The following is a 117,500-nucleotide window of genomic DNA, read 5'->3' as shown; positions in this document are numbered from 1 at the left end:
CCAGTTATAAAAGGGTGTTCACACTTATGCAACCATATTATTTTATTTTTTTATTTTTATTTCCCTTTACCTAAAAGATTTCAGTTTGTTTTTCAATTGAGTTGTACAGTTTATAGGTCACATTAAAGGTGGAAAAAGTTCTGAAATTATTTATCTTTGTCTTATTTTTTTACATCACAGAAACCTGACATTTTAACAGGGGTGTGTAGACTTTTTATATCCACTGTACATATATACACATATAAATACATAAGTACACACATACAGTATATATACATATAAATACATATATACACATATAAATACACATATACACATATAAATACATAAGTACACACATACAGTATATATACATATAAATACATATATACACATATAAATACATAAGTAGACACATATACACATATATAAATACATATATACACATATAAATACATTAGTACACATATACAGTATATATACATATAAATACATAAGTACACACATACAGTATATATACATATAAATACATATATACACATATAAATACATATATACACATAAATACATAAGTACACACATACAGTATATATACATATAAATACATATATACACATATAAATACATAAGTAGACACATATACACATATATAAATACATATATACACATATAAATACATTAGTACACATATACAGTATAAATACATATAAATACATAAGTACACACATACAGTATATATACATATAAATACATATATACACATATAAATACATATATACACATATAAATACATAAGTACACACATACAGTATATATACATATAAATACATATATACACATATAAATACATATATACACATAAATACATAAGTACACACATACAGTATATATACATATAAATACATATATACACATACAGTGTTATTATGTGTGTAACTGTACTGTGTAATGTATGTTTATTAGATAGTGTTATTATATGTGTAACTGTACTGTGTAATGTATATTTATAAGATGGTGTTATTATGTGTGTAACTGTACTGTGTAATGTATATTTATTAGATGGTGTTATTATAAGTGTAACTGTACTGTGTAATGTATATTTATTAGACAGTGTTACTATCAGTGTAACTGTACTGTGTAATGTATATTTATTAGTGTTATTATGTGTGTAACTGTACTGTGTAATGTATATTTATTAGTGTTATGAGTGTAACTGTACTGTGTAATGTATATTTATTAGATGGTGTTATTATAAGTGTAACTGTACTGTGTAATGTATATTTATTAGACAGTGTTACTATCAGTGTAACTGTACTGTGTAATGTATATTTATTAGTGTTATTATGTGTGTAACTGTACTGTGTAATGTATATTTATTAGTGTTATGAGTGTAACTGTACTGTGTAATGTATATTTATTAGATAGTGTTATTATGTGTGTAACTGTACTGTGTAATGTATATTTATTAGATAGTGTTATTATGTGTGTAACTGTACTGTGTAATGTATATTTATTAGATAGTGTTATTATGTGTGTAACTGTACTGTGTAATGTATATTTATTAGATAGTGTTATTATGTGTGTAACTATACTGTGTAATGTATATTTATTAGACAGTGTTATTATGTATTTAACTGTACTGTATAATGTATGTTCATTAGATAGTGTTATTATATGTGTAACTGTACTGTATAATGTATGTTTATTAGATAGTGTTATTATATGTGTAACTGTACTGTATAATGTATGTTTATTAGATAGTGTTATTATATGTGTAACTGTACTGTATAATGTATGTTTATTAGATAGTGTTATTATATGTGTAACTGTACTGTGTACCTACGCAGATGTTCCCGTACTGCTGAACAGCACTGGAGAAAATCTCGGAGTTCAGCTGATTTTCTTCATTACAAATTCATCTTGAACTCCTACTATTCTGCCCTTAATCTCCATAAGCAACACTACTTATCTACTCTTATCTCTAATCTTTCTTCAAACCCAAAAGTCTGTTCTCCACTTTCAATACCCTTCTCCGCCCTCCCCCACCTCCTAATACAACTTCTCTGTCAGCTCAAGACTTTGCCAGTCACTTCACTAACAAAATAGACTCAATCAGAAATAAAATCAGCTCTCAACATAATTCCATTCTCTCTACCCCTCAAATGCTCTCACGCAACCACAACCCACATAACCTAAAACTTAGCTCATTCTCCCCTGTTACTGAGGAAGAAGTTTCGGCACTTATACTGCGCTCTCACCTCACTACTAGTGATGTCGCTAACATAAAATTTTGCGTTCGCGAACGGCGAATGCAAACTTCCGCAAATGTTCGCGAACGGGCAAACCGGGCGAACCGCCATAGACTTCAATAGGCAGGCGAATTTTAAAACCCACAGGGACTGTTTCTGGCCACAATAGTGATAGAAAAGTTGTTTCAAGGGGACTAACACCTGGACTGTGGCATGCCGGAGGGGGATCCATGGCAAAACTCCCATGGAAAATTACATGATGCAGAATCTGGTTTTAATCCATAAAGGGCATAAATCACCTAACATTCCTAAATTGTTTGGAATAACGTGCTTTAAAACATCAGGTATGATGTTGTATCGTTCATGTAGTGTAAGGGTTACGCCCCCTTCACAGTGACAGACCAAACTCCCCGTTTAACGCACCGCAAACAACCGCAAACAGTCAATTTGCACAACCGCAAACTCCCCATTTGCACAAGGTTGGATACCAAGCTAGCCATGTCCCGTTCCTTGTCCTCACTGATGTCATTGAAGGTCTCTTCCTCCACCCAGCCACGTACAACACAAAGGGTCCCCGAAAGGTGACAACAAGCCCCCTGGGACACCTGCTGTGTTTGGTCTTCCACCTCCTCAAAGCCACCTTCCTCCTCTGACTCCTCTTCTTCAGACTCCTCTCTCTGCGTTGCCTCTCTCTGCGTTATTATAAGGTGTGTTAAGTAGTACTATTCCTATCAGTTTAATCCCTGTTACGTCCCCTATCAGGGGACGTGTATATGGCATCGATTTTAGGAACCGGGAGATGGAAAAAGATGCTTCATCGGACCTCCTACTTCAAATTTGGGGCACTGCGCGTGCAATCTAATGTGCCGCCAGATAGGAGTGGTGTGTTAAGTAGTACTATTCCTATCAGTTTATTCCCTGTTATGTGCCTTTTTTTTGGTTTGGTTTTTGAAGCCACAGTGCAGCACCAGAGGCCAGAAAAATTAGGCATGTACAGGGAGTGCAGAATTATTAGGCAAAAGAGTATTTTGACCACATCATCCTCTTTATGCATGTTGTCTTACTCCAAGCTGTATAGGCTCGAAAGCCTACTACCAATTAAGAATATTAGGTGATGTGCATCTCTGTAATGAGAAGGGGTGTGGTCTAATGACATCAACACCCTATATCAGGTGTGCATAATTATTAGGCAACTTCCTTTCCTTTGGCAAAATGGGTCAAAAGAAGGACTTGACAGGCTCAGAAAAGTCAAAAATAGTGAGATATCTTGCAGAGGGATGCAGCACTCTTAAAATTGCAAAGCTTCTGAAGCGTGATCATCGAACAATCAAGCGTTTCATTCAAAATAGTCAACAGGGTCGCAAGAAGCGTGTGGAAAAACCAAGGCGCAAAATAACTGCCCATGAACTGAGAAAAGTCAAGCGTGCAGCTGCCAAGATGCCACTTGCCACCAGTTTGGCCATATTTCAGAGCTGCAACATCACTGGAGTGCCCAAAAGCACAAGGTGTGCAATACTCAGAGACATGGCCAAGGTAAGAAAGGCTGAAAGACGACCACCACTGAACAAGACACACAAGCTGAAACGTCAAGACTGGGCCAAGAAATATCTCAAGACTGATTTTTCTAAGCTTTTATGGACTGATGAAATGAGAGTGAGTCTTGATGGGCCAGATGGATGGGCCCGTGGCTGGATTGGTAAAGGGCAGAGAGCTCCAGTCCGACTCAGACGCCAGCAAGGTGGAGGTGGAGTACTGGTTTGGGCTGGTATCATCAAAGATGAGCTTGTGGGGCCTTTTTGGGTTGAGGATGGAGTCAAGCTCAACTCCCAGTCCTACTGCCAGTTTCTGGAAGACACCTTCTTCAAGCAGTGGTACAGGAAGAAGTCTGCATCCTTCAAGAAAAACATGATTTTCATGCAGGACAATGCTCCATCACACGCGTCCAAGTACTCCACAGCGTGGCTGGCAAGAAAGGGTATAAAAGAAGAAAATCTAATGACATGGCCTCCTTGTTCACCTGATCTGAACCCCATTGAGAACCTGTGGTCCATCATCAAATGTGAGATTTACAAGGAGGGAAAACAGTACACCTCTCTGAACAGTGTCTGGGAGGCTGTGGTTGCTGCTGCACGCAATGTTGATGGTGAACAGATCAAAACACTGACAGAATCCATGGATGGCAGGCTTTTGAGTGTCCTTGCAAAGAAAGGTGGCTATATTGGTCACTGATTTGTTTTTGTTTTGTTTTTGAATGTCAGAAATGTATATTTGTGAATGTTGAGATGTTATATTGGTTTCACTGGTAAAAATAAATAATTGAAATGGGTATATATTTGTTTTTTGTTAAGTTGCCTAATAATTATGCACAGTAATAGTCACCTGCACACACAGATATCCCCCTAAAATAGCTATAACTAAAAACAAACTAAAAACTACTTCCAAAACTATTCAGCTTTGATATTAATGAGTGTTTTGGGTTCATTGAGAACATGGCTGTTGTTCAATAATAAAATTAATCCTCAAAAATACAACTTGCCTAATAATTCTGCACTCCCTGTACACATGCCTGAAAAATTAGGTATTGTTGCAGCCGCTGCTGTAGCAGCGGCCAGAAAAATTGATGTTTGTTTCCCAGGCAGAAAGTGCCCTAAAACATTGCAGCTTGAACCCTAGTTGGGGGCGGATAAGTCACGCAAGTCATCCAGGATTCAGAGATAAAATACAGCAGCGTGTGGACCATTTTTAGCCCAAGGCAACTCATCTCATCAGGCCTTTTTTACTCGAATGTATCGCCCAATGTCAGTCTCTTCGGGATCCATCACTCATTCATCTTAATAAAGGTGAGGTAATCTAGACTTTTTTGACCTAGGCGACTTCTCTTCTCAGTGACAATACCTCCTGCTGCACTGAAGGTTCTTTCTGACAGGACACTTGAAGCGGGGCAGGCCAGAAGTTCTATCGCAAATTGGGATAGCTCAGGCCACAGGTCAAGCCTGCACACCCAGTAGTCAAGGGGTTCATCGCTCCTCAGAGTGTCGATATCTGCAGTTAAGGCGAGGTAGTCTGCTACCTGTCAGTCGAGTCGTTCTCTGAGGGTGGACCCCGAAGGGCTGTGGCAATGCATAGGAGTTAAAAAGGTCCGCATGTCCTCCATCAACAACACGTCTGTAAAGCATCCTGTCCTTGCCGGCGTGGTCGTGGGAGGAGGAGGATTACTTTCACCTCTTCCCCTGTTAGATTCCCATTGTGCTGTGACATCACCCTTATACGCTGTGTAAAGCATACTTTTTAATTTATTTTGGAACTGCTGCATCCTTTCCGACTTGCAGTAATTCGGTAATATTTCAGGTACTTTATGCTTATACCGGGGGTCTAGTAGCGTGGACACCCAGTACAGGTCATTCTCCTTCAGCCTTTTTATACGAGGGTCCCTCAACAGGCACGACAGCATGAAAGACCCCATTTGCACAAGGTTGGATGCCAAACTACTCATGTCCCGTTCCTCGTCCTCAGTGATCTCACTGAAGGTATGTTCTTCCCCCCAGCCATGTACAACACCACGGGTACCAGATAGGTGACAACGAGCACCCTGGGATGCCTGTTGTGGTTGGTCTTCCTCCTCCTCCTCAAAGCCACATTCCTCCTCTGACTCCTCTTCCTCACAATCCTCTTCCAGCGTTGCCACAGGTCCAGCAAGCGATGCTGATAAGGCTGTTTCTGGTGGTGATGGTGACCACAACTCTTCCTCTTCACGCTCATATATGGCCTGATCCAGCACTCTTCGCAGGGCACGCTCCAGGAAGAAAACAAATGGTATGATGTCGCTGATGGTGCCTTCGGTGCGACTGACTAGGTTTGTCACCTCCTCAAAAGGACGCATGAGCCTACAGGCATTGCTCATGAGCGTCCAGTAACGTGAAAAAAAAGTTCCCAGCTCCGCAGAGGCTGTCCTAGCACCCCGGTCATACAAATAGTCGTTAACGGCTTTTTCTTGTTGGAGCATTAGGAGTGTTGAATTCCAACGTGTCGGGCTGTCGCAAATCAAGCGCCTCACTGGCATGTTGTTTTGCCGCTGGATATCTGAAAAGTGCGCCATGGCCGTGTAGGAACGCCTGAAATGGCCACACACCTTCCTGGCCTGCTTCAGGACGTCCTGTAAGCCTGGGTACTTATGCACAAATCGTTGTACGATCAGATTACACACATGTGCCATGCACGGCACATGTGTCAACTTGCCCAAATTCAATGCCGCCACCAAATTTCTTCCGTTGTCACAAACCACTTTGCCGATCTCCAGTTGGTGCAGAGTCAGCCACTGATCCACCTGTGCGTTCAGGGTCGGACAGGAGTGCTGGTCCGGTGTGACTCTCTGCTTTCAGGCAAGTCAACCCCAAGACGGCGTGACACTGCCGTATCTGGGATGTGGAATAGTACCTGGGGAGCTGGGGGGTGCCGTTGATGTGGAGCAAGACGCACCAGCAGAAGAGGACTCAGCCGAGGAGGTTATGGAAGAGGATGGAGTAGGAGGAGTAGAGGAGGTGGCAGCAGGCCTGCCTGCAAGTCATGGCGGTGTCACCAACTCCTCCTCTGCAGAGCCATGCATTCCATGCTTGGCAGCCATCAGCAGGTTTAACCAATGCACAGTGTAGGTGATATACCTGCCCTGACCATGCTTTGCAGACCAGGTATCAGTGGTCAGATGGACCCTTGCCCCAACACTGTGTGCCAGACATGCCATTACTTCCTTTTGCACAATCAAGTACAGGTTGGGGATTGCCTTTTGTGCAAAGAAGTTTTGGCCGGGTACCTTCCACTGCGGTGTCCCAATAGCTACAAATTTTTTTTTTTGTCATACAAATAGTCGTTAATGGCTTTTTCTTGTTGGAGCATTAGGAGTGTTGAATTCCAACGTGTCGGGCTGTCGCAAATCAAGCGCCTCACTGGCATGTTGTTTCGCCGCTGGATATCTGAAAAGTGCGCCATGGCCGTGTAGGAACGCCTGAAATGGCCACACACCTTCCTGGCCTGCTTCAGGACGTCCTGTAAGCCTGGGTACTTATGCACAAAGCGTTGTACGATCAGATTACACACATGTGCCATGCACGGCACATGTGTCAACTTGCCCAAATTCAATGCCGCCACCAAATTTCTTCCGTTGTCACAAACCACTTTGCCAATCTCCAGTTGGTGCGGAGTCAGCCACTGATCAACCTGTGCGTTCAGGGCGGACAGGAGTGCTGGTCCGGTGTGACTCTCTGTTTTAAGGCAAGTCAACCCCAAGACGGCGTGACACTGCCGTATCCGGGATGTGGAATAGTACCTGGGGAGCTGGGGGGTGCCGTTGATGTGGAGCAAGATGCACCAGCAGAAGAGGACTCAGTCGAGGAGGTTATGGAAGAGGATGGAGTAGGAGGAGTAGAGGAGGTGGCAGCAGGCCTGCCTGCAAGTCGTGGCGGTGTCACCAACTCCTCTGCAGAGCCACGCATTCCATGCTTGGCAGCCGTCAGCAGGTTGACCCAATGCGCAGTGTAGGTGATATACCTGCCCTGACCATGCTTTGCAGACCAGGTATCAGTGGTCAGATGGACCCTTGCCCCAACACTGTGTGCCAGACATGCCATTACTTCCTTTTGCACAATCAAGTACAGGTTGGGGATTGCCTTTTGTGCAAAGAAGTTTTGGCCGGGTACCTTCCACTGCGGTGTCCCAATAGCTACAAATTTTTGGAACGCCTCAGACTCCACCAGTTTGTATGGTAAAAGCTGGCGGTCTAAGAGTTCAGACAAGCCAGCTTTCAGATGCCGGGCAAGGGGGTGGCTTTGTGACATTGGCTTCTTACGCTCAAACATGTCCTTGACAGACACCTGACTGTGGGCAGATGAGCAGGAACTGCTCAAGGCGAGAGACGGAGTGGCGAATGGTTGAGAGGGGGCAAGGAGGACAGCAGTGGTTGATGTGGCTGAAGATGCTGGACCAGGAGGAGGATGGCAGCTTTGAGTTTGTGTGCTGCTTGTACTCATGTGTTGATCCCATAGGCGTTTGTGATGTGCGATCATGTGCCTTCGCAAAGCAGTTGTACCTAGGTGGGTGTTGGACTTCCCATGACTCAGTTTCTTTTGGCACAGGTTGCAAATGGCATCGCTGTTGTCAGAGGCAGACACACAAAAACAATGCCACACTGCTGAGCTCTGCAATGACGGCATTCTGGTGGTGGCAACAGCATGCGTTGATTGGCATGCTGTCTGGCTGACCCCGGGTGCCAATGCATGCTGTCTGACTGTGCCACTAGCTCTTTGCGACGACCTCCCCCTGCTTCCAACTCGTCTCCTCCTCCTCTCTGTCTCCCCATCTGAACTTTCCCCCTGTTCTTCTTCTCTTCTAGCGGGCACCCACGTGACATCCATGGACGCATCGTCATCATCAACCGCTTCACTTGTATCTGAAAACTCAGCAAAGGAAGCAGCAGCGGGTACAACATCATCATCATCACACCGTACGTCCATGTGTGTAATGCTGCCTGACTGAGACATATCCCTGTATCTACATCCTCTGGCAATAATGGTTGCGCATCACTATCACTCATTTCTTCCAACTGATGTGTAAATAACTCCTCTGACAGATCAAGTGAAGCGGCTGTGGTGCTAGTGTTGGTGGTGGTGGCAGGTGGGCGAGTGGTAACTTGAGAGGTGCCCGAAGCTAAGCTGGAGGAGGATGGTCCGTCAAGGTTCCGAGCGGAAGCTTTAGAAGATTGGGTGTCCTGTGTTAGCCAGTCAGCTATGTCCTCAGAACTGTTCGAGTTCGGGGTACGTGGCCTCTGAACACTGGGCATTATTCTAGGGCCAAAGGCAATCACAGCACCACGACCACGATGGCCCCTGTGGGGTGGCCTGCCTCTGCCTGTCATTTTTTTTTCGATTAGTGGTACTATGCGTGCAAGCTACTGTGACAACAGATATGAGTGGCACTGTGCACTGGCAGAAGTTGGCAGAGTAGACGCTGTAGGCCTGACACACACGTTTGCAGACAACTAACTGCTATTCAATCTATTACAGTCAAAAATGTTTTTTTTTTTTAAATCTACACTACTGTTACACCAGATATGAGTTGCACTGGGGTGACACTGTGCCCTGGCAGGCACTGAAACGCACACGTGTGAAGAAAACTGACTGCTATTATTTCACAGTCAAAAAAGTGTTGTTTTTTTAAATGTACACTACTGTTACACCAGATATGAGTTGCACTGGGGTGACACTGTGCCCTGGCAGGCACTGAAACGCACACGTGTGAAGGAAACTGACTGCTATTATTTAACACAGTCAAAAAAGTGTTGTTTTTTTTAAATCTACACTACTGTTACACCAGATATGAGTTGCACTGGGGTGACACTGTGCCCTGGCAGGCACTGAAACGCACACGTGTGAAGGAAACTGACTGCTATTATTTCACTGTCAAAAAAAGTGTTGTTTTTTTAAAATGTACACTACTGTTACACCAAATATGAGTGGTGGCACTGGGCAAGTGGGCACAGTATACGCTGTGAGCCTGACACACACGCTGGCAGGCAGGCAACTGCAATTAGATTACACAGGAAAAAAAAAAAGCAGACTGATGTTTTAGCCCTAAAAAGGGCTTTTTGGGGTGCTGTCCTTACAGCAGAGATCAGATGAGTCCTTCAGGACTGTAGTGGACACTGAATACACTAGCCTAGCTATCGATTTCCCTATTAAATCAGCAGCAGCTACACTGTCCCTCCTCTCACTAAGAATGCAGCTTCCGAATGAATCTAAAATGGATGCTGTCCAGGAGGTGGGAGGGTCTGGGAGGGAGGGTCTGCTGCTGATTGGCTGAAATGTGTCTGCTGACTGTGGGGTACAGGGTCAAAGTTTTACTCAATGATGACGAATAGGGGGTGGACCGAACATCGCATATGTTCGCCGGCCGCTGCAAACGCGAACAAACTATGTTCACCGGGAACTATTCACCGGCGAACTATTCATGACATCACTACTCACTACCTGTCCCCTTGACCCTATCCCCTCACAGCTACTCCCCTCCCTCTCTGCTACCCTTACCCCTATACTAACACACATTTTCAAACTCACCCTCAGCACCGGTATATTTGCCTCATCGCTGAAACATGCACTGGTCACACCTATCCTCAAAAAACCTTCCCTTGGTCCAACTTCCCCATCCAACTACCGCCCTATTTCCCTCCTCCCTCTTGCCTCAAAGCTTATAGAAAAACTAGTATATGCACGCCTATCCCATTTCCTTACGTTAAACTCCCTTCTTGACTCACTACAATCTGGATTTCGTCCCAATCACTCCACAGAGACAGCTATTGTTAAAGTTACCAACGACCTACTTACAGCAAAATCAAAAGGCCACTTCTCTCTGCTTATCCTCCTTGATCTCTCCGCAGCCTTTGACACTGTTGACCACCCTCTTTTGCTCCAAACCCTCCAATCCTTCGGCATCTGTGACACAGCCCTTTCGTGGCTCTCTTCCTACCTGTCAAACCGTACCTTTAGTGTAGCCTTCTCTGGGGCCTCCTCTGCCCCGTCGCCACTTTCTGTTGGAGTACCGCAAGGCTCTGTCCTCGGTCCCCTTCTCTTCTCAATTTACACGTCATCACTAGGTTCCCTAATAAAGTCCCACGGTTTCCAATATCATTTGTATGCCAACGACACCCAAATCTACTTCTCTGCACCAGAACTATCTCCTTCCTTGCTAACCCGTGTCACTATCTGTCTTTCTCACATCTCTTCCTGGATGTCCTCTCACTACCTCAAGCTAAATCTCTCCAAAATTGAGCTCCTCATTTTCCCCCCTTCTTCAAAAATCTCCACCCCCAATCTCTCTATAACTGTCATCAACTCCATCATCCCCTACCCCGCATGCCCGATCTCTCGGGGTCAAATTTGACTCAGATCTTTCTTTCACTCCTCACATTCAGTCCTTGGCTAAAGCCTGCCGCTTCCACCTTATAAATATCTCTAAAATTAGACACTTCCTTACACAAGACACAACTGAGATTTCAATCCACTCTCTCATTCTTTCCCACCTCGATAACTGCAACTCTGTCCTCTCTGGTCTCCCCACCTGCCGCCTAGCTCCTTTACAATCCATAATGAATGCCTCTGCCAGACTCATCTTCCATTCACGTCGCTCTTCATCTGCTGCTCCTCTCTGCCAATCCCTTCACTAGCTTCCTCTTGCCTCTAAGATCAAACACAAAATTCTCACTCTGACATACAAAGCCCTCAACTGCACTGCTCCCCCCTACATCTCAGACCTTGTCTCCAGATACTCTCCCTCCCGTCCCCTTCGCTCTGCTCATGACCTCCTACTCTCCTCCTCTCTGGTTACCTCATCGCACTCCCATTTACAGGACTTCTCCAGACTGGCTCCCATCTTGTGGAACTCTCTCCTCGCCCCACAAGACTCTCTTCTAGTTTTAAAAGCTTCAAGTGCTCCCTAAAGACTCTACTGTTCAGGGACGCATACAACCTACACTAACCTTTCTTTATATCAGTTCCACTCCTCCATTGCTATCCCCTGAACGCCCTTAGCATGTAAGCCTAAGAGTCCAGCTGTTTGTAGATCACCTTCTTATGAGCTGACTACAAAAGTGCAACTCTTGGCAGGGCGCTCTACCCATTTGATCCCTAAAATTGTTTTTTTGTACTCCCCCTTTCTTTATAGTGCTGTGGAATCTGTTGGTGCTCTACAAATAACCAATAATAATAATAATAATAATAATAGATGGTGTTATTATGTGTGTAACTGTATTGTGTAAGGTATATTTATTAGACAGTGTTACTATGTGTGTAACTGTACTATGTAATGTATATTTATTATATAGTGTTATTATGAGTGTAACTGTACTGTGTAAGGTATATTTATTAGATCGTGTTATTATGTGTGTAACTGTAGTGTGTAATGTATATTTATTAGATAGTGTTATTATGTGTGTAACTGTATTGTGTAAGGTATATTTATTAGACAGTGTTACTATGTGTGTAACTGTACTATGTAATGTATATTTATTATATAGTGTTATTATGAGTGTAACTGTACTGTGTAAGGTATATTTATTAGATAGTGTTATTATGTGTGTAACTGTACTGTGTAATGTATATTTATTAGATAGTGTTATTATGTGTGTAACTGTACTGTGTAATGTATATTTATTAGATGTGTTATTATGTGTTTAACTGTACTTTGTAATGTATATTTATTAGATGGTGTTATTATGTGTGTAACTGTACTGTGTAATGTATATTTATTAGACTGTTATTATGTATGTAACTGTACTGTGTAATGTATATTTATTAGACAGTGTTATTATGAGTGTAACTGTACTTTATAATGTATTTTTATTAGATGGTATTATTATGAGTGTAACTGTACTGTGTAATGTATATTTATTAGACAGTGTTATTATGAGTGTAACTGTTCTGTGTAATGTATATTTATTAGACTGTTATTATGTATGTAACTGTACTGTGTAATGTATATTTATTAGACAGTGTTATTATGTGTGTAACTGTACTGTGTAATGTGTATATTTATAAGTTAGTGTTATTATGAGTGTAACTGTACTGTGTAATGTATATTTATTAGATAGTGTTATTATGTGTGTAACTGTACTGTTTAGTGTATTTTTATTAGATAGTGTTATTATGAGTGTAACTGTACTGTGCAATGTATATTTATTAGATGGTATTATTATGAGTGTAACTGTACTGTGTAATGTATATTTATTAGACAGTGTTATTATGAGTGTAACTGTACTGTGTAATGTATATTTATTAGACAGAGCTATTTGTGTGTAACTGTACTATTTAATTTACATTTATTAGACAGTGTTATTATGTGTATAACTGTAATGTGTAATGTATACATTTATAAGTTAGTGTTATTATGAGTGTAACTGTACTGTGTAATGTATATTTATTAGATAGTGTTATTATGAGAGTAACTGTACTGTGTAATGTATATTTATTATATAGTGTTATTATGAGTGTAACTGTACTGTGTAATGTATATTTATTAGATAGTGTTATTATGAGAGTAACTGTACTGTGTAATGTGTATTTATTAGACAGTGTTATTATATGTGTAATTGTAGTGTGTAATGTATATTTATTAGACAGTGTTATTATGAATTTAACTGTACTGTGTAATGTATATTTATTAGATACTGTTATTATGTGTGTAACTGTACTGTGTAATGTATATTTTTAAGATAGTGGTATTATAAGAGTAACTGTACAGTGTAATGTATATTTATTAGATAGTGTTATTATGAGTGTAACTGTACTGTGTAATGTATATTTATTAGATAGTGTTATGAGTGTATCTGTACTGTGTAATGTATATTTTTAAGATAGTGGTATTATAAGAGTAACTGTACAGTGTAATGTATATTTATTAGATAGTGTTATTATGAGTGTAACTGTACTGTGTAATGTATATTTATTAGATAGTGTTATGAGTGTAACTGTACTGTGTAATGTATATTTATTAGAAAGTGTTATTATGAGTTTAACTGTACTGTGTAATGTATATTTATTAGACAGTGTTATTATGTGTGTAACTGTACTGTGTAATGTATATTTATTAGACAGTGTTATTATGTGTGTAACTGTACTGTGTAATGTATATTTATTAGATGTGTTATTATGTGTGTAACTGTACTTTGTAATGTATATTTATTAGATGGTGTTATTATGTGTGTAACTGTACTGTGTAATGTATATTTATTAAACTGTTATTATGTATGTAACTGTACTGTGTAATGTATATTTATTAGACAGTGTTATTATGAGTGTAACTGTACTTTATAATGTATTTTTATTAGACAGTGTTATTATGTGTGTAACTGTACTGTTTAGTGTATTTTATATTAGATAGTGTTATTATGAGTGTAACTGTACTGTATAATGTATATTTATTAGATGGTGTTATTATGAGTGTAACTGTACTGTGTAATGTATATTTATTAGACAGTGTTATTATGAGTGTAACTGTACTGTATAATGTATATTTATTAGACAGAGCTATTTGTGTGTAACTGTACTGTGTAATGTACATTTATTAGACAGTGTTATTATGTGTATAACTGTACTGTGTAATGTATTTATTTATAAGTTAGTGTTATTATGAGTGTAACTGTATTGTGTAATGTATATTTATTAGATAGTGTTATTATGAGAGTAACTGTACTGTGTAATGTATATTTATTAGTTAGTGTTATTATGAGAGTAACTGTACTGTGTAATGTATATTTATTAGATAGTGTTATTATGAGTGTAATTGTACTGTGTAATGTGTATTTATTAGACAGTGTTATTATGAATGTAACTGTACTGTGTTATGCATAGTTATTAGATAGTGTTATTATGTGTGTAACTGTACTGTGTAATGTATATTTATTAGATAGTGTTATTATGAGTGTAACTGTACTGTGTAATGTATATTTATTAGATGGTGTTATTTTAAATGTAACTGTACTCTGTAATGTATATTTATTAAACAGTGTTGTTATGAGTGTAACTGTACTGTGTAATGTATATTTATTAGATAGTGTTATTATGTGTGTAACTGTACTGTGTAATGTATATTTATTAGATAGTGTTATTATGAGAGTAACTGTACAGTGTAATGTATATTTATTAGATAGTGTTATTATGAGTGTAACTGTACTGTGTAATGTATATTTATTAGACAGTGTTATTTGTGTGTAACTGTACTGTGTAATGTATATTTATTAGATGGTGTTATTATAAGTGTAACTGTACTTTGTAATGTATATTTATTAGACAGTGTTATTTGTGTGTAACTGTACTGTGTAATGTATATTTATTAGACAGTGTTATTATGTGTGTAACTGTACTGTGTAATGTGCATATTTATAAGTTATTGTTATTATGAGTGTAACTGTACTGTTTAATGTATATTTATTAGACAGTGTTATCATGAGTGTAACTGTACTGTGTAATAAATATTTATTAGATGGTGTTATTATGAGTGTAACTGTACTTTGTAATGTTTATTTATTAGACAGTGTTATTTGTGTGTAACTACTGTGTAATGTATATTTATTAGGCAGTGTTATTATGTGTGTAACTTTACTGTGTAATGTGAATATTTATAAGTTAGTGTTATTATGAGTGTAACTGTACTGTGTAATGTATATTTATTAGATGTTGCTGTTATGTGTGTAACTGTACTGGGTAATTTATATTTATTAGATGGAGTTATTATGAGTGTAACTGTACTGTGTAATGTATATTTATTAGGGTTATTATGATTGTAACTGTACTGTGTGATGTATATTTATTAGACACTGTTAATGTGAGTGTAACTGTACTTTATAATGTTTTTTTATTAGACAGTGTTATTATGTGTGTAACTGTACTGATTACTGTTTTTTTATTAAATAGTGTTATGTGTGTAACTGTACTGTGTAATGTATATATTTATTAGATAGTGGTATTATGAGTGTAACTGTACTGTGTAATGTATTTTTATTAGACAGTGTTATTATGTGTGTAACTGTACTGTGTAATGTATATTTATAAGACAGTGTAAATATATGTGTGTAACTGTACTGTGTAATGTATATTTATTAGACAGTGTTAAAATGAGTTTAACTGTACTGTGTAATGTATGTTTATAAGACAGTGTAAATATATGTGTATGTAACTGTACTGTGTAATGTATATTTATTAGATGGTGTTATTATGAGTGTCACTGTACTGTGCAATGTATATTTATTAGACAGTGTTATTATGAGTGAAACTGTACTGTGTAATGTATATTTATTAGACAGTGTTATTATGTGTGTAACTGTACTGTGTAATGTATATTTATTAAATAGTTTTATTATGAGTGTAACTGTACTTTGTAATGTATATTTATTAGACAGTTACTATGAGTGTAACTGTACTTTGTAATGTATATTTATTAGATAGTGTTATTATGTGTGTAACTGTACTGTGTAATGTTTATATTTATTAGATAGTGGTATTATGAGTGTAACTGTACTGTGTAATGTATATTATTAGACAGTGTTATGTGTGTAACTTTACTGAGTAATGTATATTTATTAGATAGTGTTATTATGAGTGTAACCATACTAGGTAATGTATTTTTATTAGATAGTGTTTTTATGGGTGTAACTGTACTGTGTAATGTATATTTATTAGACAGTGTTATTATGTGTGTAACTGTATTGTGTAATATATATTTATTAGACACTGTTATTATGTGTGTAACTGTACTATGTAATGTATATTTATTAGATAGTGTTATTATGAGTGTAACTGTACTGTGTAATGTATTTTTATTAGATAGTGTTTTTATGTGTGTAACTGTACTGAGTAATGTATATTTATTAGATGGTGTTATTATATGTGTAACTGTACTGTGTAATGTATTTGTGATATGTTTGTATAATAATATTATTAGATAGTGTTATTATGTGTGTAACTGTACTGTGTAATGTATATTTATTAGATAGTGTTATGAGTGTAACTGTACTATGTAATGTATATTTATTAGAAAGTGTTATTATGAGTGTAACTGTACTGTGAAATGTATATTTATTTGATAGTGTTAATATGAATGTAACTGTACTGTGTAATGTATATTTATTAGATAGTGTTATTATCAGTTTAACTGTACTGTGTAATGTATATTTATTAGACAGTGTTATTATGTGTGTAACTGTACTGTGTAATGTATATTTATTAGATGTGTTATTATGTGTGTAACTGTACTTTGTAATGTATATTTATTAGATGTTGTTATTATGTGTGTAACTGTACTGTGTAATGTATATTTATTAGACAGTGTTATTATGAGTGTAAATGTACTGTGTAATGTATACATATTAGACAGAGCTTTTTGTGTGTAACTGTACTGTGTAATGTATATTTATTAGATAGTATTATTATGAGTGTAACCGTACTGTGTAATGTATATTTATTAGACAGTGATATTATGAGTTTAACTGTACTGTGTAATGTATATTTATTAGACAGTGTTATTTGTGTGTAACTGTACTGTGTAATGTATATTTATTATACAGTGTTATTATGTGTGTAACTGTACCGTGTAATGTATATATTTATAAGTTAGTGTTATTATGAGTGTAACTGTATTGTGTAATGTATATTTATTAGATAGTGTTATTACGAGAGTAACTGTACTGTGTAATGTATATTTATTAGATAGTGTTATTATGAGTGTAACTGTACTGTGTAATGTATTTTTTATTAGATAGTGTTATTATGAGTGTAATTGTACTGTGTAATGTGTATTTATTAGACAGTGTTATTATGAATGTAACTGTACTTTGTAATGTATAGTTCTTAGATAGTGTTATTATGTGTGTAACTGTACTGTGTAATGTATATTTATTAGATAGTGTTATCATGAGTGTAACTGTACTGTGTAATGTATATTTATTGGATGGTGTTATTATGAGTGTAACTGTACTGTGTAATGTATTGCTATTAGACAGAGTTATTATGTATGTAACTGTACAGTTTAATGTATATATATTAGATAGTGTTAATATGTGTGTAAATGTACTGTGTAATGTATAATTATTAGATAGCGTTTATATGAGTGTAAATGTACTGTGTAATGTATATTTATTAGACAGTGTTATCATGAGTGTAACTGTACTGTGTAATGTATATTTATTAGATGGTATTATTATGAGTGTAACTGTACTGTGTAATGTATATTTATTAGACAGTGTTATTTATGTGTAACTGTACTGTGTAATGTATATTTATTAGACAGTGTTATTATGTGTGTAACTGTACTGTGTAATGTGTATATTTACAAGTTAGTGTTATTATGAGTGTAACTGTACTGTTTATTGTATATTTATTAGACAGTGTTATCATGAGTGTAACTGTACTGTGTTATGTATATTTATTAGATGGTGTTATTATGAGTGTAACCGTACTGTGTAATGTATATTTATTAGACAGTGTTATTATGTGTGTAACTGTACTGTGTAATGTATATTTATTAGACAGTGTTATTATGTGTGTAACTGTACTGTGTAATTTGTATATTTATAAGTTAGTGTTATTATGAGTGTAACTGTACTGTGTAATGTATATTTATTAGACAGTGTTATTATGAGTGTAACTGTACTTTATAATGTATTTTTATTAGACAGTGTTATTATGTGTGTAACTGTAATGTGTAATGTATATTTATTAGATAGTGTTATTATGAGAGTAACTGTACAGTGTAATGTATATTTATTAGATAGTGTTATTATGAATGTAACTGTACTGTGTAATGTATATTTATTAGATAGTGTTATTATGAGTGTAACTGTACTGTGTAATGTATATTTATTAGATAGTGTTATTATGAGTGTAACCGTACTGTGTAATGTATATTTATTAGACAGTGTTATTATGAGTGTAACTGTACTGTGTAATGTATATTTATTAGACAGTGTTATTTCTGTGTAACTGTACTGTGTAATGTATATTTATTATACAGTGTTATTAGGTGTGCAACTGTACTGTGTAATGTATATATTTATAAGTTAGTGTTATTATGAGTGTAACTGTATTGTGTAATGTATATTTATTAGATAGTGTTATGATGAGAGTATATGTACTGTGTAATGTATATTTATTAGATAGTGTTATTATGAGAGTGACTTTACTGTGTAATGTATATTTATTAGATAGTGTTATTATGAGTGTAACTGTACTGTGTAATGTATATTTATTAGATAGTGTTATTATGTGTGTAACTGTACTGTGTAATGTATATTTATTAGACAGTGTTATTATGTGTGTAACTGTACTGTATAATGTATTTTTATTAGGTACTGTTATTATGAGTGTAATTGTACTGTGTAATGTGTATTTATTAGACAGTGTTATTATGAATGTAACTGTACTGTGTAATGTATAGTTATTAGATAGTGTTATTATGTGTGTAACTGTACTGTGTAATGTATATTTATTAGATAGTGTTATTATGTGTGTAACTGTACTGTGTAAGGTATATTTATTAGATAGTGTTATTATGTGTGTAACTGTACTGTGTAATGTATAGTTATTAGACGGTGTTATTATGTGTGTAACTGTACTGTGTAATGTATATTTATTAGACAGTGTTATTATATGTGTAATTGAACTGTGTAATGTATATTTATTAGACAGTGTTATTATGTGTGTAACTGTAGTGTGTAATGTATATTTATTAGATAGTGTTATTATGAATGTAACTGTACTGTGTAATGTATATTTATTAGATGGTGTTATTTTGAGTGTAACTGTACTCTGTAATGTATATTTATTAAACAGTGTTATTATGAGTGTAACTGTACTTTATAAGGTATTTTTATTAGACAGTGTTATTATGTGTGTAACTGTACTGTATAATGTATATTTATTAGACAGTGTTATTATGAGTGTAACTGTACTGTGTAATGTATATTTATTATACAGTGTTATTATGTTTGTAATTGTACTGTGTAATGTATATTTATTAAATAGTGTTATTATGAGTGTAACTGTACTTTGTAATGTATATTTATTAGACAGTGTTATTATGTGTATAACTGTACTGTGTAATATATATTTATTAGATAGTGTTATTATGAGTGTAACTGTACTGTGTAATGTATATTTATTAGATAGTGTTATTATGTGTATAACTGTACTGTATAATGTTTATTAGATAGTGTTATTATGTGTGTAACTGTACTGTGTAATGTATATTTATTAGATAGTGTTATTATGTGTATAACTGTACTGTATAATGTATATTTATTAGATAGTGTTATTATGAGTTTAACTGTACTATGTAATGTATATTTATTAGACAGTGTTATTATGTGTGTAACTGTACTTTGTAATGTATATTTATTAGATAGTGTTATTATGTGTGTAACTGTACTGTGTAATGTACATTTATTAGATAGTGTTATTATGTGTGTAACTGTACTGTGTAATGTATATTTATTAGATAGTGTTATTATGTGTTTAACTGTACTGTGTAATGTATATTTATTAGATAGTGTTATATTGTGTGTAACTGTACTGTGTAATGTACATTTATTAGATAGTTTTATTATGAATGTAACTGTACTGTGTAATGTATATTTATTAGACAGTGTTATTATGAATGTAACTGTACTATGTAATGTATATTTATTAGATAGTGTTATTATGAGTGTAACTGTACTGTGTAATGTATATTTATTAGATAGTGTTATTATGAGTAACTGTACTGTGTAATGTATATTTATTAGATAGTGTTATTATGTGTGTAACTGTATTGTGTAATGTATATTTATTAGACAGTGTTATTATGAGTGTAACTGTACTATGTAATGTATATTTATTAGATAGTGTTATTATGAGTGTAACTGTACTGTGTAATGTATAGTTTTTTAGACAGTCGGCTAGATTACGAGTTTTGCGTTATGAGTAAAAAAGCAGCGTTAAGGCTCATAACGCTGCTTTTTCACTACCGCTGCTATTACGAGTCTTGTAGGTACAGCCTATTCTGCAAGATCCGTAACGCATTCTAAAGTCAGTAGTTATGAGTTTTACGCTACAAAGCTGTAGCATAAAACTCATAACTAAAGTGCTAAAAAGTACACTAACACCAATAAACTACCTATTAACCCCTAAACCGAGGCCCTCCCACATCGCAAACACTAAAATAAAATTATTAACCCCTAATCTGCTGCTCCGGACATCGCCCTCACTAGAATAAACATATTAACCCCTAAACTGCCGCACTCCCGCATCGTAAACAATAGTTAAATATTATTAACCCTAATCTGCCGTCCCTAACATCGCTGCCACCTACCTACATTTATTAACCCCTTATCTACCGCCCCCAACGTTGCCGCCACTATACTAAATTTATTAATCCCTATCCCTAACACCCCCTTAAATATAATTAAAATAAATCTATATAAAACCTACTATTATTATCGGTTATTTGTAGAGCGATAACCGATAATAATAATACTATCATTTCCTTAATAATTACCTATTTAAAACTAATTACTTACCTATAAAATAAACCCTAAGCTAGCTACAATATAACTTATAGTTACAGTCGCCTAGATTTAGAGTTTTGCATTAGAAGGGGTGCGTTACATACGCGTGTTTTTTTTCCCCCGCACCTTTTAAACAACGCTGGTATTTAGAGTTATCAGAAGGGCTGCATTAGGCTCCAAAAAGGGAGCGTACAGGCATATTTACTGCCACTGCAACTTTCAATACCAGCGTTGCTTACGGACGCGGCCAGCTTCAAAAACGTGCTCGTGCACGATTCCCCCATAGGAAACAATGGGGCAGTTTGAGCTGGAAAAAAAACTAACACCTGCAAAAAAGCAGCGTTCAGCTCCTAACGCAGCCCCATTGTTTCCTATGGGGAAACACTCCCTAAGTCTGCACCTAACACCCTAACATGTACCCCAAGTCTAAACACCCCTAACCTTATACTTATTAACCCCTAATCTGCCGCCCCCGCTATCGCTGACCCCTGCATATTATTTTTAACCCCTAATCTGCCGCACCGTACACCGCCGCAACCTACGTTATCCCTATGTACCCCTAATCTGCTGCCCCTAACACCGCTGACCCCTATATTATATTTATTAACCCCTAATCTGCCGCCGCCAACGTCGCCGCCACCTACCTACAATTGTTAACCCCTAATCTGCCGACCGAGCCTCGCCGCTACTCTAATAAATGTATTAACCCCTAAAGATAAGTCTAACCCTAACACTAACACCCCCCTAAGTTAAATATAATTTAAATCTAACGAAATAAAATAAATCTTATTAAATAAATTAATCCTATTTAAAGCTAAATACTTACCTGTAAAATAAACCCTAATATAGCTACAATATAAATTATAATTATATTGTAGCTATTTTAGAATTAATTTTTATTTTACAGGTAACTTTGTATTTATTTTAACTAGGTACAATAGCTATTAAAGGGCCACTAAACTTAAAATCTTTCTTTCATGATTCAGATAGAGAATAGAAATTTAAACAACATTACAATTTACTTCCATTATTTATTTTGCTTCATTTTTTAAATATCCTTAGTTGAAGAAAAAGCAATGCACATGGTGAGCCAATCACAAAATGCTTCTATACAGCAGCCAATCAGCAGCTAGTGAGCATATCTAGATATGCTTTTCATCAAAGAATATCAAGAGAATAAAACAAATTAGATAATATAAGTAAATTAGAAAGATGTTTAAAATTGCATTCTCTTTCTAAATCATAAAAGAAAAAATGTGGGTGGCATGTCCCTTTAAATAGTTAATAACTATTTAATAGCTACCTAGTTAAAATAATTACAAAATTACCTGTAAAATAAATCCTAACCTAAGTTACAATTAAACCTAACACTACACTATCAATAAATTAATTAACTAAACTATCTACAATTATCTACAATTAAATCAACTAAACTAAATTACAAAAAAAACCAAACACTAAATTACAAAAAAATAAAACACTAAATTACAAAAAATAAAAAAAGATTACAAGAATTTTAAAATAATTACACCTACTCTAAGCCCCCTAAAAAAATAACAAAGCCCCCAAAATAAAAAAAATGCCCTACCCTATTCTAAAATAAAAATTATACAGCTCTTTTACCTTACCAGCCCTTAAAAGGGCCTTTTGCAGGGCATGCCCCAAAGAAAACAGCTCTTTTGCCTGTAAAAAACATACAATACCCCCCCAACATTACAACCCACCACCCACATACCCCTAATCTAACCCAAACCCCCCTTAAAAAACCTAACACTTAGCCCCTGAAGATCTTCCTACCTTATCTTCACCATGCCAGGTATCACTGATCCGTCCAGAAGAGGGTCCGAAGACTTCATCCTATCCGGCAAGAAGAGGTCCAGAAGAGGGTCCGAAGTCTTCATCCTATCCGTCAAGAAGAGGGCATCCGGACCGGTAGACATCTTCATCCAGGCGGCATCTTCTATCTTCTTCCATCCGGCGCGGAGCGGGACCATCTTGAAGCAGCCGACGCGGATCCATCCTCTTCTTCCGGCGACTCCCGACGAATGAAGGTTCCTTTAAGTTAGTCATCCAAGATGGCGTCCCTCGAATTCCGATTGGCTGATAGGATTCTATCAGCCAATCGGAATTAAGGTAGGAAAAATCTGATTGGCTGATTGAAACAGCCAATCAGATTCAAGTTCAATCCGATTGAGCTTGCATTCTATTGGCTGATCGGACCCTCTTCTGGACCTCTTCTTGCCGGATAGGATGAAGACTTCGGACCCTCTTCTGGACGGATCGGTGATACCCAGCGTGGTGAAGATAAGGTAGGAAGATCTTCAGGGGCTTAGTGTTAGGTTTTTTAAGGGGGGTTTGGGTTAGATTAGGGGTATGTGGGTGGTGGGTTGTAATGTTGGGGGGGTGGTATTGTATGTTTATTTAAATGCAAAAGAGCTGTTTTCTTTGGGGCATGCCCCGCAAAAGGCCCTTTTAAGGGCTCGTAAGGTAAAAGAGCTGTTAAATTTTTATTTTAGAATAGGGTAGGGCATTTTTTTATTTTGGGGGGCTTTGTTATTTTTTTAGGGGGCTTAGAGTAGGTGTAATTAGTTTAAAATTCATGTAATCTTTTTTTATTTTTTGTAATTTAGTGTTTGTTTTTTTTGTAATTTAGTGTTTGTTTGTTTTGTAATTTAGTTTAGTTGATTTAATTGTAGATAATTCTAGGTAGTTTATTTAATTAATTTATTGATAGTGTAGTGTTAGGTTTAATTGTAACTTAGGTTAGGATTTATTTTACAGGTAATTTTTTAATTATTTTAACTAGGTAGCTATTAAATAGTTATTAACTATTTAATAGCTATTGTACCTAGTTAAAATAAATACAAAGTTGCCTGTAAAATAAATATAAATGCTAAAATAGCTACAAAATAATTATTCGTTATATTGTAGCTATATTAGGGTTTATTTTACAGGTAAGTATTTAGCTTTAAATAGGATTAATTTATTTAATAAGAGTTAATTTATTTTGTTAGATAAAAATTTAATAGAGTGGCGGCGATGTGGGGGGGCCTCGGTTTAGGGGTGCATAGGTAGTTTATGGGTGTTAGTGTACTTTAGAGCACAGTAGTTAAGAGCTTTATGAACCGGCGTTAGCCCAGAAAGCTCTTAACTCCTGGCTTTTTTCTGCAGCTGGAGTCTTGTCGTTAGATTTCTAACGCTCACTTCAGCCAAGACTCTAAATATCGGCGTTAGAAAGATCCCATTGAAAAGATAGGATACGCAATTGACGTAAGGGGATCTGCGGTATGGAAAAGTCGCGGCTGGAAAGTGAGCGTTAGACCCTTACCTACAAGACTCTAAATACCAGCGGTAGGCCAAAACCAGCGTTAGGACCCCCTAACGCTGGTTTTGACGGCTAACGCAGAACTCTAAATCTAGGCGAGTGTATCTAGCTTAGGGTTTATTTTTATTTCACAGGCAACTTTGTTTTCATTTTAACTAGGTAGAATATTTACTAAATAGTTATTAACTATTTACTAACTGCCTAGCTAAAATAAATACAAATTTACCTGTAAAATAAAACCTAACCTGAGTTACACTAACACCCAACATTACACAACCATTAAATAAATTACATAAATTAAATACAATTACCTAAATTACAAAAACAAACAAACACTAAATTAAACAAAATAAAAAACAAATTACAAGATATTTAAACTAATTACACCTAATCTAATAGCCCTATCGAAATAAAAAAGCCCCCCCCCAAAAAAAAAAAACCCTAGCCTAAATTAAACTACCAATAGCCCTTAAAAGGACCTTTAAAAAAATACAAACAACCCCCCAACAGTAAAACCCACCACCCACACAACCAACCCCCCAAATAAAACCCTAACTAAAAAAACCTAAGCTCCGCATTGCCCTGGAAAGGGCATTTGGATGGGCATTGCCCTTAAAAAGGCATTTAGCTCTATTGCTGCCCAAACCATAATCTAAATCTAAAACCCACCCAATAAACCCTTAAAAAAAACCTAACACTAACCCCCGAAGATCCACTTACAGTTTTGAAGACCGGACATCCATCGTCAACGAAGCCGGGAGAAGTCCTCAATGAAGTGGCAAGAAGTCCTCAACGAAGCCGGGAGAAGTTTTCATCCAAGCCGGGAGAAGTTGTCCTCCAGATGGGCAGATGTCTTCATCCAGACGGCATCTTCTATCTTCATCCATCCGGCGCGGAGTGGGTCCATCTTCAAGACATCCGGCGCGGAGCATCCTCTTCTTACGACGACTCCCGACGAATGAAGGTTCCTTTAAGTGAAGTCATCCAAGATGGCGTCCCTTAGATTCCTATTGGCTGATAGAATTCTATCAGCCAATCGGAATTAAGGTTGAAAAACTCCTATTGGCTGATGCAATCAGCCAATAGAGTTGAACTACAATCCTATTGGCTGATCCAATCAGCCAATAGGATTGAGCTCGCATTCTATTGGAACAGCCAATAGAATGCAAGCTCAATCCTATTGGCTGATTGGAGTCGTTGTAAGAAGAGGATGCTCCGCGCCGGATGTCTTGAAGATGGACCCGCTCCTCGCCGGATGGATGAAGATAGAAGATGCCATCTGGATGAAGACTTCTGCCCATCTGGAGGACCATTTCTCCCGGCTTGGATGAAGACTTCTCCCGGCTTCTTTGAGGACTTCTCCCGGCTTCGTTGACGATGGATGTCCGGTCTTCAAAACTGTAAGTGGATCTTCAGGGGTTAGTGTTAGGATTTTTTAAGGGTTTATTGGGTGAGTTTTTGTTTTAGATTAGGGTTTGGGCAGCAATAGAGCTAAATGCCCTTTTAAGGGCAATGCCCATCCAAATGCCCTTTTCAGGGCAATGGGGAGCTTAGGTTTTTTTAGTTAGAGTTTTATTTGGGAGGTTGGTTGTGTGGGTGGTGGGTTTTACTGTTGGGGGGTTGTTTGTATTTTTTTTAAAGGTAAAAGAGCTGATTTCTTTGGGGCAATGCCCCGCAAAAGGCCCTTTTGAGGGCTATTGGTAGTTTAGTTTAGGCTAGGGTTTTTTTTTTAATTTGGGGTGGCTTTTTTTTTTTGATTGGGCTAGTAGATTAGGTTAATTAGTTTAAATGTCTTGTCATTTGTTTTTTATTTTGTGTAATTTAGTGGGGGTTTTTGTAATTTAGGTAATTGTATTTAATTTATATAATTTATTTAATTGTGTAATGTTAGGTGTTTGTGTAACTCAGGTTAGGTGTTTGTGTAACTCAGGTGTAATGTTAGGTGTTTGTGTTTTATTTTACAGGTAAATTTGTATTTATTTTAGCTAGGTAGTTAGTAAATAGTTAATAACTATTTAATAACTATTGTACCTAGTTAAAATAAATACAAACTTGCCTGTGAAATAAAAATAAAACCTAAGCTAGATACAATGTAACTATTAGTTATATTGTAGCTATCTTAGGGTTTATTTTACAGGTAAGTATTTACTTTTAAATAGGAATTATTTAGTTATTAATAGTAGGTTTTCTTTAGATTTATTTTAATTATATTTAAGTTAGTGGGTGTTAGGGTTAGACTTAGGTTTAGGGGTTAATAAATTTAGTATAGTGGCGGCAACGTTGGGGGCGGCAGATTAGGGGTTAATAAATGTAGTTAGGTGGCAGCAATGTTAGGGTCGGCAGATTAGGGGTTAATAATATTTAACTAGTGTTTGTGATGCGGGAGTGCGGCGGTTTAGGGGTTAATATGTTTATTATAGTGGCGGCGGTGTCCGGAGTGGCAGATTAGGGGCTAATAAGTATAATATAGGTGTCGGTGATGTCGGGGGTGGCAGATTAGGGGTTAATAAGTGTAAGATTAGGGGTGTTTAGACTCGGGGTTCATGTTAGGGTGTTAGGTGTAAATATAAATTTTATTTCCCCATAGGAATCAATGGGGCTGTGTTACTGAGCTTTACGCTGCTTTATTGCAGGTGTTAGACTTTTTTTAAGCCGGCTCTCCCCATTGATGCCTATGGGGAAATCATGCACGAGCACGTAAAACCAGCTCACCGCTGACTTAAGTAGCGCTGGTATTGGAGTGTGGTATGGAGCACAAGTTTGCTCTACGCTCACTTCTTGTCTTTTAACGCTGGGTTTATAAAAACCTGTAATACCAGCGCTGTAGGTAAGTGAGCGGTTACAATAACGTGCAAGTTAGCAACGCACCCCTCATAACGCAAAACTTGTAATCTAGCCGAGTGTTATTAGGTGTGTAACTGTACTGTGTAATGTATATTTATTAGATGGTGTTATTATGTGTGTAACTGTACTGTGTAATGTATATTTATTAGATAGTGTTATTATGAGTGTAACTGTACTGTGTAATGTATATTTATTAGATAATGTTATTATGTGTGTAACTGTACTGTGCAATGTATATTTATTAGATAGTGTTAATATGAATGTAACTGTACTGTGTAATGTATATTTATGAGATAGTGTTATTATGTGTGTGACTGTACTGTGTAATGTATATTTATGAGATAGTGTTATTATGTGTGTAACTGTACTGTGTAATGTATATTTATTAGATAGTGTTATTATGTGTGTAACTGTACTGTGTAATGTATATTTATTAGATAATGTTATTATGTGTGTAACTGTACTGTGCGATGTATATTTATTAGATAGTGTTAATATGAATGTAACTGTACTCTGTAATGTATATTTATGAGATAGTGTTATTATGTGTGTAACTGTACTGTGTAATGTATATTTATTAGACAGTGTTATTATGTGTGTAACTGTACTGTGTAATGTATATTTATTAGATGGTGCTATTATGTGTGTAACTCTACTGTGTAATGTATATTTATTAGATGGTGTTATTATGTGTGTAACTGTACTGTGTAATGTATATTTATAAGAAAGTGTTATTATGTGTGTAACTGTACTGTGTAATGTATATTTATTAGACAGTGTTATTATGTGTGCAACTGTACTGTGTAATGTATATTTATTAGATAGTATTATTATGTGTGTAACTGTACTGTGTAATGTATATTTATTAGATAATGTTTTTATGTGTGTAACTGTACTGTGCGATGTATATTTATTAGATAGTGTTATTATGAGTGTAACTGTACTGTGTAATGTATATTTATTAGATAGTGTTATTATGAGTGTAACTGTACTGTGTAATGTATATTTATTAGATAATGTTATTATGTGTGTAACTGTACTGTGTAATGTATATTTATTAGATAGTGTTAATATGAATGTAACTGTACTGTATAATGTATATTTATTAGATAGTGTTATTATGTGTATAACTGTACTGTGTAATGTATATTTATTAAATAGTGTTATGTGTGTAACTGTACTGTGTAATGTGTATTTATTAGATAGTGTTATTATGTGTATAACTGTACTGTGTAATGTATATTTATTAAATAGTGTTATGTGTGTAACTGTACTGTGTAATGTATATTTATTAGTGTTATTATGTCTGTAACTGAACTGTGTAATGTATATTTATTAGATAGTGTTATTATGTGTGTAACTGTACTGTGTAATGTATATTTATTAGACAGTGTTATTATGTGTGTAACTGTACTGTGTAATGTATATTTATTTTATAGTGTTATTATGTGTGTAACTATACTGTGTAATGTATATTTATTTTATAGTGTTATTATGTGTGTAACTATACTGTGTAATGTATATTTATTAGACAGTGTTATTATGAGTGTAACTGTACTGTGTAATGTATATTTATTAGATAGTGTTATTATGTGTATAACTGTACTGTGTAATGTATATTTATTAAATAGTGTTATGTGTGTAACTGTACTGTGTAATGTATATTTATTAGATAGTGTTATTATGTGTGTAACTGTACTATGTAATGTATATTTATTTATTGGATAGTGTTATTATGTGTGTAACTGTACTGTGTAATGTATATTATTAGACAGTGTTATGTGTGTAACTTTACTGAGTAATGTATATTTATTAGATAGTGTTATTATGTGTGTAACTGTACTGTGTAATGTATATTTATTAGATAGTGTTATTATGAGTTTAACTGTACTGTGTAATATATATTTATTAGACAGTGTTATTATGTGTGTAACTGTACTGTGTAATGTATATTTATTAGATAGTGTTAATATGTGTGTAACTGTACTGTGTAATGTATATTTATTAGATAGTGTTATTATGAGTTTAACTGTACTGTGTAATGTATATTTATTAGACAGTGTTAATATTTGTATAACTGTACTGTGTAATGTATATTTATTAGACAGTGTTATTATGTGTGTAATTGTACTGTGTAATGTATATATATTAGACAGTGTTATTATGTGTGTAACTGTACTGTGTAATGTATATTTATTAGATAGTGTTATTATGTGTATAACTGTACTGTGTAATGTATATTTATTAAATAGTGTTATGTGTGTAACTGTACTGTGTAATGTATATTATTAGATAGTGTTATTATGTGTGTAACTGTACTGTGTAATGTATATTATTAGATAGTGTTATTATGTGTGTAACTGTACTGTGTAATGTATATTATTAGATAGTGTTATTATGTGTGTAACTGTACTGTGTAATGTATATTATTAGATAGTGTTATTATGTGTGTAACTGTACTATGCAATGTATATTTATTTATTGGATAGTGTTATTATGTGTGTAACTGTACTGTGTAATGTTTATTTATTAGATAGTGTTATTATGTGTGTAACTGTACAGTGTAATGTATATTTATTAGATAGTGTTATTATGAGTTTAACTGTACTGTGTAATGTATATTTATTAGACAGTGTTATTATGTGTGTAACTGTACTGTGTAATATATATTTATTAGATAGTGTTATTATGTGTATAACTGTACTGTGTAATGTATATTTATTAAATAGTGTTATGTGTAACTGTACTATGTAATGTATATTTATTTATTGGATAGTGTTATTATGTGTGTAACTGTACTGTGTAATGTATATTATTAGACAGTGTTATTATGTGTGTAACTTTACTGAGTAATGTATATTATTAGACAGTGTTACTATGAGTGTAACTGTACTGTGTAATGTATATTTATTAGATGGTGTTATTATGTTTGTAACTGTACTGTGTAATGTATATTTATTAGATGGTGTTATTATGTGTGTAACTGTACTGTGTAATGTATATTTATTAGACGGTGTTATTATGAGTGTAACTGTACTGTGTAATCTATATTTATTAGACAGTGTTATTATGTGTGTAACTGTACTGTGTAATGTATATTTATTAGACAGTGTTATTATGAGTGTAACTGTACTATGTAATGTATATTTATTAGTCAGTGTTATTATTAGTGTATTTGTACTGTGTAATGTATATTTATTAGACAGTTTTATTATGAGTGTAACTGTACTGTGTAATGTATTTTTGATGTGTTTAGTGACACTTTTTTGTTTTGCGAAACAGTTAACCACAGCTCTGATGACGCGCTATCCCGACGATTGTTAACTTGATTTGGGCTCAAGCAATCGTGTTTACTTTAAACTTGTAATACAAGTGCAATTTAACCTGCGCAAAAACAAACACGAAAACCCGATATCACTTGCGCTTTAAACAAATGTATGTCTATCAGCGCCACAATAATACCATACAAGCTATATCTAATAGAGGCGGAGTCTCCCAACCAGACTCCGATATGTGAATGAAAAATAGAATGCCGAGATACAGCGCTATTTTTTATGGTGATTTTATTGCACTATGTCCATTTTCTGTACACTTTTTTAGGTACAGGAGGATATCCCAATACATTGATAACCCTTTGAGAAGAGGAACATCAACCCAGCACCTTATACATTCACATTTGGATTCATTTGGAGCTATTCACCACCCTTATATTGTTTATTTGAACACAATTATTTGACTATTGCACTTTATAATTTTCATATTTTCATACATTTTTCTTCATAAGTTTTTACCAATTTGTAAGGACTTTCATAAGACTTTCATAAGCCTTTTTATATATATATATTTATTTTTCCTATATGGGTTGCTGATCACAACTCATATATTTTTATATTTTTATTTTTTATTTTTTATCTTTTTATCTTTTTTCATATATTTTTTCACAATTATTTGATTTTTTCAACTGGATTGGAGTTTTCAACACATCACATATATATATATATATATATATATATACATACATACATATATATATACATATATATATACATTTGGATTGCCACTTACACATAATTTTTAGACACTCAGCTTTGGACTTTTTACTTATTATATTTTTGGGGACACCTACTGTTTTTTGGACACATTTTTTTGGACATTTCTGTATGGGACGTTACTAATTGGATTTTGTATGGGCCTGTACTCCTTGAACATTGTATGGGACATTCCATCAGTTTGGATACCTATTTTAATTGTAATTTTATGTTAATAAAACGATTGTTAATTTTATAATATTTCTAAAATTGTATTTCACACCCATTACCTTTTTTAACGTTTTAACGTTTTAACGTTTTATATAATATATATATATTTTTATCAATATATTCATATTAATATATATTTCTATAGTCGTGGACACCATCTTTAGCAACACAACCCTCTTTTGGGGGTAGTGTAGCGCTGTATCTCGGCATCACTTGCGCTTTACTCGTAATCTGGCCCTTAATGTGAAACGTAATGCATGTTCATACCACATCCATGAGGACCGGATTGTGATTGGTTAGCAAAGGTTCTCTTATTCTGGAGATAGGGAAAAGATAAAAGCTTCCAATATACTCAGACAAATACTGCACTATTCATTATAAAATGCTTCTCAGATTGGAAATAGCAGCTTTATGCAGTTGCTTAATAGATAAAGCCCCTTCTTATGGTTCAGTCACTCACCGTATTACTGTCGGGTAGAGCTCAGTGGTGTACAGGAATATGCAGCTAAATGAAGCAGCCAGGCAGCCTTTTCCAAACACGGCCAGGCTGGTTCTCACTGTCTGCAGCTCTGTGAGACAGGAAACACAATCCCAGTTAGGCTTTAAAGAGAGAGTCTAGTGACGAGGGAGATATTTATTAATTAGACTGGCCTTTAATAAATGAGACAGCATTCTAGTAAATAAGACTTTTATCTAATTAATATCTTCTAATTAGTTGCACTACTTATAAATAAATTAGACAAATAAACGTGAATACGAGACTTTAATTGCGCAACCAACTGTCCTCTGAGACCCTACTTAAATGGGTGTCATTGTTTGTTACTAATATATGAAAACAATATCCAGGGACAGTTTGCAACAGGGCAATCACACAAGTAATTATAAGAATATTGGCCATGTCCACCAATGGTTTCCATAGCTTCATCAAAGTAAATTGTACACAATACATGAAATATATTTTTTAATCTAATACGCATCTACTTATCAAGCCGTTGACTTTCTTGCATTCGACGGCACCAATACACTCGCCTAAGATCGCCTAACATTGCGGCCGCGGATCTGAATACGTTCTCCAAAGTTACTAAAAAAGCTGTCAAAAAGATGCGCACCAAGTACGGTGCGATGAGCAGCGGACTGTTGTTAACTAACAGTCATCGATCTCGCTGCTCTTCGGTTATTTTTCAGCTTTCTTGGTATACTGTCACTAAGCACCCACACTATACTATACTATTTACCCCCTATACCGCCGCTCCCGGACCCCGCCGAACCTAAATAAAGTTATTAACCCCTAAACTGCCGCTCCCCGAGCCCACCGTAACTCTAATAAATGTATTAACCCCTAAACCGCCGCTCCCGAAGCCCACCGCCACCTACATTATACATATTAACCCCTAATCTTCCGCCCCCTATACCGCCGCCACCTACAAGTTATTAACCCCTATCCTGCCACTCCCGGACCCCGCCGCATCTAAATAAAGTGTTTAACCCCTAAACCACCGCTCCTGGGGGCCCACCGCCACCTACATTATATTTATTAACCCCTAATCTGCCCTATTACACTGCCGCCACCTACATTATATTTATTAACCCCTAATCTGCCCCCCCTACACTGCCGCCACTTTATTAAATGTATTAACCCCTAAACCTAAGTCTAACACTATCCCTAACACCCCTAACTTAAATATAATTTAAATAAATTGAAATAAATTATTCCTATTTAAAACTAAATACTTACCTATAAAATAAACCCTAAGCTAGCTACAATATAACTAATAGTTACATTGTAGCTATCTTAGGATTTATTTTTATTTTACAGGCAACTTTGTATTTATTTTAACTAGCTACAATAGTTATTAAATAGTTATTAACTATTTAATAACTACCTAGTTAAAATAAATACAAATATACCTGTAAAATAAAACTTAACCTAAGTTACAATTACACCTAACACTACACTATAATTAAATTAATTACCTGCATTAACTACAATTAACTACAATTAAATAAAATTAAATAAAATTATCTAAAGTACAAAAAAAACCACACTAAATTACAGAAAATAATAAAATAATTACTAGATTTTTAAACTAATTATACCTAATCTAATCCCCCTAACAAAATAAAAAAGTCCCCCAAAATAATAAAAAGCCCTACCCTACACTAAATACCCCACCAACATTAAAACCCACCACCCACACACCCAACCCTACTCTAAAACCCAACCAATCCCCCCTTTAAAAACCCTAACACTAACCCCTTGAAGATCACCCTACCTTGAGATGTCTTCACCCAACCGGGCCGAAGTCCTCAACAAAGCCGGGTGAAGTGGTCCTCCAGACGGGCAGAAGTCTTCATCCAAGCCGGGCAGAAGAGGTCCTCCAGACGGGCAGAAGTCTTCATCCAGACGGCATCTTCTATCTTCATCCATCCGGCGCGGAGTGGGTCCATCTTCAAGACTTCCGACGCGGAGCATCCTCTTCTAATGACATCTGACGGTTCCTTTAAATGACGTCATCCAAGATGGCATCCCTTGAATTCTGATTGGCTGATAGAATTCTATCAGCCAATCGGAATTAAGGTAGGAAAAATCCTATTGGCTGATGCAATCAGCCAATAGGATTGAGGTTCAATCCTATTGGCTGATTCAATCAGCCAATAGGATTGAGCTTGCATTCTATTGGCTGATTGGAACAGCCAATAGAATGCAAGCTCAATCCTATTGGCTGATTGCATCAGCCAATAGGATTTTTCCTACCTTAATTCCAATTGGCTGATAGAATTCTATCAGCCAATCGGAATTCAAGGGATGCCATCTTGGATGACGTCATTTAAAGGAACCGTCATTCAGTCGTTGGATGTCGTTAGAAGAGGATGCTCCACGTCAGATGTCTTGAAGATGGACCCGCTCCGCGCCGGATGGATGAAGATAGACGATGCTGCCTGGATGAAGACTTCTGCCCGTCTGGAGGAACTCTTCTGCCCGGCTTGGATGAAGACTTCTGCCCGTCTGGAGGACCACTTCGCCCGGCTTCGTTGAGGACTTCGGCCCGGTTGGGTGAAGACGTCTCAAGGTAGTGTGATCTTCAAGGGGTTAGTGTTAGGTTTTATTAAGGGGGGATTGGGTGGGTTTTAGAGTAGGGTTGGGTGTGTGGGTGGTGGGTTTTAATGTTGGGGGGGTATTGTACTTTTTTTTCAGGTAAAAGAGCTGATTACTTTGGGGCAATGCCCTGCAAAAAGCCCTTTTAAGGGCTATTTGTAATTTAGTGTAGGGTAGGGCTTTTTATTATTTTGGGGGACTTTTTTATTTTGTTAGGGGGATTAGATTAGGTGTAATTAGTTTAAAAATCTTGTAATTATTTTATTATTTTCTGTAATTTAGTGGGGGTTTTTGTACTTTAGATAATTTTATTTAATTTTATTTAATTGTAGTTAATTGTAGTTAATGTAGGTAATTAATTTAATTATAGTGTAGTGTTAGGTGTAATTGTAACTTAGGTTAGGTTTTATTTTACAGGTATATTTGTATTTATTTTAACTAGGTAGTTATTAAATAGTTAATAACTATTTAGTAACTATTCTACCTAGTTAAAATAAATACAAAGTTGCCTGTAAAATAAAAATAAACCCTAAGATAACTACAATGTAACTATTAGCTATATTGTAGCTAGATTAGGGTTTATTTTATAGGTAAGTATTTAGTTTTAAATAGGTAATTATTAAGGAAATGATAGTAGGTTTTATATAGATTTATTTTAATTATATTTAAGGGGGTGTTAGGGTTAGGGTTATAGGAATCATGTAGTTAATGATAGGAATATTTATTTATAAATATTTAAATTATATTTAAGTTAGGGGGTGTTAGGGTTAGGGTTATACTTAGGTTTAGAGGTTAATAAATTTAATATAGTGGCGGCGGTGTAGGGGGTGGAAGATTAGGGGTTAATAAGTATAATGTAGGTGGCGGTGGGCTCCGGGAGCAGCAGTTTAGGGGTTAATAAGTTTATTTAGTTGTGGCGGGGTCCGGGAGCGGCGGGATAGGGGTTAATACGTTTTATTTAGGTGGCGGCGGTGTCGGGCGGCAGATTAGGGGTGAATAAGCATAATGTAGGTGGCGGTGGTGTAGGGGGGGCAGATTAGGGGTGTTTAGACTCGGGGTACATGTTAGGGTGTTAGGAGTACACGTTCCCATAGGAATCAATGGGATATCGGGCATCAGTGAACATGAGCTTTGCTGCTTTCCGACTCCCATTGATTCCTATGGCATCCGCCGCCTCCAGGTAGGCGGATTGAAAGCCAGGTATGCTGGGCTGGAATAGTGCCAAACGTACCTGGTAGGAATTTGATAACTTCCAAAAGTAGTCAGATTGTGCCGAACTTGCGTTCGGAACATCTGTAGTGATGTAAGCATCAATCTGTGTCAGACTGAGTCTGGCGGATCGTATGTTACATCACTAAATTCTTCTTTTGTAGGGTTTGATAACTAAGGCGAATCAGGCTCGCCACAAATACGCTGCGGAATTCCAGCGTATTTGCGGTTGACGGCTTGATAAATACATGCCATTGTCTTCAAATGCTTTCTAGTGTAATTAATAATGTTTAAGACAAATATATCTTGCTTAGTATAAGTATCTTTTATTGAGTAAGAACAAATGTTATATATCTCTCACCATTTGGCACAAAGATGTTTGCTAGGATAGCCAGTCCACCGAGTATCAAGGAACATGCTTGAGTCACTCTCCGGCCAATGTAAATCATACTTGTCGTAGATACCAGCTTGGCTGGGAAGTCAACGGCTCCAAAGATGACCTGAATAAGATAGATGCTTACACCAAACTTCTGCAGATCCATGGCCAGCCCATAATAGGCAAAGCTGGTGGAGAACCTGAGCAGGAGACACAAACATAGGAGCTAAGTCTCTTTAACTTTGGTCAATGGAAGCTTCAAAGGTCATCTTCTTAAGTTATGAGAGAAGAAGATCAATAGAGAGTTTGATGATTTTTTGGGACTGCTTGTACTCTGTGGGGTGCCAATAACTTCCTTAAAGGTAAAGTGTAATGCACAAATGTCATGCTCTAAATCAGAACATCATAAACCTGAGCGTTAATGGCCCTGATTTGTAGGCCTTGGCATTGTCTCCCATTTACATACATACCATTCTAATGGCATCCATTTGTAGTAGGTATGCTGGGAAATGTAGTTCCTAATTTAAACATAGGAACTACAATTCCAGTATTCCATGAGGTTAATCAGTGTTAACGGCACTTAGGGAGAGCACATCACACAACTCTAACAGCAGTGCAGTCAGGGAGATCAACTCAGAGACTTCATTGTAAGTGGGGATGGTGTCTAGAACACAAGTGAGTGAGAACTACTTCTAGGGCAAATATTCGGTTTTATAAGAGTATAATGATGCGTAACCTTTGTCATGAAGAGTTAAGGTAACATAAGGAGACACTTAAAATACATATACCAGAATTGAAGTTCATCATTTTAATTGGTTAGATAGAAAGTTTAATGGGACATTAAACTGCAGTACACAACTAAAAAAGAATAGTTATTATGCACTATGTAGCTATTTTTATTAGTTTTCTTGTTAACTTATTAGTTCCCTTGTTTTAATAGCTTAAAGGTGCCAAATACTGAAGCTATTAAAACAGGAGAACTGCAGGGATAGGAGGAAATGCAATAACAAAACGTGAGCAGTTACTATTATTTTGTACTTGTGCACAGCAGTGTAATGTCCTTTTAAGGGTACTTTTTTACTAAGTGCATCTTTATAGAAAGGGCATTGGATACACAGAATACATTTCCAGTGGAGGTGGAATGGAGGAATAAAGTAACAATATAACAATATTTATTTAATTTAATTTGCTTCCTTCTCCTGGTATCCCTATCTCATGAGCAATAATGCACTACTGTGAGCTAGCTGAGCACATCTGGTGAGCCAATGACAAGAGGCATATCAGTGCAGCCACCGATATCTAGACAGCTACTGATTCTAATGGTTTCTAAAATATAGGTTTGTATAGGAGTTTACTAGTTATCTAGGGCTAGTGATGCAGAAAATAGATATGTGCGATTCATTTCAAATCGATTCGGAAATTCGGCCGAATTCGTAAAATTCGGGATTCAGATCGATTCGAATTAAAATAGTGCTGAATCTACCGAATAAATCCGAATTAGTTCAGATTTATTCGGATTTATTCGGTAGATTCGGATGGCCATGGATTACACTAGTATTGTACAGTATATTAGGTTATATCACTCTGCTATGGGTTACACCTAATATACAGTACATAATACTAGTCTAATACACAGCACATCCCAGCTAACACATACCGAAATTCCGAATTTCTGAACTGAACCGAATCGAACCGAATCCAGCCAAATTTATTCGAATCCGAATGAATCCGAAACGAAACCGAACTGAATTGATTCAAATTTTTCCGAATTCGAATCGATCCGAACAGAAATTCAAAAAAATCTGAATCGATACGAACCGAACCAAATTTTTTTGCCATGCACATGTCTAGTAGAAAAATAACACACTATAACTAGAACATGTTATCAGAATATCCCTTTAATATAGTATTTACAGTCTGACATACACAGATTAAAGGGACATGAACGTAAAAAAATAAACTCTGATGGATCAGATGGAGCATTCAGTCGACTAGTCAGTTTACTTTTATTATCAAATTGACTTCATTATCTTGGTATCTTTTGTTAAAGGAACATCAGTGCACTGCTGGGAGCTAGCTGGTGATAGGTGGCTACACACGTTTGCCTCTTGTCAGTGTTCAGTAGTGCATTTCTGCTCTGAAGCTAACTTTAACTATGTGTTTACACCATTGGCAGGTATTAAACATCTTTTTATAAGCTAACAATAGTGCAATAATAAAATAGTTTTAAACATTACAGCATTTTCTTGATGCTTGATGTATTGAAATTTTCAGTATAGGTGGGGATACCACAGGCAAATCAGCTATTTTAAATGTAAAAATAAAGGTAAATGAGCTATTATTAAATGACATAATATGTTACAGTACACTGTCCCTTTAAATGCTGTTGTTAGTAAAGGGAGGCGTCAGCTTACCACACTAAGCTCACTGCAAAAGATATTCTGCGCACAGTGCTGGTACGAACCAAGTCTAATAAAGTATATGTTTCAGTCCCACAAGCCACCTCCTTTATCATATCAGCTTTCAGCGTCTGGAAGAGAAGGGAGAAAATAAATCCCATGTTGTGGTTATACTTCTCAGTCATGTGTCTTATCATATATTACATTAAATCCTGTCACATCACAGAAATTGTGAGCTTTATTGTCACATCACAGAAATTGTGAGCTTTATTGTGGCATCACAGAAATTGTGAGCTTTATTGTCACATCACAGAAATTGTGAGCTTAATTGTGACATCACAGAAATTGTGAGCTTTATTGTGACATCACAGAAATTGTGAGCTTTATTGTCATATCACATAAATTGTGAGCTTTATTGTGACATCACAGAAATTGTGAGCTTTATTGTGGCATCACAGAAATTGTGAGCTTTATTGTGACATCACAGAAATTGTGAGCTTTATTGTGACATCACAGAAATTGTGAACTTTATTGTGACATCACAGAAATTGTGAGCTTTATTGTGACATCACAGAAATTGTGAGCTTTATTGTGACATCACAGAAATTGTAAGCTTTATTGTGACATCACAGAAATTGTAAGCTTTATTGTGGCATCACAAAAATTGTGAGCTTTATTGTGACATCACAGAAATTGTGAGCTTTATTGTGACATCACAGAAATTGTGAGCTTTATTGTAACATCACAGAAATTGTGAGCTTTATTGTGACATCACAGAAATTGTGAGCTTTATTGTGACATCACAGAAATTGTGAGCTTTATTGTGACATCACAGAAATTGTAAGCTTTATTGTCATATCACATAAATTGTGAGCTTTATTGTGACATCACAGAAATTGTGAGCTTTATTGTGGCATCACAGAAATTGTGAGCTTTATTGTGACATCACAGAAATTGTGAGCTTTATTGTGACATCACAGAAATTGTGAACTTTATTGTGACATCACAGAAATTGTGAGCTTTATTGTGACATCACAGAAATTGTGAGCTTTATTGTGACATCACAGAAATTGTAAGCTTTATTGTGACATCACAGAAATTGTAAGCTTTATTGTGGCATCACAAAAATTGTGAGCTTTATTGTGACATCACAGAAATTGTGAGCTTTATTGTGACATCACAGAAATTGTGAGCTTTATTGTAACATCACAGAAATTGTGAGCTTTATTGTGACATCACAGAAATTGTGAGCTTTATTGTGACATCACAGAAATTGTGAGCTTTATTGTGACATCACAGAAATTGTAAGCTTTATTGTGAGGCCTGTATTCAGAATAGCGCACAACATCTGTTACTTAAAATGAATGGTTAAAGAAATTAGTAGAGAATATTTAGAGCGCCCTGATATATATATAGAGCAGCTGCGCTAAACATTGTTACAAGAGTTATGTGTTGTGCTTGAGTGCAGCACACAACAGCGTCAAAAATATTAGCCTGACGAGACCTGAAGGAAAGTTTAAGAGCTAAAATATATATAATAAAACAAAAGTAAACCTATTAAAATAAAGTATTATTATCAACAAGTAGAAGCGCTCAATTAGGAACGAACAACAGCTCAATAGCTTGTTCTCTGTCGAATTACCACAAGGAAACAGTCTCTTTTAGCCGAATTGTGCTTTCACAGAGGATAATGTTATTGAAGTACATCAGTCTGATCCCACCTAAAAAGGTTCAACCCCAAAATACCAGGCAATTCTCCTCTGAACAAGGAACATGGCAAGCCCAGACAATAGAGTCAGCCATCCTTGGGACTCATCAGTGAGGTGCAGCTTACAATAAAGTATATACATACATAAATGTAAAACAAAAGTTTATTATTTAAATGTATAAAAAGTATTTGACAGGAAAGGGTCAAAGGTTTGTGCTTTTATATATATATATATATATATATATATATATATAAACATATATATTTGTATGTGTATATGTACATATATGTATTTATATGTATATATGTGTACATATGTATGTGCACACATACATAAATACATTTTGTGAGCATTATAAACAGCTCTCAATGTAAAATTTGCCATTCTAAATTTTTTAAGGGAGGCCCCTCCCTGGGCAAGTGTTTGTGCTGAGCGTAAAAAATTAAATAATAACATTACCTATCTCTTGTGGAAACACAAATCTGAAGAGGGGAAAAAAAGACCTTAAAATCAATTGTTTTTATAGGAAACATGATCAGTTTATTAATCCTACCTCAAGAGTAATCTTCTCGCCTTCTTCTGCCTTTCCATTAATTCTGGACACTTTCTTAATTTCTGTAACTGCCTTATCAGGTCTTCCAGATATAACGAGCCAACGAGCAGATTCTGGGAACCACCTGAAAAATAAGAAGAAACGTTTTAGGGGTATCAGACCTGAACTATACTCACATACCAACCTTGAAGATGATTGTCTTATATCGTACTCATTTTAAACACTCATGAAATGAAAATTAGAGAAAAGTTTCCCACCACTGCCTTTTTATATTTATTTTTTTATATATATTATTTATTTAGAACAAAAAATAACTTGTGGATTTTCAAGAATTTTTGGAATATTGTGAACAATTTACCATCTCTGATATAGAAGCTAAACCCAAATGTTAATCATAAGGTTTGATTGTAACTCCAATGAATAGTCAGATAGGGCAACTTACCATGAGTACAAAAAGTAGAAAACGAAAGGCAGTGACACAGTGAGCTGCAGCCATCTCCAGTCTCGGATGCCATATGCCAGCCCTGCCAAGAGTAGTTGCCCAACTGTGTAGCAAAATCCAGCCAGGGTGCCGGTGATAGTGCGCTCTCTTGTTGGAATCCACTCAACAACTGCAAGTAAAACAGCATATTACAGTAACCCACTTGTCCATCATGTAGGGTTGCCATATTGTCACTAGATTATAAATGGGGCACTATTTTGCGCTCCTGCTCATGCGTTAACTTCTCTAGACAGAGTTTTTTGCATACGTCAGTTATAAAAAAACTAGCAAGTACGCTCACCACTTTTCCGGCCCAGCGTACCTGGTTTTCAATCCGCCGCCCTGGAGGTGGCGGATCCCATAGGAATCAATGGGAGCCTGATCATAGCGAAAGTTCATGTTCGCTGCTGCCCGACATCCCATTGATTCCTATGGGAAGAGTGTACACCTAACACCCTAACATGTACCCTGAGTCTAATCACCAGTAATCTGCCCCCCTACACCGCCGCCACCTATATTAAACATGCTAACCCCTAAACCGCCGCTCCCGGACCCTGTCACAATTATAATAAATATATTAACCCCTAAACCGCCGCTCCCAAACCCCACCGCAATTATAATAAATATATTAACCCCTAAACCGCCGCTCCCAGACCCCGCAGCAACTATAATAAATATATTAACCCCTAAACTGCCGCTCCCGGACACCGTCACAACTAAATAAATTGTTTAACCCCTAAACCGCCGCTCCCGGATCCCGCCGCCACCTACATAATACCTATAAACCCCTATCCTGCCCCCTACACCACCGCCACCTATATTAAACTTATTAACCCCTAATCTGCCCCCCCTACACCGTCGCCACCTATAATAAATTTATCAACCCCTATCCTGCCCCCCCTACACCGCCGTAACCTATAATAAAATTATTAACCCCTAAACCTAAGTCTAACACTAAATCTAACACCCCCTAACTTAAATATTAATTAAATAAATCTAAATAAATATAACTCTTATTAAATTAATTATTCCTATTTAAAACTAAATACTTACCTATAACATAAACACTAATATAGCTACAATATTACTAATAATTATATTGTAGCTATTTTAGGATTTATTTTTATTTTACAGGCAAATTTAAATTTATTTTAACTAGGTACAATAGCTATTAAATAGTTATTAACTATTTAATAGCTTACCTAGCTAAAATAAAGAGAAATAAACCTGTAAAATAAAAACTAACCTAAGTTACAATTACACCTAACACTACACTATACTTTAATAAATTACTCCTATTTAAAGCTAAATACTTACCTGTAAAATAAACCCTAATATAGCTACAATATAAATAATAATTACATTGTAGCTATCTTAGGCCTAGATTTGGAGTTTGGCGGTAGATGGGTTGTTAACGCTCCGCAGGCTTTTTTCTGGCCGCACCATAAAATTAACTCTGGTATCGAGAGTTCAAACAAATGCTGCGTTAGGCTCCAAAAAAGGAGCGTAGAGCATTTTTACCGCAAATGCAACTCTCGATACCAGAGTTGCTTACGGACGCGGCCAGCCTCAAAAACGTGCTCGTGCACGATTCTCCCATAGGAAACAATGGGGCTGTTTGAGCTGAAAAAAAACCTAACACCTGCAAAAAAGCAGCGTTCAGCTCCTAACGCAGCCCCATTGTTTCCTATGGGGAAACACTTCCTACGTCTGCACCTAACACTCTAACATGTACCCCGAGTCTAAACACCCCTAACCTTACACTTATAAACCCCTAATCTGCCGCCCCCGCTATCGCTGACCCCTGCATTATATTATTAACCCCTAATCTTCCGCTCCGTAAACCGCCGCAACTTACATTATCCCTATGTACCCCTAATCTGCTGCCCCTAACACCGCCGACCCCTATATTATATTTATTAACCCCTAACCTGCCCCCCACAACGTCGCCGCCACCTGCCTACACTTATTAACCCCTAATCTGCCGAGCGGACCTGAGCGCTACTATAATAAAGTTATTAACCCCTAATCCGCCTCACTAACCCTATCATAAATAGTATTAACCCCTAATCTGCCCTCCCTAACATCGCCGACACCTAACTTCAATTATTAACCCCTAATCTGACGACCGGAGCTCATCGCTATTCTAATAAATGTATTAACCCCTAAAGCTAAGTCTAACCCTAACACTAACACCCCCCTAAGTTAAATATAATTTACATCTAACGAAATTAATTAACTCTTATTAAATAAATTATTCCTATTTAAAGCTAAATACTTACCTGTAAAATACATCCTAATATAGCTACAATATAAATTATAATTATATTGTAGCTATTTTAGGATTAATATTTATTTTACAGGCAACTTGGTAATTATTTTAACCAGGTACAATAGCTATTAAATAGTTAAGAACTATTTAATAGTTACCTAGTTAAAATAATAACAAAATTACCTGTAAAATAAATCCTAACCTAAGTTATAATTAAACCTAACACTACCCTATCAATAAATTAATTAAATAAACTACCTACAATTACCTACAATTAACCTAACACTACACTATCAATAAATAAATTAAATACAATTGCTACAAATAAATACAATTACATAAACTAACTAAAGTACAAAAAATAAAAAAGAACTAAGTTACAAAAAATAAAAAAATATTTACCAACATTAGAAAAATATTACAACAATTTTAAACTAATTACACCTACTCTAAGCCCCCTAATAAAGTAACAAAGACCCCCAAAATAAAAATTTTTGCGGGGCATGCCCCAAGAAAATCAGCTCTTTTGCCTGTAAAAAAAAACATACAATACCCCCCCCCCAACATTACAACCCACCACCCACATACCCCTAATCTAACCCAAACCCCCCTTAAATAAACCTAACACTAAGCCCCTGAAGATCTTCCTACCTTGTCTTCACCATCCAGGTATCACCGATCCGTCCTGGCATCCGGTGCTGAAGAGGTCCAGAAGAGGGTCCAAAGTCTTCCTCCTATCCGGCAAGAAGAGGACATCCGGACCGGCAAACATCTTCTCCAAGCGGCATCTTCGATCTTCTTCCATCCGGTGCGGAGCGGGTCCATCTTGAAGCAGCCGACGCGGATCCATCCTCTTCTTCCATTGTCTCCCGACGAATGACGGTTCCTTTAAGGGACGTCATCCAAGATGGTGTCCCTCGAATTCCGATTGGCTGATAGGATTCTATCAGCCAATCGGAATTAAGGTAGGAATATTCTGATTGGCTGATGGAATCAGCCAATCAGAATCAAGTTCAATCTGATTGGCTGATCCAATCAGCCAATCAGATTGAGCTCGCATTCTATTGGCTGATCGGAACAGCCAATAGAATGCGAGGTCAATCTGATTGGCTGATTGGATCAGCCAATAGGATTGAACTTGATTCTGATTGGCTGATTCCATCAGCCAATCAGAATATTCCTACCTTAATTCCGATTGGCTGATAGAATCCTATCAGCCAATCGGAATTCGAGTGACGCCATCTTGGATGACGTCCCTTAAAGGAACCGTCATTCGTCGGGAGACAACGGAAGAAGAGGATGGATCCGCGTCGGCTGCTTCAAGATGGACCCGCTCCGCACCGGATGGAAGAAGATCGAAGATGCCGCTTGGAGAAGATGTTTGCCGGTCCGGATGTCCTCTTCTTGCCGGATAGGAGGAAGACTTTGGACCCTCTTCTGGACCTCTTCAGCACCGGATGCCAGGACGGATCGGTGATACCTGGATGGTGAAGACAAGGTAGGAAGATCTTCAGGGGCTTAGTGTTAGGTTTATTTAAGGGGGGTTTGGGTTAGATTAGGGGTATGTGGGTGGTGGGTTGTAATGTTGGGGGGGGGTATTGTATGTTTTTTTTTACAGGCAAAAGAGCTGATTTTCTTGGGGCATGCCCCGCAAAGGGCCCTGTTCAGGGCTGGTAAGGTAAAAGAGCTTTTACATTTATTCATTTAGAATAGGGTAGGGAATTTTTTATTTTGGGGGTCTTTGTTATTTTATTAGGGGGCTTAGAGTAGGTGTAATTAGTTTAAAATTGTTGTAATATTTTTCTAATGTTGGTAAATATTTTTTTATTTTTTGTAACTTAGTTCTTTTTTATTTTTTGTACTTTAGTTAGTTTATGTAATTGTAGTTATTTGTAGCAATTGTATTTAATTTATTTATTGATAGTGTAGTGTTAGGTTAATTGTAGGTAATTGTAGGTAGTTTATTTAATTAATTTATTGATAGTATAGTGTTAGGTTTAATTATAACTTAGGTTAGGATTTATTTTACAGGTAATTTTGTTATTATTTTAACTAGGTAACTATTAAATAGTTCTTAACTATTTAATAGCTATTGTACCTGGTTAAAATAATTACCAAGTTGCCTGTAAAATAAATATTAATCCTAAAATAGCTACAATATAATTATAATTTATATTGTAGCTATATTAGGGTTTATTTTACAGGTAAGTATTTAGCTTTAAATAGGAATAATTTATTTAATAAGAGTTAATTAATTTCGTTAGATTTAAATTATATTTAAGTTAGGGGGGTGTTAGTGTTAGGGTTAGACTTAGCTTTAGGGGTTAATCCATTTATTATAGTAGCGGTGAGCTCTGGTCGTCAGATTAGGGGTTAATAATTGAAGTTAGGTGTCGGCGATGTTAGGGAGGGCAGATTAGGGGTTAATACTATTTATGATAGGGTTAGTGAGGCGGATTAGGGGTTAATAACTTTATTATAGTAGCGCTCAGGTCCGCTCGGCAGATTAGGGGTTAATAAGTGTAGGCAGGTGTCGGCGACGTTGAGGGGGGCAGATTAGGGGTTAATAAATATAATATAGGGGTCGGCAGTGTTAGGGGCAGCAGATTAGGGGTACATAAGGATAACGTAGGTGGCGGCGCTTTGCGGTCGGCAGATTAGGGGTTAATTATTGTAAGTAGCTGGCGGCGACGTTGTGGGGGGCAGGTTAGGGGTTAATAAATGTAATACAGGGGTCGGCGGGGTTAGGGGCAGCAGATTAGGGGTACATAAGTATAACGTAGGTGGCGGTCGGCAGATTAGGGGTTAAAAAATTTTAATCGAGTGGCGGCGATGTGGGGGGACCTCGGTTTAGGGGTACATAGGTAGGTTATGGGTGTTAGTGTACTTTAGGGTACAGTAGTTAAGAGCTTTATGAACCGGCGTTAGCCCAGAAAGCTCTTAACTCCTGCTTTTTTCCGGCGGCTGGAGTTTTGTCGTTAGAGCTCTAACGCTCACTTCAGAAACGACTCTAAATACCGGAGTTAGAAAGATCCCATTGAAAAGATAGGATACGCAATTGACGTAAGGGGATCTGCGGTATGGAAAAGTCGCGGCTGAAAAGTGAGCGTTAGACCCTTTAATCACTGACTCCAAATACCGGCGGTAGCCTAAAACCAGCGTTAGGAGCCTCTAACGCTGGTTTTCACGGCTACCGCCAAACTCTAAATCTAGCCGTTAGGATTTATATTTATTTTACAGGCAACTTTCTATTTATTTTAGCTAGTTATAATAGTTATTAAATAGTTATTAACTATTTAATAACTACCTAGCTAAAAGAAATACAAAATTACCTGTAAAATAAATCCTAACCTAAGTTACAATTAAACCTAACACTACACTATCATTAAATAAATTAAATTATTTACTACAAGTAGCTACAATTAAATACAATTAAATAAACTAACTAAAGTACAAAAAATAAAAAAAACTAAGTTACAAAAAATAAAAAAATAATACAAGATTTTTAAGCTAATTACACCTAATCTAAGCCCCCTAATAAAATAACAAAGCCCCCCAAAATAAAAAAATGCCCTACCCTATTCTACATTACAAAAGTTAACAACTCTATTACCAGCCCTTAAAAGGGCCTTTTGCGGGGCATGCCCCAAAGTAATCAGCTCTTTTGCATGTTAAAAAAAATACAACCCCCCCAACATTAAAACCCACCACCCACATACCCCTACTCTAACCCACCCAAACCCCCCTTAAAAAAACCTAACACTAACCCCCTGAAGATCACCCTACCTTGAGTCGTCTTCAGCCAGCCGACCACCAATGGAACAGAAGGGGACCTCCGCAGCAGCCGAAGTCATCATCCAAGGGGCGCTGAAGAGGTCTTCCATTCGATAGAAGTCTTCATCCATGCGGCGTCTTCAATCTTCGTCCATCCTGAGCGGAGCCTTCTTAAAACGAGCCGACGCGGAGCCATCCTCTTCCAACGACGCCTACCCGACGAATGGATATTCATTTAAGTGACGTCATCCAAGATGGGGTCCCTCGAATTCCGATTGGCTGATAGGATTCTATCAGCCAATCGGAATTAAGGTAGGAAAAATCTGATTGGCTGATGCAATCAGCCAATCAGATTCAAGTTCAATCCTATTGACTGATCCAATCAGCCAATCAGATTGAGCTTGCATTCTATTGACTGTTCCGATCAGCCAATAGAATGCAAGCTCATTCTGAGTCTGTTGACTCGAAACGTCGCTTGTTCTGAAGTTTTGGAATAAAGATTGAATTATATTAATAAGTGCTGTGGACATTCGTTGTTGCTATATGTGAATTTGTGGAATAGGCAGATTCCCAGTTTTCACGGGCACTTACTCCATTAAAGTTGCTGTTTCCAGTGTATATTGGACAGTTACACACACAGTCACACACACAGTCACACACACACAGTCACACACTGTCACACACAGTCACACACAGTCACTCACAGTGGCACACAGTGGCACACAGTGGCACACCATCACACACAGTGACACACAGTCACACACAGTCACTCACAGTCTCTCACAGTCACTCACAGTCACTCACAGTCACTCACAGTGGCACACACAGTCACACACAGTCACTCACAGTGGCACACACAGTCACACACAGTCACTCACAGTGGCACACAGTGGCACACAGTGGCACACCATCACACACAGTGACACACAGTCACACACAGTCACACACAGTCACTCACAGTCTCTCACAGTCACTCACATACCTCCAATACAAACAAATACAGAGCATGGAGGCGCTGCAATAAATTTGCTACAGCAACAGGCACATATAGTCTAGGGGCTATGTAAGAAGAGCCAATGCTGGCTCCCTGGGGGATTTCATGGTGTTCACTGATTAGCAAATCGGGTGATGTCACAGAAATAAATTTACATAAGAGAGAAATTGGTTCCTCCCTCTTTACATCCCTGTTCCTTTTTTAGTGATAAACACAACACATGTTGAAAAAGAAACGTTAAAGAGACAGTCTACTTGAAAATGTTTGCTGTTTAAAAAGATAGATAATCCCTTTTTTACCCATTTGCATAACCAACACTGTTATATTAATACACTTTTTACCTCTGTGATTACCTTGTATCTAAGCATCTCTGCCCCTTATCTCAGTGCTTTTGTCAGACTTGCATTTTAGCCAATCAGTGCCCTCTCATAAGTAACTCCACAGGAGTGAGCACTTTCAAAATGCACTGCGATAAGAGGCAGCCTTCAAGATCTTAGAATTTAGCATATGAGCCTACCTAGGATTAACTTTCAACAAAAAATACCAAGCGAACAAAGCAAATATGATTATAAAAGTACATTGGAAAGTTGTTTAAAATGACGAAAGTTTACCAAAATAAATCTTATTACCACCTACTTAATGCTGTAGTGTTTAGTCCAATTCCAGAGAGCGCCATCCCAACAAGAAATCGGAAAATGCAATATGACAGATAGTTTGGAGAGAACGCGGTGCAGGTCCCGCACACAGCCATCTGAAGGTAGGACCAGATTAGCAATGCCCTCCGACCATATCTAGAAGAAGCGCATATGTGGTGTTAAATGGGAGACACAATTTAGACATGCTGCTATTTTGAGCCGAACTAAATGACAAATACAATTTGCGGAGCTGTATCTATTCTTGCGAAAGTGCAACACTCTAAAATCTAGGGCGAGATTACATATGCGGAGCAGGCTTCAGCATAACTGCTGAAACCTGCTTCGCCCGTAATTTCACCTTGCACATAGGGGAATCACATATACAGCGCCTGGAGTTCATAAAGTGCTGTAAATCTGATAAATTAACGATGTCCAGAAATGTGCATAAATACAAATTTCTGGAGTCGCCAGTGATTTATGGCTCTTTAGAAACTACCAGCACCAAAGAAAATAAAAAAAAGTTAAATCTCCCGTAAAAGTCTAACCCGCCTCCCAAAAATAAACCCGACACGTAAAAACCCTTATATCTGCCATCACCTCCATATTGGAACTAATAATAAAAGTATTAACCCCTAAACCGACAGCCCCCCACAACGCAATATTCCTAATTAAACTATTAACCCCTAACACGCCATTAACCCACATCACAAACTACCTAATACATGTATTAACCCCTAACCCGCCATTCACCCACATCACAATGAACCTAATAAATCTATTAACCCCTAAACCGCCATTAACCCACATCGCAATGAACCTAATAAATCTATTAACCCCTAAACCGCCAAACCTAATAACGCAATAACCCTAATTAATCTATCAACCCCTAAACCGCCAAACCTCCACAATGCAATTAATGTATTTAAAATACTAAGCCCTCTAGCCTAACACCCCCTAAATTAACCCCAATTACCTAATTAAAAAATACTAAGTTACAATTAAAAACCTAACATTACTTTAAAAATAACATAAGTTTAAATAAATCTAAAATTACAAAAAATAAAAAAATCTAAGATTACAGAAAATAATAAACCAAATTATCAAAAATAAAAAATAAAGCCTAATCCCTATGAAAATAAAAAAGCCCCCCAAAATCTAAGTCCCCCCCAAAAGTAAAATAAACCCCACCCACCAAACCCCTAAAAATAAAAAAAAAAACTCTAAAAAACCTAAGCTCCCCATTGCCCCTAAAGAGACATTTGTATGGGCATTGCCCTTAAAAGGGCATTCAGCTTTTTATTAGTTATTGCGGTGAGGGTTGGCAGTTGACAGGTAAATAGATATTGCGCATTCATTAGGTGTGGCGAGGTGAAAATGGAGTAAAATGTCACCATTTTCGCCGCATCAGTGTTTGCGCTGAATATGTGATAGCGATTTGCGACGGTTCTATTTTAGCTTATGGGAGTAAAAATTGTGGGAGACGGGTGAAATATATGCTCCTCATTTATATGCGGCGCCGTATATATGATACCAAAACAGCGTAAAAACCAGCGTCACCAGCTTTTGCGGGCGACACCGCATATGTAATCTTTCCCTGGATTCGCAAATATTTTAGTGCACTGCACTTTAACAAGAATAAGTCCGGCAGAATGCAACTTGCGGCCGCAATCTTTGGCATTAGGATTGACCGGAAATAGCCGAATGCACATGTCTAGTTAAATCACTCTCAGTTGGAGTAAAGCAAAGGTAAAAAAAGACTTGTTTTGTACTTGCCAGTTTCATCTGTGATCAACTCAGCTGCAACAGACATGCAAACATATAGGCCTAGATTTAGAGTTTGGTGTTAGCCGTCAAAAGCAGCGTTAAGGGGTCCTAACGCTGCTTTTTACCGCCCGCTGGTATTTAGAGTCATGTAGGTAAAGGTCTACCGCTCACTTTTATTCCGCAACTTTTCGCTACCGCAGATCCCCTTACGTCAATTGCGTATCCTATCTTTTCTATAGGATTTGCTAACACCGGTATTATGAGTCTTGGAAGAAGTGAGCGGTAGACCCTCTACCGACAAGACTCCTACCGCCAAAAAAAGTCTGTAGTTAAGAGTTTTATGGGCTAACGCGGAATATAAAGCTCTTAACTACAGTGCTAAAAAGTACACTAACACCCATAAACTACCTATGTACCCCTAAGCCAAGGCCCCCCCACATCACAAACACTAAAATTAAATTATTAAACCCCTAATCTGCCGACCGGACATCGCCGCCACCTACGTTATACCTATGAACCCCTAATCTGCTGCCCCTAACATCGCAGACACCTATATTATATTTATTAACCCCTAATCTGCCCCCCCACGTCGCCGCCACCTAACTACTATTATTAACCCCTAATCTGCTGACCGGACATCGCTGCCACTATAATAAATTTATTAACGCCTAAACCGCCGCACTCCTGCCTCGCAAACACTAGAATACATTTTTAATAACCCCTAATCTGCCCTTCCTAACATCGCCGCCACCTACCTACATTTATTAACCCCTAATCTGCCACCCCCAACATCGCTGCTACTATAATAAAGTTATTAACCCCTAAACCTAAGTCTAACCCTAACACCCCCCTAAGTTAAATATAATTTAAATAAAACAAAATAAACTTACTATAATTAAATAAATTAATCCTATTTAAAACTAAATACTTACCTATAAAATAAACCTTAATATAGCTACAATATAACTAATAGTTACATTGTAACTATTTTAGGATTTATATTTATTTTACAGGCAACTTTGTATTTATTTTAACTAGGTACAATAGCTATTAAATAGTTATTAACTATTTAATAGCTACCTAGTTAAAATAATGACAAAATTACCTGTAAAATAAATCCTAACCTAAGTTACAATTAAACCTAACACTACACTATCATTAAATTAATTAAATAACTAAACTACAATTACCTAAAATTAAATTTAATTAAATAAACTAAACTATAGTACAAAAAACACACTAAATTACAGAAAATAAAAAAAGAATTACAAGAAGTTTAAACTAATTACACCTAAACTAAGCCCCCTAATAAAATAATAAAGCCCCCCAAAATAAAAAAAATGACCTACCCTATTCTAAATTACAAAGTAATCAGCTCTTTTACCAGCCCTTTAAAGGGCTTTTTGACGGGCATTGCCCTAAAGTAATCAACTCTTTTACCTGTAAATAAAAATACAACCCCCCCAACATTACAACCCACCACCCACATACCCCTACTCTAACCCACCCAAACCCCCCTTAAAAAACCTAACACTAACCCCCTGAAGATCTCCCTACCTTGGGTCGTCTTCACCCAGCCGAGCCGAATTCTTCATCCGGTAGAAGTCTTCATCCAAGCAGAGCAAGAAGATGTCCTCCATCCGGTAGAAGTCTTCATCCAAGCAGGGCAAGAAGAGGTCCTCCATCCAGTAGAAGTCTTCATCCAAGCGGGGTCTTCTATCTTTATCCATCCAGAGCAGAGCAGAGCCATCTTCCAGCCAGCCGACGCGGAGCATCCTCTTCAACCAACGGACTAACGACGAATGACGGGCCCTTTAAGGGACGTCATCCAAGTTGACGTCCCTCAAATTACGATTGGCTGATTGGATTCAGCCAATTGGAATTAAGGTAGGATTGACCTCGCATTCTATTGGCTGTTCCGATCAGCCAATAGAATGCGAGGTCAATCCGATTGGCTGATTGGATCAGCCTATCAGATTGAACTTCAATCTGATTGGCTGATTGAATCAGCCAATCAGATTTTTCCTAACTTAATTCCGATTGGCTGATAGAATCCTATCAGCCAATCGGAATTCGAGGGACGCCATCTTGGATTACGTCCCTTAAAGGAACCCTCATTCATCTTTAGTCCGTCGGTTGAAGAGGATGGCTCCGCGTCGGCTGGCTGGAAGATGGCTCCACTCCGCTCCGGATGGATGAAGATAGAAGACCCCGCTTGGATGAAGACTTCTACCAGATGGAGGACCTCTTCTTGCCCAGCTTGGATGAAGACTTCTACTGGATGGAGGACATCTTCTTGCTCCGCTTGGATGAAGACTTCTACCGGAGGGAGGACATCTTCTTGCTCCGCTTGGATGAAGAATTTGGCTCGGCTGGGTGAAGACGACTCAAGGTAGGGAGATCTTCAGGGGGTTAGTGTTAGGTTTATTTAAGGGGGGTTTGGGTGGGTTAGAGTAGGGGTGTGTGGGTGGTGGGTTGTAATGTTGGGGGGTTGTATTTTTATTTACAGGTAAAAGAGCTGATTACTTTGGGGCAATGCCCTGCAAAAAGCCCTTTTAAGGGCTGGTAAAAGAGCTGATTACTTTTGTAATTTAGAATAGGGTAGGGCATTTTATTATTTTGGGGGGCTTTTTTATTTTATTAGTTTTTTTTTAGTTCTTGTAAAAAAAAATATTTTCTGTAATTTAGTGTTTGTTTTTTTTGTATTATAGATTAGTTTATTTCATTATATTTTAGTTTAGCTAATATTAGTTAATTATTATTATTATCGGTTATTTGTAGAGCACCAACAGATTCCGCAGCGCTAATAGTTAATTTATTTAATTAATTTATTGATAGTGTAGTGTTAGGTGTATTTGTAACTTAGGTTAGGATTTATTTTACAGGTAATTTTGTACTTATTTTAACTAGGTAGCTATTAACTATTAGTTATATTGTAGCTATATTAGGGTTTAATTTATAGGTAAGTATTTCGTTTTAAATAGGAATAATTTATTTAATAATAGTACATTTATTTCGTTTAATTAAAATTATATTTAAGTTAGGAAGGTGTTAGGGTTAGACTTAGGTTTAGGGGTTAATAACTTTATTATAGTAGCGGCGACGGTGAGGGCGGCAGATTAGGGGTTAATAAGTGTAAGGTTAGGGGTGTTTAGACTCGGGGTTCATGTTAGGGTGTTAGGTGTAGACTTAGAAAGTATTTCCCCATAGGAAACAATGGGTCTGCGTTAGGAGCTGAACGCTGCTTTTTGCAGGTGTTAGGTTTTTTTTCAACCAGCTCAGCCCCATTGTTTCCTATGGGGATATCGTGCACAAGCACGTTTTTCCAACTTACCGCTACCGTAGGCAACGCTGGTATTGAGGGTTGAAGTGGAGCTAAATTTGCTCAACGCTCCCTTTTCTGAGGCTAACGCAGCCATTCAGACAACTCTAAATACCAGCATTGTCTTAAGGGTGCGCTGGAAAAAAAAGCAGCGTTAGCACCGTGGGTCTTTACCGACAAAACTCTAAATCTAGGCGATATTGTTTAAAAATCATAACGTATTTCATTAACATCCATGCCAGAATCCTTTGTTTCATTAGTATATTTTTATTCATTATTTTAAACAATACAATTATGAATTCTTTATTAGATAAATATATAATATTTAATTATTTAAAATGTTTGTAGGTACCTTTTATATATAAAATATTAGAGTCAACATCATTCTTAAGTATTCATATTTAATTGAATATGTGTGTTTTACATGTTAAAAATGTGGCAGTACTAATTGTAAAGGGCATTTGACCCTTTATACCTAGGAAACAAGATGAAAATGTCCTTTAACAACAGCATATGACAAGCTTATTACTCATTATGGCCTCACTATAGGCAAATAATAATGTTTCAGTTCCCCCTGAATTCTGCTGCATTACTTTCGCGAGTACAGAACAGACAGCTTTGTAAACCGCTGGATGGAGTTATCATTTCAATGGCAGAGATATAAAAATGGGGTACAGTGCACTATACCAATGGGTTAATAATACCACAAACACTACTTACTTGTCGGACAGACCTCCTAGAATGATGGCTCCCACCAGCACTCCCGCCATATATATGGATTGCGCCAACTGTCTTCTGTTCTTGTGCATGCACACCAAATCCCACTAGAAATGTAATAGCCAATCAGACAACACTACTCAGGTAGCACACACTTTGTTATACAATAGGGTAAAAAACTCACTTGTTATATTGTTCATCCATAGGGACCAATTGTATAATCCCTCTCTCTAATGTGTGCCACTGTTTTTTGTTAATAAGCATTAAATAGACATTAAAGAAACAATGAAGTTAAAGGGACAGTTTATCCTAAATTTGTCTCTCCTTTAATTTGTTCCCAGTGATTAAATGTACCTGCTGGATGGTATTAAAGTTTTTAGCAATAGCTCATTTACATTTATATCAGCATTTTAAATAGTTGATTTTGCCCATGGTATACCGACCTAAATTGAAAGTTTCTATACTTAATTATAGGCTATTGAAATGCTCTGTAAGCACAGCCAGCAGACGAAATGACACTCCCAGTGGGGTGTAGGAGAGATAAGAAATAAAATGTTACAGTTGTTCTCTCCTAGGGCCCAACGATCTAAAGCTCTCTGGCCTGGTGAGATTATTAAAGAATGCTGCCGGTACTTCTATTTCCCTGGTGAAATGATCTAAAGATCTCTGGTCTGGTGAGATTAATAAAGAATTCTGTCAGTACTTCTATGTCCCTGGTGGAATGATCTAAAGCTCTCTGGTCTGGTGAGATTAATAAAGAATGCTGCCGGTACTTCTATTTCCCTGGTGAAATGCTCTAAAGCGCTCTGGTCTGGTGAGATTAATAAAGAATGCTGCCGGTACTTCTATTTCCCTGGTGGAACGATCTAAAGCTCTCTGGTCTGGTGAGATTAATAAAGAATGCTGCCGGTACTTCTATTTCCCTGGTGAAATGATCTAAAGCTCTCTGGCCTGGTGAGATTAATAAAGAATGCTGCCGTTACTTCTATTTCCCTGATGGAGGGATCTAAAGCTCTCTGGCCTGGTGAGATTGATAAAGAATGCTGCCGGTACTTCTATTTCCCTGGTGGAATGATCTAAAGCTCTCTGGTCTGGTGAGATTAATAAAGAATGCTGCTGGTACTTCTATTTCACTGGTGGAACAATCTAAAGCTCTCTGGCCTGGTGAGATTATTAAAGAATACTGCCGTTACTTCTATTTCCCTGGTGGAATGATCTAAAGCCCTCTGGTCTGGTGAGATTAATAAAGAATGCTGCCGGCACTTCTATGTCCCTGGTGGAATGATCTAAAACTCTCTGGTCTGGTGAGATTAATAAAGAATGCTGCCGGCACTTCTATGTCCCTGGTGGAATGATCTAAAGCTCTCTGGCCTGGTGAGATTAATAAAGAATGCTGCCGTTACTTCTATTTCCCTGGTGAAATGATCTAAAGATCTCTGGTCTGGTGAGATTATTAAAGAATGCTGCCGGTACTTCTATTTCCCTGGTGAAATGATCTAAAGATCTCTGGTCTGGTGAGATTAATAAAGAATGCTGCCAGTACTTCTATTTCCCTGGTGAAATGATCAAAAGATCTCTGGTCTGGTGAGATTATTAAAGAATGCTGCCGGTAATTCTATTTCCCTAGTGGAATGATCTAAAGATCTCTGGTCTGGTGAGATTAATAAAGAATGCTGCTGGTACTTCTTTTTCCCTGGTGGAACGATCTAAAGCTCTCTGGCCTGGTGAGATTAATAAAGAATGCTGCCGGTACTTCTATTTCCCTGGTGGAACGATCTAAAGCTCTCTGGCCTGGTGAGATTAATAAAGAATGCTGCCGGTACTTCTATTTCCCTGGTGGAACAATCTAAAGCTCTCTGGCCTGGTGAGATTAATAAAGAATGCTGCCGGTACTTCTATATCCCTGGTGGAATGATCTAAAGCACTCTGGTCTGGTGAGATTATTAAGGAATGCTGCCAGTACTTCTATTTCCCTGGTGGAATGATCTAAAGCTCTCTGGCCTGCTGAGATTATTAAAGAATGCTGCCGGTACTTCTATTTCCCTGGTGAAATGATCTAAAGATCTCGGGGCTGGTGAGATTAATAAAGAATGCTGCCAGTACTTCTATTTCCCTGGTGAAATGATCTAAAGCTCTCTGGTCTGGTGAGATTAATAAAGAATGCTGCCGGTACTTCTATTTCCCTGGTGAAATGATCTAAAGCTCTCTGGTCTGGTGAGATTAATAAAGAATGCTGCCGGTACTTCTATTTCCCTGGTGTTATGATCTAAAGCTCTCTGGCCTGGTGAGATTATTAAAGAATGCTGCTGGTCCTTCTATTTCCCTGGTGGAACGATCTAAAGCTCTCTGGTCTGGTGAGATTAATAAAGAATGCTGCCGGTACTTCTATTTCCCTGGTGAAATGATCTAAAGATCTCTGGTCTGGTGGGATTAATAAAGAATGCTGCCGGTACTTCTATTTCCCTGGTGAAATGATCTAAAGATCTCTGGTCTGGTGAGATTAATAAAGAATGCTGCTGGTACTTCTTTTTCCCTGGTGGAACGATCTAAAGCTCTCTGGACTGGTGAGATTAATAAAGAATGCTGCCTGTACTTCTTTTTCCCTGGTGGAACGATCTAAAGCTCTCTGGCCTGGTGAGATTATTAAATAATGCTGCCGGTACTTCTATTTCCCTGGTAGAATGATCTAAATCTCTCTGGACTGGTGAGATTAATAAAGAATGCTGCCGTTACTTTTATTTCCCTGGTGAAATGATCTAAAGCTCTCTGGCCTGGTGAGATTATTAACCCTTTCATGACTGGGCTAAAAAGTCTACATCGGAAGAGCGTTCTGATGTAGACAAATTGAAATCAGGCGATCGTGCAAAAGATAGCGAGATTTCAATTATGGAATCAGGTCTGGGGGGCGTCCCTAAGATGCTACGAACGGCCTCCAGACCGCGATCAAATCCTGCAAGCCTAGTAGGCTTCAGAACAGCCGTTTGCAATGACGTTGTATTCCGTCATAATGGCTTTAAAGCCCAGTGCCGTTGTGACAGAATACAACGGCATAACGGCATTAAAAGGTTAAAGAATGCTGCCGGTACTTCTGTTTCCCTGGTGGAATGATCTAAAGCTGTCTGGGCTGCTGAGACTCTATAAGAATGCTGCTGGTACTTCTATTTCCCTGGAGAAATTATCTAAAGCTCTCTGACTTTAGGAGATTATTAAAGAATGCAGCCGGTACTTCTATTTCCCTGGTGGAATGATCTAAAGCTCTCTGGCCTGGTGTGATTAATAAAGAATGCTGCTGGTACTTCTATTTCCCTGGTGGAATGATCTAAAGCTCTCTGGCCTGGTGAGATTAATAAAGAATGCTGCCGGTACTTCTATTTCCCTGGTAGAATGATCTAAAGCTCTCTGGCCTGGTGAGATTAATAAAGAATGCTGCCGTTACTTCTATTTCCCTGATGGAATGATCTAAAGCTCTCTGGCCTGGTGAGATTAATAAAGAATGCTGCCGTTACTTCTATTTCCCGGGTGGAATGATCTAAAGCTCTCTGGCCTGGTGAGATTGATAAAGAATGCTGCCGGTACTTCTATTTCCCTGGTGGAATGATCTAAAGCTCTCTGGTCTGGTGAGATTATTAAAGAATGCTGACAGTACTTCTATGTCCCTGGTGGAACGATCTAAAGCTCTCTGGCCTGGTGAGATTATTAAAGAATGCTGCCAGTACTGCTACTTCCCTGGTGGAATGATCTAAAGCTCTCTGGTCTGGTGAGATTAATAAAGAATGCTGCCGGTGCTTCTATGTCCCTGGTAGAATGATCTAAAGCTCCCTGGTCTGGTGAGATTAATAAAGAATGCTGCCGGTACTTCTATGTCCCTGGTAGAATGATCTAAAGCTCTCTGGCCTGGTTAGATTAATAAAGAATGCTGCCGGTGCTTCTATTTCCTTGTTGTTATGATCTAAAGCTCTCTGGCCTGGTGAGATTATTAAAGAATGCTGCCGGTACTTCTATGTCCCTGGTAGAATGATCTAAAGATCTCTGGCCTGGTGAAATTATTAAAGAATGCAGCCGGTGCTTCTATTTCACTAGTGGAACAATCTAAAGCTCTTTGGCCTGGTGAGATTATTAAAGAATACTGCCAGTACTTTTATTTCCCTGGTGGAACAATCTAAAACTCTCTGGCCTGGTGAGATTATTAAAGAATACTGCCGATACTTCTATTTCCCTGGTGGAATGATCTAAAGCTCTCTGGTCTGGTGAGATTAATAAAGAATGCTGCCGGTACTTCTATTTCCCTCGTAGAATGATCTAAAGCTTTCTGGCCTGGTGAGATTAATAAAGAATGCTGCCGGTACTTCTATTTCCCTGGTGGAACAATCTAAAGCTCTCTGGTCTGTTGAGATTATTAAAGAATGCTGCCGGTACTTCTTTTTCCCTGGTGGAATGATCTAAAGCTCTCTGGTCTGGTGAGATTAATAAAGAATGCAGACGGTACTTCTGTTTCCCTGGTGGAACAATGTAAAGCTCTCTGGTCTGGTGAGATTATTAAAGAATGCTGACAGTACTTCTATTTCCCTTGTGAAACGATCTAAAGCTCTCTGGCCTGGTGAGATTATTAAAGAATGCTGCCAGTACTGCTATTTCCCTGGTGGAATGATCTAAAGCTCTCTGGTCTGGTGAGATTAATAAATAATGCTGCCGGTGCATCTATGTCCCTGGTAGAATGATCTAAAGCTCTCTGGTCTGGTGAGATTAATAAAGAATGCTGCCGGTACTTCTATGTCCCTGGTAGAATGATCTAAAGCTCTCTGGGCTGGTGAGATTAATAAAGAATGCTGCCGGTGCTTCTATTTCCTTGGTGGTATGATCTAAAGCTCTCTGGCCTGGTGAGATTAATAAAGAATGCTGCCGGTGCTTTTATGTCCCTGGTAGAATGATCAAAAGCTCTCTGGTCTGGTGAGATTAATAAAGAATGCTGCCGGTACTTCTATGTCCCTGGTAGAATGATCTAAAGCTCTCTGGCCTGGTGAGATTAATAAAGAATGCTGCCGGTACTTCTATGTCCCTGGTAGAATGATCTAAAGCTCTCTGGCCTGGTGAGATTATTAAAGAATGCTGCTGGTACTTCTATGTTCCTAGTAGAATGATCTAAAGCTCTCTGGCCTGGTTAGATTAATAAAGAATGCTGCCGGTGCTTCTATTTCCTTGGTGTTATGATCTAAAGCTCTCTGGCCTGGTGAGATTAATAAAGAATGCTGCCTGTACTTCTATGTCCCTGATAGAATGATCTAAAGATCTCTGGCCTGGTGAAATTATTAAAGAATGCAGCCAGTATTTCGATTTCACTGGTGGAACAATCTAAAGCTCTCTGGCCTGGTGAGATTATTAAAGAATGCTGCCAGTACTTTTATTTCCCTGGTGGAACAATCTAAAACTCTCTGGTCTGGTGAGATTAATAAAGAATGCTGCCAGTATTTCTATTTCCCTGGTAAAATGATCTAAAGCTCTCTGGCCTGGTGAGATTAATAAAGAATGCTGCCGTTACTTTTCTTTCCTTGGTAGAATGATCTAAAGCTCTCTGGTCTGGTGAGATTAATAAAGAATGCTGCCGTTACTTTTATTTCCCTGGTGGAATGATCTAAAGCTCTCTGGTCTGGTGAGATTAATAAAGAATGCTGCCGGTACTTCTATGTCCCTGGTGGAATGATCTAAAGCTCTCTGGTCTGGTGAGATTAATAAAGAATGCTGCCGTTACTTTTATTTCCCTGGTGGAATGATCTAAAGCTCTCTGGCCTGGTGAGATTAATAAAGAATGCTGCTGGTACTTCTATTTCCCTGGTGGAACGATCTGAAGCTCTCTGGGCTGGTGAGATTAATAAAGAATGCTGCCGGTACTTCTATTTCCCTTGTGGAATGATCTAAAGCTCTCTGGCCTGGTGAGATTAATAAAGAATGCTGCCGGTACTTCTATTTCCCTGGTGGAATGATCTAAAGCTCTCTGGCCTGGTGAGATTAATAAAGAATGCTGCTGGTACTTCTATTTCCCAGGTGGAATGATCTAAAGCTCTCTGGTCTGGTGAGATTAATAAAGAATGCTGCTGGTACTTCTATTTCCCTGGTGGAATGATCTAAAGCTCTCTGGCCTGGTGAGATTAATAAAGAATGCTGCCGGTACTTCTTTTTCCCTGGTAGAATGATCTAAAGCTCTCTGGCCTGGTGAGATTAATAAAGAATGCTGCCGTTACTTCTATTTCCCTGATGGAAGGATCTAAAGCTCTCTGGCCTGGTGAGAGTGATAAAGAATGCTGCCGGTACTTCTATTTCCCTGGTGGAACGATCTAAAGCTCTCTGGTCTGGTGAGATTATTAAAGAATGCTGACAGTACTTCTATTTCCCTGGTGGAACGATCTAAAGCTCTCTGGCCTGGTGAGATTATTAAAGAATGCTGCCAGTACTGCTACTTCCCTGGTGGAATGATCTAAAGCTCTCTGGTCTGGTGAGATTAATAAAGAATGCTGCCGGTGCTTCTATGTCCCTGGTAGAATGATCTAAAGCTCTCTGGTCTGGTGAGATTAATAAAGAATGCTGCCGGTAGTTCTATGTCCCTGGTAGAATGATCTAATGCTTTCTGGCCTGGTAAAATAATTAAAGAATGCTGCCGGTACTTCTATGTCCCTGGTAGAATGATCTAAAGATCTCTGGCCTGGTGAAATTATTAAAGAATGCAGCCGGTATTTCCATTTCACTGGTGGAACAATCTAAAGCTCTCTGGCCTGGTGAGATTATTAAAGAATGCTGCCAGTACTTTTATTTCCCTGGTGGAACAATCTAAAACTCTCTGGTCTGGTGAGATTAATAAAGAATACTGCCGATATTCTATTTCCCTGGTGGAATGATCTAAAGCTCTTTGGTCTGGTGAGATTAATAAAGAATGCTGCAAGTATTTCTATTTCCCTGGTAAAATGATCTAAAGCTCTCTGGCCTGGTGAGATTAATAAAGAATGCTGCCGGTACTTCTATTTCCCTGGTGGAATGATCTAAAGCTCTCTGGTCTGGTGAGATTAATAAAGAATGCTGCCGTTACCTTTCTTTCCCTGGTAGAATGATCTAAAGCTCTCTGGTCTGGTGAGATTAATAAAGAATGCTGCCGTTACTTTTATTTCCCTGGTGGAATGATCTAAAGCTCTCTGGTCTGGTGAGATTAATAAAGAATGCTGCCGGCACTTCTATGTCCCTGGTGGAATGATCTAAAGCTCTCTGGTCTGGTGAGATTATTAAAGAATGCTGCCGTTACTTTTATTTCCCTGGTGGAATGATCTAAAGCTCTCTGGTCTGGTGAGATTAATAAAGAATGCTGCCGTTACTTTTATTTCCCTGGTGGAATGATCTAAAGCTCTCTGGTCTGGTGAGATTAATAAAGAATGCTGCCGTTACTTTTATTTCCCTGGTGAAATGATCTAAAGCTCTCTGGTCTGGTGAGATTAATAAAGAATGCTGCCGGTACTTCTATTTCCCTGGTGGCATGATCTAAAGCTCTCTGGCCTAGTGAGATTAATAAAGAATGCTGCCGGTACTTCTATTTCCCTGGTGGAATGATCTAAAGCTCTCTGGCCTGGTGAGATTATTGAAAAATGCTGACAGTACTTCTATTTCCCTGGTGGAACGATCTAAAGCTCTCTGGCCTGGTGAGATTATTAAAGAATGCTGCCAGTACTGCTACTTCCCTGGTGGAATGATCTAAAGCTCTCTGGTCTGGTGAGATTAATAAAGAATACTGCCGATATTCTATTTCCCTGGTGGAATGATCTAAAGCTCTTTGGTCTGGTGAGATTAATAAAGAATGCTGCAAGTATTTCTATTTCCCTGGTAAAATGATCTAAAGCTCTCTGGCCTGGTGAGATTAATAAAGAATGCTGCCGGTACTTCTATTTCCCTGGTGGAATGATCTAAAGCTCTCTGGTCTGGTGAGATTAATAAAGAATGCTGCCGTTACTTTTATTTCCCTGGTGGAATGATCTAAAGCTCTCTGGTCTGGTGAGATTAATAAAGAATGCTGCCGGCACTTCTATGTCCCTGGTGGAATGATCTAAAGCTCTCTGGTCTGGTGAGATTATTAAAGAATGCTGCCGTTACTTTTATTTCCCTGGTGGAATGATCTAAAGCTCTCTGGTCTGGTGAGATTAATAAAGAATGCTGCCGTTACTTTTATTTCCCTGGTGAAATGATCTAAAGCTCTCTGGTCTGGTGAGATTAATAAAGAATGCTGCCGGTACTTCTATTTCCCTGGTGGCATGATCTAAAGCTCTCTGGCCTAGTGAGATTAATAAAGAATGCTGCCGGTACTTCTATTTCCCTGGTGGAATGATCTAAAGCTCTCTGGCCTGGTGAGATTATTAAAGAATGCTGACAGTACTGCTACTTCCCTGGTGGAATGATCTAAAGCTCTCTGGTCTGGTGAGATTAATAAAGAATGCTGCCGGTGCTTCTATGTCCCTGGTAGAATGATCTAAAGCTCTCTGGTCTGGTGAGATTAATAAAGAATGCTGTTACGGTTACCCTTAGTCTCGCTGAGAGATGGACCGCTTAGTAGCCTGGATCCCTATTGCTAAAGAGGGGAGAAGCTGCTTTCCATAGTATTCTATATGAGTCTCGCAAATATAGAATAATCTCCCTTAGCTGCAGTACAGCTAGGATACCCTTCTGCCCACAAAAACGAGTCAACGCTGCGATTGAGGGTCAAACAAGAACTCAGGACTGGGATGCCCAGCCTGCTTTTTATTAAGGTTACATGCACACAGGGCACTCCCAGGGGGAGAGGGGGGGAAGCACAAAATCCCCCATCACACATTTAGATAGAGAGCACTGTCCTTTGACAGGCCACAATAGGATTACAGTACTTAAGATAATAAGTTTACAAGTTCATCTTATCAATTAGCAGTCTGGCTCCAGAGGTGATTAGACAATAGTTTCTAAAAGCTGAAAAAAAAAAGAGTTAACTCTTTATGAAATGAAACTTGTTACAGTTTTCTTGGAGCCCTTCTTAGGCGCTGGCTTGCTGGTTCAGGCATTGCTGCTGGGAAATAAGCTCTTCATAACAAAATAACTAATGCTTCTGTAACATTGCTCCCTTTCTGTGGAACACTCTGGCAGACACGGTCTGACCCCTTTTCGGGGCAGACTAAGGCTGTCCAGACTGCTGGTTATGCGGGGCTGAGGTCGGTTTGTCTGGACAACCCGTCGGCGTTGCCATTCTGTTTCCCAGGTCTGTAAGTAATGGTGAAATTGAAGGTTTGCAACGATAAGCTCCAACGTAATAGCCTGCCGTTATCTCCAGAGACCCGGTTCAGCCACACCAACGGGTTATGGTCGGTGACCAGAGTGAACTCCTGACCATATAAATAGGGAGTCAATTTCTTTAATGCCCACACCAAAGCCAAACACTCCTTTTCGACCGCTGCATAGCTGACTTCGCGGGGCAGGAGCTTCCGGCTGATGTAGGCAACTGGATGCTCCCCTCCATCTTCGCCTACTTGGCTGAGGACGGCTCCCAGCCCGAACATGGAAGCATCTGTATGGACGATAAAACGTTTGTTAAGGGCTGGGGCCGCCAAGACAGGAGCGTTAATTAGAGCATTTTTGAGAGCCTGGAAAGCCGTTTCACAGTGGGGAGACCACAGGACCTGTCGAGGTAAGTTCTTCTTGGTCAAGTCAGTCAGGGGTTTGGCAAGTGTGCTGTAGTCTGGTACGAACCGTCTATAGTACCCTGCCGTGCCCAGGAAGGCTAGGACCTGAGTCTTAGTGATGGGGGTGGGCCAATTGGCGACAGCTTCTATTTTGGCCGGCTCTGGTCGCTGCTTTCCACACCCCACCCGGTGACCCAGGTACTGTACCTCGGCCATCCCAAAGTGGCATTTTTCTGGCTTCAGAGTCAGGCCAGCAGCCCGGATCTGATCCAGAACCATTCCCACATGAGCTAAGTGGTCCTCCCAGGACTCACTGTGGATCGCTATGTCGTCCAGGTAGGCGCAAGCAAAACTCTGGAAGCCATCCAGGAGCCTATCCACCAAGCGCTGGAATGTAGCTGGGGCATTCTTCATCCCAAACGGCATTACCCTAAACTGATATAAGCCGAATGGGGTGACGAATGCCGACTTGGGGATAGCCTCCGGGGCCAGGGGAATCTGCCAGTAACCTTTGCAGAGGTCAATAGTGGTCAGGTAATTTCCCCTGGCTATACGATCGAGTAGCTCGTCTACCCTGGGCATAGGGTAAGCGTCCGTCACGGTATTTTCATTGAGCCTCCGATAGTCTACGCAGAACCGGGTGGTCCCATCTTTCTTGGGCACCAAGACAACTGGGGAGGCCCAGGGACTATCGGAGGGCTCAATTACCCTGAGCTGGAGCATCTCATCGATCTCCTTCTTCATTCCTGTCCTAACTGCTTCGGGGATTCGGTACGGAGCCTGGCGCAAGGGAGCTTGTCCCGGAGTATCTACCTGGTGGGTGGTTAAAGTAGTGTACCCTGGCTTCGGGGAGAAGGTGAGGTGTTTGGACTGGAGGAGTTGGTTGAGCTGCTCCCTTTCAGTGGGGCTAAGTCGGTCCCCTATCTGAACCTGCGCCACTATACCTGTGGGGAGGCTCTTTTCTAATAGGTCTGGAATGGGTAAACTGTCGGGGTCTTCCTGAGGGGAACAACATACGGCCGTCACGTTCTCTGGTCGCTCAAAATATTCCTTGAGCATGTTTACATGGAATGTCTTTCTAAGATTGTTGTCGTGGCAGCTAGCTATCACATAAGTGGTGTCTCCCCTTTTCTCTACGATCTGGTAGGGACCCTGCCAGGACGCCTGCAATTTGTCTGTCTTCACCGGCTTAAGTACTAACACCTTTTGTCCTATGGTGAAGATTCTCTTTCGGGCCCCCCGATCGTACCATACTTTCTGTCTTCTCTGGGCCAACTGGAGATTAGCCCGCACGGATTTGGCTAATTGCTCCATTCGGTCCCTGAGTTCCAGCACGTATGGCACAATTGGGACACCGTCAGCCTCCATCTCTCCCTCCCAGTGCTCCCGGATCAGGTTTAGGGGTCCCCGTACCTTTCTTCCGTAGAGCAACTCGAAGGGAGAGAACCCTGTCGTTTCCTGGGGCACCTCCCGATAAGCAAATAGGAGGTGCGGCAGGAAGCGTTCCCAGTCTCGGTATTCCTGAGTGAACGTCTTGAGCATTTGCTTGAGGGTCCCATTGAACCTCTCACACAGCCCGTTCGTCTGGGGGTGGTATGGGGAGCTTAGGAGGGACTTAATTTTGCAAACCTGCCAGAGTTGTTGGGTCAATTCAGCCGTAAATTGGGTGCCTCGGTCGGATAGGATTTCTTTTGGAAATCCTACCCGGGAGAACACCTGTACTAGTGCATTCGCTACCGTATCCGCTTGTATGTTGGATAGGGCGACAGCCTCTGGGTACCTGGTAGCGTAGTCCACTACGGTAAGAATGTATCGCTTACCGGAGGGACTAGGGGCAGCCAGTGGTCCCACTAGGTCAATAGCAACCCGGCTGAAGGGTTCCTCTACAATGGGCATATTTACTAGCTGGGCTTTAGGGTGATCGCCTCGCCTTCCTACTCGTTGACACACATCGCAGGTGTTACAGTAAGTTCTAACGTCAGCGTGCACCCCTGGCCAAAAGAACGTGTGAGTAATGCGGTGTAGGGTACGGGTAACGGCTAGGTGGCCTGCTAAGGGGATGTCGTGGCCTATTTTGAGGATTTCTTGACGGTATTTGTGGGGCACTACCAGCTGTCGCCTACGCTGTCCCCTTTTCTCTGTCCAGCGGTATAGTTTCCCTTTTTCCCATAAGAATGTTTCGTTATCTGCCCCGCCCCCTCCGGTCTCTGCTCGTTCCCGGTACTTTTGTAAGGTCGGGTCAGTCTTAGACTCTGCCTCGAAGGCATCTGGGGTGTCCCAGGGTATGGGGCCTAACCTGTCAGGCAAGGTCGGGGTAGGTCTTACCTGTGTCTCCCGCACTGGTGAGAGCTCTCGCTCCGTCCGGGCTTGGGCCCGTGTAGTCACTGGGTCCGCCTCGTTGTTGCATACTGGAGCATAGGCAGAAGTCATGGGGCCCAAATCGTTGCCCAGTAGTACTTCGGCAGGTAAATTATCCATTAGGCCCACGTTCACAGCCCCCTTTCCCGCTCCCCAATCAAGATGCACTTTAGCTGTTGGAATTTTGTACACATCCCCCCCCGCCACTCTAACGGCCACAGTCTGTCCGGATCGCTTGTGCTCTGGCACCAAATGACTCTGTACCAGCGTGATAGTAGCCCCTGTGTCTCGCAATCCCTCGGTAGATCGCCCCTCGAGCCATACCCTCTGCCGATGGTGCTGGCGGTTATCTGAGGCAGCATATACAGGGTCTGCCTCGTGAAGCGGCCCCACATATCCCTCCATAGGGGCCTCTTGGTTAACACAGAGGGCCCGGGCCGGACGATAGGACCCAGAGGGGTAATTGTAATTCCTGGGTGTCTGGTGCGTATTAAGGGGGCAGCTAGCCATGAAATGCCCTGGTTGCTTGCATCGGTGGCAAGTCGGTCTGGGACGCTCAGAGCTGTTATTGGGTGGTCCTGAGTGTCGGACGGGCCCTGTGGGCACCGGGGCTCGGAATTCAGCACGAGGGGGTGCACGGTAAACCTCTCTGGGTTCGACCCGTGCTGGAGCTCGGTAGTTCATGGGTTCGTGAAGACGGGAGTCATAATGTTCATCGGCCAATTTGGCTGCTTCTTCTAAGGTAGAAGGCCGCCTGTCTCGCAGTCATTCCTTCCCTTGCTGTTCCATGCCATTATAAAAATGTTCTAAGAGAAACAATTGTAAAATTTCCTCCCCAGTCACCGCTTTACTTCCGCTCAGCCAGTGATTTGCCGCTCTCCGCATTCGGTGCGCCCATTCCATATGGGTATCGTTAGGCTTCTTTTCCGTGCCCCGAAACTGTCGGCGATACGTGTCCGGAGTTACAGCGTACCGTCGCAACAGTGTCTCCTTAACTAGCTCATACTGTGTCACTTCCTCAGCACCCAGAGTACGAAAGGCTTCCAGGGCTCGCCCGGATAGTTTCCCAGACAATATCGTGGGCCACTCTCTGTTGGGAATCTGGTGCAGGGCACATTGCCTTTCGAAGTCCGCCAAATATTCATCAATCCCTGTCTCGCTCTCTAGGAAGGGTCGAAATGCCGCATAGGGTATCTTGGGCCTCCCAGCATTTTCGACAGGAATGATTACCTGCGGGGCTTCAGCATTGCGGTGTGCGTTCGCTAGGTTGAGTTCGTGGGCTCGAGTCTCTCGTATATCCTCGTCCGCCTCCGCCATCAACTGCTGTACCAATTCCATGGAGGGGTTCGGCCCGTATAATGAGAGCCTTTCCCGAACAATCCTGGTTTTTTCGTCACTAATCGTGGTCGGTGTTTCCGCCATTGTGAAGCTCTGATCCAGTTCGGTCAATTCTGCGATCAGCTCTCTCCTCGGCCGGTTGCTGGCGTACCCCCCTCTGCTTTCAAGTAAATCCTTTAGGGTTGTACGCTTCAATTTTTCGTAAGCGCTCTCCATCCGTTCTGTACCTCTCCTAGGAAATCCAGGAAAATCCCGCCGCTGCCGCCAAATGTTACGGTTACCCTTAGTCTCGCTGAGAGATGGACCGCTTAGTAGCCTGGATCCCTATTGCTAAAGAGGGGAGAAGCTGCTTTCCATAGTATTCTATATGAGTCTCGCAAATATAGAATAATCTCCCTTAGCTGCAGTACAGCTAGGATACCCTTCTGCCCACAAAAACGAGTCAACGCTGCGATTGAGGGTCAAACAAGAACTCAGGACTGGGATGCCCAGCCTGCTTTTTATTAAGGTTACATGCACACAGGGCACTCCCAGGGGGAGAGGGGGGGAAGCACAAAATCCCCCATCACACATTTAGATAGAGAGCACTGTCCTTTGACAGGCCACAATAGGATTACAGTACTTAAGATAACAAGTTTACAAGTTCATCTTATCAATTAGCAGTCTGGCTCCAGAGGTGATTAGACAATAGTTTCTAAAAGCTGAAAAAAAAAGAGTTAACTCTTTATGAAATGAAACTTGTTACGGTTTTCTTGGAGCCCTTCTTAGGCGCTGGCTTGCTGGTTCAGGCATTGCTGCTGGGAAATAAGCTCTTCATAACAAAATAACTAATGCTTCTGTAACAAATGCTGCCGGTAGTTCTATGTCCCTGGTAGAATGATCTAATGCTTTCTGGCCTGGTAAAATAATTAAAGAATGCTGCCGGTACTTCTATGTCCCTGGTAGAATGATCTAAAGATCTCTGGCCTGGTGAAATTATTAAAGAATGCAGCCGGTTTTTCCATTTCACTGGTGGAAAAATCTAAAGCTCTCTGGCCTGGTGAGATTATTAAAGAATGCTGCCGGTACTTCTATTTCCCTGGTGGAACAATCTAAAACTCTCTGGTCTGGTGAGATTAATAAAGAATACTGCCGATACTTCTATGTCCCTGGTAGAATGATCTAAAGATCTCTGGCCTGGTGAAATTATTAAAGAATGCAGCCGGTATTTCCATTTCACTGGTGGAAAAATCTAAAGCTCTCTGGCCTGGTGAGATTATTAAAGAATGCTGCCGGTACTTCTATTTCCCTGGTGGAACAATCTAAAACTCTCTGGTCTGGTGAGATTAATAAAGAATACTGCCGATACTTCTATTTCCCTGGTGGAATGATCTAAAGCTCTCTTGCCTGGTGAGATTAATAAAGAATGCTGCCAGTACTTTTATTTCCCTGGTGGAACAATCTAAAACTCTCTGGTCTGGTGATATTAATAAAGAATACTGCCGATACTTCTATTTCCCTGGTGGAATGATCTAAAGCTCTCTGGTCTGGTGAGATTAATAAAGAATGCTGCCAGTATTTCTATTTCCCTGGTAAAATGATCTAAAGCTCTCTGGCCTGGTGAGATTAATAAAGAATGCTGCCGTTACTTTTCTTTCCCTGGTAGAATGATCTAAAGCTCTCTGGTCTGGTGATATTAATAAAGAATACTGCCGATACTTCTATTTCCCTGGTGGAATGATCTAAAGCTCTCTGGTCTGGTGAGATTAATAAAGAATATTGCCAGTATTTCTATTTCCCTGGTAAAATGATCTAAAGCTCTCTGGCCTGGTGAGATAAATAAAGAATGCTGCCTGTACTTCTATTTCCCTGGTGAAATGATCTAAAGCTCTCTGGGCTGGTGAGATTAATAAAGAATGCTGCCGGTACTTCTATTTCCCTGGTGGAATAATCTAAAGCTCTCTGGCCTGGTGAGATTAATATAGAATGCTGCTGGTACTTCTATTTCCCTGGTGGAATGATCTAAAGCTCTCTGGTCTGGTGAGATTAATAAAGAATGCTGCCGTTACTTTTATTTCCCTGGTGAAATGATCTAAAGCTCTCTGGTCTGGTGAGATTAATAAAGAATGCTGCCAGTACTTCTATTTCCCTGGTAAAATGATCTAAAGCTCTCTGGCCTGGTGAGATTATATAAGAATGCTGCCGGTACATTTATTTCCCTGGTGGAACGATCTAAAGCTCTCTGGGCTGGTGAGATTAATAAAGAATGCTGCCAGTACTTCTATTTCCCTGGTGGAATGATCTAAATCTCTCTGGTCTGGTGAGATTAATAAAGAATGCTGTCAGTACTTCTATTTCCCTGGTGGAATGATCGAAAGCTCTCTGGCCTGGTGAGATTATTAAAGAATGCTGCTGGTACTTCTATTTCCATGGTGGAATGATCTAAAGATCTCTGGTCTGGTGAGATTAATAAAGAATGCTGCCGGTACTTCTATTTCCCTGGTGGAACGATCTAAAGCTCTCTGGCCTGGTAAGATTAATAAAGAATGCTGCCGGTACTTCTATTTCCCTGGTAGAATGATCTAAAGCTCTCTGGCCTGGTGAGATTAATAAAGAATGCTGCCGTTACTTCTATTTCCCTGATGGAAGGATCTAAAGCTCTATGGCCTGGTGAGATTGATAAAGAATGCTGCCGGTACTTCTATTTCCCTGGTGGAACGATCTAAAGCTCTCTGGTCTGGTGAGATTATTAAAGAATGCTGCCGGTACCTCTATTTCCCCGGTGGAATGATCTAAAGCTCTCTGGCCTGGTGAGATTAATAAAGAATGCTGCTGGTACTTCTATTTCCCGGGTGGAATGATCTAAAGTTCTCTGGTCTGGTGAGTTTAATAAAGAATGCTGCTGGTACTTCTATTTCCCTGGTGGAATGATCTAAAGCTCTCTGGTCTGGTGAGATTAATAAAGAATGCTGCCGGTACTTCTATTTCCCTGGTAGAATGATCTAAAGCTCTCTGGCCTGGTGAGATTAATAAAGAATGCTGCCGTTACATCTATTTCCCTGATGGAAGGATCTAAAGCTCTCTGGCCTGGTGAGATTGATAAAGAATGCTGCCGGTACTTCTATTTCCCTGGTGGAACGATCTAAAGCTCTCTGGTCTGGTGAGATTATTAAAGAATGCTGACAGTACTTCTATTTCCCTGGTGGAATGATCTAAAGCTCTCTGGCCTGGTGAGATTATTTTTTTTTTTATAAATCGTTTTTATTGGTGTTTTAAACAATCAAACAATACAATATAGTAAACAATACAATAACATGTCTGTTACAATATATTTAGTCTCAATGATTGAAATTGTCACAAGGTTGAGTCCTATCCTTTTGAAGTTAAAAGCCTTCCAGTGCTGACCATAAAATTAGAAGTAAGGTAGGAAGAAAAACAACACAGTATAAAGTAATACATTTCCCTCCAGCCTGCTATATTGAGTTGTCTCGGGTCTGAGCCATAAACACAGGTCTAGCGGAGTCCCAATGGAATTTGATGTCTAGAAAAGTGTCAAGTCTTTGGGTTTTAAAGAAGCCATATTCTTCTAGTACTAGTGTGTCGTCAGTATAAGTTATCAGCTCCTTCCATGTGGGGGCTACTGAGCTCTTCCACTTTCTAGCAATTAGTGTTTTAGCCGAATTGATGATGAACTGCATTAAACGTTGGCGCAAATAGTCTACTTTCCTTGGCAACAGATTCAGTATTGCTATGGTAGGTATTAGTTGGAAGGGGGAGTTGAGAATAGTTTGTATCAGGGATTCAACATGAAGCCAGAAGGGGCGTATTACAGGGCAATCCCACCACATGTGTAGCATTGTTCCTTTTTGCTCGCAACCCCTCCAGCATTTGTCTGAGGTAGTGGGGTATATACTTTTAACCTAGTGGGTGTTAGGTACCATCTTGATAAAATTTTGTAATTCAGTTCTATCATCTTTGTTGAAGTGGATGAGATTTTGGTGTAGTGGAAGATGTACTTCCACGTCTGCCTGTCTAATTCAGTTTTCAGTTCTAAGTGCCATTTGCTTGTAAAAGTCGATAAGTCTGTTGTGTGTTGAGCCAGTAAAAGAGACTTGGTTAACGATAGGGAGTGTCTAAGTGTATTATGTGTCGTGAAGTTTGTTTCAAAAGGTGTTAATGGTCTGGTCCAGTCAGAACTGTGTTCAGATGTGTCTAGTAGGTGTAATAGTTGTTTGTATTTAAGCCAGTTAGAAAATGCTCCGTTCAGGTAAGTCTTGACGCGGTTTCACTCTTTTGCCTGCCAACAGCTTATGTAAAGGAATTGTGTTGTCCTACTTCTGGATGTGCTGATGTGGGCTTTGTGAAATCCAATCCTCCTAGAAACTCAGCATTTGGAGACATAGGCGACATAGGGGATCTATAGGTGAAAATGTGGGGGTTGGGTTTTAATGATTCTATGCCAGTTTCAAAAACATTACTGTAGAGGGGGTATATGCTTTTTGTTTCACTTCTATAGGATGAGGGTAGCCAGCATAAAGTTCCAGCGTTCGGGATTTGTAATATGTGTGAGTCTATAGATACCCAGGCTTTGGTCATTGAGTTCCTGTGCCAGTCGAGTATCTCTGGAGACTAATCGCCCTATAATAGACGTCTAAACAGGGGAGACCCAGTCCACCCTCCCCCTGCTGCCTATACAGTGTCGTTTTGCTAACTCTTGGTTTGACCGAACCCCATACATACTTGTTTAGGATGCCCCTGCAGTCTACAAAGGACGGAGTGGGTATTTTAATGGGAAACTGCCTGCATGATATATAGGATTCTAGGTAATGTAGTCATCTTTAGAGTCTGAATACTGCCCCACCACGAAAAGGGTTTTTTGGACCATAAGTTTAGCTCAGTTTGTGTGGAGTTGAGTAGGTTTGAATAATTAAGCTGGAAAAGTAATCTGTGGTTTGGTGTAAGGTGAGTTCCTAGGTATTTTAATGCAGTGGTTTGTAGTTTATAAGGAGTACGACTTACAAGTATATCTAATTCAGATTTGGGGAGATTAATATTCATCATTTCGGATTTGGTGTAGTTTATTAGAAAAGTAGGAAAGGTCTCCAAACTTTTTAAATTCACGTGTGACTGCTTCCAGAGAGGTAAGTGGAGAGGCGAGAGACAAGGAGGACGTCGTCTGCATAAAGTGACACTTTGTAGTTATTTCCCCCTAAAGGTATCCCTTCTATTTGCTCGTTTTCTCTAATACGTGCTGCCAGCATTTCAATGCTAAGGACAAACAACATGGGGAGGAGAGGGGCAACCCTGTCTTGTCCATTGCTTATGTTAAAGCTATCTGAGAGGAGGCCATTTATCCTAACTTTTGCAGTTGGTGAGAGGTATAGTGCCCTAATTCTGTTTATTATTGTAGTCCCAAACCCAAATTTTTGTAATGTGGAGAAAGAAAGTCCCAATTTAGGCGATCAAAAGCCTTTTCGGCATCTGTAGATAGGAAGACAGTTTTAATGTTATTAACTTTTGCGTATTCCATCAGCTGCAGTGCCCTGATGGTATTGTCTCTTGCTTCTCCTCCCCCCCACAAACCCCGTCTGATCTGCGTGTACACGTGTTGGTAAAATCGGGTTATGCGTGATGCTATAATTTTGTCCTAGGATTTTAAGATCAGTATTTAAAAGCAAAATGGGCCTAAAATTAGATGGGGAATCTTGATCTTTTCCAGCTTTGGGAATTACTGAGATATGTGCTTCTTTCATTAGCATTGGGAGATGTCCATCCTCATCTAAAGTGTGTGGAACAAGGATAGAAGGGGTGTGACTAGTAGATCTTTGAATGTCTTATAATATTTATTGGTAAGGCCATCCGGACCAGGGCTTTTCCCCGATGGCAGGTCCGATATGGCTTTCAGAATTTCATGTGCAGTAATCGGTGAATCTAAGCTCTGCCTTTGTTGTTCGGAGAGCGAGGGAACCGATATCGAGTCTAAGTAGGCTGTAATATCTTGTTTATTTGGGTGTGTTTTAGAAGTTGATAGGTTATAAATATGATCATAATATTTCCTGAAAGTTTCAGCGATATTTGGGCTATCATGAATTATGTGTCCATCTTTATCTTTAATAGAATATATATGGTTCATTGAAGCTTTCTTACGTAGGGCTTTAGCTTAACAGTGGGCTGGATCTATTGCCTCCGTGGAAATAAACTTTTTTAAGGGCGAGGGCTCTTTTATGGGCTGCTCTTTGTAAGTAGTTGTTAACCGCAGTCCTGGCCGCCGTTTAGGTTATCTAGTGTTGTGTCGCTGCTGGGGTTAAGTTTATGTGCGTTTTCTGTTAGCTGCAATTGTCGAATGAGGTTATTGTATTCTAAGTTTTGGGCCCTTCTTTTCCTTGCGCTGAGCTGTATAAAGCTGCCCTAACCACTGCCTTGTGGGCTTCCCATAACGTGCTAGCCTGGTGAGATTATTAAAGAATGCTGCCAGTACTGCTACTTCCCTGGTGGAATGATCTAAAGCTCTCTGGTCTGGTGAGATTAATAAAGAATGCTGCCGGTGCTTCTATGTCCTGGTAGAATGATCTAAAGCTTTCTGGTCTGGTGAGATTAATAAAGAATGCTGCCGGTTGTTCTATGTCCTGGTAGAATGATCTAATGCTCTCTGGCCTGGTGAGATTAATAAAGAATGCTGCCGGTTACTTCTATTTCCCTGGTGGAACAATCTAAAGCTCTCTGGTCTGGTGAGATTAATAAAGAATGCTGCCGGTACTTCTGTTTCCCTGGTGGAACGATCTAAAGCTCTCTGGTCTGGTGAGATTATTAAAGAATGCTGACAGTACTTCTATTTCCATGGTGAAAATGATCTAAAGCTCTCTGGCCCTGGTGAGATTATTAAAGAATGCTGCCAGTACTGCTATTTCCCTGGTGGAATGATCTAAAGCTCTCTGGTCTGGTGAGATTATTAAAGAATGCTGCCAGTACTGCTATTTCCCTGGTAAAATGATTTAAAGCTCTCTGGCCTGGTGAGATTAATAAAGAATGCTGCCGGTACTTCTATTTCCCTGGTAGAATGATCTAAAGCTCTCTGGTCTGGTGAGATTAATAAAGAATGCTGCCGGGTACTTCTATGTCCCTGGTAGAAGGATCTAAAGCTCTCTGGCCTGGTGAGATTATTAAAGAATGCTGCTAGGTACTTCTATGTTCCTAGTAGAATGATCTAAAGCTCTCTGGCCTGGTGAGATTATTAAAGATGCTGCTGGTACTTCTATGTTTCCTAGTAGAATTGTCTACTATACTACACTAAAGCTAAAATTAACCTTAGAAGCTCCCTACATGCTCCCTAATTAACCCCCTTCACTGCTGGGCATAATACACGTATTGTGCGCAGTGGCATTTAGCAGCCTTCTAATTACCAAAAGGCAAAGCCAAAGCCATATATGTCTGCTATTTCTGAACAAAGGGGATCCCAGAGAAGCATTTACAACCATTTTTGCTATAATTGCATAAGTTGTTTGTAAATAATTTCAGTGAGAAACCTAAAGTTTGTGAAAAAAATTTGTGAAAAAGTGAACAATTTTTTTTATTAGATCGCATTTGGCGGTGAAATAGTGGCATGAAATATACCAAAATGGGCCTAGATCAATACTTTGGGATGTCTTTGAAAAAAAAATATATACATGTCAATGGATATTCAGGGATTCCTGAAAGATATTAGTGTCCCAATGTAACTAGCCCTAATTTTGAAAAAAAGTGGTTTGAAACAGCAAAGTGCTACTTGTATTTTATGGCCCTATAACTTGCAAAAAAAGGAAAGAAGATGTAAACATTGGGTATTTTCTAAACTCAGGACAACATTTAGAAACTATTTAGCATGGGTGTTTTTTAGTGGTTGTAGATGTGTAACAGATTTTGGGGGTCAAAGTTAGAAAAAGTGTGTTTTTTTCCATTTTTTCCTCATATTTTATAATGTTTTTTTTTTTAGTAAATTATAAGATATGATGAAAATAATGGTATCTTTTGAAAGTCCATTTAATGGCGAAGAAAAACGGTATATAATATGTGTGGGTACAGTAAATGAGTAAGAGGAAAATTACAGCTAACCACAAACACCGCAAAAATGTAAAAATAGCCTTGGTCCCCAACGGGACAGAAAATGGAAAAGTGCTGCAGTCATTAAGGGGTTATTAAAGAAATCTGCCGGGTACTTCTATTTCCCTGGTGGAATGATCTAAAGCTCTCTGGCCTGGTGAGATTAATAAGAATGCTGCCGGTACTTCTATTTCCCTGGTGGAATGATCTAAAGCTCTTTGGCCTGTGAGATTAATAAAGAATGCTGCCGGTACTTCTATTTCCCGGGTGGAATGATCTAAAGTTCTCTGGTCTGGTGAGATTAAAAAGAATGCTGCTGATACTTCTATTTCCCTGGTGGAATGATCTAAAGCTCTCTGCCTGGTGAGATTAATAAAGAATGCTGCCGGTACTTCTATTTCCCTGGTAGAATGATCTAAAGCTCTCTGGCCTGGTGAGATTAATAAAGAATGCTTGCTGGGGTCTTCTATTTCCCTGTTGGAAGGATCTAAAGCTCTCTGGCCTGGTGAGATTGATAAAGAATGCTTGCCGGGTACTTCTATTTTCCCTGTGGAATGATCTAAAGATCTCTGGCCTGGTGAGATTATTTTTTTTTTTTATAAATCGTTTTTATTGGTGTTTTAAACAATCAAACAATACAATATAGTAAACAATACAATAACATGTCTGTTACAATATATTTAGTCTCAATGATTGAAATTGTCACAAGGTTGAGTCCTATCCTTTTGAAGTTAAAAGCCTTCCAGTGCTGACCATAAAATTAGAAGTAAGGTAGGAAGAAAAACAACACAGTATAAAGTAATACATTTCCCTCCAGCCTGCTATATTGAGTTGTCTCGGGGTCTGAGCCATAAACACAGGTCTAGCGGAGTCCCAATGGAATTTGATGTCTAGAAAAGTGTCAAGTCTTTGGGTTTTAAAGAAGCCATATTCTTCTAGTACTAGTGTGTCGTCAGTAATAAGTTATCAGGCTCCTTCCATGTGGGGGCTACTGAGCTCTTCCACTTTCTAGCAATTAGTGTTTTAGCCGAATTGATGATGAACTGCATTAAACGTTGGCGCAAATAGTCTACTTTCCTTGGCAACAGATTCAGTATTGCTATGGTAGGTATTAGTTGGAAGGGGGAGTTGAGAATAGTTTGTATCAGGGATTCAACATGAAGCCAGAAGGGGCGTATTACAGGGCAATCCACCACATGTGTAGCATTGTTCCTTTTTGCTCGCAACCCCTCCAGCATTTGTCTGAGGTAGTGGGGTATATACTTTTTAACCTAGTGGGTGTTAGGTACCATCTTGATAAAATTTTGTAATTCAGTTCTATCATCTTTGTTGAAGTGGATGAGATTTTGGTGTAGTGGAAGATGTACTTCCACGTCTGCCTGTCTAATTCAGTTTTCAGTTCTAAGTGCCATTTGCTTGTAAAAGTCGATAAGTCTGTTGTGTGTTGAGCCAGTAAAAGAGACTTGGTTAACGATAGGGAGTGTCTAAGTGTATTATGTGTCGTGAAGTTTGTTTCAAAAGGTGTTACTGGTCTGGTCCAGTCAGAACTGTGTTCAGATGTGTCTAGTAGGTGTAATAGTTGTTTGTATTTAAGCCAGTTAAGAAAATGCTCCGTTCAGGTAAGTCTTGACGCGGTTTCACTCTTTTGCCTGCCAACAGCTTATGTAAAGGAATTGTGTGTCCTACTTCTGGATGTGCTGATGTGGGCTTTGTGAAATCCAATCCTCCTAGAAACTCAGCATTTGGAGACATAGGCGACATAGGGGATCTATAGGTGAAAATGTGGGGTTGGGTTTTAATGATTCTATGCCAGTTTTCAAAAACATTACTGTAGAGGGGGTATATGCTTTTTGTTTCACTTCTATAGGATGAGGGTAGCCAGCATAAAGTTCCAGCGTTCGGGATTTGTAATATGTGTGAGTCTATAGATACCCAGGCTTTGGTCATTGAGTTCCTGTGCCAGTCGAGTATTCTGCTGGAGACTAATCGCCCTATAATAGACGTCTAAACAGGGGAGACCCAGTCCACCCTCCCCCTGCTGCCTATACAGTGTCGTTTTGCTAACTCTTGGTTTGACCGAACCCCATACATACTTGTTTAGGATGGCCCTGCAGTCTACAAAGGAACGGAGTGGGTACTTTAATGGGAACTGCCTGCATGATATATAGGATTCTAGGTAATGTAGTCATCTTTAGAGTCTGAATACTGCCCCACCACGAAAAGGGTTTTTTGGACCATAAGTTTAGCTCAGTTTGTGTGGAGTTGAGTAGGTTTGAATAATTAAGCTGGAAAAGTAATCTGTGGTTTGGTGTAAGGTGAGTTCCTAGGTATTTTAATGCAGTGGTTTGTAGTTTATAAGGAGTACGACTTACAAGTATATCTAATTCAGATTTGGGGAGATTAATATTCATCATTTCGGATTTGGTGTAGTTTATAGAAAAGTAGGAAAGGTCTCCAAACTTTTTAAATTCACGTGTGGACTGCTTCCAGAGAGGTAAGTGGAGAGTGGCGAGAGACAAGAGGACGTCGTCTGCATAAAGTGACACTTTGTAGTTATTTCCCCCTAAAGGTATCCCCTTCTATTTGCTCGTTTTCTCTAATACGTGCTGCCAGCATTTCAATGCTAAGGACAAACAACATGGGAGAGAGAGGGCAACCCTGTCTTGTCCCATTGCTTATGTTAAAGCTATCTGAGAGGAGGCCATTTATCCTAACTTTTGCAGTTGGTGAGAGGTATAGTGCCCTATTCTGTTTATTATTGTAGTCCCCAAACCCAAATTTTTGTAATGTGGAGAAAAGAAAGTCCCAATTTAGGCGATCAAAAAGCCTTTTCGGCATCTGTAGATAGGAAAGACAGTTTTAATGTTATTAACTTTTGCGTATTCCATCAGCTGCAGTGCCCTGATGGTATTGTCTCTTGCTTCTCTCCCCCCACAAACCCCGTCTGATCTGCGGTGTACACGTGTTGGTAAATCGGGTTTATGCGTGATGCTATAATTTTGTCTAGGATTTTAAGATCAGTATTTAAAAGCAAATGGGCCTAAAATTAGATGGGGAATCTTGATCTTTTCCAGCTTTGGGAAATTACTGAGATATGTGCTTCTTTCATTAGCATTGGGAGATGTCCATCCTCATCTAAAGTGTGGAACAAGGATAGAAGGGGTGTGACTAGTAGATCTTTGAATGTCTTATAATAATTTATTGGTAAGGCCATCCGGACCAGGGCTTTTCCCCGATGGCAGGTCCGATATGGCTTTCAGAATTTCATGTGCAGTAATCGGTGAATCTAAGCTCTGCCTTTGTTGTTCGGAGAGCGAGGGAACCCGATATCGAGTCTAAGTAGGCTGTAATATCTTGTTTATTTGGGTGTGTTTTAGAAGTTGATAGGTTATAAATATGATCATAAATATTCCTGAAAGTTTCAGCGATATTTGGGCTATCATGAATTATGTGTCCATCTTTATCTTTAATAGAAATATATGGTTCATTGAAGCTTTCTTACGTAGGGCTTTAGCTAACAGTGGGCTGGATCTATTGCCCTCCGTGGAAATAAACTTTTTTAAGGGCGAGGGCTCTTTTATGGGCTGCTCTTTGTAAGTAGTTGTTAACCGCAGTCCTGGCCGCCGTTAGGTTATCTAGTGTTGTGTCGCTGCTGGGGTTAAGTTTATGTGCGTTTTCTGTTAGCTGCAATTGTCGAATGAGGTTATTGTATTCTAAGTTTTGGGCCCTTCTTTTTCCTTGCGCTGAGCTGTATAAAGCTGCCCCCTAACCACTGCCTTGTGGGCTTCCCATAACGTGCTAGCCTGGTGAGATTATTAAAGAATGCTGCCAGTACTGCTACTTCCCTGGTGGAATGATCTAAAGCTCTCTGGTCTGGTGAGATTAATAAAGAATGCTGCCGGTGCTTCTATGTCCCTGGTAGAATGATCTAAAGCTCTCTGGTCTGGTGAGATTAATAAAGAATGCTGCGGTTGTTCTATGTCCCTGGTAGAATGATCTAATGCTCTCTGGCCTGGTAAATTAATAAAGAATTCTGCCGGTACTTCTATGTCCCTGGTAGAATGATCTAAAGCTCTCTGGCCTGGTTAGATTAATAAAGAATGCTGCCGGTGCTTCTATTTCCTTGTTGTTATGATCTAAAGCTCTCTGGTCTGGTGAGATTAATAAAGAATGCTGCCGGTACTTCTATGTCCCTGGTAGAATGATCTAAAGCTCTCTGGCCTGGTGAGATTATTAAAGAATGCTGCCGGTACTTCTATTTCCCTGGTGGAACAATCTAAAGCTCTCTGGCCTGGTGAGATTATTAAAGAATACTGCCGGTACTTCTATTTCCCTGGTGGAATGATCTAAAGCTCTCTGGTCTGGTGAGATTAATAAAGAATGCTGCCGGTACTTCTATTTCCCTGGTGAATGATCTAAAGCTCTCTGGCCTGGTGAGATTAATAAAGAATGCTGCCGGTACTTCTATTTCCCTGGTGGAATGATCTAAAGCTCTCTGGTCTGGTGAGATTAATAAAGAATGCTGCAGGTACTTCTATTTCCCTGGTGGAATGATCTAAAGCTCTCTGGCCTGGTGAGATTAATAAAGAATGCTGCCGGTACTTCTATTTCCCTGGTGGAACGATCTAAAGCTCTCTGGTCTGGTGAGATTAATAAAGAATGCTGCCAGTACTTCTATTTCCCTGGTGAATGATCTAAAGCTCTCTGGCCTGGTGAGATTATTAAAGAATGCTGCCAGTACTTCTATTTCCCTGGTGGAATGATCTAAAGCTCTCTGGTCTGGTGAGATTAATAAAGAATGCTGCCAGTACTTCTATTTCCCTGGTGGAATGATCTAAAGCTCTCTGGTCTGGTGAGATTAATAAAGAATGCTGCCAGTACTTCTATTTCCCTGGTGAAATGATCTAAAGCTCTCTGGCCTGGTGAGATTAATAAAGAATGCTGCCGGTACTTCTATTTCCCTGGTAGAATGATCTAAAGCTCTCTGGCCTGGTGAGATTAATAAAGAATGCTGCCGGTACTTCTATTTCCCTGGTGGAATGATCTAAAGCTCTCTGGCCTGGTGAGATTAATAAAGAATGCTACTGGTACTTCTATTTCCCTGGTAGAATGATCTAAAGCTCTCTGGCCTGGTGAGATTAATAAAGAATGCTGCTGGTACTTCTATGTTCCCTGGTAGAATGATCTAAAGCTCTCTGGCCTGGTGAGATTAATAAAGAATGCTGCCGGTACTTCTATTTCCTTGGTGTTATGATCTAAAGCTCTCTGGCCTGGTGAGATTAATAAAGAATGCTGCCGGTACTTCTATGTCCCTGGTAGAATGATCTAAAGATCTCTGGCCTGGTGAAATTATTAAAGAATGCAGCCTGTATTTCTATTTCACTGGTGGAACAATCTAAAGCTCTCTGGCCTGGTGAGATTATTAAAGAATGCTGCCAGTACTTTTATTTCCCTGGTGGAACAATCTAAAACTCTCTGGTCTGGTGAGATTAATAAAGAATACTGCCGATACTTCTATTTCCCTGGTGGAATGATCTAAAGCTCTCTGGTCTGGTGAGATTAATAAAGAATGCTGCCAGTATTTCTATTTCCCTGGTAAAATGATCTAAAGCTCTCTGGCCTGGTGAGATTAATAAAGAATGCTGCCGTTACTTTTCTTTCCCTGGTAGAATGATCTAAAGCTCTCTGGTCTGGTGAGATAAATAAAGAATGCTGCCGTTACTTTTATTTCCCTGGTGGAATGATCTAAAGCTCTCTGTCTGGTGAGATTAATAAAGAATGCTGCCGGTACTTCTATGTCCCTGGTGGAATGATCTAAAGCTCTCTGGTCTGGTGAGATTAATAAAGAATGCTGCCGGTGCTTCTATGTCCCTGGTAGAATGATCTAAAGCTCTCTGGTCTGGTGAGATTAATAAAGAATGCTGCCGGTTGTTCTATGTCCCTGGTAGAATGATCTAATGCTCTCTGGCCTGGTAAAATTAATAAAGAATGCTGCCGGTACTTCTATTTCCCTGGTGGAATGATCTAAAGCTCTCTGGCCTGGTTAGATTAATAAAGAATGCTGCCGGTGCTTCTATTTCCTTGTTGTTATGATCTAAAGCTCTCTGGCCTGGTGAGATTAATAAAGAATGCTGCCGGTACTTCTATGTCCCTGGTAGAATGATCTAAAGATCTCTGGCCTGGTGAAATTATTAAAGAATGCAACCGGTACAAAGCTCTCTGGCCTGGTGAGATTATTAAAGAATGCTGCCGGTACTTCTATTTCCCTGGTGGAATGATCTAAAGCTCTCTGGTCTGGTGAGATTAATAAAGAATGCTGCCGGTACTTCTATTTCCCTGGTAGAATGATCTAAAGCTCTCTGGCCTGGTGAGATTAATAAAGAATGCTGCCGGTACTTCTATTTCCCTGGTGGAACGATCTAAAGCTCTCTGGTCTGGTGAGATTAATAAAGAATGCTGCCGGTACTTCTATTTCCCTGGTGGAATGATCTAAAGCTCTCTGGTCTGGTGAGATTATAAAGAATGCTGCAGTACTTCTATTTCCCTGGTGGAATGATCTAAAGCTCTCTGGCCTGGTGAGATTAATAAAGAATGCTGCCAGTACTTCTATTTCCCTGGTGGAATGATCTAAAGCTCTCTGGTCTGGTGAGATTAATAAAGAATGCTGCCGGTACTTCTATTTCCCTGGTGGAATGATCTAAAGCTCTCTGGCCTGGTGAGATTAATAAAGAATGCTGCTGGTACTTCTATGTCCCTGGTAGAATGATCTAATGCTCTCTGGCCTGGTGAGATTAATAAAGAATGCTGCCTGGTACTTCTATTTCCCTGGTAGAATGATCTAAAGCTCTCTGGCCTGGTGAGATTAATAAAGAATGCTGCCGGTACTTCTATTTCCCTGGTGGAATGATCTAAAGCTCTCTGGCCTGGTGAGATTAATAAAGAATGCTGCCGGTACTTCTATGTCCCTGATAGAATGATCTAAAGCTCTCTGGCCTGGTGAGATTATTAAAGAATGCTGCCGGTACTTCTATTTCCCTGGTGGAACGATCTAAAGCTCTCTGGCCTGGTGAGATTAATAAAGAATGCTGCCAGGTACTTCTATTTCCCTGGTGGAATGATCTAAAGCTCTCTGGTCTGGTGAGATTAATAAAGAATGCTGCCGTTACTTCTATTTCCCTGGTGGAATGATCTAAAGCTCTCTGGTCTGGTGAGATTAATAAAGAATGCTGCCAGTACTTCTATTTCCCTGGTGGAATGATCTAAAGCTCTCTGGCCTGGTGAGATTAATAAAGAATGCTGCCGTTACTTTCTATTTCCCTGGTAGAATGATCTAAAGCTCTCTGGTCTGGTGAGATTAATAAAGAATGCTGCCGTACTTCTATTTCCCTGGTGGAATGATCTAAAGCTCTCTGGCCTAGTGAGATTAATAAAGAATGCTGCCGGTACTTCTATTTCCCTGGTGGAATGATCTAAAGCTCTCTGGTCTGGTGAGATTAATAAAGAATGCTGCCGTTACTTTCTATTTCCCTGGTGGAATGATCTAAAGCTCTCTGGTCTGGTGAGATTAATAAAGAATGCTGCCGTTACTTCTATTTCCCTGGTGGAAATGATCTAAAGCTCTCTGGTCTGGTGAGATTAATAAAGAATGCTGCCGGTACTTCTATTTCCCTGGTGGAATGATCTAAAGCTCTCTGGCCTGGTGAGATTAATAAAGAATGCTGCCGGTACTTCTATTTCCCTGGTGGAATGATCTAAAGCTCTCTGGCCTGGTGAGATTAATAAAGAATGCTGCCGGTACTTCTATTTCCCTGGTGGAATGATCTAAAGCTCTCTGGCCTGGTGAGATTATTAAAGAATGCTGCCTGGTACTTCTATTTCCCTGGTGGAATGATCTAAAGCTCTCTGGCCTGGTGAGATTAATAAAGAATGCTGCCGGTACTTCTATTTCCCTGGTGGAATGATCTAAAGCTCTCTGGTCTGGTGAGATTAATAAAGAATGCTGCCGGTACTTCTATTTCCCTGGTGGAATGATCTAAAGCTCTCTGGTCTGGTGAGATTAATAAAGAATGCTGCCGGTACTTCTATTTCCCTGGTAGAATGATCTAAAGCTCTCTGGTCTGGTGAGATTAATAAAGAATGCTGCCGGTACTTCTATTTCCCTGGTGGAATGATCTAAAGCTCTCTGGCCTGGTGAGATTAATAAAGAATGCTGCCGGTACTTCTATTTCCCTGGTGGAATGATCTAAAGCTCTCTGGCCTGGTGAGATTAATAAAGAATGCTGCTGGTACTTCTATTTCCCTGGTGGAATGATCTAAAGCTCTCTGGTCTGGTGAGATTAATAAAGAATGCTGCCGGTACTTCTATTTCCCTGGTGGAATGATCTAAAGCTCTCTGGTCTGGTGAGATTAATAAAGAATGCTGCCGGTACTTCTATTTCCCTGGTGGAATGATCTAAAGCTCTCTGGTCTGGTGAGATTAATAAAGAATGCTGCCGGTACTTCTATTTCCCTGGTGGAATGATCTAAAGCTCTCTGGCCTGGTGAGATTAATAAAGAATGCTGCCGGTACTTCTATTTCCCTGGTGGAATGATCTAAAGCTCTCTGGCCTGGTGAGATTAATAAAGAATGCTGCCGGTACTTCTATTTCCCTGGTGGAATGATCTAAAGCTCTCTGGCCTGGTGAGATTAATAAAGAATGCTGCCGGTACTTCTATTTCCCTGGTGGAATGATCTAAAGCTCTCTGGTCTGGTGAGATTAATAAAGAATGCTGCCTGTACTTCTATTTCCCTGGTGGAATGATCTAAAGCTCTCTGGTCTGGTGAGATTAATAAAGAATGCTGCCGGTACTTCTATTTCCCTGGTGGAATGATCTAAAGCTCTCTGGCCTGGTGAGATTAATAAAGAATGCTGCCGGTACTTCTATTTCCCTGGTGGAATGATCTAAAGCTCTCTGGTCTGGTGAGATTAATAAAGAATGCTGCCGGTACTTCTATTTCCCTGGTGGAATGATCTAAAGCTCTCTGGCCTGGTGAGATTAATAAAGAATGCTGCCGGTACTTCTATTTCCCTGGTGGAATGATCTAAAGCTCTCTGGTCTGGTGAGATTAATAAAGAATGCTGCTGGTACTTCTATTTCCCGGGTGGAATGATCTAAAGCTCTCTGGTCTGGTGAGATTAATAAAGAATGCTGCCGGTACTTCTATTTCCCTGGTGGAATGATCTAAAGCTCTCTGGTCTGGTGAGATTAATAAAGAATGCTGCCTGTACTTCTATTTCCCTGGTGGAATGATCTAAAGCTCTCTGGCCTGGTGAGATTAATAAAGAATGCTGCCTGTACTTCTATTTCCCTGGTGGAATGATCTAAAGCTCTCTGGTCTGGTGAGATTAATAAAGAATGCTGCCGGTACTTCTATTTCCCTGGTGGAATGATCTAAAGCTCTCTGGTCTGGTGAGATTAATAAAGAATGCTGCCTGGTACTTCTATTTCCCTGGTGGAATGATCTAAAGCTCTCTGGCCTGGTGAGATTAATAAAGAATGCTGCCGGTACTTCTATTTCCCTGGTGGAATGATCTAAAGCTCTCTGGCCTGGTGAGATTAATAAAGAATGCTGCCGGTACTTCTATTTCCCTGGTGGAATGATCTAAAGCTCTCTGGCCTGGTGAGATTAATAAAGAATGCTGCCGGTACTTCTATTTCCCTGGTGGAATGATCTAAAGCTCTCTGGTCTGGTGAGATTAATAAAGAATGCTGCCAGTACTTCTATTTCCCTGGTGGAATGATCTAAAGCTCTCTGGTCTGGTGAGATTAATAAAGAATGCTGCCGGTACTTCTATTTCCCTGGTGGAATGATCTAAAGCTCTCTGGTCCTGGTGAGATTAATAAAGAATGCTGCCGGTACTTCTATTTCCCTGGTGGAATGATCTAAAGCTCTCTGGCCTGGTGAGATTAATAAAGAATGCTGCTGGTACTTCTATTTCCCTGGTGGAATGATCTAAAGCTCTCTGGCCTGGTGAGATTAATAAAGAATGCTGCCGGTACTTCTATTTCCCTGGTGGAATGATCTAAAGCTCTCTGGCCTGGTGAGATTAATAAAGAATGCTGCCGGTACTTCTATTTCCCTGGTGGAATGATCTAAAGCTCTCTGGTCTGGTGAGATTAATAAAGAATGCTGCCGGTACTTCTATTTCCCTGGTGGAATGATCTAAAGCTCTCTGGTCTGGTGAGATTAATAAAGAATGCTGCCGTTACTTCTATTTCCCTGGTGGAATGATCTAAAGCTCTCTGGCCTGGTGAGATTAATAAAGAATGCTGCCGGTACTTCTATTTCCCTGGTGGAAAGATCTAAAGCTCTCTGGTCTGGTGAGATTAATAAAGAATGCTGCCGGTACTTCTATTTCCCTGGTGGAATGATCTAAAGCTCTCTGGTCTGGTGAGATTAATAAAGAATGCTGCCGGTACTTCTATTTCCCTGGTGGAATGATCTAAAGCTCTCTGGCTGGTGAGATTAATAAACACTGAGATTACGAGTTTTGCGGGTAACAGGGGTGCGTTGCTAACAAGCATTTTTTTCACCGCTCACTTAAGACAACTCTGGTATTACAGGGTTTTTTTAAACCCGGCGTTAGCCGCAAAAAGGTGAGCGTAGAGCAAAATTTAGCTCCACATCTCACCTCAATACCAGCGTTTCTTACGGTAGCGGTAAACTGGCTAAACGTGCTCATGCACGATTTCCCCATAGGAAACAATGGGCAGATTCAGCTGAAAAAAATTGTAGTTAGTTTATGTAATTAATTTAATTTTAGTGTAGTGTTAGGTGTAATTGTAATTTAGGTTAGGATTTATTTTACAGGTAAATTTGTACTTATTTTAACTAGGTAGCTATTAAATAGTTAATTACTATTTAGTAACTATTCTACCTAGTTAAAAAAAATACAAAGTTGCCTGTAAAATAAATATAAACCCTAAGCTAGCTACAATGTAGCTATTAGTTATATTGTAGCTATGTTATGGTTTATTTTACAGGTAAGTATTTAGTTTTAAATAGGAATAATTATTTAATTGTAGTAATTTTATTTAGATTATTTTAAATTATATTTAAGTTAGGGGGGGTTAGGGTTAGACTTAGGTTTAGGGGTAAATACCTTTAATATAGTAGCGACGACGTTGGGGGTGTCAGATTAGGGGTTAATAAATGTAGGTAGGTGTCGGCAATGTTAGGGACGGCAGATTAGGGGTTAATAAATGTAACTAGTGTTTGCGAGGTGGGAGTGCGGCGGTTTAGGGGTCAATATATTTATTAAAGTGGCGGCGATGTCGGTCCGCAGATTAGGGGTTAAAATTTTAATTTAAGTGTTTCCGAAGTGGGGGGGGGGCCTCGGTTTAGGCGTTAATAGGTAGTTTATGGGTTGTTAGTGTACTTTTTAGCACTTTAGTTAAGAGTTTTATGTTCCGGCGTTAGCCCAATAAAACTCTTAACTACTGACTTTTAAATGCGGTAGAAGTCTTAACAGGAGAGGGTCTACCGCTCTCTTCTTCCAAGACTCGTAATACCGGCGTTAGACAAATCCCATTGAAAAGATAGGATACGCAATTGACGTAAGGGGATTTGCGGTAGGCTCGAGTCGCGGAAGAAAAGGTGAGCAGTACACCTGTACCTGCCAGACTAGTAATACCAGCGGGCGTTTAATGCAGCGTTGGATCTCTCAACGCTGCTTTTTAAGGCTAACACAAGACTCGTAATCTAGCCGAAAGAATGCTGCTGCAGGTACTTCTTTTTCCCTGGTGGAATGATCTAAAGCTCTCTGGTCTGGTGAGATTAATAAAGAATGCTGCCGGTACTTCTTTTTCCCTGGTGGAATGATCTAAAGCTCTCTGGTCTGGTGAGATTAATAAAGAATGCTGTCAGTACTTTTATGTCCCTGGTGGAATGATCTAAAGCTCTCTGGCCCTGGTGAGATTATTAAAGAATGCTGTCAGTACTTTTATGTCCCTGGTAGAATGATCTAAAGCTCTCTGGTCTGGTGAGATTAATAAAGAATGCTGCCGGGTACTTCTATTTCCCTGGTGGAATGATCTAAAGCTCTCTGGTCTGGTGAGATTAATAAAGAATGCTGCCGTTACTTTTATTTCTCTGGTGGAATTATCTAAAGCTCTCTGGTCTGGTGAGATTAATAAAGAATGCTGCTGGTACTTTTATTTCCCTGGTGGAATGATCTAAAGCTCTCTGGTCTGGTGAGATTAATAAAGAATGCTGCCGGTACTTCTATTTCCCTGGTGGAATGATCTAAAGCTCTCTGGCCTGGTGAGATTAATAAAGAATGCTGCCGGTACTTCTATTTCCCTGGTGGAATGATCTAAAGCTCTCTGGCCTGGTGAGATTAATAAAGAATGCTGCCGGTACTTCTATTTCCCTGGTGGAATGATCTAAAGCTCTCTGGTCTGGTGAGATTAATAAAGAATGCTGCCGGTACTTCTATTTCCCTGGTGGAAAGATCTAAAGCTCTCTGGTCTGGTGAGATTAATAAAGAATGCTGCCGGTACTTCTATTTCCCTGGTGGAATGATCTAAAGCTCTCTGGTCTGGTGAGATTAATAAAGAATGCTGCCGGTACTTCTATTTCCCTGGTGGAATGATCTAAAGCTCTCTGGTCTGGTGAGATTAATAAAGAATGCTGCCGGTACTTCTATTTCCCTGGTGGAATGATCTAAAGCTCTCTGGCCTGGTGAGATTAATAAAGAATGCTGCCGTACTTCTATTTCCCTGGTGGAACGATCTAAAGCTCTCTGGTCTGGTGAGATTAATAAAGAATGCTGCCGATACTTCTATTTCCCTGGTAGAATGATCTAAAGCTCTCTGGTCTGGTGAGATTAATAAAGAATGCTGCCGGTACTTCTATTTCCCTGGTGGAATGATCTAAAGCTCTCTGGCCTGGTGAGATTAATAAAGAATGCTGCCGGTACTTCTATTTCCCTGGTGGAATGATCTAAAGCTCTCTGGTCTGGTGAGATTAATAAAGAATGCTGCCGGTACTTCTTTTTCCCTGGTGGAATGATCTAAAGCTCTCTGGTCTGGTGAGATTAATAAAGAATGCTGCCGGTACTTCTATTTCCCTGGTGGAATGATCTAAAGCTCTCTGGCCTGGTGAGATTAATAAAGAATGCTGCCTGGTACTTCTATTTCCCTGGTGGAATGATCTAAAGCTCTCTGGCCTGGTGAGATTAATAAAGAATGCTGCCGGTACTTCTATTTCCCTGGTGGAACTGATCTAAAGCTCTCTGGTCTGGTGAGATTAATAAAGAATGCTGCCGGTACTTCTATTTCCCTGGTGGAATGATCTAAAGCTCTCTGGCCTGGTGAGATTAATAAAGAATGCTGCCGGTACTTCTATTTCCCTGGTGGAATGATCTAAAGCTCTCTGGTCTGGTGAGATTATTAAAGAATGCTGCCAGTACTTCTATTTCCCTGGTGAAATGATCTAAAGCTCTCTGGCCTGGTGAGATTATTAAAGAATGCTGCCAGTACTTCTATTTCCCTGGTGGAATGATCTAAAGCTCTCTGGTCTGGTGAGATTAATAAAGAATGCTGCCAGTACTTCTATTTCCCTGGTGGAAATGATCTAAAGCTCTCTGGTCCTGGTGAGATTAATAAAGAATGCTGCCAGGTACTTCTATTTCCCTGGTAGAAATGATCTAAAGCTCTCTGGCCTGGTGAGATTAATAAAGAATGCTGCCGGTACTTCTATTTCCCTGGTAGAATGATCTAAAGCTCTCTGGCCTGGTGAGATTAATAAAGAATGCTGCCGGTACTTCTATTTCCCTGGTGAATGATCTAAAGCTCTCTGGTCCTGGTGAGATTAATAAAGAATGCTGCCGGTACTTCTATGTCCCTGGTAGAATGATCTAAAGCTCTCTGGCCTGGTGAGATTAATAAAGAATGCTGCCTGTACTTCTATTTCCCTGGTGGAATGATCTAAAGCTCTCTGGCCTGGTGAGATTAATAAAGAATGCTGCAGGTACTTCTATTTCCCTGGTGGAATGATCTAAAGCTCTCTGGCCTGGTGAGATTAATAAAGAATGCTGCCTGTACTTCTATTTCCCTGGTGAATGATCTAAAGCTCTCTGGCCTGGTGAGATTATTAAAGAATGCTGCCTGGTACTTCTATTTCCCTGGTAGAATGATCTAAAGCTCTCTGGCCTGGTGAGATTAATAAAGAATGCTGCCGGTACTTCTATTTCCCTGGTGGAATGATCTAAAGATCTCTGGCCTGGTGAGATTATTAAAGAATGCAGCCGGTACTTTCTATTTCACTGGTGGAATGATCTAAAGCTCTCTGGCCTGGTGAGATTAATAAAGAATGCTGCCAGTACTTCTATTTCCCTGGTGGAACTGATCTAAAGCTCTCTGGTCTGGTGAGATTAATAAAGAATGCTGCCGGTACTTCTATTTCCCTGGTGGAATGATCTAAAGCTCTCTGGTCTGGTGAGATTAATAAAGAATGCTGCCAGTACTTCTATTTCCCTGGTGAAATGATCTAAAGCTCTCTGGCCTGGTGAGATTAATAAAGAATGCTGCCGTTACTTTTCTTTCCCTGGTAGAATGATCTAAAGCTCTCTGGTCTGGTGAGATTAATAAAGAATGCTGCCGTTACTTTTATTTCCCTGGTGGAATGATCTAAAGCTCTCTGGTCTGGTGAGATTAATAAAGAATGCTGCCGGTACTTCTATGTCCCTGGTGGAATGATCTAAAGCTCTCTGGTCTGGTGAGATTAATAAAGAATGCTGCCGGTACTTCTATTTCCCTGGTGGAATGATCTAAAGCTCTTCTGGCCTGGTGAGATTAATAAAGAAGAATGCTGCCGGTACTTCTATTTCCCTGGTGGAATGATCTAAAGCTCTCTGGCCTGGTGAGATTAATAAAGAATGCTGCGGTACTTCTATGTCCCTGGTAGAATGATCTAAAGCTCTCTGGCCTGGTGAGATTAATAAGAATGCTGCCGGTGCTTCTATTTCCCTTGTGGAATGATCTAAAGCTCTCTGGCCTGGTGAGATTAATAAAGAATGCTGCCAGGTACTTCTATTTCCCTGGTGGAATGATCTAAAAGCTCTCTGGCCTGGTGAGATTAATAAAGAATGCTGCCGGTACTTCTATTTCCCTGGTGGAATGATCTAAAGCTCTCTGGCCTGGTGAGATTAATAAAGAATGCTGCTGGTACTTCTATTTCCCTGGTAGAATGATCTAAAGCTCTCTGGCCTGGTGAGATTAATAAAGAATGCTGCCGGTACTTCTATTTCCCTGGTGGAACAATCTAAAGCTCTCTGGTCTGGTGAGATTAATAAAGAATGCTGCCGGTACTTCTGTTTCCCTGGTGGAACGATCTAAAGCTCTCTGGTCTGGTGAGATTATTAAAGAATGCTGACAGTACTTCTATTTCCCTGGTGAAATGATCTAAAGCTCTCTGGCCTGGTGAGATTATTAAAGAATGCTGCCAGTACTGCTATTTCCCTGGTGGAACGATCTAAAGCTCTCTGGTCTGGTGAGATTATTAAAGAATGCTGCCAGTACTGCTATTTCCCTGGTGGAATGATCTAAAGCTCTCTGGTCTGGTGAGATTAATAAAGAATGCTGCCAGTACTTCTATTTCCCTGGTGAAATGATCTAAAGCTCTCTGGCCTGGTGAGATTAATAAAGAATGCTGCCGGTACTTCTATTTCCCTGGTAGAATGATCTAAAGCTCTCTGGTCTGGTGAGATTAATAAAGAATGCTGCCGTTACTTCTATTTCCCTGGTGGAATGATCTAAAGCTCTCTGGCCTGGTGAGATTAATAAAGAATGCTGCCGGTACTTCTATTTCCCTGGTGGAATGATCTAAAGCTCTCTGGTCTGGTGAGATTAATAAAGAATGCTGCCGGTACTTCTATTTCCTGGTGAATGATCTAAAGCTCTCTGGCCTGGTGAGATTAATAAAGAATGCTGCCGGTACTTCTATTTCCCTGGTGGAATGATCTAAAGCTCTCTGGCCTGGTGAGATTAATAAAGAATGCTGCCGGTACTTCTATTTCCCTGGTGGAATGATCTAAAGCTCTCTGGCCTGGTGAGATTAATAAAGAATGCTGCCGGTACTTCTATTTCCCTGGTGGAAAGATCTAAAGCTCTCTGGCCTGGTGAGATTAATAAAGAATGCTGCCGTACTTCTATTTCCCTGGTGGAATGATCTAAAGCTCTCTGGTCTGGTGAGATTAATAAAGAATGCTGCCGGTACTTCTATTTCCCTGGTGGAATGATCTAAAGCTCTCTGGTCTGGTGAGATTAATAAAGAATGCTGCCAGTATTTCTATTTCCCTGGTAAAATGATCTAAAGCTCTCTGGCCTGGTGAGATTAATAAAGAATGCTGCCGTTACTTTTCTTTCCCTGGTGGAATGATCTAAAGCTCTCTGGTCTGGTGAGATTAATAAAGAATGCTGCCGTTACTTCTATTTCCCTGGTGGAATGATCTAAAGCTCTCTGGTCTGGTGAGATTAATAAAGAATGCTGCCGGTACTTCTATGTCCCTGGTGGAATGATCTAAAGCTCTCTGGTCTGGTGAGATTAATAAAGAATGCTGCCGTTACTTTTATTTCCCTGGTGGAATGATCTAAAGCTCTCTGGTCTGGTGAGATTAATAAAGAATGCTGCCTTTAACTTGTATTTCACCTGGTGAAATGATCTAAAGTTCTCTGGTCTGGTGAGATTAATAAAGAATGCTGCCGGTACTTCTATTTCCCTGGTGAATGATCTAAAGCTCTCTGGCCTGGTGAGATTAATAAAGACTGCTGCCGGTACTTCTATTCCCCTGGTGGAATGATCTAAAGCTCTCTGGTCTGGTGAGATTAATAAGAATGCTGCCAGGCGCTACTTCTTTTTCCCTGGTGTTATGATCTAAAGCTCTCTGGTCTGGTGAGATTAATAAAGAATGCTGCTGGTACTTCTTTTTCCCTGGTGTTATGATCTAAAGCTCTCTGGTCTTGTGAGATTAATAAAGAATGCTGCCGGTACTTCTTTTTCCCTGGTGTTATGATCTAAAGCTCTCTGGCCTGGTGAGATTAATAAGAATGCTGCCAGTACTTCTATTTCCCTGGTGGAATGATCTAAAGATCTCTGGCCTGGTGAGATTAATAAAGAATGCTGCCGGGTACTTCTATTTCCCTGGTGGAATGATCTAAAGCTCTCTGGTCTGGTGAGATTAATAAAGAATGCTGCTGTTACTTTTATTTCCCTGGTGGAAATGATCTAAAACTCTCTGGTCTGGTGAGATTGTATAAGAATGCTGCAGGGTACTTCTGTGTCCCTGGTGGAATGATCTAAAGCTCTCTGGCCTGGTGAGATTAATAAAGAATGCTGCCGGGGTACTTCTATTTCCCTGGTGGAATGATCTAAAAACTCTCTGGCCTGGTGAGATTAATAAAGAATGCTGCCCCGGTAACTTCTATTTCCTGGTGGAATGATCTAAAGCTCTCTGGTCTGGTGAGATTAATAAAGAATGCTGCTGGTACTTCTATTTCCCGGGTGGGTGAATGATCTAAAGCTCTCTGGCCTGGTGAGATTAATAAAGAATGCTGCTTGGTACTTCTATTTCCCTGGTGGAATGATCTAAAGCTCTCTGGTCTGGTGAGATTATTAAAGAATGCTGCCGGGTACTTCTATTTCCTGGTGGAATGATCTAAAGCTCTCTGGTCTGGTGAGATTAATAAAGAATGCTGCCCGGTACTTCTATGTCCCTGGTGGAATGATCTAAAGCTCTCTGGCCTGGTGAGATTAATAAAGAATGCTGCCAGTACTTCTATTTCCCTGGTGGAATGATCTAAAGCTCTCTGGTCTGGTGAGATTAATAAAGAATGCTGCCTGGTACTTCTATTTCCCCTTGGTAGAATGATCTAAAGCTCTCTGGCCTGGTGAGATTAATAAAGAATGCTGCCGGAACTTCTATTTCCCTGGTGGAACAATCTAAAGCTCTATGGTCTGGTTGAGATTAATAAAGAATGCTGCCGTACTTCTGTTTCCCTGGTGGAAACGATCTAAAGCTCTCTGGTCTGGTGAGATTATAAAGAATGCTGACAGTACTTCTATTTCCCTGGTGGAATGATCTAAAGCTCTTGGCCTGGTGAGATTATTAAAGAATGCTGCCGGTACTTCTATTTCCCTGGTGGAATGATCTAAAGCTCTCTGGGCCTGGTGAGATTAATAAAGAATGCTGCCGGTACTTCTATTTCCCTGGTGGAATGATCTAAAGCTCTCTGGTCTGGTGAGATAATTAAAGAATGCTGCCGGTACTCTCTATTTCCCTGGTGGAATGATCTAAAGCTCTCTGGCCTGGTGAGATTAATAAAGAATGCTGCCGGTACTTCCTATTTCCCTGGTGGAATGATCTAAAGCTCTCTGGCCTGGTGAGATTAATAAAGAATGCTGCCGGTCCTTCTATTTCCCATGGTGGAATGATCTAAAAGCTGTCTGGCCTGGTGAGATTAATAAAGAATGCTGCCGGTACTTCTATTTCCCTGGTGGAATGATCTAAAGCTCTCTGGCCTGGTGAGATTAATAAAGAATGCTGCCGGTACTTCTATTTCCCTGGTGGAATGATCTAAAGCTCTCTGGGCTGGTGAGATTAATAAAGAATGCTGCCAGTTACTTCTATTTCCCTGGTGGAATGATCTAAACTCTCTGGCCTGGTGAGATTAATAAAGAATGCTGCCGGTACTTCTATTTACCCTGGTGGAACGATCTAAGCTCTCTGGTCTGGTGAGATTAATAAAGAATGCTGCCGGTACTTATTTTTCCCTGGTGGAATGATCTAAAGCTCTCTGGTCTGGTGAGATTAATAAAGAATGCTGCCGGTGCTTCTATGTCCCTGGTGGAATGATCTAAAGCTCTCTGGTCTGGTGACATTAATAAACACTGAGATTACGAGTTTTGCAGGTAACAGGGGTGCGTTGCTAACAAGCATTTTTTTCACCGCTCCTTAGACAACTTGGTATTACAGGTTTTTTTAAACCCGGCGTTAGCCCGCAAAAAAGGTGAGCGTAGAGCAAAATTTAGCTCCACATCTCACCTCAATACCAGCGTTTCTTACGGTAGCGGTAAAACTGGCTAAACGTGCTCATGCAACGATTTCCCCATAGAAACAATGGGGCAGAATTCAGCTGAAAAAATTGTAGTTAGTTTATGTAATTAATTTAATTTTTAGTGTAGTGTTAGGTGTAATTGTAATTTAGGTTAGGATTTATTTTACAGGTAAATTTGTACTTATTTTAACTAGGTAGCTATTAAATAGTTAATTACTATTTAGTAACTATTCTACCTAGTTAAAAAAAAATACAAAGTTGCCTGTAAAATAAATATAAACCCTATGCTAGCTACAATGTAGCTATTAGTTATATTGTAGCTATGTTATGGTTTATTTTACAGGTAAGTATTTAGTTTTAAATAGGAATAATTTATTTAATTGTAGTAATTTTATTTAGATTATTTTAAATTATATTTAAGTTAGGGGGGGGTTAGGGTTAGACTTAGGTTTAGGGGTAAATACCTTTAATATAGTAGCGACGACGTTGGGGGTGTCAGATTAGGGGTTAATAAATGTAGGTAGGTTGTCGGCGATGTTAGGGACGGCAGATTTAGGGGTTAATAAAATGTAACTAGTGTTTGCGAGGTGGGAGTGCGGCGGTTTAGGGGTCAATATATTTATTAAAGTGGCGGGCGATGTCCGGCTCCGCAGATTAGGGGTTAAACTTTTAATTTAAGTGTTTCCGAAGTGGGGGGGGGGGCCTCGGTTTAGGCGTTAATAGGTAGTTTATGGGTGTTAGTGTACTTTTTAGCACTTTAGTTAAGAGTTTTATGTTCCCGGCGTTAGCCCATAAAACTCTTAACTACTGACTTTTAAATGCGGTAGAAGTCTTGACAGGACGAGGGTCTACCGCTCTCTTCTTCCAAGACTCGTAATACCGGCGTTAGACAAATCCCATTGAAAAGATAGGATACGCAATTGACGTAAGGGATTTGCGGTAGGCTCGAGTCGCGGAAGAAAAGTGAGCAGTACACCTGTAACCTGCCAGACTAGTAATACCAGCGGGCGTTTTAAAAGCAGCGTTGGGATCTCTCAACGCTGCTTTTTAAGGCTAACACAAGACTCGTAATCTAGCCGAAAGAATGCTGCAGGTACTTCTTTTTCCCTGGTGGAATGATCTAAAGCTCTCTGGTCTGGTGAGATTAATAAAGAATGCTGCCGGTACTTCTTTTTCCCTGGTGAATGATCTAAAGCTCTCTGGTCTGGTGAGATTAATAAAGAATGCTGTCAGTACTTTTATGTCCCTGGTGGAATGATCTAAAGCTCTCTGGCCTGGTGAGATTATTAAAGAATGCTGTCAGAACTTTTATGTCCCTGGTAGAATGATCTAAAGCTCTCTGGTCTGGTGAGATTAATAAAGAATGCTGCCGTTACTTTTATTTCCCCTGGTGGAATGATCTAAAGCTCTCTGGTCTGGTGAGATTAATAAAGAATGCTGCCGTTACTTTTATTTCCCTGGTGGAATGATCTAAATCTCTCTGGCCTGGTGAGATTAATAAAGAATGCTGCCGGGTACTTTTATTTCCCTGGTGGAATGATCTAAAGCTCTCTGGCCTAGTGAGATTAATAAAGAATGCTGCCGTGGTACTTCTATTTCCCTGGTGGAACGATCTAAAGCTCTCTGGTCTGGTGAGATTAATAAAGAATGCTGCCGGGTACTTCTATTTCCCTGGTGGAACGATCTAAAGCTCTCTGGTCTGGTGAGATTAATAAAGAATGCTGCCGGCACTTCTATGTCCCTGGTGGAATGATCTAAAGCTCTCTGGTCTGGTGAGATTATTAAAGAATGCTGCCGTTACTTTTATTTCCCTGGTGGAATGATCTAAAGCTCTCTGGTCTGGTGAGATTAATAAAGAATGCTGCCGGTACTTCTATTTCCCTGGTGGAATGATCTAAAGCTCTCTGGCCTGGTGAGATTAATAAAGAATGCTGCCAGGTGTACTTCTATTTCCCTGGTGGAACGATCTAAAGCTCTCTGGTCTGGTGAGATTAATAAAGAATGCTGCCGATACTTCTTTTTCCATGGTAGAATGATCTAAAGCTCTCTGGTCTGGTGAGATTAATAAAGAATGCTTGCCGGGTACTTTTATTTCCCTGGTGGAATGATCTAAAGCTCTCTGGCCTGGTGAGATTAATAAAGAATGGCTGCCGGGTACTTCTATTTCCCTGGTGGAATGATCTAAAGCTCTCTGGTCTGGTGAGATTAATAAAGAATGCTGCGATACTTCTTTTTCCATGGTAGAATGATCTAAAGCTCTCTGGTCTGGTGAGATTAATAAAGAATGCTGCCGGTACTTTTATTTCCCTGGTGGAATGATCTAAAGCTCTCTGGCCTGGTGAGATTAATAAAGAATGCTGCTGGTACTTCTATTTTCCCTGGTGGAATGATCTAAAGCTCTCTGGTCTGGTGAGAATAATAAAGAATGCTGCGCGGTACTTCTATTTTCCCGGGTGGAACAATCTAAAGCTCTCTGGTCTGGTGAGATTAATAAAGAATGCTGCCGTTACTTTTATTTCCTGGTGGAATGATCTAAAGCTCTCTGGCCTGGTGAGATTAATAAAGAATGCTGCTGGTACTTCTATTTCCCGGGTGGAACAATCTAAAGCTCTCTGGTCTGGTGAGATTAATATAGAATGCTGCCGGTACTTCTATTTCCCTGGTGGAATGATCTAAAGCTCTCTGGTCTGGTGAGATTAATAAAGAATGCTGCCAGAGCTTCTATGTCCCTGGTGGAATGATCTAAAGCTCTCTGGTCTGGTGAGATTAATAAAGAATGCTGCCGGGTACTTCTATGTCCCCTGGTGGAATGATCTAAAGCTCTCTGGCCTGGTGAGATTAATAATGAATGCTGCCGGTACTTCTATGTCCCTGGTGGAATGATCTAAAGCACTCTGGTCTGGTGAGATTAATAAAGAATGCTGCCGGTACTTCTTTTTCCATGGTAGAATGATCTAAAGCTCTCTGGTCTGGTGAGATTAATAAAGAATGCTGCCGGTACTTCTATTTCACTGGTGGAATGATCTAAACTCTCTGGTCTGGTGAGATTAATAAACCTCTAGATTTAGAGTTCTGCGTTAGCCGTCAAAACCAGCGTTAGGGCTCCTAACGCTGGTTTTGGCCGCGCCGCTGGTATTTAGGGTCAGTCATGAAAGGGTCTAACGCTCACTTTGCAGCCGCGACTTTTCCATACCGCAGATTCCCCTACGCCATTTGCGTATCCTATCTTTTCAATGAGATCTTTCTAATGCTGGTATTTAGAGTCTTGGCTGAAGTGAGCGTTAGAAATCTAACGACAAAACTCCAGCCGCAGCAAAAAGCCAGGAGGTTAAGAGCTTTCTGGGCTTGCGCTGGTTCATAAAGCTCTTAACTACTGTGCTCTAAAGTACACTAACACCCATAAACTACCTATGTACCCCTAAACCGAGGCCCCCCCCACATCGCCGCCACTCTATTAATTTTTTTTTAACCCCTAATCTGCCGACCGCACACCGTCGCAACCTACGTTATCCCTATGTACCCCTAATCTGCTGCCCCTAACATCGCCGACCCCTATATTATATTTATTAACCCCTAATCTGCCCCCCCCAACATCGCCGCCACCTACCTACAATTATTAACCGCTAATCTGCCGACCGGACCTCACCGCTACTATAATAAAGTTATTATCCCCTAATCCGCCTCACTCCCGCCTCAATAACCCTATAATAAATAGTATTAACCCCTAATCTGCCCTCCCTAACACCGCTGACACCTAACTTCAAGTAATAACCCCTAATCTGCCGACCGGACCCTCACCGCTACTCTATTAAATTTATTAACCCCCTAAAGCTAAGTCTAACCCTAACACTAACACCCCCCTAAGTTAATATAATTTTTATCTAACTAAATAAATTAACTCTTATTAAATAAATTAATCCTAATTAAAGCTATATACTTACCTGTAAAATAAACCCTAATATAGCTACAATATAAATTATAATTATATTATAGCTATTTTAGGATTAATATTTATTTTACAGGCAACTTTTGTAATTATTTTAACTATTTTAGCTATTAAATAGTTCTTAACTATTTAATAGCTATTGTACCTGGTTAAAATAATTACAAAGTTGCCTGTAAAATAAATCCTAACCTAAGTTACAATTAAACCTAACACTACACTATCAATAAATTAATTAAATAAAATACCTACAATTATCTACAATTAAACCCTAACACTACACTATCAATAAATTAATTTCATAAAATACCTACAAATAAATACAATTAAATAAACTTACTAAAGTGCAAAAAATAAAAAAGAACTAAGTTACAAAAAATAAAAAAATAATTTACAAATATTATAAAAATATTACAACAATTTTAAGCTAATTACACCTACTCTAAGCCCCCTAATAAAATAACAAAGCCCCCCCAAAATAAAAAAATGCCCTACCCTATTCTAAAATACAAATAGAAAAGCTCTTTTACCTTACCAACCCTTAAAAGGGCCTTTTGCGGGGCATGCCCCAAAGAATTCAGCTCTTTTGCCTGTAAAAAAAACCATACAATACCCCCCCAACATTACAAACCCACCACCCACATACCCCTTATCTAACCCAAACCCCCCTTAAATAAACCTAACACTAAGCCCCTGAAGATCTCCCTACCTTATCTTCACCACGCCGGGTATCACCGATCCGCCCAGAGGAGCCTCCGAAGTCTTCATCCAAGCCCAAGCGGGGGCTGAAGAAGTCCATCATCGGGCTGAAGAGGTTCATCATCGGGCTGAAGAGGTCCATCATCGGGCTGAAGTGTTGATCCAAGCGGGCGCTGAAGAGGTCCATCATCAGGCTGAAGTCTTGATCCCAAGCGGACGTTGAAGAGGTCCATCATCGGGCTGAAATCTTCTATCAAGCAGCATCTTCAATCTTCTTTCTTCGGATTAATCTTCATCCCGCCGACGCGGAACATCCATCCTGGCCGACGACTTCCCGACCGAATGACGGTTCCCTTTAAGGGACGTCATCCAAGATGGCATCCCTCGAATTCCGATTGGCTGATAGGATTCTATCAGCCAATCAGAATTAAGGTAGAAAAATTCTGATTGGCTGATGGAATCAGCCAATCAGATTCAAGTTGAATCCGATTGGCTGAGCCAATCAGCCAATCAGATTGAGCTTGCATTCTATAATATTCCTATAATTAAATAAATTAATCCTATTTAAAACTAAATACTTACCTATAAAATAAACCCTAATATAGATACAATATAACTAATAATTACATTGTAACTATTTAAGGATTTATATTTATTTTACAGGCAACTTTGTATATATTTTAACTAGGTACAATAGCTATTAAATAGTTATTAACTATTTAATAGCTACCTAGTTAAAATAAAGAGAAATTTACCTGTAAAATAAATCCTAAACTAAGTTAAAATTAAACCTAACACTACCTAAACCTAAAACTATCAATAAATTAATTAAATAAATTAGCTACCAATACCTACAATTAAATACAATTAAAGGGACAGTCTACACCAGAATTTTTATTGTTTTAAAAGATAGATAATCCCTTTATTACCCATTTCCCAGTTTTGCATAACCAACACAGTTATAATAATATACTTTTTAACCTCTGTGATTATCTTGTATCTAAGCCTCTGCAAACTGCCCTTTTTTCAGTTCTTTGGACAGACTTGCAGTCTAGCCAATCAGTGCCTGCTCCCAGATAACTTCTTGTGCACGAGCACAGTGTTATCTATATGAAATACGTGAACTAACACCCTCTAGTGGTGAAAAACTGTTAAAATGCAATCTGAAAGAGGTGGGCTTCAAGGTCTAAGAAATTAGCATATGAACCTCCTAGGTTAAGCTTTCAACTAAGAACACCAAGAGAACAAAGCAAAATTGGTGATAAAAGTAAATTGGAAAATTGTTTAAAATGACATGCTCTATCTGAATCATGAAAGTTTATTTTGGCCTAGACTGTCCCTTTAAATAAACTAAACTAAATTACAAAAAAAACAAACACTAAATTACAGAAAATAAAAAAATATTACAAGAATTTTAAACTAATTACACCTAATCTAAGCCGCCTTATAAAAGAAAAAAAAAAAAATAATAATAAAAGTCCCTACCCTATTCTACATTACAAGGTAATCAGCTCTTTAACCAGCCCTTAAAAGGGCTTTTTGCGAGGCATGCCCCAAAGTAATCAGCTCTTTTGCCTGTAAAAAAATACAACCCCCCCCAACATTAAAACCCACCACCCACATACCCCTACTCTAACCCACCCAAACCCCCCTTAAATAAACCTAACACTACCCCCCTGAAGATCTCCCTACCTTGAGTCGTCTTCACCCAGCCAGGCCGAAGTCTTAATCCGATGGGCAGAAGAGGACATCCAGACCGGCAGAAGTCTTCATCCTATCCGGGCAGAAGAGGACATCCAGACCGGCAGAAGTCTTCATCCTATCCGGGCAGAAGAGGACATCCGGACCGGCAGACATCTTCATCCAAGCGGCATCTTCTATCTTCATCCGTCCGACAAGGAGTGGCTCCATCTTCAAGACCTCCGGCGCGGAACATCCTTCTTGCACGACTACCCGACGTATGGCTGGTCCTTTAAATGATGTCATCCAAGATGGCGTCCATCGAATTCTGATTGGCTGATAGGATTCTATCAGCCAATAGGAATTAAGGTAGGAAAATCTGATTGATTGAAGTTCAATCCGATTGGTTCATTGGATCAGCCAATCGGATTGAACATCAATCTGATTGGCTGATTGCATCAGCCAATAAGATTTGTCTATCTTGCCCCGCAAAAAGCCCTTTTAAGGGCTGGTAAAAGAGCTGATTACTTTGTAATGTAGAATAGGTTAGGGACTTTTATTATTTTTTTTTTTATTATTTTATTAGGGGGCTTAGATTAGGTGTAATTAGTTTAAAATTCTTGTAATATTTTTTTATTTTCTGTAATTTAGTGTTTGTTTGTTTTTTGTAATTTAGATTAGTTTCTTTAATTGTATTTAATTGTAGGTATTGGTAGCTAATTTATTTAATTAATTTAATGATAGTGTAGTGTTAGGTTTAATTGTAACTTAGGTTAGGATTTATTTTACAGGTAATTTTGTATTTATTTTAGCTAGGTAGTTATTAAATAGTAAATAACTATTTAATAGCTATTGTACCTAGTTAAAATAAATACAAAGTTGCCTGTAAAATAAAAATAAATCCTAAAAATAGTTACAATGTAATTATTAGTTATATTGTAGCTATATTAGGGTTTATTTTATAGGTAAGTATTTAGTTTTAAATAGGAATAATTTAGTTAATAAGAGTAATATTATTTAGATTTATTTAATGAATATTTAAGTTAGGGGGGTGTTAGGGTTAGTGTTAGACTTAGGTTTAGGGGTTAATAGTTTTATTATAGTTGCGGCGGTTGTAGGGGGGCAGGATAGGGGTTAATAAATTTATTATAGGTGGCGGCGGGTATAGGGGGGCAGGATAGGGCCAATGTAACTATTAGTTATATTGTAGCTATCTTAGGGTTTATTTTACAGGTAAGTATTTAGTTTTAAATAGGAATTATTTAGTTATTAATAGTAGGTTTTCTTTAGATTTATTTTAATTACATTTAAGTTAGGGGGTGTTAGGTTTAGGGTTAGACTTATATAGTATAGTGGCGGCGATGTTGGGGGCGGCAGATTAGGGGTTAATAAATTTAGGTAGGTGGCGGCGATGTTAGGGGGGCAGATTAGGGATTAATAATATTTAACTAGTGTTTTCAAGGTGGAAGTGCTGCGGTTTAGGGGTTAATATGTTTATTCTAGTGGCAGCGATGTCCGGAGTGGCAGATTAGGGGTTAATAATTTTATTTTATTGTTTGCGATGCGGGAGGGGCCTCGGTTTAGGGGTTAATAGTAGTTTATGGGTGTTAGTGTACTTTTTAGCACTTTAGTTATGAGTTTTATGTTACAGCATTGTAGCATAAACCTCATAACTACTGATTTTCAGTTTACGGTATTGATCTTGGCGGTATAGGGTGTACCGCTCACTTTTTGGCCTCCCAGGCAGACTACCGACGCTATGCAACTTCACGCAAATTGCGTAAGTTAATTTGCGTTAAGGCCAAAAAAGTGTGCGGTGCCCCTAAACCTGCAAGACTCGTAATACCAGCAGTAGTGAAAAAGCAGCGTTATGAGGCTTAACGCTGGTTATTCACTCATACCGCAAAACTCGTAATCTCGCTGATATTTAGGAAACAATTTTACAGTTTCACAATTCAGCTTACTGGCTGCACTTATCTCTGGGCATTAACCCTTTGAGACAGTTAACACGAAGGGGCCTATTTATCAAAGGTCTTCGCGGACCTGATCCGACAGTGCGGATCAGGTCCGCCAGACCTCGCTGAATGCGGAGAGCAATACTCTCTCCGTATTCAGCATTGCACCAGCAGCTCACAAGAGCTGCTGATGCAACGCCGCCCCCCTGCAGACTCGCGGTTAATGGACCACCAGTAGGGAGGGTGTCAATCAAACCGATCGTACTCGATCGGGTTGATTTCCGGTGATTCCTGTCCGCATGCTCAGAGCAGGCAGACAGGGTTATGGAGCAGCGATCTTTAGACCGCGGCTTCATAACTGCTGTTTCTGGCGAGTCTGAAGACTCGCCAGAAACACGGCCCACAAGCTCCGTTCGGAGCTTGATAAATGGGCCCCTTTGAGATATTTTGTAGTTAAATTATTTGATAAACTTTTCCAAAGGCAACCGGATAATTCTATGCAAAACCAGTTCAATGTATTAAAGGGACAGGAAACCCAACATTTGTCTTTTATGATTCAGATAGAGCAGCAAACAACTTCAATTCACTTCAATTATCAACATTTTCTTTGTTGCTTTGGTATCTTTTGTTGAAGAGCAGTGAGGTGAGCTCAGGAGCGTGCACGTATCTCAGCACTATATGGCAGCAGTTTTACGTTATCCATTTGCACGAGCACTAGAGGGCAGCACTATTTCCTGCATTTAGTGCACATGCCTAGGTATCTCTTCAGCACAGAATATTTTGGGATCAAAGCAAATTTGATAGAAGAAATAAATTGGAAACATTTTGTAAAATTGTATTCTGTGTCTGACTCAAAAATGTGTTGTGTTTCATGTCCCTTTACAGTAAATAATAATTCATCCTTTATACACTGTGCCCTCCATACTTTACATAGATGGTGTGCGTAAGTTCTAATTTAACTGTTACATTTTAATATTGAATCCAATAGACTTACTGAAGTATATCATAATCAAGACTTAATTACATTTAATAAATTAATGTTACATTTTAATATTGAATCCAATAGACTTACTGAAGTATATCATAATCAAGACTTAATTACATTTAATAAATTAATGTTACATTTTAATATTGAATCCAATAGACTTACTGAAGTATATCATAATCAAGACTTAATTACATTTAATAAATTAATGTTACATTTTAATATTGAATCCAATAGACTTACTGAAGTATATCATAATCAAGACTTAATTACATTTAATAAATTAATGTTACATTTTAATATTGAATCCCAATAGACTTACTGAAGTATATCATAATCAAGACTTAATTACATTTAATAAATTAATGTTACATTTAATATTGAATCCAATAGACTTACTGAAGTATATCATAATCAAGACTTAATTACATTTAATAAATTAATGTTACATTTTAATATTGAATCCTATAGACTTACTGAAGTATATCATAATCAAGACTTAATTACATTTAATAAATTAATGTTACATTTTAATATTGAATCCAATAGACTTACTGAAGTATATCATAATCAAGACTTAATTACATTTAATAAATTAATGTTACATTTTAATATTGAATCCAATAGACTTACTGAAGTATATCATAATCAAGACTTAATTACATTTAATAAATTAATGTTACATTTTAATATTGAATCCAATAGACTTACTGAAGTATATCATAATCAAGACTTAATTACATTTAATAAATTAATGTTACATTTTAATATTGAATCCAATAGACTTACTGAAGTATATCATAATCAAGACTTAATTACATTTAATAAATTAATGTTACATTTTAATATTGAATCCAATAGACTTACTGAAGTATATCATAATCAAGACTTAATTACATTTAATAAATTAATGTTACATTTTAATATTGAATCCAATAGACTTACTGAAGTATATCATAATCAAGACTTAATTACATTTAATAAATTAATGTTACATTTTAATATTGAATCCAATAGACTTACTGAAGTATATCATAATCAAGACTTAATTACATTAATAAATTAATGTTACATTTTAATATTGAATCCTATAGACTTACTGAAGTATATCATAATCAAGACTTAATTACATTTAATAAATTAATGTTACATTTTAATATTGAATCCAATAGACTTACTGAAGTATATCATAATCAAGACTTAATTACATTTAATAAATTAATGTTACATTTTAATATTGAATCCAATAGACTTACTGAAGTATATCATAATCAAGACTTAATTACATTTAATAAATTAATGTTACATTTTAATATTGAATCCAATATCATGGGATGGCACTTCTGGACTCTACCTCTGTGATTATTGTTGAACTGAACTCCGTTCTATCATAGTCCCAGCCTGCTAAGCACTGTCTGGTTCCTACGGCTGTCATATTGTCCCATGACACGTTTCCTGTCACCTTTCTCCATTGTAACTCCACAAATTCAAGGCATGAATCAGGTTTTCCTTTGCTATCTAATGGGGCAAACATCTTCACCCATCCCTCTTGTTCAGTACTGGTGTTGGAGGGCCCAGTGTCATTTAGTTTACATTTATGGTCTGGTATTGCAGCACTGAAGTTCTGTAGAAGGTTATGACTGGCCATCAGCAATATGGGAATGCAGAGCAAAGTGACGTGTATGATCTGAAATCTGCCCATTCCTCCAACTCTGTGCAAAAGATCTCCAAACGACATGGTGCAGCCTCTTCTCTTTCAGTGGGTAGATCTGGATGGAGAATGTGTAACTACTAGAACTTTATTGTCTTGACAAACCAAAGTGCAAACCAATAAATGTTGGTAAAGTTTGTAAAGCCAAGAACAAAAATTCCAAATGATTTATCCAGACTGAAAAACACAATTTTTAAGCAATATTTAAATCCAGACAGAAAACTCTACAGAAGAAATATGGATAAAACTCTTTTTACAGATTTCTTTAACAAAAACAAATATCACTTCTCCTTTTGTTGAATGAACTTACATTTACAGACAAAACTAAAAAGGTTGGTGCAGTATATTTTTATTATATTTATATAAATATATGATTTACGTCCAACTTGGCATTGGGTTTTTTCAGCTTAATTTTCCTGCAAATGGAAAACATTATAAGATTATTAACACATTGACTCCTAAGATTTTTTTATTAGAAATCAATATGATGTTGTTTTTTTAATATCAGCAATTTAGTTATTAGTTCTACCATTCAAATAACATTGTCACTTCTTCACGGAAGGCAGAACTAAGAGTCTAATCCGCTCCCTTATTGTTTCCCTCCTTGACTTTTGCAACCCTATACCCTCCATTCTCACAAGCTACTTCCTGTCCCCACTGCCATCCATCATGAACTCCTGTTCCAAACACATCTTCTCACCACTGTTCCACATCTGCTGCATCTCTCTGATAGTCCCTCATTAGGTTCTCTTAGCCTTAAGAAGTTACACATTTCTAGCATAACATACAAACACACAAAGCCCTCTCTGTCCTTGTCTGCAAATACTCTACTACCCACCCTGCTACTCTGTCCATGGACTACGTCTCTCCTCATCTCAAATGACTTCCTCACACTACAGTCTTGGAAACATATTATGTGGAACTCCCTGCCTGGCACAGTAAGACTTGCCTCTCGCTTTTAAAGTCTCAAATGTTCCTTAAATACAGGAATGACGTACTATCTACAATAGGATATTTCTAATTCCTCATCCTTAACTAGCCCATGTAGTTCCTTTAGACTAAAAGCTCCATCTGTCCTAAAGATCATCTCATGTAAAGGTGGTTTATGGCAAACACTGGCTCTAGGGTATTGTCATCTACCCCTTACTGTTCTATTTACCGTCTAATGTCATACGGCTGCATAATATGTTGGTGCTTTATAAATAAATGACTACTACTACTAATAATAATGGTAATTGTTATTATTAGTGACTCAGCTCTGTACATCTATTAGATTGTAAGATTTGAAGGACAATAGTCACAGAATGAAATTTAATCACATACTTCTATGTTTGTATTAGATTATTAGGGTTATATATACCTGGCATAAAGTTACATAAACTGCAGTGCCCACACAAATGATCTTAGAAGTGGCTTGCAAATAATACTGACACAAAGGGGGAAACAAGTATGGACCTGATCAGAAGTCTCACTTGGGTATACAGTGCCATGAAAGGGCCACCAGGGGTGATGCATCGGATATGAGGTCTTATTTAGATATATCACTGGTAAAAAGTTCTGCAGGGGCCATGAATCTGAGGTCTTATTAAGCTGTATTAATTTCTTTAAAAAACTGCAAGGGCCATATATCTGGTCTTATTAGGTATATTAATGGCATAAAAGGCTGCAGGGGTCATACATCTGGTATGAGGTCTCATTTAGGTATATTACTAGCATAAAAGGCTGCAGGAGTCATACATCTGGTATGAGGTCTTATTTAGGTATATTACTTACATAAAAAGCTGCAGGGGTCATACATCTGGTCTGAGGTCTTATTTAGGTATAGGGGTCATACATCTGGTATGAGGTCTTATTTAGGTATATTACTTACATAAAAAGCTGCAGGGGTCATACATCTGGTCTGAGGTCTTATTTAGGTATATCACTGGCATAAAAGGCTGCAGGGGTCATACATCTGCTCTGAGGTCCTTTTAAGGTATATCACTGGCATAAAAGGCTGCAGGGGTCATACATCTGGTCTGAGGTCTTATTAAGTTATATCACTGGCATAAAAGACTGCAGGGGTCATACATCTGGTCTGAGGTATTATTAAGTTATATCACTGGCATAAAAACACTGCAGGGGTAATACGTCTGGTCTGAGGTCTTATTAAGTTATATCACTGGCATAAAAGGCTGCAGGGGTCATACATCTGGTATGAGGTCTTATTAAGTTATATCACTGGCATAAAAGGCTGCAGGGGTCATACATCTGGTATGAGGTCTCATTTAGGCATATTACTAGCATAAAAGGCTGCAGGGGTCATACATCTGGTATGAGGTCTTATTTAGGTATATTACTTACATAAAAAGCTGCAGGGGTCATACATCTGGTCTGAGGTCTTATTTAGGTATATTACTTACATAAAAAGCTGCAGGGGTCATACATCTGGTCTGAGGTCTTATTTAGGTATATCACTGGCATAAAAGGCTGCAGGGGTCATACATCTGCTCTGAGGTCCTTTTAAGGTATATCACTGGCATAAAAGGCTGCAGGAGTCATACATCTGGTCTGAGGTCTTATTAAGTTATATCACTGGCATAAAAGACTGCAGGGGTCATACATCTGGTCTGAGGTCTTATTAAGTTATATCACTGGCATAAAACACTGCAGGGGTCATACATCTGGTCTGAGGTCTTATTAAGTTATATCACTGGCATAAAACACTGCAGAGGTCATACATCTGGTCTGAGGTCTTATTAAGTTATATCACTGGCATAAAACACTGCAGAGGTCATACATCTGGTCTGAGGTCTTATTAAGTTATATCACTGCCATAAAAGGCTGCAGGAGTCATACATCTGGTCTGAGGTCTTATTAAGTTATATCACTGGCATAAAAGACTGCAGGGGTCATACATCTGGTCTGAGGTCTTATTAAGTTATATCACTGGCATAAAACACTGCAGGGGTCATACATCTGGTCTGAGGTCTTATTAAGTTATATCACTGGCATAAAACACTGCAGAGGTCATACATCTGGTCTGAGGTCTTATTAAGTTATATCACTGGCATAAAACACTGCAGGGGTAAAACGTCTGGTCTGAGGTCTTATTAAGTTATATCATTGGCATAAAAGACTGCAGAGGTCATACATCTGGTCTGAGGTCTTATTAAGTTATATCATTGGCATAAAAGACTGCAGAGGTCATACATCTGGTCTGAGGTCTTATTAAGTTATATCATTGGCATAAAAGACTGCAGAGGTCATACATCTGGTCTGAGGTCTTATTAAGTTATATCACTGCCATAAAACACTGCATGGGTCATACATCTGGTCTGAGGTCTTATTAAGTTATATCACTGCCATACAACACTGCAGGGGTCATACATCTGGTCTGAGGTCTTATTAAGTTATATCACTGGCATAAAACACTGCAGGGGTCATACATCTGGTCTGAGGTCTTATTAAGTTATATCACTGCCATACAACACTGCAGGGGTCATACATCTGGTCTGAGGTCTTATTAAGTTATATCACTGCCATAAAACACTGCAGGGGTCATACATCTGGTCTGAGGTCTTATTAAGTTATATCACTGGCATAAAACACTGCAGGGGTCATACATCTGGTCTGAGGTCTTATTAAGTTATATCACTGCCATAAAAGACTGCAGGGGTCATACATCTGGTCCGAGGTCTTATTAAGTTATATCACTGGCATAAAACACTGCAGGGGTAATACGTCTGGTCTGAGGTCTTATTAAGTTATATCACTGCCATAAAAGACTGCAGGGGTCATACATCTGGTCTGAGGTCTTATTAAGTTATATCACTGCCATAAAAGACTGCAGAGGTCATACATCTGGTCTGAGGTCTTATTAAGTTATATCATTGGCATAAAAGACTGCGGGGGTCATACATCTGGTCTGAGGTCTTATTAAGTTATATCACTGCCATAAAAGACTGCAGGGGTCATACATCTGGTCTGAGGTCTTATTAAGTTATATCACTGCCATAAAAGACTGCAGAGGTCATACATCTGGTCTGAGGTCTTATTAAGTTATATCACTGCCATAAAACACTGCAGGGGTCATACATCTGGTCTGAGGTCTTATTAAGTTATATCACTGCCATAAAAGACTGCAGGGGTCATACATCTGGTCTGAGGTCTTATTAAGTTATATCACTGCCATAAAAGACTGCAAGGGTCATACATCTGGTCTGAGGTCTTATTAAGTTATATCACTGGCATAAAACACTACAGGGGTCATACATCTGGTCTGAGGTCTTATTAAGTTATATCACTGGCATAAAACACTGCAGGGGTCATACATCTGGTCTGAGGTCTTATTAAGTTATATCACTGGCATAAAACACTGCAGGGGTCATACATCTGGTCTGAGGTCTTATTAAGTTATATCACTGCCATAAAAGACTGCAGGGGTCATACATCTGGTCTGAGGTCTTATTAAGTTATATCACTGGCATAAAAGACTGCAGGGGTCATACATCTGGTCTGAGGTCTTATTATGTTATATCACTGGCATAAAACACTGCAGGGGTCATACATCTGGTCTGAGGTCTTATTATGTTATATCACTGGCATAAAACACTGCAGGGGTAAAACGTCTGGTCTGAGGTCTTATTAAGTTATATCATTGGCATAAAAGACTGCAGAGGTCATACATCTGGTCTGAGGTCTTATTAAGTTATATCACTGGCATAAAACACTGCAGGGGTCATACATCTGGTCCGAGGTCTTATTAAGTTATATCACTGGCATAAAACACTGCAGGGGTCATACATCTGGTCTGAGGTCTTATTAAGTTATATCACTGGCATAAAACACTGCAGGGGTCATACATCTGCTCTGAGGTCTTATTAAGTTATATCACTGGCATAAAACACTGCAGGGGTCATACATCTGGTCTGAGGTCTTATTAAGTTATATCACTGGCATAAAACACTGCAGGGGTCATACATCTGGTCTGAGGTCTTATTAAGTTATATCACTGGCATAAAACACTGCAGGGGGTCATACATCTGGTCTGAGGTCTTATTAAGTTATATCACTGGCATACAACACTGCAGGGGTCATACATCTGGTCTGAGGTCTTATTAAGTTATATCACTGGCATAAAACACTGCAGGGGTCATACATCTGGTCTGAGGTCTTATTAAGTTATATCACTGCCATACAACACTGCAGGGGTCATACATCTGGTCTGAGGTCTTATTATGTTATATCACTGGCATAAAACACTGCAGGGGTCATACATCTGGTCTGAGGTCTTATTAAGTTATATCACTGGCATAAAAGACTGCAGGGGTCATACATCTGGTCTGAGGTCTTATTAAGTTATATCACTGGCATAAAAGGCTGCAGGGGTCATACATCTGGTCTGAGGTCTTATTAAGTTATATCACTGGCATAAAAGACTGCAGGGGTCATACATCTGGTCTGAGGTATTATTAAGTTATATCACTGGCATAAAACACTGCAGAGGTCATACATCTGGTCTGAGGTCTTATTAAGTTATATCACTGGCATAAAAGACTGCAGGGGTCATACATCTGGTCTGAGGTCTTATTAAGTTATATCACTGGCATAAAAGACTGCAGGGGGTCATACATCTGGTCTGAGGTCTTATTAAGTTATATCACTGGCATAAAAGACTGCAGGGATCATACATCTGGTCTGAGGTCTTATTAAGTTATATCACTGGCATAAAAGACTGCAGGGGTAATACGTCTGGTCTATTAAGGTATATTACTGGCATATAAAGGCTGCAGGGGTCATATGTTTGGTATGGGGTCTTATTTAGGTATATTACTAGCATAAAAGACTGCAGGCATGTGCTGTATATAACCTAATGCTAGATTTGGGAATATAAAAGGGGCAGCAGGGTTGTTTATCAGTTATGAGATCTCCCTGAGTCATGTATATAACCTAATGCCTGATCTGGGATTATAAAGGGGGCAGCAGGGTTGTGTATCAGATATGAGCTCTCCCTGAGGCATTTATATAACCTAATGCCTGATCTGGGAATATAAAGGGGGCAGCAGGTTGTGTATCAGATATGAGACCTCCTTGAGTCATGTATATAACCTAATGCCTGATCTGGAAATATAATGGGGACAGGTGGGTTGTGTATCAGATATGAGATCTCCCTGAGTCATGTATATAACCTAATGCCCGATCATGGAATATAAAGGGGGCAGCAGGTTGTGTATCAGGTATGAGATCTCCCTAAGGCATGTGTTACAAACTGGACAGCTATAATCACTACAGGGATTGCTATGCTCTTCATACTCCCTTAGCTACTGAGCTCCTGTAAGAGCTCTTGTTCCTGATCCTGCTTCGCTCTAAAGAAGGAAGAAGTTCACCTACTGGAGCCTGGTCGTAGGTCCAGGGCGCAGAGCAGACGGCGAGATACCAGCCCAGCAGCGGTGGTTCGTAGAGTCTGCATTACGTATGGTGGCTACGCAGTAGTTATAGTGTCTACGGTGCTGATGATCCTTTGGTGAGCGCTAGGAGCATCCTTTTCTACGGTCCAACTTCCAGCCAGCCTGGAGGCAACCGTAACATTTGGCGGCAGCGGTGGGATGGCATCCTAGCGCAAGGAGCAGCACCCCAACAGCACTGGTATCGTAGGAGAGTTATTGAGGGCAACGCTAGCCACTGCGCAGCGTCCCTACCTACAGCAGCATGGAGCTGACAAGACACTGGTCAGAACCCTGTGAAGAGCACCTCAACCGGATCCGTCGCTATGAGAGCGCTGATTTCGTTCCAGAGGTAAAGAGGCGGCTAGTCCGATATGGTCCAGACCCTGCGCAGGAGGTAGTCAGTCGCATCATCCGGGAATTGGATACTGAGAACGAAGCGGCACGAGCCTTTGAGCGCCAACTGTGGAGTTTGAGGGTATGGACACCTGGTCTCCAGCGAGAAAGTGAGTTACAGGGAGAGGAGAGCAGCGACCTCCCTCCCCAGCGGCAGTATACCGTGCAGAGGGAAGAGACAACCGGTCTCCTTCCCCAACCCCGACCAGAGATACCCGAGGCAGCAGGCCTCATAGACTGGTCCTGGGAGGATCCCCAGCAGGCAGGTGGAGATGGGACCGCAGTCTCTCTACCGGCCCTACAGGGATGCTGGGCAGGTGGCCCAGATCCCCAGCGACAGACCCAGCTACAGGGAGGGGAGAGCATCGACCTCCCTGCCCAGCCGGAGTGTGCCTTCCAGGGAGAGGAGACAACCGGTCTCTCTCCCCAGCCGCAGCATGTTCCACAGGGAGCAGAGAGCATCGACCTCCCTTCCCAACGGCCGCCGGAGTATCAGGAGGAGGAGGTAAGCCAATCTCCCCCTCCCCAGCTAACTCCTAACTTGGGCCCAGGGTTAACAGTGGAGATGTTAACCCCCACTGACCCCCACTTTCCCTTTGCCACCGGGCAGGACTATGCCCCAATTCCCCCAGCAGAAGAGCTGGCACCAGGACAGAGCACTGCTGGCCTCTGCCCTACAGACCCCCTTGTTACATGACTGGCCTGCAAACCCCTCACCCCAGCAGAAGCGCTGGCACCAGGGCAGAGTGCCGCTGGCCTCTGCCCCCCCAAGTACCACCAGCTATTTGCCCAGCTGCGCCAGGAAGGCCGAGGATGCTACATTTTCATCCTACAACCTGGAAACCTACAGGCCAGTACTACTTATTGTGGGGGGCTACTTTGCTGCTAATGTTTATTTGTGGGTGGGTTGCAAGACTAACTTAGGCACTGACCGACAGAAGGTCAGGTGCCTGGTTAGTCTCCCTCCAAAAGGGGAGATATGTTACAAACTGCTATTTGTAACTGGCCCTTTAAATGGAAAATTGCCCTGCTTCCCTGGATTTTGGAGAAGCCTATTTGCCAGCCTCCTTCCTCATGACTATGGCCCCTGGAAGATTGTGCCCCTGAAAACATATTAACTTTTATTGGGTGTGTATGGCCCTTTAAGAACCGTCTGGGGACATATTGTGACTTTGGTGAACAATGCCCCTTTAAGACTATGTCCCCAGACCTGTAAAATAACTTGTCCCTGGCTTCTCCCACTTGGTTCAGTAAATAGGGCTTACTGAACCAAGTACCACACAGGCAGAGTGTTCCACAGAAAGGGAGCACTATTGCAAAAGCATTAGTTTTCATTGTGTGCCATTAAGAGTTTTTGTTCAGCTTCAAGAACCTATTCTAAATACAAGTTTGCTGGGATCAGCTCTAATTAAGTTTAGTGATAAACATTCCCATTGTCTAATCAGACTGCTAGTAGTGATAAGATGGGCTGCATTGTTTTCTTGTGTGTAATGTTATCTGCTGAAGTAATGTAATTCTATGGTGGCCTGTCAAAGGGCGTTGTCTCGCTATCTAAATGTATCAAATGTGTGATTGGGGATTTTATGCCTCCCCCTGAGAGTGTCTTTTTTGCATGTTCCAGCACATCAGACCTATTCTGACCCTCTAACTTGCAGCTTTGACTCATGTTTGTAGGGGACAGCTATAATCACTACAGGGATTGCTATGCTCTTCATACTACCTTAGCTACTGAGCTCCTGTAAGAGCTCTTGTTCCTGATCCTGCTTCGCTCTAAAGAAGGAAGAGGTTCACCTACTGGAGCCTGGTCGTAGGTCCAGGGCGCAGAGCAGACGGCGAGATACCAGCCCAGCAGCGGTGGTTCGTAGAGTCTGCATTACGTATGGTGGCTACGCAGTAGTTATAGTGTCTACAGTGCTGATGATCCTTTGGTGAGCGCTAGGAGCATCCTTTTCTACGGTCCAACTTCCAGCCAGCCTGGAGGCAACCGTAACAGCATGTATATAACCTAATGCCTGATATGGGAATATAAAGGGGGCAGCAGGGTTGTGTATCAGGAATGAGATCTCCCTGAGTCATGTATATAACCTAGTGCCCGATCATGGAATATAAAGGGGACAGGTGGGTTGTGTATCAGATATGAGATCTCCCTGAGGCATGTATATAACCTAATGCCCGATCATGGAATATAAAGGGGGCAGCAGGATGTGTATCAGATATGATATCTCCCTGAGGCATGTATATGACCTAATGCCCCTGATCTGGGAAATAAAAGGGGCAGCAAGGTTGTGTATCAGATGTGAGACCTCCCTGAGGCATGTATATAACCTAATGCCTGATCTGGGAATATAAAGGGGGGCAGCAGGGTTGTGTATAAGATATACGATCTCCCTGAGTCATGTACTGTATATAACATAATGCCTTATCAGGGAATATAAAGAGGGCTGCAGGGTTGTGTATTAGATATGAGATCTCCCTTAGGCATGTATATAACCTAATCCCTGATCAGGGAATATAAACGGGGCAGCAGGTTGTGTATCAGGTATGAGATCTCACTGAGTCATGTATATAACCTAATGCCTGATCAGGGAATATAAACGGGGCAGCAGGGTTGTGTATCAGATATGAGATCTCCCTGAGGCATGTATATAACCTAATGCCTGATCTGGGAATATAAAGGGGGCAGCAAGTTGTGTATCATTTATGAGATCTCCCTGAGTCATGTATATAACCTAATGTCTGATCTGGAAATATAAAGGGGACAGCAGGTTTGTATATCAGATATGAGACCTCCCTAAGTCATGTATATAACCTAATGCCTGATCAGGGAATATAAAGGGGGCAGCAGGTTGTGTATCAGATATGAGATCTCCCTGAGGCATGTATATAACCTAATGCCTGATCATGGAATATAAAGGGGGCAGCAGGTTGTGTATCAGGTATGAGATCTCCCTGAGTCATGTATATAACCTAATGCCTGATCAGGGAATATAAAGGGGGCAGCAGGTTGTGTATCAGATATGAGATCTCCCTGAGGCATGTATATAACCTAATGCCTGATCATGGAATATAAAGGGGGCAGCAGGGTTGTGTACCAGGTATGAGATCTCCCTGAGGCATGTATATAACCTAATGCCTGATCTGGGAATATAAAGGGGGCATCAGGTTGTGTATCAGGTATGAGATCTCCCTGAGGCATGTATATAACCTAATGCCTGATCAGGGAATATAAAGGGGGCAGCAGGGTTGTGTATCATTTATGAGATCTCCCTGAGTCATGTACTGTATATAACATAATTCCTTATCAGGGAATATAAAGGGGGCAGATGGTTGTGTATAATTTATTAGATCCCCCTGAGTCATGTATATAACCTAATGCCTGATCAGGGAATATAAAGGGGGCAGCAGGTTGTTTATCAGGTATGAGATCTCCCTGAGTCATGTATATAACCTAATGCCTGATCATGGAATATAAAGGGGGCAGCAGGGTTGTCTATCAGGTATGAGAGCTCCCTGAGGCATGTATATAACCTAATGCCTGATCTGGGAATATAAAGGGGTCATCAGATTGTGTATCAGGTATGAGATCTCCCTGAGGCATGTATATAACCTAATGCCTGATCAGGGAATATAAAGGGGGCAGCATGGTTGTGTATCATTTATGAGATCTCCCTGAGTCATGTATATAACCTAAGGCCTGATCTGGGAATATAAAGGGGGCAGCAGGGTTGTGTATCATTTATGAGATCTCCCTGAGTCATGTATATAACCTAATGCCTGATCATGAAATATAAAGGGGGCAGCAGGGTTGTCTATCAGGTATGAGAGCTCCCTGAGGCATGTATATAACCTAATGCCTGATCTGGGAATATAAAGGGGTCATCAGGTTGTGTATCAGGTATGAGATCTCCCTGAGGCATGTATATAACCTAATGCCTGATCAGGGAATATAAAGGGGGCAGCAGGGTTGTGTATCATTTATGAGATCTCCCTGAGTCATGTATATAACCTAAGGCCTGATCTGGGAATATAAAGGGGGCAGCAGGGTTGTGTATCATTTATGAGATCTCCCTGAGTCATGTATATAACCTAATGCCTGATCAGGGAATATAAAGGGGGCAGCAGGGTTGTGTATCAGACATGAGATCTCCCT

The 117,500-nt window shown here is 39.5% G+C and overlaps 1 protein-coding gene across 1 annotated transcript; it reads right to left on the bottom strand.

The window, feature by feature from the left end:
• Window positions 1-32,187: 32,187 nt before the first annotated feature.
• Window positions 32,188-106,556, bottom strand: LOC128635711 (solute carrier family 22 member 6-A-like). The gene is made up of 8 exons (XM_053688836.1): window positions 106,173-106,556; window positions 55,037-55,140; window positions 49,232-49,386; window positions 41,517-41,685; window positions 41,075-41,198; window positions 38,828-38,943; window positions 36,399-36,613; window positions 32,188-32,300 (listed from the first exon to the last, which is right to left on the bottom strand). The coding sequence occupies exons 1-8, from the start codon at window positions 106,554-106,556 to the stop codon at window positions 32,188-32,190; spliced, it is 1,380 nt and encodes a 459-aa protein (XP_053544811.1).
• Between the last annotated feature and the right edge of the window lie 10,944 nt (window positions 106,557-117,500).

Source organism: Bombina bombina, chromosome 7 (assembly GCF_027579735.1).
Source record: "Bombina bombina isolate aBomBom1 chromosome 7, aBomBom1.pri, whole genome shotgun sequence".
NCBI classification, from domain to species: domain Eukaryota; kingdom Metazoa; phylum Chordata; class Amphibia; order Anura; family Bombinatoridae; genus Bombina; species Bombina bombina.
This window is presented reverse-complemented; position numbering and strand designations above follow the sequence as displayed.

Bases quoted from the DNA above. Each gene is read 5' to 3' on its own strand.
- LOC128635711 (XM_053688836.1), bottom strand. From the start codon at position 106,556: ATGTCGTTTGGAGATCTTTTGCACAGAGTTGGAGGAATGGGCAGATTT. The intron at 41,199-41,516 runs GTAAGTTGCCCT...CTTATTTTTCAG, and splicing joins TTCTACTTTTTGTACTCATG to GTGGTTCCCAGAATCTGCTC. The intron at 36,614-38,827 runs GTAAGCTGACGC...TCTCCTGCTCAG, and splicing joins TTTGCAGTGAGCTTAGTGTG to GTTCTCCACCAGCTTTGCCT.